At 36.5% G+C, this 130,303-nt stretch overlaps 2 protein-coding genes across 6 annotated transcripts; one reads left to right on the top strand and one right to left on the bottom strand.

Annotated features, from left to right (window-relative positions):
- The first annotated feature begins 1,137 nt into the window (after positions 1 to 1,137).
- Positions 1,138 to 5,446, top strand: LOC140158835 (carbohydrate sulfotransferase 14-like). The gene is made up of 3 exons (XM_072182075.1): positions 1,138 to 1,432; positions 2,040 to 2,158; positions 4,310 to 5,446. Exons 1-3 carry the CDS (start codon positions 1,309 to 1,311, stop codon positions 5,276 to 5,278), a joined length of 1,212 nt encoding a protein of 403 aa, XP_072038176.1. The 5' UTR covers positions 1,138 to 1,308; the 3' UTR covers positions 5,279 to 5,446.
- Positions 5,447 to 11,575: 6,129 nt separating this feature from the next.
- On the bottom strand, positions 11,576 to 127,947 carry LOC140158836 (uncharacterized). Of its 5 annotated transcripts, none has more exons than XM_072182076.1 (30): positions 127,714 to 127,947; positions 119,258 to 119,334; positions 118,172 to 118,285; positions 112,458 to 112,672; positions 111,880 to 112,030; positions 110,719 to 110,841; positions 109,622 to 109,741; positions 106,541 to 106,654; positions 105,622 to 105,729; positions 34,387 to 34,509; positions 33,263 to 33,382; positions 32,175 to 32,288; positions 30,684 to 30,797; positions 30,223 to 30,336; positions 29,456 to 29,569; positions 28,689 to 28,802; positions 28,243 to 28,356; positions 27,721 to 27,837; positions 25,798 to 26,012; positions 25,099 to 25,249; positions 24,208 to 24,315; positions 22,971 to 23,069; positions 20,307 to 20,426; positions 19,619 to 19,737; positions 18,126 to 18,190; positions 17,406 to 17,581; positions 16,648 to 16,671; positions 15,868 to 16,053; positions 15,228 to 15,342; positions 11,576 to 12,120 (listed from the first exon to the last, which is right to left on the bottom strand). In XM_072182076.1, the coding sequence occupies exons 2-30, from the start codon at positions 119,328 to 119,330 to the stop codon at positions 11,916 to 11,918; spliced, it is 3,645 nt and encodes a 1,214-aa protein (XP_072038177.1). In that variant the 5' UTR covers positions 119,331 to 119,334; positions 127,714 to 127,947; the 3' UTR covers positions 11,576 to 11,915. The 5 variants fall into 5 exon arrangements, with proteins under 5 accessions (XP_072038177.1, XP_072038178.1, XP_072038179.1 ...); XM_072182077.1 differs by having other exon boundaries at positions 24,208 to 24,306; positions 127,714 to 127,946; XM_072182078.1 differs by lacking the exon at positions 30,684 to 30,797 and having other exon boundaries at positions 127,714 to 127,946.
- Between the last annotated feature and the right edge of the window lie 2,356 nt (positions 127,948 to 130,303).

Below are 130,303 nucleotides of genomic sequence, written 5' to 3'. Positions count from 1 at the left end.
GCAATGTTAGTATTCATGGTGGTTCCAATCTTTTACTAGTCTTTAGGAAAGTCCTTTATTTGGAAGGTCCCTTTTATTTTCTCTTCTCAAACATGTCATTTTTTTAATGAGGGATAAACCCCTTAGAAAAGACTTGGAAGTGATTCTTGTTACTTGAATATTAATAAACTTATTTATGTCTATGTATGAAGTTTTCCCAAAGCATTCCAAAATATTTGAAAAATCTAGAAACTAAAAACAATCTGACCAATCTCAGAAATCTCAGAAATTGAGGAGGGAGGGTACGAGAACCAAAACATTGATTTTTTTTCAGCCCAAAATGGTGCCATGCAATTCATAAAAGTAAACATTTGATAAAAGGGAAGGCTCCCTCTTTTTGTTATTCAATTCTAAAGGGGCTCATCAGTAAAGTTACTTCCTGTTTTATAGTTGAGAACAAATGATACAATACATTGCTTGTTTGCAATGATACATTTTAATACAAAAACGAAATGGTAGATAAACCATACACATGTGGTTTTAGGAAAGTGTTTGATTAATGATCATATAGCCTTGGGGAGGTAAAACTATTAAGGTGACAGTGCATCTACTACATATCTTGGGTTCTTTTTTCTCCAATTTATATTATCGAAGTTAAAACATAACACTCATTAACCTATCAAAATAAAAATATCAAGAAATTAAATGGAAGTACATATATATACACACCCATCCACCCGGCCTCTCCATACACGCCACCACCACAAAGTTCGCACCAACATCACCAAAACATACTCTCCTACGTAGCTTTAATATACTCGCCACTGAGAAACTCTAAAAATATGCAGTATGCAGGTATGCAAAACGAACCTGCCGTATTATATCGCGAATTAAAAAACAAAATCACAATTATTTTACATCAGAAGTACTGGTGTGCTCTCAGATCCCACAAAAAATACTGAATTGCAAAGGTGGGTGACCGAGCCCTTAAGTTGATTCAAGGTCCTAAACGTCATCAATCCAAATAGATTATGTATACATGATGTAATCTTGCGGTAAAAGCTTTATTTGGATTTGAAAAGCGAAGATTTACAAATCATGCAAATGCTTCTGAATCTTAAGTATTGCTTTGATGTTGTGCTTGAGTAATTTCATTCATACTCGTATAGCACTGCTCTGTGTTGTGCATCCACCTGAATTGTTATGGCTTCTGTACAACAAGTATCAAATATCTTTTAGGCAAATTTATAAGTCGTGTTCTTGAATGATAGCATCGCGGGAGTTAATGCAAGTATATTTTCATCTTCAGAATTTCTTCTATTTCTTACAATGGCGCTTTGTTTTGGCTATTGTTTAAGGCGACGCAAGTTCACAGTGATCAAGTGTTTTGTTCTTATTATGTTCACCACAGCTGCAATTATTGGTCTTATATGCAGACAACTTGATGATTCCGGTAAGCCGATCGTTTACTCGTTTTGTAAAATAATCTCGAGTTTTGAAAATATCAGCCGACACCAACTTTACTGCAATTTTATGGTAGATGGCTCATTTAAGACAGACCGTCATTATATTAATTAGGGTCAGGGGTTACGGTTATTAGGGTTAGGGTAAGGTTTAGGGTTAGTATTAAACCCCTGACCCAAATTAACATATCGTGACATGGTCTGTCTTAAATGTGGTCTGTCTTAAACATTTGGTGTGTTTACTTTTTAAACAATATAGGCTAAAAGTAAACATGTTGAAATGTTTAGAATCTAAATAGTCTCATGTGTTTACTCTTTGTGTTTATGTGTTTTGTGTTTACTTTGGTGTTTAGGTGTCCTATACCGTTACTGTGTAAATGAGGTATAGGCCTACATTGCAGTGTTTAAAAAGTGTTACAGATACCCTAAACACTTGGATTTACAGTGCAGCGCCGTTTGTTAGAAGTCACACATGAATAAAGTGGATAACCTCTATAATTTTGAATCAAATAATTTATGCCTAAGTACATATTTTTGAGCCGGACTGTGTAAGTTTTCATGGTAATCGACCGATTCCGTTCCACTTTTAAATAACAGAGCATCGCCATAGACGTAATGCAGAAGCACGATGGGAGACTGAGAATGCGGAACAAGATTGGCAAAGGAATGTGATAGCAAATACTCATCCTCCTGTGGAGATCGCGAAAGAAGTCGGCGTAAGTCAAGATTTTATTTTTCATTCGTACGTGAACGTGTGATGTTACTCGGAATCTTTGTTATGTAATCAAATAAAGTGCAAATTATGCAACACTTTTATAAGTAGCCTACGGTATTTCTTATGAAATATGGTGAAAATAATAACCCTATAAAGTTGAACGTGACTGCTGAGATTCGTATGATTATCATAATGACGTCATGCGTTTACGTACCACCATATATGAACTCCTGGATGGGGCAGCATTAATTAGCATGAGGCCGAATTGATATGTAAATAGCGTATTGTTATTTAAATTTGTGCCCAGACGTATTGAGGGCGACAGTCATGTTATCCAGACGGAGAATGGCTGCATATGCCGGGCATGTCAATTTGCTGAGTGGAGGCTGATAATCACCTTTCTGTATAGGTAATAAGCTAGTATATTTCGTGTACCAGTTGGTTATAACAAAAAATTAGTATCATATTAAATATATTAAATGTATAAACTTTGAAATTTACATGAATTTGAAGAGCAGAGCTTCGAAATCTAGCTAATTCAGGTGATGTGAAATTCTGCTGCGTGACCTCCTCTGCGTGGTAGAATTATATTCATAAAACATTGAATTTAACAGATATCATGGTCAGCCAACCACGATTTATCAGCATTTGAAATATATGTTAATTAACAAAGATAAAAAATAAAGCGTACAAATGGCAATTAACTAGTAAACAAGCCTGAAATCTTAAAATGTTGCCACGTGATTTCCCGAACACATGATATGTCATCATGTGACCACTATTCAGATTTACCGTAAATATTTGGAGTATTGATGCACGGCTTGCACATACACTGTGTATTTATTTACCTCCGTATAAAATCAATAATTCATGCTGGGAGCCAAGTAACATTCTGTCTGCTTAGTGCAGAGTGGTATTTTATTTTACTTGAGGTTATTATGACTTAAATACTACTTGTATTTCACACCTTGCCTCTGTCACATATTTCCTTCATATTATTGACAGGAAGTCCTAATTTTGACTTTGCTATTGCAACATGTCATTTCATATCAAATTAGTAGACTTTCTTTGAAAAAACATATCACTGGTGCCTGATGGGAATACCCGTCCGCCATTTCATTAAACTGGATCGTTTTCGCCTGGTTTGTGCCCAGATGTATTGGGGGCGCGCTATACTCTCATTGAACAGGCAAAGTTCGCAAAACTAACAACGTTGTTATTTGCCAATATCAATAAACATGATCCAAGGGGTCGAACATGAATTATTCATAACGGATCGATAACTGGCCTCACTTTCTAGCTAGTAAACCAGCGGAATTTTTCATAGGTTTTGCGTTGCTAATAGAACAACCGTGAATTTAGTGTCACCCCCTTGGTACCACGTTCATTACGTGGATCCTGGGTTTCTCTACCGGATGTCAGTTTGGCCGTAGTTCCTTCCAACAGTACAATCATAGTACATACATCGAATGTATGGAGCCGGTATATAAACCATCTGTTGTTGTGACAACATTAAAGCAAAACGAATGAGTGTAAGTATTGTCTGAGGTTAGATATTAGTGAGGTAAGCATATCAAAACAACCAATTCAAAACTCGTATTCATGTATTTTTAATGTACATGCGTGTGTGAGTAAGGATTGTGAAAAGCCGTAACTCACACATACGATGGGTGTACAATCATAGCGTAGCGTAAGAACTCTCACCCTCCGTGCTGTATCCATTGTTATGCGATCATGACGCCTCGAGGGAAGGAATTTATGCCATCAAACTCACTTCCAGAAGAGAACCCAGATATAAATGGTCCAAATCATCATCTCCCAATAGAGTGTGTTTGACCAAATTTAATTAACGTTATAATTGACATTTTAGCTTTAAATATGGCAAATTTTCGCATGCTGCGCACCTTTGTTCCTGTTTAACGTCATATGTGACACTTTTAGCTTCAAAATGGCATATTTTCGCGCGCTTTCCGCGTGTTTGTTACAAAAACGTCATTCTGGGAGAGAAAGACGCTCAATTCACCGTCTGCTTCACGATTTTACACCAACCTCCATCCCCACAGTCAGAAAGAAATTTCCGCCACTGAAACCAATGGTGTAAACTGCGCAACATTCTCACATATTATAGTTTTCATTATCCTTTGTATGACAGGGTATGGAGCCCCCGATGGAGCCAGTCAGATCGGCAGAACTCTTAACTACAAAAATTAATGCGATGTCAGTTCCAAAGATTATATTACATCATGAAATGGCGAAATGGAATAGCGAAATGGAAAACCGACAGAACAAACGACTTCGACACAAAGACCAAACCTGCCAGGATGTCTACCAAACAACACCGCCATCAAGTCTAACCAAAGAAGCTCTTCCTCAAAATGCTAAGTTCGACAGTACATACTTTAATGACGATTTCAAATTTTTCATTAGTACGTCTTATAATGTAGCTGCAACCACCATACGTAATGCTTTGCGAGACCTGTATAAAAACGTGACATTACATAGAACAAAACAAGTTATATTTCATGACCGTGATTTTACTTTGAACTCATTAAACAATGATGATTTTGATGCGAGAATGGATGTATTTTTCAAAGCAATATTTGTTCGTAACCCACTTTCTAGACTTTTATCAGCCTATAGAAGAAAAATACTTAACACCGATCAAACATATTATCAACAAAAAGCCAGAGAAATTGTACAAATGTATCGAAAGAACATCCAGAAAGATAACAACATGGACCCAGACAAACCATCGTTTCTGGAATTTGTTCAGTATGTGGTTGAAAAAGACAATCTGAATCCAAATTGGTCGCCAGTGGTTCCCAGGCTTCAATCATGTTACATTCCATATGATTTTATCGGTAAACTAGAAACGATTGATACGGACTCGGAAGATTTACTTAAGACTTTGGGAATTGATAAATTGATCTCGTTTGAACCAGCGACATTCGCTATTAGCAGTGGGGATGTAAAATTGATTCGAAGCAATTATGATACTCTTACAACCGAAGTATTTAAACAAGTTTTAAATATATACCAGGCAGATTTCAGAGTATTCGGGTATCGTGTACCGCTTAACCAAACTGATATCAATAGCCAGGAGGACCTGGTTGGGGTTTAATTAATAGCTCATAGGTCATACGTTGAATATACCCCAACACGTTGGTAGCGTATACCAAATAGTTTGAGAGGGCTATAGCGTAATGGTGATATGTAAATGCTACAAAAGGGTGAAAAGATTAACATATTTGGCATGTTTTATCTCCCCATACAACATGTATATGAATTCTACCTCTGCATTTAAAATCAACAATAACTAGTTCTTGATTAAATCACAATAGAAAGCTAATTTTCAGTGTTTGTATAATTTAAGGTCATCAGCAATGTTTTTTATTTCCTAATCATGCTAATTAAGTTTTAAATTGTACGAAAATGTTTATTTAATTTTGGTATGATAATTGAATTTCATCTTGGCAAATAATAAAATAGTTAAAGAAAATGGCTGTCGACTGCATGTGAAGTTGCAAATTAAATGTACTATTTTACTCTAACAAGTCGGGTGCCAAGAAGGCAATCAATGGAATGCACCCATTCTGAGGAATGCGGCGAGATGTACGGAGGGTGTACTTGGGGTGTTTGTGCATAGAGACATACTCAGCCCTTCAAAAATGCTTCATTGTTTCAGTCATTGCAGGTGGTGGCCGCATTGCATTCTCTAAATTCAGTATAAATTTTCATCGTCAACCGTGTAATTGAATGGGATTATTTTGAAGTTTTAAAACGCTTGAAATATCACAAACAAATAGGCCTATGTTGATAAATAATATAAATACAAGCTAAAACCGTTGGGGTTCGATAATGAACCCCACAAAACTAACCGAATAAAGGGGAAAATGCCATACGGCCGGGCAGTTTCACAAGTTGCCGACTCGATCATGTCATCCGCCGCCGGAGTTATTGAATAATGTAAGACAACAGATTATTACCATTGATATTTATGCATTTTATTACCAACAAACAACTTACTTTATAAAAATATATATGAACACTTCTTCCCGCCAAAACAATCGTGTTTTAATTCATATTTGTGATATATCCCTAAAAACACAGAACATGTCAATTTTTCTTCTTTTTTGTACATATACCTTTGAAAGTATGGAACAAGTTGTCAAGGGTTATTTAGAAATATCAATACAATTATGAGAAATGCAGCAATGAACTTCCAATATGTGACCGTCACATCCAAAAATCATTATATTTTTAATAGAAAAGTTTTTAAAAAGTCACATTACCAAAACACACTATCTAAAAAAATAAAATTCCAAAAATAAAATATATCTATCATACATTCTCTCTCGATATATCCTTCGCACTTTGGTGAAGTGGCTCGAAGGTTAAGGTGGTCTTAACCCTGGAATTGTGAAAACTTTTGGGCCTCGTAGCTTCTAAATTGCTGGTCTAAAGTATATGAAATTTGGGCCAAAAATGTGTTTTTTTATTTTCTGCAAAACTGAGCACTTTTTCATTTCCATTTTAAATATGTACGTATACTTGTAAATACTTTAGACTAACAATTTGGGAAAATGTCCATAATTCTAGGCTTAAGACCACCATTAATACCTCTGCGATTATACAGTCGACAATGCTCAATTCCACAAAATGCTAATTGTTCTATGTAGTGTTTTTGTTTGCTGGTGTTTCTGAGTAATAGAGGTTGGTACAGTTTTAGTAAAGAATCGCGATTGGAAGTTTAACAGAGATTTTGCAATAATTACATTCTCGAAAAAAAAAAGGTTCTAAAATAGGCCCTTAATATGGAACCCACAATGGTTCTGTAACAAAATCTATTCTACAAAGGCCAAAACTGGTTCTGTAAAGGGTTAAATAACACTTAAGAACCGCAAAGTTCTCTCAGTGAAAAAACACCTCTATTTCTTGTGGGTTCCATATAGAGGTATATACAGCTCTTACAATTTTACTTTGCGTGTCACACGCGTATTTATTTAAGAAATTAAGCCTGTCGCACGTATAGCAACCTTGTCTTCTACGTAAGTATTACGAGGTACACCAAATGTATCACTCATAAATCTGATACGTATTATCAAACATTAATTAATGGCAAGTTAAATGGCAAACTCATTGTACAGTGTGAGGCAAACGTTAAAAGGTCCCTCTATCATTGTCAGCTTCTAAAAATAGTATCCTTAATTTCCTTATTTTGCTTACAATATTACATTTTTAGAGATATTTTCTACTTAATCATGTAATTGCTTAGTTAATTATTTGCTTCTTTTATACATAGCTGATATAATATTCTTGAATGTTTGTTTAAAACAAAGGATATTATGTTATTGAGCTTTTTATAGTATATTTAGAGTCCTATATTCATGATATTATATATACCCAGCAAACACAAAACGTTTAAATGTCGGGTTATAGGGCATTAAACGTTTTGATATCATTCAGAAAACACTGTAGAGAACTTACTGTAAAACATTCTAACATGGTGTTATTTAGTGTTGAAAAAATATTTGTCAAAATCATTTCCCAAAAATATTTTGCAATATACATTAAATTTTGACAATATTTTTAAATGCTTTTCATATAAAACGTGCTAAACATGTTTTCATGACCTTTATATAACCTGGCATTTAAATGCTATTCAGAGCCAATCAGAACAGAGAAAATGCGAACCGTGTATTGATTGTGTTTAAGGTGGCTGTGTACTCTCAGATATGCATGTAGTAAAAGTGCAATAACTTTGTAATTATTCGCGCAAGATATATAAAAGTATACATTTTATGAAGGCAAGACATCAATAAATCTTAATATAAATACAGATTTGGGGTAAAAACAACAATTATGAAGAAAATCACAAAAAGTGAGTTTTTGGCAATATTTGTTAGGTACATCATAACAAAAAAACACTCTTTCCAAAATATTTTATTTTGTTTTTAGCTCAATCTTGAGGCTCCATTCCAAAAACGGTTTTTTATTTTTTGATATTGGCCTTATTTTTTGAGATATTGACCATATAATGCATCAAAATCAACTTTTAAAATTACAAAACGCCTATTTGCACAAAATGATGCCTAAAATCATAAATAGACCAAAATAAAAAAAAATGAGAAACCGTTTCTTGAGTCGATCATGCTTTTTACGATGATCATATTTGCTTACCTATAGATGCTGTATTTATTGAGTTATCGTGTACCTAAATCGTCATTTTACCGAGAAATGAACATTGAAATAATGGCCGTTGAAGTTTAAAGTGGTCACATTATGCACTTTCATCGAATCTTACAGGAGAATGCGGCAGTTTTCGTTTTTCTACCTTATATAACGTGAACAGCGGGTAAATCCACAACCCCTTGAGAAGTTTGAGCGAAATCCATTCATAACTTGATATTTAAATCGGGGGAAAGAACTTGAAAAAACCCACATTTTATCAGCTAAAACGGAGCCATTTGACCGCTAGGTTTTTGTGAAATCAGTGCTTCCGCAGTGCTTCCATAAGATGCGCCGCGCATGTAGATAAGCGTTGCGTATGCGTAGCGTATTTGTGCGTTAACAAATTGCGCGATACGCAACGCGAGGCGCGGTTGCGCGCGTGTACCCTGCTGGTACAACAAAGATTTTCTTTCCTTTTCAATTTCAAATACGAGTGGAATAGTGAAATAAAATCCTTAAAATATTGCAGTTGGAGTTTACAAAATCTGGATTTTCATTCCTTGTATTTATAAAAAACATAACAAAGTACAAACTTATCAAAAAAACCTCAATTTTGCGAAAGAAACCATGTCTAGAGTACACAGCCGCGTTAATGAACGGGCGAGTGCACTCCAAGTACTACACGCGGGTTGATTCATTTATATTTGCTCCTATTTTCCAACATTTTTAGTGACAATATGGTATATATTTATGGATTTTTTTCTCGTGTATGAAATAGGTTAATAAATGCGTATCGCCTGTAGCTGTAGAAATTGTACAAAATAATGCACTTGAACTGAGATGTTGATGCGTCTAATGCACTCTACCCCGGCTCTCGTGCATTAGACCCATCAGCATCTCAGTACGCGTGCATTATTTTGCACAATGTCATCACTCCCAGCAAGTGATAAAAAGTTTTGAGAAAAACCAAAAACGCATTTATAGCAGGTTTATAACGTTTTTAAAACAGTTTTGTGTTTGCTGCGTATTCGTTATTGTTAAATATTTTTTTACTTTGCATCTTGATTATTTGACTGAGTAAAAAAAAACCTTCACTAGGCTACTACTACAGGCTTTTGCAAAGACCTTTCGCACTGCTGCCGAACTATCGCGTAAAACGAACTCACGCCTGCGTCGCGTGATGCTACGCAGATTGATCGGCAAATGATGTGCTGATGTGATCAGGCTGTTACAACCACAAAATTAGAGAAGGAGAACCGGGACTCCCTATACCGCCACGTACAATCGAGCCGTCAGCTATGGGGAGAAAATTGGGGGTATTCGGGTCCTTGCCGACGGTGCGCGGAGACGAACGAATGCGCCCATCATCCATGTCGCGCTTGCATGACAACGAATGCCTCGAGCGCATTCCGAGGGAAACCGAATACCCCCAATTTTTGCTCCATGCCTGTATCAAGATGGCGGTCGAGTCCTGGTTCTCTGGTTTTAATTCTGTGGTTACAACTCATATACCAGTGTGGACACCGTCGGCTTCCCCCGTGCATTATTCGCCGGTGCCATTATCACGTGACTGAAGAAAAATGCTGCTGCCATCACAGAATTAGAAACAAAGAACCGGAACCACCCGCCATCTTGATACATAATGAATATATGAATATATAATTAAAGAAAAATGCTGCTGCCACCAACGATAGCTGGCGATATAGGCTACGTGAAGCGTATTTATGTAAGGACTTACTTTTGTCACTGTCCTCACGTCGTGAACATGGTGAACGGAGTCTCAAGTCCATCGCACTACAAACTACATGCTCTATATTCTTCGTCCATGATGTGATGATGACCGTGATTCAATTATAAAAAATAGCCAATTGGAACCCGATTTCATATTTACGCCGCAAACTGCACCAAATCGGGCACTGCGAAAGGTCTTTGTAAATAGGTGTATTACTACTGCTGCTGTTGTTACTGCTGATATTCTTACTACTGCTGCTATTGTTACTCTTGCTACTGTTATTACTACTGCTACTATAATGCCGTGTCAATACATGTATACGGTTGATACACCGTTATTGGTGTTTTTGAAAAGCCTGCCTTTAAATATTTCCAGAAGACGGGTTTAAAAACTCCCTGTACAAAATATTCTCACTAAAGGGCTGTGCAATAATTACGAACCCCGGGGTAAAAATTTCCAAATGGCTCGCCAAAATCGCCCCCCCCCTCTCGGCCCGCCAAAATCGCTTGCCCCCCCCCTCGGCCCGCCAAAATTCTTTGTCCCCGCCTTGCACATGCCAAATTAATCTTAAATTGGTCTATATACATGTTGCGAGTGTAGCGAGCAGGAAAATTTGCATATTTAAGCGTTTCTGTAGCGTTTTCCTACGCGAATGCGATTTGGGCAACTGATACAAAATGGGAGGGGGTATTTCGGTGGTTCGAAACACCGCAAGTCCGAACCTAGGGTAAGGACCCTAACACTAATCCTAAAAATTCGGACTGACGGTGATTCGGACTGACGGTGTTTTGGACTGACGGGGAGACCCAAAAATGGGCATAAGACCAGCCTAAACTATATGATAAAAAGCCGTCGTTTTACACAGATATGGTTACCATATGGTGTTAGCCAGAATGCTTAAGTTTTGCAACCAAATTGTGATCGACTAGATAATCCAGTTTGGTGCTCTGCACATTTAATTTATCATGTCGTGGACCCGGGTCGTGGGCTTGAGTTTAGAGGGACAGAATATATGTCATACTGGACACTTCTACGGCCAAAAATAGTGTTATCTCAGAGCTGCACGCGCGCATTCGTTTTGCGGTGCGCATTTGTCCCGGAGAAAGCAATGCGACATAATATTTTTTAGGCCTAACAAAAGACCAGTCCTTACATTTCTCGTTAGTCAAGAAACGGTGGGCTTGAGTGTAGAGAGCCAGGATACCATACTGGACTCTGCACTTCTCATGAAAGACCTAATCCGTACATGACTTTTGTCGTTAGTCAAGTCGTGTGTCATCTGGAAATAGTGAGCTTGAGTGTAGAGAACCAGATTATCTCGAAGTATATGCAATACTGGACTCTGCATTTCTTATAAAAAATCTTTGTATTACATTTGTCGTTAGTTAAGTCGTGGGTTGTCAGGAAGCGGTAGGCTTGAGTGTAGAGAGTGAGAATATCTCGAACTACATGCCAAACTGACTCTGCACTTCTAATGAAATACCTAATCTTTGCATTACTTTTGTCGTTAGTCAAGTCGTGTGTCGTCTGGAAATGGTGGGATTGAGTGTAGATGGCCTGAATATCTACCTGGAATTGGGCTGGAAGTATATGCTGGTATGCCATTAGCTGCCATACTGGACGCTTCTAATAAAAGACCAGGCGTTATGTCGTTTGTCAGGTAGTGAGTCGGGATATGGTGGTCTTGAGTTTTCTAGATCTAGAATAAGAATATCCAGAATTGGCTTACTGAAGTTACTGGGCACTGCTAATAAAAAAGATCGGTTATCTACATGATCTACATTATGTCTTTGGTCAGGCAATGGGTCACGGTGGTCTGTCTTGAGTTTCAAGGGGTTTATTGTCGTTCTTGACACTACCAGTTTGGTGCCTCGTATATTCCTGTGTCATAAGGAGGAGGACGTGGATCAGGTTGCGGTGGTCTGGAGTCAAGAGTGCCATTGTAATTTGGATTGCCGTAATCACTCTTCGGTTGATAGGTGTTATCATGAATTTTCGCTTCATCATGCCTAGAGTTGTAGTCTACACTAGGTACAGTAGGGGCGGCGTTGGATTTCCTTCTGAATTATAAGAAAAACAAAGAAAAACACAGACTAAATTAAAATGAGCACTTAGTAACAAGGATTCTCGAGTACTAATATACTATAGGATAAGCCACTCGTTTGCGTAAATGAAGTCAGTCATTCAGCCTATGCGCCTTCATGCATGTGATGGCATAGCTGTGTAGGAGTGTATTACCTGTGGAAGAGATGATGCAATGTTTACGTCATCGTTTCCAAAAAAATTAAATGGCGAAAAACGGCGAACATTTGGTCGAATTACTATCATATCGTGAAAAACCAAATAGCTGAGGAGTTAGCTCAATATGCTAGGAAAATATTCTCTTCGATGACCCCATGACGAGACTGGCTAAATAAACTGTATTTTTGCTGAAAAGGGTCCGAATAATTGGCAGTCGATGGGCGCCATCTTGGAAAAATTTAGGGTACCAAACTACCCAAAACTGTCAATCAACATTCCGATGGTACCAAACTCCCTAGCAATTATATAACCGTCACTCAAACTGCCGTGAAGTAACAGCAGGGATGGTAGGAGTAGTCTAGACATTCTCCAAAGAGATGATATAGTTACGACTTCCGATTTACGGGACATTGACATTAATATAATACCAAACCCTTAATCAATTGTGATCTCATCAGGTTTATAAGTAAACTGAATACATTTCTTTTGCACAAAACCTGAATATTTACTCACGATTTGATCGTTTCGCCCCCCGGGGGGGGGGGCACTCACATTTCCCAGCTATACGGGTATGTACCGCGGCGACGACCCCCTTTTTCAGAGCCGCTGGCCGTTCCTTAGACCCCCTGAATTCATTGTTTGCCCGCTCTGAAGTCCCAAATTTTTTCTAGCCGTTCCATAGACCCTCAGATCATCGATTTCCGCTCTCATCGGCATCTTGATGCCTGTTTTCTGTCCTACTATTTCAAGCCCAAAAGCAGACCCAAAAGCACTTTTGCGAGCCCAAAAACTTCAAAGGGAATTTTCCATTAATTTCTTCCCCATTGAAACACATTGTAAGGAATAAGGTGAACTTTGGGCGGGATTTTGGGATCTTTTAGTAGTGGCAACACTGGTTGACTGTTTATAAACATTGCAGCACTGCCGAGTGCCTGCCGATCGCGACGATTCCAGCTGGTGAACAGCTAGAAATAAATGATTTTGAGATCTCTTTTGGGAATAAAATTGCCAAATATGAGGAAAAGTACCTTAAATAAATAAATGTACACATCCTTGCAGCTCTCCATAAACAATGAATTAAAAGGTAATTTACGATCTACTGGTCTAGTGAAATCGGGAGTGGAATGGCTGTCAAATTCTGCACACTTCACTCAATCATCTCATGTATAAGCATGGCAGTTCAATGTAGTCTAAATGTTTTTCTTTTCGGCACTGAAAAAAATAATTCTTGTGGGTTTGTTTTTATGGTGGGCTTTTGCTAGCTGCTGCTATAATTATCAGTAGACTAATAGCATAGATTGTAGGTCTACAGGGTCTAGTAATTTTGATTTGAATGCTGTTTTGCTTTGTTGAGGTTTCCATCGTAATAGGCCAAACCAGACCTATTTTGCATTAATTTTCCTGATCGATTCCTTCAAAAATCTGTGGCAAAAACGCAACAAAATTGAACCCTGGTTTGGCCTGCGGGTTTAGTTTCGGAGATTTTTCAGATTTTGGCGGCCGATCAGTTCCCAAGACCCCCCTTTTGGCCGGTCAATCAGTTCCCAAGACCCCCCTTTTTGACCGGCCGATCAGTTCCCTAGACCCTCCTTTTTGGCAGGCCGATCAGTTCCTTAGACCTCAAGTTCGAAACTGGCGGTGGCACACCCCTACCAAAAAAAATTGAGTGCCCCCCCTGGTTCGCCCCGGCATTCGCCTATCATGGACGATAGGCATCTCCCGGAGGCTCTTCACAAAGTCAACCGGGTCTTCTACAAACACGACAAAGTCACTCTACACTATGGAGCCTAATAATGTTGCTAATAATACGTTCCGCAAGTGCTTGTTCATCTAAAGGACAACTGATTGCAACTACGAAATATTGAGCAATTCCAGTTGAAATCCATACTTCCCTATGAAGACGTTACATTAATCTTCCAGACGGGGAGTGTTAAATTATATGGGGTTATACCTGAATGGGTAACTCCATTTTTAATATACACTCCCTGGCCTTGTAATATACACCCCAGTGTGGAAGATTAAGGACATGTCTTCCATAGGGGTTGTATGGATTTTAACAGAAACGGCTTGGTTCGTGCGCAATCTGTAACCTCTCTTGTGTAGGTGAAACTGGATGCAAATTCGAGGCTATAACTATGATAACGAACACCAGAAAGAAACAGATAGGGTGTGTAAGATAAAGCCAACCTACACAAAATCACATAGACAGTGCAAGAATCTTTCGGTAATGTGTGTGATACAAACGCAAGACACATCAAGGAATCCCATCTAAGTTAAAAGAGGACCCATCGTTACAAATCCTCTCCTGAATCGTCTGTAGTCGGGATCCGGCAAACCGGAATTGAGGATCAACCATTGTCGTTCTGAAGATGCCTATCGCCTATGATCCGTGACCCAGCAAACACAAAAATATTTTTATAACATTATAGACGTGTTATAAGCGCTTCTTGGTTTTGGTCAAAACGTTTTAATAGCGTTTAAATGTTGGGTTATATAAAGGTAATGAAAACATTCTTAAAACGTTTCAGATGAAAAAACACTAAAACAACGTTTTTAAAATGTTAAAACGTTACAATAAAATATTTTTGGCAAACCTTTTAACAAAATATTTTTGAACACTTAATATTATGTTTTGCATCAAATTAAAACATTCTAAACGTTATTAAAACGTTTTATATCCTTTTTATAACCCGTGTGTTTGCTTGGGAAACGTAAAAGAATGAGCAAAATTCTGGTTTTGTGCAAAAGAGATTTATAATCAATCTGTCCCGTATGTACAAAAATAATGTGGTGCAGAATCAAGTTTGTCATTTTTAAGCTTAGCTAATCACATTTTGAGGTTGTTGGTTTTGTGAGTACTGCTCACGTCTTAAAATGAACTTTTCTGCTTTTTTAAGGTATCGTTTACTTACAAACCTCGTCTTACCTTTTCCTGCATACAACTGCTATTATGATAATAACAATGATGACAACCACTCCAGCTACGGCAGCGATTATAAATTTCTGATCCTTTATGTGATCGGTAATGGTCTTTTCCTCTTCTGTACCAAGAAATGTATAATAAATAAAAGTAACCATTATATGAATCATAGCAATGATAATGATACCACTATTAGTATTATTTAAACAAAAATATGTGTACCTGGTTGGATCCTCAACTCTTTATACAAGAATGGTACACGCGCAAAAGGCCGGTTCCATGGCAAATATGAAACATGTTAAAGTTTGACCGTTGTTTCATCATATGGGGTTATTTCGTCAACTGAGTGAAAGAAGGTCGATCTTAAGTGCCATGCACTTAAGAACTTCCTGCACTCAGAAGACCAGTTATGTGGTTCAAATACAGCTCAGAGGATAACATACTAGAATTCATTATCCCAAATTAATTTTCATCATCTGGAGAAAACCTTCATCAGTGAGTGCAGACTGGCTGCTGCACATAAAAGCGTATTGGGAACATCATGACTAAAACCCGGGACCTCTGATGCAAAGTGAGAAAACAACCAACCACACTAACCCGTTTCCCTTTTTTGGTTTCATTCAAAAAACACCTGCAATTTTCATACCTTTTTCTTTGCAGCTTGGTAACGGGTTAGACCAGGACAAGTCTGTTGTGCAGTACGTTGTATGTTCACCATCTAAAACATATCCAGCGCGACATGAAAACTCGACTTTCACTCCTGGATTCAATGTCTCCACTGACTCTGGTTTATTGATGAAACCATTCTCTAAGGTTCCCAGATCTGCACAAACTTTTAGCAAAACAATAAATGTTTTGTTTAAAAATTAGTATTTAAAAATGTTAATGTTTGTTGTAATTTTGGTAAATACTGGTAATGTTTATGGTTATTTTGATTTTTAAATTATGACATGTTAATTATTGATAAGCCTAAGAGTTTTTATTAAACAAACACAATATTCATTTGCAATTTTAAGGGGGTACTACACCCCTGGCCAATTTTGTGCCTATTTTTGCATTTTTCTCAACATTTAGGCGCATTGGTTACAAGTAAGATATGTATATTTATAGGGGCAAGGACTACAACTGCTGCACTGAAAATTCAGCAACTCACGGCAAGTAGTTATTGATTTATTGATCAAATATTGGTTTTCCTCATTTTTGACTGTAACTCCACAACTGTTGTCTGTGTTGAAATAAAATTTCCAGTGCAGTAGTTGTAGTCCTTGCCCCTATAATATACATATCTTACTTTTCACAAATGCGCTATAATTTTTGAGAAAAATGCAAAAATAGGCACAGAATTTGGCAGGGGTGTAGTACCCCCTTAAGGAATTAATATTAATCAAAATAAGAAACGTGATTCTTAAAACGCAGTAATTCTTACCTGTCCCAACTCGAGAACTCGAAACTGGAATGATAAAACAAAAGGTTATATTATTTTAATCAAAGTTCAAACACATGTATTTTATGACAAGCTAGTTGTGAAAACGGCACGAGCGTTGAGCCAATACTACACCAATACGTTGTACGTATTGGGTAACTAACGAGCGCTTTTGAAAACATTCAAACATGAAGAGCTCTTCACGTTTGCATGTTTTCACAAGCGATGGTTAGTAAGCACATAATTATGCTTGTTATCGAGTGATTACGGTATCGCTTTGTTAGAAGAAAACGGAGCAACATTACAAACCAGTCCAATAGTTCAACAGAACAATACAATTCTTAGTGAATCAAATCGTTTGCAATGGAATCCCACTCTGCGTTTTATATGTTTCCAGCACCAATCACTGACCGACCTGTTGCTTAGTACGATTTCTGTCAAATTTTAATTTTCTTATTTATTCAAAATGTTGAAATAATATTAGTCCATAAGCTGATATGGATATGGAGGTAGAAGTAGAAGTTGCACACAGTAAATCTACATCCTTAAAAGAATCATTGAGGCCTTCCAGAGCTATCAAAAAAGCCTATACTGAACAGATAACAGCAATTCCAGATTGATATTTTTTGGCGAAATGTTAGAAAAACTGTAAACAAAAATATGTCTCCCTGCGCTGAATCCTCAACTCTTTATACAAGAATGGTACCACAAATATACAATGAATATTAGAACATAAAATCAGATGACAAATGGCAGCATACCTGAAGATACACTAAATGAACCTGGCTGGACTACAAATCTCCCGAGATTTCCACTCGCAATAGCATCCATGACACCGGCCTGTACATTCATCTGGACCTCTTGCTCTACCATTGATTGGTCCGTGGCATCCTCAACTGTCACATATGTGTCAAAGTCGACTATGACGCTGCCGCTTCTAAAATGATTAAAGCCAATATCAGTGAAATTATAGTTATTATTTTTAGTTAACATAAAATTATAAAATATTACCATTATTATGCATCGCCCATTGACTCAATGGTCACAGTCATTTGATTTTGTAACAAAATATGACAATGTTCATTGTAGAAAGGGTTCACAGGTTTTTAAATAACTCGAATTATATTAAAAGAAAAAACATTATACTGGTATACCTGGTCCGAATTACAAATTCACACATTATGTTTGGTCACAATAGCTCATTACGCAAGAAAAGATGCAAAGATCACAGAAATTGGCACTTTTAGGCTAAAATTACTATAATTTGGGGTTAATTTGGTCAGAAACACAGGAGGCAACATTAGGGAGGGTATGATTGTGTGGGTCATCCCCCTTATCAAAATATTGGGTGGATTCATTGTCCATCGCCCGGGACCTATGCCTACGGTGTCAAACAAAATTGAATTATTTTATAGCTAACTCTTCGAGTTATTTAAAAAAGTCTTTGGGGAACTTAAACTTATGAACCCTTTTTTAAATACCTGAAGCCAGTAACTTCAACTTTATCGACGCCATCCCCCAAATGCATCAATAGTAGCTCATATATCTAGAAAGCCAATGAAATAGAAAAGTGAAGTCATCTTGTATTCATCTACCACTTGAGACATTTTCAAATACAATTTTTGTGTTTACTATTATTCTAAACTTCTCTTAAACCTTAGTGTCATTTAACTATAGTTACCGTTTACTTAATTAGAAGATATCTAATTTCAATTACAAAATCGCCAGAATCAATGCCAAAATCATAATATAAATGCCAATGTGACTTTATCAATGCCAAATTGACCAAGTAACAAAACTCAATGCCAAAGTTACCAAAATCAATGTCAAAATGGCCAGTATCAATGCCAAAATGACCAGTATCAATGCCAAAGTAACCAAAATCAATGCCAAAATTACCCAAATCAATGACAAAATGGCCAGTATCAATGCCAAATGACCACTATCAAGGCCAAAATGACCAGCAGCAATGCCAAAACGACCAGTGTCAATGCAAAAATGACCACTATCAATGCCAATCATGACCAGCATCAATTACAAAATGACCAGCATCAAACCTAAAATGACCAGTATCAATGCCAACTTGGCCAGTGTCAATACCAAAATGACCAGCATCAATACCAAAATAATCAGCATCAATGCCAAAATGAACAGTATCAAAACCAAAATGACCAGTATCAATGCCAAAATGACCAATATCAATAGCAAAATGACCAGCGTCAATGTCAAAATGGCCAGTATCAATGCCACAATGACCAGCAGCAATGCCAAAATGAACAGTATCAATGGCAATATGACCAGCATCAATACCAAAATGACCATTCTTAAACACTTGAGAACGTTCCTGCAATCTCATTGGTCCTTACCCGTGTGATATCACACGATATCACACGGGTCAGCGCGTGTGTATCAACACGATACTCGTGCTCGCTATTTGAACCAATCGGAAGGCGCATAGCAACAACGGGACTGATCGATTTTTCTATTTGGATTGAAGTGTTTAAGAATGAGAATAAAGGTATTGTTTTTAGCCCATGTCGTGCATCTATCGTCTCATATAAAACGGGTGACATCATTATTTTTGGCGTAAAACAACTCTGCTTCGCCTCGTTGTTTTACTTAAAATAATGATGTCGCCCGTGTTATATGAGACGATAGATACACTCCAGTGGCTAAAACCAATACCTTTATTCTCTAAGCATCAATACCAAAATGACCAGCGTCAATGTCAAAATGGCCAGTATCAATGCCAAAATGACCAGCAGCAATGCCAAAATGAACAGTATCAATGGTAATATGATCAGTATCAAAACCAAAATGACCAGTACCAATGCCAAAATGACCAGCATCAATGCCAAATTGTATCGCTGATTGAAACTATCATCCTCAACCACCAAAATATAGTGAATAATAATAATTGCTACTGCTAGAAAATACTTGACAATGAAGTTGCATATTTAAAAAATACACTTACCAATGCTACGATTTCGGAAGCAAGACTCTGATATTCTGTAGATGTTTCATCTTGTAAAGCCAGCTCAAAGTCTACTTCCAGAGTTAGACTCGATGAAACAACTACCGTGGTGGTAACTACTGTAAGTATAAAGAAAAGAATACATTAATGAGAACAGTTTATTGATACCCCGGTTGATTAGCCCTTTTCTTTCCAAACCGAGAACAACATTATTGTGGGACCGATCTTGTCATCTCCTCTTTCATGCCCTATACTTTAATTGATAATATTGCGATAAATTGTGTTCAACACATAGATTTGTACAGCTGGGGCAGTACGTAACTCAGGCGCTGTGCAATACTTAATGAGCCCGGGCGGGGGGGGGGTAAAATGTCCAAACTTTTGCATATTTGAACGTTTCTATAGTCTTTTTCTAAACCTTTGTAGAATATTTTATTGAAAAGGTGCCCCGTCAATGTATCCAAAAATCGCTTGCACCCTTCTTGACCTGCCAAAAACTGCTTGCTCACCCACCTTCTGATTTGCCAAATAATTCTTTTCAGACCCTAGAGGACGGTATCCTTAATTATTATTGTTGTTCATTCCGTATACCATTGTATACATAAAGAATCACCCATTATGCCATTGCTGTGAGCTTTCCATAAGGATTTGTTTACTTTTGCTGAACTTAAATTATTTTACTTTTTACCTTTATTTTCGTCACAATTGGTTCCTTCAAATGCAGGCGGACAATTACATGTGTAGGCATTGACCTCGTCCATACACTGACCGTTATTTTTGCATGGATTGCTGGAACATTCATTGATGTCTGTTCAAGGCAGAAAATATAACATTATTAATAATTGTTAAGCTACAGTAGGAGATTCACCACAAGTCACGGTATACGTTTATCAGGATACATGGTGTGTTCACAGATATATGGATGAAGTGTTTCCTATCAAAATATTGATATTTCGAATTAACTGCAACTTTTGGCAGGGTATTCAATTTATAACGAATTATACTGGTTTCATACTTTCCTGCCGCTTTAAAGATGATTTTGCTTTACTGCGCAGTCGCACCAGAAACGCCAGCGGTGACCAGCGTCTACTACTAAGGTGACGCAACTCAAGTTCAAGAACATGAGGCGTTGTGACTAAAAGAGTTATAATAAACAGTTATTTAACAGATCCAGCGTCAAGCCTATTTATCGGACACTTCACCGCTTTGCCCAAGCGGCAGCCTCACTGGGAGTTGAATTCAAGTTAACTTGGAGCGGTGCCGTTCTGACGTATGAGAACAAAATACGATTTTGGAGCGGTGCTGAGCGGCAACATTGGTTTTCATAGTCAAGCCGCTCAGAGGTCTGTCGCTCCGCTTGCAGAAAAGTACAAGCGGCATGATGAAGCGTCATGCCGATCAGTGGCAAGCGGCAGAAAGTATGAAACCAGCATTAATATTGTTACCAGTGCCACTCAAGAGTAATGCATTGTTCACATGAAGTTATATATTCAAATAAGTTGATACACTCCACTCCTCCCTTCGTCATACATAAATTCGCCCAGTCCCATTTCCCAAAATATGAAATTTAAAAAAAGTGAATTTCAGTTCGGCAGAGGTGGGCCTCGAACCCACGCCGCAGCTACATACAGAATACTCAAGTCCAGCGTGTTAATCCATTGGACCACATGAGTTGTTGGTAGCCAAATTGAATTTTAAACATATGTGACCATCCATCTCAAACCGCTCGTAAAGTCGGCAAATTGTATTTCGAGTTACAGTCCAAAATTTGCATAAAGCTTGTATTCATAATGTACCTAATAATTGTCCTATAAGTGTCTCATTTCAGTACAGTCAAATACCAATCTTTAATCCTATTGTTGAAGAGGATAATAAGCTTATACTTATAGTAAATAGCTTTAGTCTTTGTTTGCTTTGGCTAAATCCTGTTCAAGTGGTGAGTTAACCAACAATTAACAATGAGAGGACATTCCTGAACCTCGTTGACTTGGGGATGATTTGAAGTGACCGCCAATTATGACCATTTGATATTTAATACCAAAAAAAAAAAAAAGAGATATATTGTAGCACCAAAATAATGTACCTTTTTACTGAAGTAGCAAAGTTTAACAAGCCATAATCCCGCTTCTGGATATTGTTTGAAGACAAATGATATATCAATGTAAAGCTTATGATATATATTTTCTAAATACGTAAGAAAACAAAATTGACCAGGGGCCGACTCTACGAGCGTTTCGATGTGGATGGTCACATATAGTCTATAGGCAACTCCAACGTTTCTCGGGTATAGAATAGAAATACAACAATACGTGTACTGTGCTGCGCACAATACATATATCGATTTTGACTGCATCGTGCATAGTATATCGGTCGATGCAATGTATAGGGAGCCTGCCATTTTCTTGTAGGCCTATAGTCCCCGGGGTATAGACGTAGATTTTCGCATAGAACCCCCAAGATGTTTCTAGAAAATGGAAGATTAGATTACCATAAAAATGATACAGTAATCTTAATCGGGATTCTATGTAAAAATTACATAGATTTTTCATCATTTTTTTGAGCGTTCATTTTCACTAAATTCAAAAAATATTTTGATGTATATAAAATTGAAATAAAATTCTCCCGCGCCTCCTAACCAACACCAACTGTACCACAATTGGGTATCACGAATCGTTATACACGTTGTGCAGTTAATATTCATATATTCCTTTATACATAGGATGCTTCAGTTTTTACAAAAAAATATTTCAGCGAAAACCCGCCCACTCGGCTATTTTATAAAGATAATCAGACTTCCTCAGAACATGCAATAATTGGCATTAAAACAAAGTTGTTTTTGACGCATTTTAAAAACAATTTGGCCCGATGACGAATGCCGCTGTGGATATACTCTAACTAAATCTCCGTAAACAGTCTCTGTCCAGTTTTCGGTTCGGTTTTCTGTTGTCCGCTTTCACTCTTTCCGCTCAAATGATTAGCTTTGTTCCGTGATTTATTCGATTTTGGACGTCTTCTTCAGCAACGCTGGAAAAGTTTTAGCCGCTGCGAAATACGCTGGCGGAAAATAAGCCGATGCGTCTGTCGCAACGGCAAACTGCCCATAAGACGTCAGAGTATGCGTTGTCCCTCAGGCGTCCTTTACAAATAATCGCTGTAAAAACGACTGGTACTCTTTCAAAATGTTTATATTCAAACAACTGAGCTCGGTACGGTCTTAAGTTTTTGGCAAATAAAACTTCTAATGGCACAAAAGCTGCCAACCTAAACTTTTTACCTTGGCACCTTCATTTGACAAAAGATAGACAACCAGTAAAGAAATTTAAAGGTGTGTATTTGCAGCACATATACGTACCTGTCTGACAGTACTGTCCTGTATATCCCGACTGGCAAACACAAGATCCACCGACGCATGCTCCATTAGCACAAGTGATGCCTCGACATGGGTCCACGACTATAATAAAAAAAAGCATGACAAGAAATGAACATGATTGATTTATATTTAAAAAAAAAACCCATAATAATTATATGGCAATAATCCTACATGTACGGAGTATCACATTGGATATCGTGATAATGAGTCTTACTAATATCTACCGTCCAGGTAGTAGTATATTGTTTGTGTCATTTATTAGAATTTGCATTTGCCAAAAATACATAACCAAACTTAATATAACTTGACTCATTACCAGTATCAATGCTAAAATGACCAGGATCAGTGCCAAAATGACCAGTATCAATGACAAAATTACCAGTATCATTGCCAAAATGAACAGTATCAATTCCAAAATGACCATTGTCAATGCCAAAATGACCAGTATCAATGCCGAAATGACAAAATAAATGCCAAATTAAATGACCAGTATTAATGCCAATATGACCAGTATTAATGCCAAAACGTTCCAGTATCAATGCCAAAATGACCAGTATCAAAGCCAAAATGAAGAGTATCAATGCCGAAATGACAAAATAAATGTAAAAAAAAACCCAGTATCAATGCCAAAAGGACCAGTATCGAAGCCAAAATGACCAAATCAATGCCAAAATGAACAGTATCAATATACCAAAACGACCAGAATGACCAGTATATATATCAATGCCATATTTTAATAACAATAAAAATAAACGGGTATGAACAATAATATGTTTTCAACGATGTCTTGATTATATAAAATACCGCCATATTTCGTCGTACCACTTTCATTTAATTTTACAAATAAATACCGTAAAGTATGTTTCTTCATAACCACGAGTTGAAACGGTGGTATGATCGTGTTTTGTAAACATTTGAATCTAAATTATTTCGAAAGCAACCAGTGCTGTGTACGTTGGTACTATAATTGCCGGTATCTGACTGGCATTGCAATATATCCCTTCACACAACTTCCTCTGACATTCCATCCTTCATTGCATTGTCACAGTTATTTATGCTCTAAAATATATTTTATCTAACTAGAGAAGATGAAAAGAATGCCAGATTAATCTTGGACAAAAAACTCATAATCTGTTTATCAGCTAAATTTTATACACATAAAAATATGAAAAATTATATATATTGCGTTATAACCAATACCTCCACCCAATCAACTTACCCTCATCACAGAGCAGTCCTGTATATCCAGGTCGGCAATTACAAATTCCAGACATACAATCACCATTGATACAAGCAATACTCTGACAGGGATCTGGTGCTAAGAGAACTATACATGTACATGTAGAAATTTAAGTTATTGGTATCATGGAATGGTTTAACTTGATGATATGTTACCTGATTTCAAAAATTTCATAGTAAAAATTCCAAGAAAAAACTCACGTTTTCCATACAGTTACGGCAATCCAGTCTGTTGCCTTTCTCAATGGTATATGCCAATTGATCCCTTGTTGGATAATATGACGTCATCGGAAGGCAATCGCAAGGAGCGTAGCGATTTTTTGTGACTTACCTTCCGTCGCTTATCGGAAAGGCAATTGCCGATAAATCACTAGCATACCGTAGCATAAAATCGCAAGCTGTAGACTGTTGAAGGCAGTTGTATCGCTACACTAGCAGCGACTTAACGCTGTCAGCGATTGTGCGAACGCAGCCAAACGCTACCAGCGTTTGACAGTGGCGTAGATTTCTTTTTGACATTGGGAGGGGATGTGGTTGGAAAAAATTCTTGAAGTATAGTGAATTTAGCACCTTTTGGCGTCATTATAAGTTTATGGTACAATTGTGCGCAAAACGCGCGAATAAATTTGGCATTTTTAAGCTAAATTGTTGAAATATGGTACAAAAATGGAATAAATTCGCGCGAAGCGCGGAAAAATTGCAATTTGGGGGCTAAAATGGCCAAATATGAGATTAATTTGGTCAGAAATTGCCCCTGACAAAATATGGGGGGGGGGGATTTATCCCCCATCCTCCCCGGATTTACGCCTATGGCGTTTGATTATTAGCGAAAATCGTATGCTGCCACTGCTAGTACGATTCCAATACTTACCAATTTCATACTCAATCTGGAAGCCAGTGCTCACGATACCCTCATCCGACCTAAACTGTAAATACAGATAGTTCCCTGATGAAGTATATGGGTCAATTTCCTGAGCACCGCAATACCCTTCATCTGAACCGCTTGCTTTCGACTCGAGAATCTGAAAGAACGAACGAACGAACATTGAGTAATATCAAGTATTGATCAATCTATGAACAAAAACACCATCGCCTGAAACTGCAAACTGATTCATCATCAACAACAACAACAACAACAACAACAACAACAACAACAACAACAACAACAACAACAACAACAACAACATTCTCCTTCTTGGGGTGGCTGATGAGGTTACTCAGAGATAGATGCGGGCTCAGATTAGTTACGTACCGATGAGGGAGGGGCAGGGGAAAAAGTTGTGATGCTCATCTCACTTTTAACCTGTTTTTGAACCACATCATTCTAATTTTGGCCTAATTTAGCATTAAAATTGCAACTTGTCGCGTTCTTAAAGTTGCGCGCATTTTCCGGTTAAATAGTTTGGTAAAATTTGATGTAAATCGTACATCATAGTTTTTAGACAAACACATCTGCACCGGCATCCACGCCATAGGCCTATTCATGCCTGGCTAAAACCTGGTTGTTACTCCGAAATGCCTTTTCTGCACTTTAATAATAAAAAGACTTAATGGTTAAATATCTTCATACCTCCAGCCAATCGTAACAGACGTCGTATCCAACTTCCGGTCGAAATTCTGATTCTTCCAGAGAAAATCTGGTGAATCGAAGCTCTATATGCGTCCCTTCAGCGCCTCGGATTATCCACGTACACTTTGCATTATTCGGGTACTGATACGGATAATTTGGAGTAGTTATCCTACCAGAAGTTGCTGTTAATGTGCCACCACACGATGGAATTGGGCCTGAGATAAACGGCAATTCAAATAAAATAACATCACGTTAAGACTACCCCAAATAAAGTTTAAAAACAGTTGAGGAAAATTAGAATCAAATTAATATACAAGTCACGTTTCCAGTAGTCACCAATTATGGAGGGACACGTTGACCCTGGTGTGATAACGAAAGCAATTACAAATTTTCGTGCGATCCGTGCATGGTCCCGGTAAGGTCATTGTCGGAGACGACCAGCGAAACAAATTTGCACAGAATTTTTTCAATTAAAACTGAAAAGATCACGAATTTTAAATGCTTAAGAATATGATCGCCGAAAGGTTCTGATTAAAATAAAACATTGTCAAATATCTACTAGAGACCATTCCTTCCTTTCTTCCTTCCTTTCTCCAGGGGCGCAGCAAGCGGGGGGACAGGGTGGAGGGACGAAGTCCATGGGCCCGAGGGTTCAGGGGCCCCAAGCAAAAGAGAAAGGTGAAATAAGCGCTAATTAAGGAGGTGCTAAAAGGCAGGGCCGAATTTACCTGGGCCAGGCCAAAATTTGGAGGCCCCAAACTCACCGTGAGGAAGGCATGTGCACTCAAGAGGCCAAGTTTGGTTTACAAAGGCCTACACTATAAGATCGACAGTGGTGGCAGAAGCATTGTAAATTAGAGTGAGATAAGCTTACTTTGTCAGTCCGATCTTACTAGGACATTTTTGCCCAAAGAAATAAATTTTTGATTTCAGACAATTTTAGCCCAAAATGAAGGTGAATATTGCTATGTGAAGGGCTAGTATGATATGCGCGAAGTGCGTCAAATTTGTAAATTTTACTATATTTTGATCCAAAACATGGTGTTGTCGGACTAAAAGGAACATGCACCGGGCAATTTTGGGGCCCCAATGGCCCAACGGTAAATCCGGCCCTGCTATAAGGGCCCCGCACTGTTTCTTGTCCATGAGCCCCTGAGGCTCTTGCTACGCCCCTGCCTTTCTCCTGCCTCCCTCCCCTTCCTTCCTTCCTGCCTTCCTTCCTAAGTTCCAATAAAGTACAAACTTTACTAACTGGGGCGAGTTTGGACAGTTATTCCACAGGCCTTCAATGGTTATACCTTCTCATTTTGAAACTGACTGCAAGATGCCCATGCTTGGTTCCCGGTCATGGGATCGTTGGCCTGGTCCGTTAGAGTTTTCGCCTGTCTCTCCGCGCCCTGTGCATTCACTAGGGCCCTGGAGGGCCGCTTGGAGTCTGTTTGGAGGTTTGCCCGCCGGTTCATGTTGCAGTCTTAGGACATGGGTCGTGACGGCCTCCTTTCCTAGACTGGACTTGTTTTCGGAATTTTTGCGGGCCTTTCACCTGCTTCTGATGTGTTCACGCCTCACTCACGTACTAACTCGAGATGTGGCCATTCCCGTGTTAACCCACCTTTCAGCCGCCTCACACTTTGTCAAAGACGTTTCTTCCACCTAGGACCCAAGTTGGGGACTGATTTACCTGAAAATGTTGTCTCTTGTTCCAAATGTGTCTGCCTTCAAGGTAGTTAAAGCAAAGCGCCACAATAATTTGCGTTTGCTTCTGCTTCCATTGCCTTGATATTTGTCTTGTTTCCCCCTTTTTAGTTAATTTTTTTAATTGCTTTGTATGAAGGAGTTCCCTTTAATTTAGTGTCTCTGCAGCAGCCAACTATAATAAATATATTTTTTAAAAACCCTGTTTTTCTGAAATATCCAACTCACAAAATAGTTCATCCGAGCCATCTTGACAGTCTCTCTCAGTGTCACATTGTAACCCATCATATATACACTGGCCGTTGTTACATAAGAATTCATAACTTCCACTGCAGGCTGGAATATCTGCAAACAAAGAAATTTGCTTTGCCTTATAGGTACGTCTATGGAAGTCGGTGTGTCGATTCTTCTTATTCCCAGTAAATGGACGAACAACTATATTAAATATAGCGGCGCGGCCTATCTTCAATTAATGATTTCAAGATACCTTAAGGGCATAATCCTGGCTGGATGAATTAACCCCAACCTAATAAGTGATCTTTATAACAATAGGAATTTACCTAGGAGTTATTTCACTTCAACGCTTCAAACATGTCCAAACAAGGCTAATATTCGAATTCAAAATAAGTCTATCAAATCACTAATGTAACGGTAGGAAATACATTACTGTTAATATTGACTATTAACGACAATGATGTTATGCGCGGTTCTGTTGCAAAATGATACCAATATTAATTATGTGTGCCTTACCAGTGGGACAAGATTGTTCATCCGAGTAGTCGCCACAATCATTATCTCCATCACATTCCCATGCTCCCAGTATACAGCCGCCATTGGCGCAAAGAAATCCACTGCATGGCGCATCTGTTGGATAAAACCATATTATTAAGCCCTTTCATCTGTTTCTAGCTACCGTGTCCATGGTGTCACCTCATTTATTTCCTTGGACATTTGGATGCATATTGTAATAGCCCGGTCAACACTTTAACCTAGGGCATAACAACAGGAATTTACCTAGGAGATATTCCACTTCAAACATCTCAAAATAGGGCTAATATTCAAATTCGGGTTGTTAATATATTATGTTTATCAAATTTCTAACGTGATGGTATATGAAATACGTACATTATACGACAATGATGTTATGCGCGGTTCTGTTGCAAAATGATACCTAGTATTAATTATGTGTGCCTTACCAGTGGGACAAGATTGTTCATCCGAGTAGTCGCCACAATCATTATCTCCATCACATTCCCATGCTCCCAGTATACAGCCGCCATTGGCGCAAAGAAATCCACTGCATGGCGCATCTGTTGGATGAAGCCATATCATTAAAGTTAGCAATTTTAAAACTTTGGCAACAATTGCATTGATCCTTTCATAGCGAGTGTGTAGAAGAATTCGTATATCACAGATATACTTTTGTAGTTCCTGTGGTTCTTGAGTTATGTTGTAAAGAGGGCTGAAACAACAACACCTTTGTAAAACGTACATAAATCATACCAACAATAAATTAAGCAAGTTTGCAAAGTATATGATTTGTAGGATGAACTTTTGCAAATTATTTTTCAATAGTATATATATTGATTTAGATAATGAAATTTTTTTTGGCTGCTTCGACCAACAAGACATCGTCTACCCTTAAGCCCTTTAGTCTGTTTCGATATTACCGTGTCACCTCATTTATTTCCTTGGGCATTTGGATGCATATTGTAATAGCCCGGTCGTCAACACCCTGTACAGGTGTTAATCATATTCGTTATCAGTATTTACCTAGGAGATAATCCACTTCAAACATCTCAAAGTAGGGCTGGTATTCAAATTTGGGTTGTCAATATATTATGTCTATTAAATTTCTAACGTGACGGTAGGAAATACATTACTGGTAACATTGATTAACGACAATGTTGTTATGCGCGGTTCTGTTGCAAAATGATACCAATATTAATTATGTGTGCCATACCAGTGGGACAAGATTGTTCATCCGAGTAGTCGCCACAATCATTATCTCCATCACATTCCCATGCTCCCACTATACAGCGGCCATTGGCGCAAAGAAATCCACTGCATGGCGCATCTGTTGGATGAAGCCATATCATTAAAGTTAGCAATTTTAAAACTTTGGCAACAATTGCATTGATCCTTTCATAGCGAGTGTGTAGAAGAATTCGTATATCACAGATATACTTTTGTAGTTCCTGTGGTTCTTGAGTTATGTTGTAAAGAGGGCTGAAACAACAACACCTTTGTAAAACGTACATAAATCATACCAACAATAAATCAAGCAAGTTTGCAAAGTATATGATTTGTAGGATGAACTTTTGCAAATTATTTTTAAATAGTATATATATTGATTTAGATAATGAAATTTTTTTTGGCTGCTTCGACCAACAAGACATCGTCTACCCTTAAGCCCTTTAGTCTGTTTCGATATTACCGTGTCACCTCATTTATTTCCTTGGGCATTTGGATGCATATTGTAATAGCTCGGTCGTCAACACCCTGTACAGGTGTTAATCATATTCGTTATCAGTATTTACCTAGGAGATAATCCACTTCAAACATCTCAAAGTGGGGCTGGTGGTATTCAAATTTGGGTTGTCAATATATTATGTCTATGAAATTTCTAACGTGACGGTAGGAAATACATTACTGGTAACATTGATTAACGACAATGTTGTTATGTGCGGTTCTGTTGCAAAATGATACCAATATTAATGTGCGCCTTACCAGTGGGACAAGATTGTTCATCCGAGTAGTCGCCACAATCATTATCTCCATCACATTCCCATACTCCCGGTATACAGACGCCATTGGCGCAAAGAAATCCACTGCATGGCGCATCTGTAGGATAAAGCAATACTATTAAGCCCTTTTATCTGTTTCCAGCTACCGTGTCACCTCATTTATATGTCCATGGAAGCTCTTGGACATTTGGATGCATATTGTAATATGTATGCCTAATAGAATTTTACTTCTACAAAATCAACATCTGCCACAGCACTAGGTATTAACACATATCCGGTCAACACCCTACCCAGGGCAATATACACGGGTGTTAATCACATTCAACAATATGAATTTACCTAGAAGATATTACATTTCAAACATGCGCTGGTATTCAAATTTGGGTTGTCAATATATCAATATTATTATTAATATATATATATTAATATTAATGTGCGCCTTACCAGTGGGACAAGATTGTTCATCCGAGTAGTCGCCACAATCATTATCTCCATCACATTCCCATACTCCCGGTATACAGACACCATTGGCGCATAGAAATCCACTGCATGGCGCCTCTGTTGAATAAAGCTATACTATTAAGCCCTTTTATCTGTTTCCAGCTCAAAGTAATATGTCACCTCATTTATATTTCCATTTAAGTTCTTTGACATTTGGATACATAGTGCCTAACAGAATTTTACTTCTACAAAACTGTAACGAGCTATGTCATCAAAAATGGATTGAATTCCCATCAAACAGACATAAAGATACGTGGGAAGCCTCTCACAAACTTACAATATGCAAACAACACTACCCTGCAAGAACAACCTGTAAGAGTAATTGGAGATGACGAACTGTATCGTCGGAAACTTAATTGTATGGGTATTTTAACGCCACTGCTAAAGATAACTAAATAACTGGTGTGGCTGAGGAATAAATCAGCCATCACATATTTGAATTTTAGCAATTGACCACACCGTAGAATTTTACGAAACTCCCTCATTTTCAAATCTTTCCACGGATTCGATGATCTGTATTCAGCATGTTCGGAGTGCTAATCACTGCGCATCATCAGCGCATGAGGCGTCTATTGTCATTGATTTTACTCCGAGGAACAGATTGAAAATGAGGTAGTTTCGTATAATTCTTTTATTTCAAAAACGGAGCGGTCAATTGTCAAAATTAAAAAAGTATGTGATAGCTGATATATTCCTCAACCACGTCGATTGTTTAGTTATGTTTGGTTTATGCGTTAAAATACCAACGAGAAATCAGTTTCCGACGATACAGTTCTTTCACTGGAAGCATGTGGAGAGGCTCAGAGAGGGAGGAGAAGAAAGGACTATTATTGAACACAAAAAGACCAAGATCATGGCAGTTGATGACAACAGGAATAACAAGTAGGAGAGCTTCACAATTGAAGAAAGTACAATCCAGAGATTTCTCGGGAAAATCAAATCAGCAAATTTCGCTTTGTGTTGATAGATTGAATACTCAGAGATCCTACCGAGCAGTAATTTAAAGACAAAAACTCTATCAAATTGAAAGTAGAGACATATTGTGAGCGTCGCGTTAAACTTACATTTCCTATATAACTGTGTAGGGGAATTAAGGTCTGGATCCAAACATTAATTATACAATTATACAATTTTAATTGACGCTGATTTAAACTATTTCAGATACGGATTTATATGGACAAACATTACGTATATAAAAACGGGACTTTTGTCCCTTGAAGAATCCATCACTCCGCTCTCTCTACACATGCAGAGGTGCATACATTCGTTCTCATTATACAAATAAAAACAAAATACGAGATATCCTATTTCATGACTGGTAATCTAATTATGGCTCCTTTTACCATAGAAAATACATTTAAGTAATTAAAGACAATGTTGTTGTGCGCGTTTTATTACAATTAATTAAATTTATATAAGCTTATATAAGCTTACCCGGGGGACAAGATTGCTCATCCGTATTGTCTCCACAATCATCGTCTCCATCACATAGATATGTCTCCGGTACACACACTCCATTGGAACAAACGAACTCATCACATGGCGCATCTGTGGGACCGGGAGAGTTGAACAGAGTAAGAGAATCGATAAATCAGATGTTTAATTCGTCAAAAATGTTCAAATGTTAGCCATTATAATCTGCCAAATCTGGCCCGAAAACACTGTCTGAAATTACACGTTTACAGTTTGACATCACATTTCTTCCCATTATTCAGGTTTTGTAGCCAGCCGAAACAAATGTTTGTCTACTTTGCAAAAAAACACACAAAAAAACCCTCATCGCACCCCAAAGAAATTTAAAGATCAATTGATTTAGTATAGAAGGTCATGAAGGTAGAGTATTTATTTAAACGTTGTATTCGTCTTTTATTTAATTTTGTGAAAATGAAGACTGAAAAAGACGGTAAAATTTTATGTAAAATGTACATAGAACCTCACAAAAGATTACCGTTTCGCTGTCATGGTAATCTGATCTTTTAATTTCGTAAATAAATTTAGGGGTTATATGCGGATTTTTGGCGTAAACTGGAATAATCCAATCCCTTATTAAAAACACATACTCTTTCAGCTTCAAAATGCCCGGGGTCAAAATGGAGTTCGGATGCAGGTCGTAATGCAACTTCCGGTAATACAAACACGTGTGTTGCGCAATATAAATAAGCATAGCATGTAGAACACGCCATGTAACAACAATCTAACGCTATAATATACACTAATGTTTTTAGGCAGATACAATTCCAAAATATGGTACGTTTTCTATCTTTGCTTGTCATGATATTGTTAATTCTATACCCGATATGCTGGAGTTGCTTAAATATATATGTTTAAAATTCAAAATGGCTACCAATAAGTTGAACGGATTAGCGCGCTGGACTAGTATACTGTTGCCATGATACCGGCAAGTTGCGGCATGGGTTTTATACCCACCTCTGCCGAACTGAATTTCCATTTTTTTAAATTTCATATTAGGAATATAGGAATGTGTGAATTTATGTATGGCGTAGGGAGAAGTGGTGTCTTACCTGGGCAATTCAATTCATCCGCTGCGTCTGCGCAGTCTGGCCATCCATCACATTGCTCAAAATCTCTAATACATCGACGGCTTATGGGTGCAGAACATCTGAATTCATCCGAAGAGCACACTGACAAGTTATTGAAAAATGAACCAAGATATTTAGTAGGAACCCATAGTTGACGTATAGACGAATCCAACGAGCCAAGTGATGATCAGAATTCATTTGGCCATTTCTGGGGTTCACCCACACCACCCACATCTTATAATTGCCCTGTAAACTTTCATCATTCTTTTTTCTGCATGTACGAGGGCGGTCAGTATGTAATGAGAGTGTAACCCATAATCTGATAATGGATTATTTTCATGGCATGTCTCTATATTCACATAAACACTGTACCTTTGTGATAATTACGCAACAGCATTAGCATAAAATCAATAGTCTACAGTCACTGGCTGAAAATGAGTCGTTTAGTTAAGGGAAATAAGAGGCTGAAATAAGGTATTGTTGAATATTCTGGATTTTCTCGGGAATTAAAGTATAGGGAGTGCTGCCTTTTGGAATAGAAGTATAGAACACAAACGAACAGTATAGTACTGTATAGTAACGCACATGTATCCCGGACATGTATTTCGTGATCCACAACCTCAACCCCTCACTTTTCTTTAAAAAGTTGAGATTTTGGAAACTTCGTTTTGCAAAAATATCGTCAAATTTGTATTTCGCTCTCGTACATCAGAACGAAATTACAACACAGTGGCCTATATGGTGCAGTCATGCATAACTCGCAAACGTAAAATCGGAATCAACTGAAATGTTGGGAATAAGCATTTTTCATGGATATCTACTGAAAAATGTCATAAAAAAGGATGCTAGGATCACGAAATTTGTAATTTAAGCTCAACCCACCACCACCCGTCCCAAGTTGGGGCAGTTGCAGTAGACTGAGAGAACTGACAATAGGATTTAACTTGGGCTGTCTTATACCATCAAGACCGTGTACAAAAAATATCAATGCATATCAAGCCAGGTAGCGGCCACATCCGGCCATGGTTTTCAATCTCTCTTTGTGTCCTTGTTCCCGACACCCAAATAATTTTACCAGGAGTAGTAAAGAAATTTACATATTTTACCTCTGGTTAGACAATTTTGTTCATCTGAATTGTCACCACAATCATCTTCACCATCACATTCGTCGAGGAATGATACGCAGCCGCCGTTGTTACAACTAACTGATGTGTAATCGCTGCATGGTACTGTAACCAAACCAACCAAAATTAATTTGCATTCTTTGTATAATATCTGGTATTTTCTTTACATGGTGTTCATTGGTTACTTAAAGAATGGGCTGAGGGAAAACTGTTAGGCTAACTTTAAGGTTACTTTAAGATTAGTCTCGGTCCCAGTCCTTCACTGTCTTATGCTGGTTTCATACTTTCTGCCGCTGAACGGCGTGACGTTTCATCATGCCGCTTGTAGTTTTCTGTTCCCATACGTCAAAGCGGCTTCGTTCCCGACTTGACTTGGGTTCAACTCCTGGCGATCTGCCGCTTTGGGCAATTAGCGGTGGAGTGATCGATATATCGGCTCGTCGCTGGTCACCGCTAGTGTTTCTGGTGCGAGTGAAGCAAATCGTCATCAGAGCGGCAAAGCAACAAGCGGCAGGAAAGTATGAAACCAGCATTACAAGAGATACAAAATGGTTTACCTGTTGATTTTAGCGACAAAAACAAAACAAAATAACACATAAAACAAACTTACTTATTTCGTACTCTGCTCGGAATCCTGATCCCACAACAGATTCATCAGATCTGAATTGTAACCATAAATAATTTCCTTTAAATCGCGCAGTATCTTGATCCAAGGTGTCGCCGCAAAATCCCCTGCTATCGCTTGTCTTAGACTCTAGTACCTATATGAAAATACAAAAGGTGCTTCTGTATTAAAAGACAGATTCCAATGATATTATCAAATTCAATTGTAGAGGCTCAGTGGGTGACGTCACAGAATGCGAAATATTAGCCACAATATATCAGTGACATAGGCAGGATTTCGGAAGTGGAGTAGGTGAGGGACAAACTTATGAATGTAATGACCAAAAACATGATATCTCTGCCAAGTGATCTTGTATTCATTGCCCCCTCCGTCACTCAGCAATATTAATGCTTTTGGTGTTAAATATGCAAAAAATTCCCCCCTCACTTGTACACCCATTGCAAGATATTGTGACGCTATCGATCGAGTGGACTTCAGACTGGCACGATCACATTTGGCTGAATAGCAAGCTTTAATTATCCAAGCTGTTTTAATTAAATTCTCAGAACCATGAAATGAAAATCTGTGCTTTGGCGAACTCGATTTGATGGTTAGACTGTCTTAAACAAATTTGGTGTCGGAAAAACTTTAGGATCTGCGGTTTTTTTGGAACCGTTGGAATCGGCATAACATGTACTTTCTCCCTATATGATACCCCATCCCAAACGTTGGGAGGTTTTGAGTAAACGGTCACCTTTGGCAGATGATCTGTAACGGCTCGTACAGGATTATAGATTAAACTACCTGTGTTTTAAGACTATTTTCGAAAATCGCTCTTTGCTCTCTAGAGAGCTAGAGATTTGTGCACTTTTACACAGGGTCAAATTTCGACGTTGCTCAAATTGGGTTAAAAACCATTCTAATGTATTTTGCTAGTCACAAGGATTCATAAAATGTATAGTTGGCGTATCTAGGGCGTACCGTTCTTGAGTTATAACCGAAAAGGTCAAAGGTCACGTTTTTGGCTGTATGGGATGGGGAGTCAAAAACATCAAAGTGCTCCGATTTTGCTTAAAGAAGTGTCAAAATGTTCGTTTTGATAATCAATTCAAATAAGGATAGGATTGCACCACCATGGATGTTTCGTTACCTAGGTAACACAGCAAAATAGGTCAAGGTCAATAGGCCTCAATGGTCCTGGCGATGTGCTCATCCGCTTTTTATATCTACTCTTGTTCTTAAATGTTCCAAAAAGGTTCGAAGCGATCCTCAAAAGAGGATTTTAAAGATTACAAATTTACGACCAATCATTAGTATGAACTATCACTGTTAAAAAAATTATGCATGCAATATTTGTTACATTGTCACATAATAGTACCTCTAGCCAATCATGGCATACATCTGCTAATATATCCCAACTAAATTCTGTTTCCTGCAGAGCAAAATCAGTGAAACGAAGGGTTATGTACGTCCCTTGGGCACCCTGAATGATCCATGTACATTTGGCATTATTTGGGTACGTTAGAAACGGGTAACCAGGAGTTGTTATCACACCGGAGGTCGCGGTTAATATGCCACCACATGTTGTACTCGGACCTGATGTTAAAAAAAGACATATTGTATTATTAAAACAATATAAGCAACAAGTAACATGGAATACAACGTTAACTCGACCGGCGGTTGACCATCGGTTCCGCGCAATTCTGTTCATTGTATAGAACAATAGAAACCGGACGGAACCGGCGGTCGAATTTTGATTTCATCCCTTAGAGTATTGAACAATTAATATAATACCAAACTCCTGGCTATGATGGTGAAGCAACAAATAAATAAAGATCCAACTTTTAATAAAAAGTAGTAATAACCCCTCACATGGCTCGTCAATTTTACCTATTAATGGGGTACTACACCCCTGGTCAATTTTGTGCCTATTTTTGCATTTTCTCAAAAGTTATAGCGCATTAGTGACAAGTAAGATATGTATATTATAGGGGGAAAGACTACAATTACTGCACTGAAAATTCAGCAACTCAAGGCAAGTAGTTATTGATTTATTGATCAAATATTGGTTTTCCCTCATTTCTGACTGTAACTCCACAACTGTTGTATGTGTTGAAATAAAATTTCCAGTGCAGTACTTGTAGTCCTTGCCCCTATAATATACATATCTTATTTGTCACCAATGGGCTATAATTTTTGAGAAAAATGCAAAAATAGGCACAAAATTGGGCAGGGGTGTAGTACCCCTTTAAGTTGTCGTTTATGTCATCGCTTTATAATAACTGGTCATTTGACTCATCAACTCGTCCTGACTTTCAAGAGTCTTCGTATCAATTTACTTCTACATGTTCTAGGGCAATTATATAGTGTACACAAATATTTCTTTACTATGAATCTATACATTTTCGGATAGCAACGTTTGCACAGTATTTTTGTGGGACATGAGAGAGCACATTAGACACATCAATTTAATTTTTTTTGATATTCGCAATAATACAAATTTTATGATAAAACGTTAAAAAATGATATTCTTCAGTCCTCGAAGTAAACGTTATAAATCTAATGACAACTGGAGGAATGACGGCTATAATGCAAATTATGAGATTGGTGAATATCCGTACTACTGGAGTTTTTGTTTCAATTAATATGTAGTTTTAGTAGATTCCACCGGGAGCCACTCGTAGGCACCGTTGAGCAGATTGAGTTGAGGTTTTGTTTTGTAACCCACCTTTGGAGTTTTGTTGTGGGACCTGAGAGCATATCAGACACACCAAATTGCATTTTGAATAAGACGAACGATATCAAATAATTTTGATTTTTTTGAAATTCGCAATATAATACAACTTTTATGGCAAATTGTTAAATTTATATTTTTGACAGTATCAGTCCTCGAAGTAAACTGCTCTCTGAATAAGAGGAATGTCCTTCTGATATCAAATAATTTTGATTTTTTGAAATTCCCAATATAATTCAACTTTTATGGCAAATTGTTAAATATTGGTATTTTTGACATATAACAGTCTTCGAAGTAAGATGTACTTAAAGTATGTAGCTGGAAGGAAAAGCCCTCCATCATTTGAAAATTTTGACCTTTCGTATTGAAGATATACATTGTCCCCAAAAGACACGTTTGAGGACTGTTATATATCAAAAATATCAAAAATATAAATTTTTTAATAATTTAGCATAAAAATTGTATTATATCGCAAATTTAAAAAATATAAAATTTATTTGATATCAGAAGGACATTCTTCGTATTCAGAATGCAATTTGGTGTGTCTGATGTGCTCTCATGTCCTACAAAAATACTGTGCAAACGTTGCTATCCAATTCCTTAATGTAATGACCATAGGAATATAAAACTTAAAAGTGATTATAACACTACGGTACGTAGTTCACTGAAATTATATAAAAAAAACATTGAAGAGGTTTTGTCGAGTTTACTTACACGATTGTTCGTCCGAATTGTCCGTACAATCTTGTTCTCTGTCACACCTAAATCCGTCATAAATGCACTGATAATTATTGGAACACAGAAAGTCGAAGAAGCCATCACAGTAACCTTCAATGAAGTATCAGAAATAATTCCAGTTAAAAAACCAGAGGATATATAATGAGCAATGAGCAAAATATAGGCAACATTTTGCTTTTTTTTTAAATTTTTTAATTAATTAAGTTCAATTTGAAATGATTTTTATGAAATAAGCTACTCACCACCTCTACTCCTGATAGGGCCTATATTAAATTATGAAAATTAATATAATTTAAAGAGAAAATGTATGGGACCTACTCATTCAAGATCTGGTGTTTTTTTCTAGTATTGGTCACAAATTTATATTCAATCTGTACACTAATTAGAATTTTAATACTTGTATGAATTTTGTCAATGCTGTACTCATTTTTCCAGTTATCTGTTGAGCTTGGGGACTACTTTATTAATCTTAGTCCGGTTCTATTACCTTATTGCCTTAATTGCATTTATATGGTAATAACTCAATACTGCATTCAGTAATTACAGTTAGAAGAAATAGCCTAACCAAAATAACCAATAATAAAATTGATTAATTACAACTTGATACAATAACCGGAAAAATCAAATCATTTGAGTACAACAAGATCACTCTATAGCAATTTTGATTTTTTTTCACAATTTGACAACATTCAAATACCCGTACATACTTTAATTTTATTACGTAAGTTTAACAAATTTTTGTTCTGAGTGTGGAGTCAAAGAGGAAATAAATGTAACTGATTTTAAATTTATATACCGTAATATTTTATAATGCATACAAACTACATATTTACCTGTTTGACCTTCAACTATCTGATATTGAGTAGTAGACACCAGGAAGACAAATATTATTGGCAGTTGCAACATCGTGCTGCGGATTTGATAATAAATTCTTAATTTTATTACTGTGTACACTATTGTTTTCATCGTCACTTGCGCCCACACATTCTGCATCCCCTTAAAAAGATTTAAGGTAAAGAATATTATAAACTTTTAACATCATATACCTTCAAAACGACATATCTAAGGAGATAGGACATGTGAAGGAGGTGCTCCACGAGAACGGCTATCAAGACTGGTCATTGTTCAGGGCTCGTCCAAAACAGAAAGAACAAAATAAGGACAGCGACGAAGATAGCAGCAAGAAGGGCATTTTTGTCTCCTTGCCTTACGTGGAAGGACTTTCGGAACGACTGCGCAGGGCTTTCAACTTTGCAGGTGTTAGCACAGCTTTAAAACCTCAGAATACCCTTCGCAGATCTCTTGTCTAAAAACAAAACAAAACTGAACAAGAAAAGCAATCTGGCGTCGTGTACAGCATCCCTTGCAAAGACTGTGACTCCCTAAACTTTGGTGAGTCTGGACGCAAGCTCGAAAAGAGGCTAACAGAACATAAATCCAAAGCCGCCAGTTCCAACCTCAGAATATCCTACGTAGATCTTTTGTCTCCCCAAAGGACACAACTGCAGGAAAGCAATCTGGCGTCGAGTACAGCATCCCTTGCAAAGACTTTGACTCCCTATATATTGGTAAGTCTGGACGCAAGCTCGAAAAGAGGCTAACAGAACATAACTCCAAAGCGGCCAGTTCCAAGTCAGCGATCAAGGAACACATCGACAGGAGCAAAGGGTACCAGATTGACTGGGAGAAAGTTTAAGTGTTAGAGAGGGAGTCAAGGGCTTCCATCATAGGGTCTTGGAAGCAATCCATATTAGATCTAAAAGACCCAGACTGAACCGTGACAAAGGGTTAGACATCAATCCTGTCTGGGACAACCTCCTGACCCCTCAGGAACCAAGGGACGGCACAACATCTTCCAGTTTGACGTCATCAACATCTGTGACGTCATCGAGGGTGTCCTAGTACTACATCACTAGCAACAACAATCTTCGAAAGACTTTTGATTGCAGTTAACATGTTTAATACGGTTATCTATGGATGAGATTGTCGGATTTCTGGCCTACTAAATTTGGCCATGATGTAATGCATCTTTAAATGGATCTGGCTTTTGATTGGTCGCCCAGACCTCGTTATGGTTTAAATCCTCCGAGCACGTGCCATTACCATTGATAACTACATCGTACACAACTATGCGGCGCTTTGTGTAGGTACATGAGCGCGTCTTGTATGTGCTTGCGTTTAAATTGGATTGATAAACAAGTATGATTGACAGTGTGTGTTAGGGACTAAGTCCCCGGTCAAAGTCCTGTTAAAAAGGCAATGTACATAGTCGATTTTTAACTCGGGTTTTCGCGATTAATAAACTGGTAGATTCTAAAATCAGAATTGTTCAGTATTGCCATTATAAGTGCCATTATAATCATGATAATTATGCGGTTATAATATATTGCATTCAATAATATAAGCCTACGTATAGTTTACGGTTACTGTAACTAATCGTATAGTTTACGGTTACTGTAACTAATATTATTAATAAACTTTTTCATAACCATTTATTAGTATTTTGATGTTATAGATATAAGTATAATTTCGAGTTCAACTGAATGCGTTCACCAAGATTAATAACATACTTTTATTTATCAAAAATCGACTATGGCATAGTCTAAGTTCAAACTTGAATCTAACACATTAAATGTTAATTAAATTTTTTAATCTTGATAGGACATGTGACGGAGGTGCTCCACGAGAACGGCTATCAAGACTGGTCATTGTTCAGGGCTCGTCCAAAACAGAAAGAACAAAATAAGGACAGCGACGAAGATAGCAGCAAGAAGGGCATTTTTGTCTCCTTGCCTTACGTGGAAGGACTTTCGGAACGACTGCGCAGGGCTTTCAACTTTGCAGGTGTTAGCACAGCTTTAAAACCTCAGAATACCCTTCGCAGATCTCTTGTCTAAAAACAAAACAAAACTGAACAAGAAAAGCAATCTGGCGTCGTGTACAGCATCCCTTGCAAAGACTGTGACTCCCTAAACTTTGGTGAGTCTGGACGCAAGCTCGAAAAGAGGCTAACAGAACATAAATCCAAAGCCGCCAGTTCCAACCTCAGAATATCCTACGTAGATCTCTTGTCTCCCCAAAGGACACAACTGCAGGAAAGCAATCTGGCGTCGAGTACAGCATCCCTTGCAAAGACTTTGACTCCCTATATATTGGTAAGTCTGGACGCAAGCTTGAAAAGAGGCTAACAGAACATAACTCCAAAGCGGCCAGTTCCAAGTCAGCGATCAAGGAACACATCGACAGGAGCAAAGGGTACCAGATTGACTGGGAGAAAGTTTAAGTGTTAGAGAGGGAGTCCAAGGGCTTCCATCATAGGGTCTTGGAAGCAATCCATATTAGATCTAAAAGACCCAGACTGAACCGTGACAAAGGGTTAGACATCAATCCTGTCTGGGACAACCTCCTGACCCCTCAGGAACCAAGGGACGGCACAACATCTTCCAGTTTGACGTCATCAACATCTGTGACGTCATCGAGGGTGTCCTAGTACTACATCACTAGCAACAACAATCTTCAGAGCAATAACATCCGCTCAAGACGCCGGTTGACCCGGTGAAAGCGCTCCGGTGAGTGTACCAAATTTGAGTAGCGTAGAAGTATTGCTTTCTATTTACGTTTACCGCTACGTATGATCATTACACACATACTTTGTTTTACAAAGATTTTCTTGAAGTTGATTTTGAGGATCGCCTTTAATATTCTGAGAAGCTTGTGCATCTTATTAAGTTTTATGACATTTTTAGTCTCAAAGATTGGCTCTTGGATTTAAAGAAAGTCAATGAGATCAAGCATGTGTGTTTGGGTTCTATGGTTCATTGTATTCTGGATAATTCTAGGTTGTTGCACCAAACTGCCAAAATTATCTGTTTGTTTCCCTTCCACTTCTTCGGAATGAAATTCAAATAACCACGGTTCCAAAAATGTAAGTCCCCCTCTAAGACATTATGATATAATCTAAAAACTACTCGAAGCTTGGAACATAGCCTGATTACTATGCATCAAGTGAGTGACTTTTTGTTGCTATCTTTTATCATCTTCACTGAGAAATACATCCATTTTATAAAATTTTTGGCCAACAAAAAGTTATATTTTAATAGGCTTTTTATACACCACATTTGGTTTCAGACCTCTTTCATTTAACCCTAGACTACGTATAGTTATATATTTTGGTATCCAACTGATATTGAGAGCTCAATAAAGGCTTATAATATGAACCCCACAAGGAAATCACGAGATAAAAATTCAACAAAGTACAGACAATACTAGACAATAAACATACCCCGAGGGCAATCTTTCATATAAAAAGTAGAGATTTGAATTGAAAATATTTTGTACTTTGTACAGGTTGTTGATTGTTATTGTCCAGGAATTCCAAACAAATATTGAACCAGCATTTCTTTTTTTTAATGCACGATTCGATCAGAAAATGTATATTTATTAGTAGGCTCTTTTCTTGTACTGTGCTTCTGAATTTGAACTTATTTAATAAATAAATAAATAATAAAGGTTAAGTTCAAACTAGACTTCTCCGTAGTCCACTTGCCCATTGTGCATACTCTGGCTATTGCATAAAAGCTTAAAAGTCTGATTTAATTAATTTGTGCACAATTGATAGATTTTCACATCTAATCTTTTTAGTCACCTTACTCCCTCTGTTTGTTGGCTTCCCAAGTGGACTACTTATACTTTTGATTGCGGTTAACATGTTTAACACGGTTGTCTATGGATGAGATTGTCGGATTTCTGGCCTACTAAATTTGGCCATGATGTAATGTATCTTTAAATGGATCTGGCTTTTGATTGGTCGCTCAGACCTCGTTATGGTTTAAATCCTCCGAGCACGTGCCATTACCATTGATAACTACATCGTACACAACTATGCGGCGCTTTGTGTAGGTACATGAGCGCGTCTTGTATGTGCTTGCGTTTAAATTGGATTGATAAACAAGTATGATTGACAGTGTGTGTTAGGGACTAAGTCCCCGGTCAAAGTCCTGTTAAAAAGGCAATGTACATAGTCGATTTTTAACTCGGGTTTTCGCGATTAATAAACTGGTAGATTCTAAAATCAGAATTGTTCAGTATTGCCATTATAAGTACCATGATAATTATGACGTTATAATATATTGCATTCAATAATATAAGCCTACGTATAGTTTACGGTTACTGTAACTAATATTATTAATAAACTTTTTCATAACCATTTATTAGTATTTTGATGTCATAGATATAAGTATAATTTCGAGTTCAACTGAATGCGTTCACCAAGATTAAAAACATATTTTTATTAATCAAAAATCGACTATGGCATAGTCTAAGTTCAAACTTGAATCCAACACATTAAATGTTTATTGATGAATTTATGACTGTTCTCACAACAAAAATGTTCACTTACGTGAGCTTTCGGCTTGCGGTCGCTAAGCCTTTTTCAAACTGATGTTATTGATCTTGATGAGTGTCACATGACGAGTTGTTGTCAACAACGTCATGTGACAGGATGTTCCGGTAGACGGGTGCCAGGTCGTGTCGTCCCTTGTCCTTGTTCAGGTTGCTGGGGTGTCTGTGAATATTAATAGCTTCCCTCACTCCTCTGTTGTACCAGTTGGAGTCTTGATCCAAAACTTTGACATTGTTCCAGTCGATGGTGTGTTTGGACGCTTTGACATGTTGGGGCACAGGGGGAGGTACTACTAGGTCTTCGGTGCTCAGCTAACCTAGCTTTCAGTGAACGTTCCGACTCTCCGACATAGGCCGCGTCGCAGTCATCACAAGTTATGTGATAGACTGTACCAGATCTTTGATCTGTTTTGGTCTTGTCCTTTGGCGCTACCACATGTTGCCGGATGGAGTTCACGGGTTTGTAATGAGTCCTGATGCCTTTAGCTTGGAACAAGCGAGCCATTGTCTCCGACACCCCCTGGATGTAAGGGAGGACTACATTACCCTTGGCAGGTGGTCTATTTTTGTTCTTCGCTTTCTGAAGGTCTTGTTGCTTATTGTTACTTACATTAAACACCCAAGGCTCGTACCCACATTTCTGGAGGCTTTCTTGAATGTGATTGAGTTCTTGTTGTTTGTCTTCATCCCGCGTGATAATGGTATTGGCTCTGTGCGTGAGTGTTCTCACGACACCCAATTTATGCTGGAGGGGGTGGTGGGATCTAAAGTTTAAATATTGATCCGTGTGGGTCGGTTTCCTGTACACCACACACGACAATGAGCCATCCGGATGTCTACGGATCTTGGTGTCCAGCATAGCTAAGGAACAGTTCTCCTCTCTTTCGATGGTGAACTTTATGGCTTTGTTCACACTGTTGATGTGTTCGGTGAACTCATTAACGTGGTCTTGATGTATTACCGTGAGGGTATCATCAACATAACGATACCAGATCTTCGGCTTATGAGGAGCGGTGTTAATGGCCCGTTGCTCAAAGTCCTCCATGAATAGGTTTGCCACGATAGGCGAAACCGGGGAGCCCATCGCCGCCCCCTCTTGCTGTTGGTAAAAACACTCGTTGAACTGGAAGTAGGTTGTTTTCAAACAAAAAGTTAACAGTTCGATGATCTGGTCAGGGTTGAGTGTTGAGCGTTCCGCGAGAGAAGTATCATTCTTCAACCGGTTATGAATGATGGTTATGGATTCATCCACCGGGGTACTGGTAAACAATGCCGAGACATCGTACGAGACTAACACTTCATTGTCATCTAACCTAATTCCACTAAGCTTATCCACTAATTCCTGTGAGTTCTTAAGATGGTGTTGCGTCTTACCAGCTAAAGGACCAATAATGTCCGCGACAAGTCTGGCTACATTATATGATATTGAACCAATGCACGACACAATTGGACGGAGTGGAACGTTCACTTTATGGATTTTTGGAAGTCCATAAAACTTCGGCGTATCTTCCGATGTTGGATACAGTTTACGTTTTTCAATGTTAGTGATAGCCTTTTCTTTCTCCAGGTTTTGTAAGATACTAACCAAGTTCTTTTTATATTGGGTGGTAGGATCCTTTTTCAATTTAACATAGGTTGTCTGATCATCCAACAGCTGATGGGCTTTGTTGATATAGTCCTGCTTGTTTAACATTTAACATTAAATGTTAATTAAATTTTTAAATCTTGATAATTTTGCATGATTCATCCCATAGTTTATGTAGATAATAGGCATAGGCTACCGCATACTAAGGTACATATACAGTAAGCCAAAAAATTAAGGTACCAGTTGTGTTCACCCCTGTATATCCTACATAAAGACAAATATGTCAATATTAAAACAAGTTGCTAATACCTGAACTCTTTAGATCTGATTTAAGACCTTATTTGTTGAAATAGGTTGAGAATTAAAGAAACGGTGATCTAAAACCTATTGAAGAGACGAAATCAAAAGTTGCACTTTTGTGTTCTAATCAATGAAAGCATGGCGCTAGTTTTAACGTGCTAATCAATGGAAGCACAGCGCTAGTCCCCGTGTTCGCGAACGCTTTGTGTACAAATCAATAGCGCATGCAATGGAGGAAACTGCGGAAACTGCAACTTTTAAATTGGCACCTTCCTTGGGGTTTTGGATCGCCGTGTCTTTATTTCTTGAACAATTTCAACGAATGAGGTCTTAAATTCGAGGTAAAAGATGCAGCTAGTGGCTGCTGGTTCCAACTATGACATATCTGTCTTTGTTTAGGATATACAGGGGGTAAACATAACTGGTACCTTAATTGTTTGGCTTACTGTATAAAGAGTGAATTTCTTGATTTACTGGTTGGTGTAATATTTAGCTTGAAGAAGTTTTTAATCTTTTCCCCACAGCGGTACTCGCACATAAACGTTGATTAAAAAGAACAGTACATCTGACCGGATTCGAACCAGCAACCTTCGTAAGACCAGCCCGACGCTCTAACCAATTCAGCCGAAAGGGGCACACTGGAAAAAAGAACGACCACCATTCGAACCTACTGAACTTGTTAGAGCGTCGTGCTAGTCACGAAGGTTGCCGATTAACCCTAACACCCAAAAATCTTACAAAATCGTACGATGAAAAATTCTGCGCATGCATGAATCCCAGGGTCTGCGATGACGCAATCACCCTAAGTGTTATATGCTAACGGAATTGCTGGCCGGGCAGCAATAACCCGTGTAGCTACCGGTCCGTGATCGTGTGGTTGGCATGCGGGGTGTCAAAGGTTCGAATCCCGGGGGTGCCAAGTCAAAAATTCTTCTTCTTCTTGACTTTTTCGGATCTTCTTTGACTTCCGATATCAAAAAGCAGGGTCCAGTGTTAGGGTTAAAAAATTTTTCATCCTATCTGCCCAGAGCACTAAGTATAAAACTGCAGTGAACTGTACTGAACTGAAGTGTAATTATCCCTTATCCAGTATTCAGTATAGCTTATGAGCAGCATTTCGAGAAATAGTTTTTGATATGTCCAATGTAAGAGTGTCATCAATGATGACCCCTAAAATTTAGTGGTATCAAGTCTTATTAGTATGTCATCAAGGACAACATGTATTTTCTCTCTGCCTGTGTGTCAGGTGGCGCTGTGTAGCGCTGCTGTGGTCTTCACAAGAGTACGCCATCTCACTCGATCTGATGCCAAGTGTGTTGCACCTTGCATTCCTGGGTAAGAAACCAGCTTCACGTCATTTTAATAGTCCAAGATGTTGGTGGACGTCCTCCTCCTCGTCTGCCTTCCATAGCCCCTTGCAAAATCTGTTTTTCTACACCTCTATGTTTCCTGACAATATGGCCAAAGTACTTCAGCTTTCTCTTCATTATGCCGCTTCTGATGGTTAGACTTGTACCAATCTTGTCGAGGATCCAGGAATTTCCATGTCACCTGTAGAAGCCTCCTGTAACACCACATCTCAAAAACATCTACTCTTTTTCTTTCATTCTTGGTCATAGCCCAAGACTCGCATCCATAAGTGGCAATGGAAAACACAGTTGCACATGTATTACTGTCTTAGTAATATAACAGTATTTTCAGGATCATCAGTTTATAATAATAGTTAGTAGGGTTATATTAATAGAGGTTTCGTGATCGTGAGAGCAGAGGAAGAGTTGAGAGTGAAATCGATTCTTTGAGATAAATGGAATAAAATGAGCTCCTATGTTCTTTCCAAATGTATGGGGTAACTTCGGGAAGGGGGTAAATCAAATACAGGGGTCAAAATTAAACATTGTATAGTTTCTACTATCTACGACGATATTTAGAAGTTGTTTATGACTATCCCAATATCATAATAATTAGTTTTGATTGCTTTTGCAGACGCTTTATTTGCGCTGAACCAATTATCTCTTAAATTTAATTGTTTGTCACATGTATTATCGTAGCAATATCAGGATGAGAATACAGTATGAGTATTGCGTCGACGATGTTGTAGTTTATAACTAACAATAATAAGATGTAAAGCCTTGATGTACACCACAAGTTTGTAAAAGAAAATTCATCCCGTTTAGTACCAGAACAATTCTACTAGTTCTTCTTTCAAATTCTAAAGTTTATTTTCGAAAACAGTTGGTCTAATTCGCTACTTGCACGGTTCCGCCATTATGCACTATGTGCGGGAGAGCCTCGAACTGGCAGCATACATGAAAGGAAGAATTATGTAACCTTACACAGAACGTTATGACTAGTTCAATTCCCATTCATGTATGCTGCCAGTTCGAGGCTCTCCCCGCACATAGTGCATAATGGCGGAACCGTGCAAGTAGCGAATAGTACTTGAGAACCGACATTTGGTATCTACGACGTAATATACAATTCAGCATCGAAGTGGTTACGTAATTCTCTTGGTTACCGGATCACGCTATTTTGATATGCCTTCAAGTGCCATATACTTTGTGTGGTGATTGTTTCGATCGTGGTTCATAACTCAAGCGCGTGATCCCGTTGACATAGTAACATTACGTAACTTCGATACTGAATAGATTAGGCTAATATTATAAGATCTAGAGCCTTGAGACACACCACAAGTTATATAATAAAATTCATCGCGCTTAGTATCAGAATAATTCTAAAGTTTGCTTATTCCATTATACGCATTTTATTCAGTATAATAGGGAACCCACAAATATGTGGAACACCAAATACTACAGTATTTCAGACATTACAGATTTTGCACTCATCTTGTTTTTGCATTATCAGTGAAGTCATTAAAAATTACACATTTTGTCGTTTAGAGTTGATACTTAATGAGAGGGGCAATCGTCACTAAGAATAGGGATGCCCACTCTCAATACAGTTTCCACTAGAACGATTTTTCATTTACTGTGTGCGTGCACTCACACACGTATTGTCTATGGAGAAACTGATCGATACAAGAAATCCCAGGCATGTTAAATGGCGTACATACTTGTTTTGATCCAAATGTAGGCCTATATCAGGGTGTTTCAAGAAATTCCTGATTCCACCAGAAAACATTCACCAAACTTTTTCCTGTTTGGTCAGTAAATAGAGAGGACCTTCCTGCATGAAGAGATCAACTTTTTTAATGAAAAATTTAATGAGATGAGAACTACAACAGGTTGAAGTGACACCATTCCGTGCATCAGGTGTTCAAACGCAATTATCTCCGAATTTGGAGTGAATCAGACAAGCAAACTTACATACTCATAAAATTTAACTATTTATGAAGACAAAATGTGTAGGATGTTAAGAAATTTAAGAATGTTTAAGCCTACCGCGGCCCATCTCAAATCATGCACTTCCCCGTGCACTTCTCACTACCATGTCCATTTCATAGGGAGTATAAAAACCGGGGACCATCATGGCTTCCATGCACACAGTGTATTGCTCAATGTAGTAAAGATAACCTTTGAGTTGGAGCAAATTTCTCAAAATTGGTAGTGATTAATGTTACCAAACTTATGCCATGATGAAATATAATAATTTTCGAAGATAAAATGTGCTGACCTTAACAGATTGAACAATGTTTAAGACTACCGCTTTTCATTTGAAATAATGCACTTATTGTTCATCTCCTCTATGGAGATATTTTCCATGGCGGCCATCTATGATCATGCTTGAGGTTTCAACAAACAAACCATGGGTTTTGAGGTCTTATAGTTTTTGTTGTATGTCAACAAAATCGATTAAATTTTCAGGATGATCTTATTTTCATGTTGTTATAAGCAAATATAATGTTCCAGATAAGATAGTTAATAAATACATTAAGAAAAAGTACCTTAAAGTTGCACTTTCTGTTAGTATTCCTTTTTGGACTTTAACTTTTTAACATGTTCTAGCAGCCCTATATAAAACCGTGACACTCGAAAGGCCATATCTCTGGAATGAAACGTCCGATTAAGATTATTTAAACGCCAAAATGTTTCTTTCATCAATTCCCATCCAATAAGTTAGGTCTGAATCAATTTAAAAGTACTTCAATTTTTAGTGGACATGCCTACTAAGAAGACCCGTTACTCAGAAGGCCACTATTCAGAAAACCCGTCAAATTCTGAATGACCCGCTAACCAGAAGACATGCTAATTAGAAAACCCGTTAATCTGAAGGCTCGCTACTCAGAAAATATTTTCTGAGTAGCGGGTATTTTCTGAGTAGCGGGACTTCTGATTAACGGGCCCTGGCAGGATTAGGGTTATGATTAGGGTTATGATTAGGGGTTAGGGTTAGGGGTTAGGATTAGGGTTAAGGTTTAGGGTTGGGGTTGGATACAGCCCGCGGGACTTTTACATAAAATTCAACAAAAAGCTCACTATTCAGAAAGCCCGTTATTCAGAAGGCCCGCTACTTAGAAAATTCTGACTAGCGGGCCTTCTGAATAATAGGTTTTCTGAATAGCGGGTCTTCTAACTACCGGGTCTTCTGAGTGACGGTCTGCACCCCTTGATGATACATACTTAAATATTTGTATTATTTTAAAAACGCATGAACATTATACCAAATTACAACAATTATATTTTGTCTTACCTTTGCCTTCAAAGCTGGTTACGAGTATAGAAGGCTCCAATGGTATATTATTTTCTCCGCTATGTTCACAGAATGTAGATTGTTATTCACCTTCACCTTCAAATGTATTTGAGTACATGTATATGAATGGCATCACTATTTGTTTTTACGATTCACAGTCTGATATCAATCCACCGCTATTTGTGTTTACAATTCACCCACTTTAAAAGTTTAAATATAATCTATTTTATATTTCCAAAACTTGACAACAACATTACTATAATCTATTATATTATTATTTCCATTTATAATCTTCTCAACTGTGTTTTTCATGATTCCAAAACGGACTATTTTTTGAAACTTTTCACCCCCATATTGGTTATCCAGGGTATTCTGTAAAACGCAATTTTAAAGAAACTGGTAAAAAGGATGACACGGTTCATTACACATCAATGCCAAATGGAATAATGGCATCAATGCTTCTTGTCCAAGTTTATTTGTAATTCTTCTTTTGGATAGCATTAAACACAGTTTTGTAAATAACGATGGATTTTTTTAAATAAATTTGCATGCTATTAAAAAGAAAAATTAACTGCACTAGTAATGCAAAAAAAATGCAAAACATAAGTTTTTAAACAATAAGATATTTCGAATAGATCTTCAATGACGTCTTATATTTTAGGGTATTCCCCTTCAGCTTCCCTGTACTTGTAGTCGAAACTACAAACCATGTCAACCGTGACAACTTATCCCACACAATTTGCCAGATTTGGTTAAAAATGGGCGAACAAACTATGAACCTGGTGCGCTGACCTCTTCCTTTTTTTCTTCCAATTGTAATTACCGCTTTTTGGTCGATGTAGAATATTCAATGCCACATGCCTTCGTTATTTAACACATTCCCATTCCTTTTCAAGTAATTTGAAAGTTATTTTACTTACGATTTCTCTGTCATCTGGGTTGATAGGATGAACAAATTCCCCAGAGCAAGCAGTATACATGAACGTTGACAAAAAAATCAGTGCTCTGGCCGGATTCGAACCGGCCACCTTCGTAATAGGCCTACTTGCACGACGCTATGGCCAAGTTCGTCAACGGAGCCACAGAGGCACGCTGGAGAAGAGCGGAAAATAAAAGATATATATATAAAATAGAATCTATATGTATAGCATAAAAATATGAAAATTATTACAATTCTGAAATTTTTGGAAGATTTTTTGATTCAGTTGAATACATGGAGGCGCTTTTCTGTGGCGTTTGGTATTCTGGTATGACATACCGCATATTCGATGTACCACTCATAGCACACGTTAGGGCTTTATCTGTCAGGTTACTAGAGGCATACAGTACCTACTGTTGTATCTCATGTTGTATCTGTCGCCCAACAACAACTACCGTGTTAAAGGTATAATTTATACGCCACGTCCAATGTATGGAATGGGCTCATTGACTCATATGCATGAAGTAGTCGAATGAAGTAGTCAATGGATCAGCGTTGTAGTAAAATATAATCATCACAGCATTCCAAAAAGTATACGCAGGTGACGTATATTTTGACGGATGAATAGATATTTTAATACATGCAGCGAGTCAGATTCCTTATTCTGCCGAATATGAGCAGTTTTAAAAATTACACACTATCTCAAGTTAAAAAGTATAATAATCTCAATGAGTATACGACGACGCCGATGCATAATTTGGCGTATGAAGAAATAGTTCAACTTTCATGTAAGCATTATCACGAATTCCAAGGTTTGGTTTTAGGGTTTAGAGTTAGGGTAAAGGTTAGATTTAGTGTTAGGGATATAAACCTTCGTGCTGCTTACATGAAGGTAACACCAAGAAATCGCTCAACACAGGCAGTACTTACCTGGTAAAATAGGTCCATTTCAGTAGTAGTGAATTTTAGCGAGGGTGGGTTGAATTTTAGTGATTTTTAAAAGAAGGATATGATACAGCGTGTCCCAAAAGTAACTTAACATTGTGAATTTGCCATATCTCAAATATTTCCTACTTCATACCAAAATGGAGAACATATTCACATAGATTGATCTTTTAGAATTATTCTGATACCAAAAACAGCATTATTGGTGACTCCTTGACCTTTCTGTGCGACTGTGCATATGTGTGTATCAAACCCACAAAAGCAAGCTTTTGTGGGTTTGTTCTTTGGTCAAGCACATGAATGATGTGCTTCCCTCAACAATAGAGTTGGTTCACTCACTCCCGGCACTCACTGCACACGCTACATTTAGGTATGAACATTCATGGATAACATGGCCTAGCGTAAGCGTGACTGCTGTTTTATAATTAGGATGTATTGACAATATTAAACTTAACTTTAAAACAGTTGAAGTGAAGATGAATTTCTTTTAGATCAACGGATTCAGATTCTTTGCTGAGACAAAGTCGGACAAACTCACTCAAGCAAAGTTAGGGAACATTTTAATGTAAATTATGCACCCAGTCGAAATACAATCCAGCACCTAGTGCAGAAATTCCTATCAACTGGATCTGTTCATAATCTACCTCGGGCAGGACGTGGAAGAACAGGAAGATCGGCTACAAACATTGATGTCATATGAAGAGTGGTGGCGAAAAGCCCAAGACGATCAGTACGTCGACTTTCAATGGAGAACAACGTACCGCGTACAACTGTTCATCGAATCCTCAGAAAAGATCTTTAGCAGTTTCCAAAATCCAGAAAATGAAGATTACGCATTGAAAACAAAACAAAAATCAAACAAACATAGCAAAATTAAACAAAAAGATTTGAAAACGATAACACGTTATATCGTGTTATCACGTCTCAAATGACGAGACTTATTTTGCGTTTATAAAAGTGGGTTTCACGGTACGGTAGATATCCGTTAATTTCATACCAAAGGGTCATGACCACATAGGCATGTTTGGTATCATAACATTGCTAAAAGAATTGTCTACATACTGTGCAATTTTTGTAACAACACTATTAACACAACGCAAGTTACGGCCAATTCACAATGTTAAGTTACTTTTGGGACACCCTGTATTAATAATCTTGAATCATATAATGAACGCACAAATTTCAACCCAGGTACGTCTCCTATAAAGAGGGTTAATGTGATCCAGGTCAAGTTTGTGAACTTCTAGAACTTTTATTTCTGATAGGATGCAAGAAATAATTTCCTGTTTCGTGAACTAAAAGCATAAAGCAAATTTTTGTTTCATCTAAGGGGTGGTGCAATAATCACGTGTCCCCCTGTTAGAGATGAATAACAGGAGGTGTAGAAACAATGTCAGGAAACGTTCAAATATGCAAACAATTTTGCTAGCTCCGCTCGCATCGCATCACATGATTAGACAATTTCAGGTTAAAAATTGAGACTCCCAAAAAATCTGATATGTGTAAACGGTAGGAGGGGTCGAAGATTTTTTAGCAAGTGGGAACGAGGGTGCAAAGGTGTTTGGTATGTCAAAAGCTGAGAGATTTTTGGGAGACTAGGTTTTTTGGAGGGACACATACTTATTGTACAGTCCCTAAATATGCAAGCTACATCATGTCGGGGCAAGAAGTTGATTATCATAGACATTAGATTTACTTGTTTGACTGGTTTTACAAACAAACAAACAACCTATGTCTAAATGCAACTTATTGTCTACCAAGCAAACACAAAACGTTTTTAAAACGTTTCATGCAGGCTATATTTGCAATAAGGTATCATAAAATGTTTTGAATGTTATGAAAACGTTTTATACACTTTATATACCCTTTATATAACCAACATTTATACGTTTTCTGACAACCTTTTCTAACCTTTTTGCGAATGATGTCGAAAACGTTTTGTGTTTGCTGGGTATATGAGGTGGATCTATAATGAACATATTTTGACGTATAAAGAATGCAATAAATCCTTAAAATATAAAATGATGTTGTATAATATTATACATTATTATTTATATCAGGCTTTTGAGCGATACAATAAAACTGTATATTGTACAATATTTTCAAAATACCCGGATGCAATACAATATTTCTTGAATATTGTACGCGTATTGCGTACGCGTCGCGCGTTACCATGGTGACGGCACCAACACGCGTCATGATACAACAGCACAAGAATACACTACAGACATCGTAACGGCTCACAGGAGATTTCGTACTGTATAAACAAGTAAAATCACAAACTTAATTCGCGGCAATTTTGGATGATGATAACCTTAGGAAATATAATCCACATCTACAAATAAACCTATATATAATTATTCCGAAATTGTCTTTGGAGAGTAAAGAGCAGAAAACAAGAAGGTCAAAAGGTAAGCTTACATTACAATACACATTGGTTAAACCCGGTGACTAGGTAAGCTTAAATTTTCATTTTACCCATACCATAGCAAAAGCCTGATATAAATAATAATAATAATATTGAATGGCTTATTTTCGTGTGATACGAGAATATATTGCACTCGATAGAAAAATATTGCACTCGTCTTCGACTCGTGCAATATTTTTCTATCTCGTGCAATATATTCTTATCACACTCAAATCCATTCAATATTATATAATTATTATAATAGTAATAATATTATTTTCCAATGAGTATACGACGACGATGCATATATTGGCGTACATCCGTATATTGCTTTTTCCAATGAGTATACGGCGACGATGCGTGATATATTATTGGCGTATATCCGAACTCGTCAACATGGGCAGACAGACACATAGCCTTAAAATGTGAAATATGCTCATTTTAGTAGTCAATGGATTTCAGCGTTGTAGTAAAATATAATCATCACAGCATTCCAAAAAGTATACGCAGGTGACGTATATTTTGACGGATGAATAGATATTTTAACACATGCAGCGAGTCAGATTCCTTATTCTGCCGAATGAGCAGTTTTAAAATTACACACTATCTCAAGTTAAAAAGTATAATAATCTCAATGAGTATACGACGCCGATGCATAATTTGGCGTATGAAGAAATTAGTTCAACTTTCATGTTACAAGCATTATCACGAATTCCAAGGTTTGGTTTTAGAGTTTAGAGTTAGGGTAAAGGTAAGATTTAGTGTTAGGGATATAAACCTTCGTGCTGCTTACATGAAGGTAACACCAAGAAATTGCTCAACACAGGCAGTACTTAACTGGTAAAATAGGTCCATTTCAGTAGTAGTGAATTTTAGCGAGGGTGGGTTGAATTTTAGTGGGAATGGTTAGTTGGCGAGTTATGTGGCGGTAAGTTAAGGGCGAATTACTGTTAGACCATTGGGCGAGTTACTGTTAGACCATTGGGCGAGTTACTGTGAGACCATTGGGCGAGTTACTGTACTGTTAGACCAATGGGCGAGTTACTGTTAGACCATTGGGCGAGTTACTGTTAGACCAATGAGCGAGTTACTGTACTGTTAGACCAATGGGCGAGTTACTGTTAGACCAATGGGCGAGTTACTGTTAGACCATTGGGCGAGTTACTGTTAGACCATTGGGCGAGTTATGGTTAGACTATTTAGCGAATTTAATTTGTAATTTAAATTTACAAATTTAAATTTACAAATGGGAACATTTTTTTGAAGTTGAATTTTTACTTTTTGATTGTAAATTTGTAATACTCAATGAGTGTACCGCATGTGAACTTTAGACTAACCTGGAAGAGCTTTAATTACAGTAAAAGTTAAGGTTTTGTATAATAAAACCGGAGATCTCCGGTTTTATTCAGAGTTCTCTGTCAATCGAGTGGTGGCTAAACACATTGCGTGCATTAATGAATCATTGAATCAGTGACGTATAAACTGTGTGCATATCGCTATTAGTATTACGTCTGATTGTTCATTCTAGCTGTGTGAAACTACGCCAATATTCATGATAATAAGGTGATCAGCGAGCTAACACACACATTGTATAGGTGCTGGAATGAAATAGCAATTTTCCTCGTTTTGCCTCACTTGTTTGGCTTAAAATTAAAAGAGGACAATGTGATCAGTGAAAACTAACATTTTAAAAATAGGAATCTATGCTTTATGCAATCACACATTATGGCTTTATAGGAACTGACCAAGATCCAAATGTCCAACCTTTACTTTTTTCCACACTTGCAAACTCAACAACATCTTTAACCAACTCATCATGCCCTCTATGGCAACTCCTGAATTAATTGAAGACCGAATTAAAAAGACTAGTTTGCGTCGGACGTCAGGGTAATGGCGCGACTCGGTTGCTGATCTGCACAGTACAGCATTTTGGTCCAGTTTATAGGACGTCATATGAAAACTATTTTTTTTTTTTGGTCTTCAATAATAAAAACAAGCAGACAACAAGGATGGGCTGCCAATCTGAAGAAGCTACCAGTATATATGGTAGTGAAATGGCACTAAAATTTGAGTAAATATCATCTTTTACTTCCTTTTCCTTAGAATTAGATACAAAAAAAACCAATATACAGTCTTCATTGAATATTCCAAAGATCTGATGTTATTGATTCCCATGATCTGTGCCATGAAAACACAAGAAACTATTTGGGTTTAGTGAATCTCACCCCCCCCCCCCCCCACGCACACACACACCCCATACACCATACACAAAACAACTTAATTTTTGTTTTTTTGATAGAGTTCTGATGCTTAAGTTTAGTCATATAATCAGAATGACCCCAAAATGATGATGCCATTTCTTGTATTCGTTCAGTAATCATTCCCACCAAATTTCATGAACATTCGATCTATGGCGATTTGACCTTGGATGGTCCCAAAATGACCTTGACATTTTTTGTCTCGCTTCAGTGTTCGTTCCCACCAAATTTCATAAACCTGCGACAATCTATAGTGATTTGACCGCAGATGACCCTGAATGACCCCAAAATTACCTTAACCCAACTCCCACGCTCTACCCTACCCACCACACCTTAACCCACCCCAAGCTACTACAGTATAACTGCTTTCCACCCTGTTCCTACACTACACCACCACCATCTTAGCATATAATTATCCACCCAATGGTCTAACCGTAACTCGCCAATTGGCCTAACAGTAACTCGCCCAATGGTCTAACAGTAACTCGCCCATTGGTCTAACAGTAACTCACCCATTGGTCTAACAGTAACTCGCCCAATGGTCTAACAGTAACTCGCCCAATGGTCTAACAGTACATTAACTCGCCTAACGGTCTAACAGTAACTCGCACAATGGTCTAACAGTAACTCGCCCAATGGTCTAACAGTAACTCGCCCATAACTTACCGTCACTTAACTCGCCATTTATCCATCCCCAATTGTAGTGATTTTTAAAAGAAGGATATGATATTAATAATCTTGAATCATATAATGAACGCACAAATTTCAACCCAGGTACGTCTCCTATAAAGAGGGTTAATATGATCCAGGTCAAGTTTGTGAACTTCTAGAACTTTTATTTCTGATAGGATGCAAGAAATAATTTCCTGTTTCGTGAACTAAAAGCATAAAGCAAATTTTTGTTTCATCTAAGGGGTGGTGCAATAATCACGTGTTCCCCTGTTAGAGATGAATAATATGAGGTGTAGAAACAATGTCAGGAAACGTTCAAATATGCAAACAATTTTGCTAGCTCCGCTCGCATCGCATCACATGATTAGACAATTTCAGGTTAAAAATTGAGACTCCCAAAAAATCTGATATGTGTAAACAGTAGGAGGGGTCGAAGATTTTTTAGCAAGTGGGAACGAGGGTGCAAAGGTGTTTGGTATGTCAAAAGCTGAGAGATTTTTGGGAGACTAGGTTTTTTGGAGGGACACATACTTATTGTACAGTCCCTAAATATGCAAGCTACATCATGTCGGGGCAAGAAGTTGATTATCATAGACATTAGATTTACTTGTTTGACTGGTTTTACAAACAATCAAACAACCTATGTCTAAATGCAACTTATTGTCTACCAAGCAAACACAAAACGTTTTTAAAACGTTTCATGCAGGCTATATTTGCAGTAAGTTATCATAAAATGTTTTGAATGTTATGAAAACGTTTTATACACTTTATATACCCTTTATATAGCCAACATTTTTACGTTTTCTGACAACCTTTTCTAACCTTTTGCGAATGATGTCGAAAACGTTTTGTGTTTGCTGGGTATATGAGCTGGATCTATAATGAACATATTTTGACGTATAAAGAATGCAATAAATCCTTAAAATATAAAATGATGTTGTGTTATATTATACAATATTATAATAGTAATAATATTATTTTCCAATGAGTATACGACGACGATGCATATATTGGCGTACATCTGTATATTGCTTTTTCCAATGAGTATACGGCGACGATGCATAATATATTGGCGTATATCCGAACTCGTCAACATGGGCAGACAGACACATAGCCTTAAAATGTGAAATATGCTCATTTTAGTAGTCAATGGATTTCAGCGTTGTAGTAAAACATCATCGTCACAGCATTCCAAAAAGTATACGGAGGTGACGTATATTTTGACGGATGAATAGATATTTTAATACATGCAGCGAGTCAGATTCCTTATTCTGCCGAATATGAGCAGTTTTAAAATTACACACTATCTCAAGTTAAAAAGTATAATAATCTCAATGAGTATACGACGACGCTGATGCATAATTTGGCGTATGAAGAAATTAGTTCAACTTTCATGTAAGCATTATCACGAATTCCAAGGTTTGGTTTTAGGGTTTAGAGTTAGGGTAAACGTTTAGATTTAGTGTTAGGGATATAAACCTTCGTGCTGCTTACATGAAGGTAACACCAAGAAATTGCTCAACACAGGCAGTGCTTACCTGGTAAAATAGGTCCATTTCGGTAGTAGTTAATTTTAGCGAGGGTGGGTTGAATTTTAGTGATTTTTAAAAGAAGGATATGATATTAATAATCTTGAATCATATAATGAACGCACAAATTTCAACCCAGGTACGTCCCCAGCAAACACAAAACGTTTTCGACATCATTCGCAAAAGGTTATAAAAGGTTGTCATAAAACGTTTAAATGTCAGGTTATTCAAAGGGTATATTAAGAGTATAAAACATTTTCATAACCTTAAAAAACATTTTTTGATAATCTACTGGTCAGCAAACAAAAATGTTTTATAGAAAACGTTTAAATGCCGGGTTATATAAAGGGTATAAAAATGTTTTAATAACATTCCAAAAACGTTCTTGAAAACTTGATACAAAACATTCTAAACAGAATGTTATTTTGGGGTTGAAAAAATATTTCGCGAAAAATGTTTGCCAAAAATATTTTCAGTAACGTTTGAAAAACGTTTTCATGACCTTTATATAACCCGACATTTAAATGTTATTAAAAGGTTTTGAAAAAACCATTTTAAGAACATTTCTGTGTTTGCTGGCTTCAAATATTTTAACAAAATGTTATTTAAGTATTAACACAATATTTGGCAAAAATGTTTGCAAAAATAGTTTACAATAACATTTTATGAAAACATTTAAAAATATTGTTGTAGTGTGTTTTCATACAAAACGTTTTAAAAGGTAATCATGACCTTTATATAACCCGACATTTTAATGTTATTAAAACGTTTTTACCTAAACCAAAAGACAAAATATAACTTATTTAAAACGTTTTTGTGTTTGCTGGGTCTCTATCCTGTAAAGAGGGTTTGTGGTCCAGGTCAAGTTTGTGAACTTCTAGAACTTTTATTTCTGATAGGATGCAAGAAATAATTTCCTGTTTCGTGAACTAAAAGCATAAAGCAAATTTTTGTTTCATCTAAGGGGTGGTGCAATAATCACGTGTCCCCCTGTTAGAGATGAATGATAGGAGGTGTAGAAACAATGTTAGGAAACGTTCAAATATGCAAACAATTTTGCTTGCTCCGCTCGCATCGCATCACATGATTAGACAATTTCAGGTTAAAAATTGAGACTCCCAAAAAATCTGATATGTGTAAACGGTAGGAGGGGTCGAAGATTTTTTAGCAAGTGGGAACGAGGGTGCAAAGGTGTTTGGTATGTCAAAAGCTGAGAGATTTTTGGGAGACTAGGTTTTTTGGAGGGACACATACTTATTGTACAGTCCCTAAATATGCAAGCTACATCATGTCGGGGCAAGAAGTTGATTATCATAGACATTAGATTTACTTGTTTGACTAGTTTTACAAACAAACAAACAATCTATGTCTAAATGCAACTTATTGTGTACCAAGCAAACACAAAACGTTTTTAAAACGTTTCATGCAGGCTATATTTGCAGTAAGTTATCATAAAATGTTTTGAATGTTATGAAAACGTTTTATACACTTTATATACCCTTTATATAACCAACATTTATACGTTTTCTGACAACCTTTTCTAACCTTTTGCGAATGATGTCGAAAACGTTTTGTGTTTGCTGGGTATATGAGCTGGATCTATAATGAACATATTTTGACGTATAAAGAATGCAATAAATCCTTAAAATATAAAATGATGTTGTATAATATTATACAATATATTATAATAGTAATAATATTATTTTCCAATGAGTATACGACGACGATGCATATATTGGCGTACATCCGTATATTGCTTTTTCCAATGAGTATACGGTGACGATGCATAATATATTGGCGTATATCCGAACTCGTCAACATGGGCAGGCAGACACATAGCATTAAAATGTGAAATATGCTCATTTTAGTAGTCAATTGATTTCAGCGTTGTAGTGAAATATCATCATCACAGCATTCCAAAAGGTATACGGAGGTGACGTATATTTTGACTGATGAATAGATATTTTAATACATGCAGCGAGTCAGATTCCTTATTCTGCCGAATATGAGCAGTTTTAAAATTACACACTATCTCAAGTTAAAAAGTATAATAATCTCAATGAGTATACGACGACGCCGATGCATAATTTGGCGTATGAAGAAATTAGTTTCCTGATATGGTGTATACGGCAGGAAGGGTCGAAGACTTTTTCGCAAGTGGATAGGAAGGTGCAAAGGTGTTTGGTATGACAAAAGCTGATCAAGAGATTTTTGGGAGACTAGGTTTTTTGGTGGGACACATACTTATTGTACAATCCCTATATATGCAAGCTACACCATGTCGGGTCATGAAGTTGATTATCATAGACATTAGATTTACTTGTTTGACTGGTTTTACAAACAAACAATCTATGTCCAAATGCAACTTATTGTCTACCAAGCAAACACAAAACGTTTCATGCAGACTATATTTGCAGTAAGTTATAATAAAAAAATTTTGAATGTTATGAAAACGTTTTATACACTTTATATACCCTTTATATAACCAACATTTAAACGTTTTCTGACAACCTTTTCTAACCTTTTGCGAATGATGTCGAAAACGTTTTGTGTTTGCTGGGTATATGAGCTGGATCTATAATGAACATATTTTGACGTATAAAGAATGCAATGCATCCTTAAAATATAAAATGATGTTGTATACTATTATACAATATAATTAGGGATGACCAATGAACCATCAACTTGATTAGAACACTCCCATAGACATGCAGGGAGCTCAACTGTGCACTGCTTGCACAGACATTTCTATGCATATATTGGCGTACATCCGTATATTGCTTTGTCCAATGAGTATACGGCGACGATGCGTAATATATTGGCGTATATCCGAACTCGTCAACATAGGCAGACAGACACATAGCCTTAATGTGAAATATGCTCATTTTAGTAGTCAATGGATTTCAGCGTTGTAGTAAAATATCATCATCACAGCATTCCAAAAAGTATACGGAGGTGACGTATATTTTGACGGATGAATAGATATTTTAATACATGCAGCGAGTCAGATTCCTTATTCTGCCGAATATGAGCAGTTTTAAAATTACACACTATCTCAAGTTAAAAAGTATATAATCTCAATGAGTATACGACGACGCCGATGCATAATTTGGCGTATGAAGAAATTAGTTCAACTTTCATGTAAGCATTATCACGAATTCCAAGGTTTGGTTTAGAGTTAGGGTAAAGGTTAGATTTAGCGTTAGGGATATAAAACTTCGTGCTGCTTACATGAAGGCACACCAAGAAATAGCTCAACACAGGCAGTACTTAACTGGTACAATATGTCCATTTCAGTAGTAGTGAATTTTAGCGAGGGTGCGGTCGGGGTGCGGTAGTTGTCAGTTGGTAACAGGTGTCATGCTAGAAACATTATTAGTTCAGTCAAAATATGGCTGAATGAGGAATTGCCGTATTGAATATACACGTTGATAGCATATACCAAATAGTTTGAGAGGGCTGTAGCGTAATGGTGATATGTAAATGTTACAAAAGGGTGAAAAGATTAACATATTTGGATGTTTTATCTCCCCATACGACATGTATACGAATTCTACCTCTGCAATTAAAATTAACAATAATTAGTTCTTGAAATCACAATAGAAAGCTCATTTTTGTGTTAAGTTGTCTATGTTTGTATAATTTAAGGTCATCAGCAATATTTTGTTTTATTTCCTAATTAAGTTTTAAATTGTGCAAAAATGTTTATTTAATTTTGGTATAATAATTGAATTTCATCTTGGCTAATAATAAAATAGTTAAAGAAAATGGCTGTCGACTGCAAATTAAATGTACTTTTTTTACTGTAACAAGTCGGATGCCAAGAAGGCAGTCGATGGAATGCACCCATTCTGAGGAATGCGGCGAGATGTGCGGAGGGCGAGGTGTACTTGGGGTGTTTGTGCATCATAGAGACGTTTCAAAAATGCTTCATTGTTTCAGTCATTGAATAATGTAAGACAACAGATTATTACCATTGATAATTATGCATTTTATTACCAACAAACAACTTAACAAAAATATTATGAACATTTCGCCCAGCCAAAACAGTCGTGTTTTAATTCCAATTTGTGATATATCCTTAAAAACACGGAACATTTCTTTTGTGTACATAATACCTTTGAAAATATAATGACACAATTTATCAAGGGTTATTTAACTACATCAATACAATTATGAGAAATGCAGCAATGAACTTCCAATCTGTGATCGTCACATCCAAAAACCATTATATTTTTAATAGAAAAGTCTTAAAAAGTCACATTACCAAAACACTCTATTTAAAAAAATAAAATTCTTTTAAAGTTTTGTAATTACAAAAACAAAATATATGTATCATACATTATCTCTCAATCTATCCTTCGCACTTTGGTGAAGTGGCTCGAAGGTTAAGGGTGGTCTTAACTTTTGGGCCTCGTAACTTCTAAATTGTTGGTCTAAAATATATAAAAACCTGTCTGTTTATTCATTTTCTGTAAACCTGAGCATTTTTGCCCAAATTTGACCTCATAGATGGATTCATCAAGTCATTTCCATTCTAAATATGTACGTATACTTTACAATACTTTAGACTAACAATTTGGAAACATTTCCATAATTACAGGGTTAAGGGGTACTACACCCATTGATTTTTTTTTTTGCATTTTTTTGCATTTTGTGAAGAAATTAGAAAAAGAAATTGGACAAAGTGGTATGCAAAATGAAGGGGCAAATCTTCTCGTTCAATTGGTGGCATCAGTATCAATGACGCGTACATACTTCTAATGGTATAAGCCAAAAAGTGGTACATCACTGATGTTTTAAATTCACTTCATTTTGGAAAGCTTACTATCAACGGATTTCGTTAAAATTTTGGATATGTGTTGCTAACATATTAGGGAAATAATGTTGATATGTAAAATGGGAATAAGTGGTCCCTGATTTCTTTTATGACTTCATGAACTTGGTGCACACCGACATCGCCTGGCTAATAATTATTTGGTGCAGCAGAGACACTAAAATGAATACACGGGATCGATACACGTGAATTGCTATGCACGATTTTGATATCAGACGAAAATCTTCGGATACTGGGTAAGGGTTAGAAAATGATGAATATCTCCCGCAAATGATTTTTTCTCAAGAAACCAGATGTGGTCTCATACACTTGAAAATACGTGTTGAACAGGTATGATAGTCGTTAGCGTGCGCTTTGAAAATTGGCCGTGCGCTTTGAACTCAAAATCTGACCAAAACTCTATGTTATATTGCGTTGGTCCTGTATGGACTACAGCGCGCAGCAGGCTATAGCTGCACTCACTACTCGGTGGAGGTAGTATAACCATTGACCGCAATGTCGTATACAAGCTTACTCACACAGCGAGAAATCAATTACCCCGGTTATTGTCAGTAGCCTTAGTCAGGTCACTTCGCTAATTATGCATCTCATAAGGTCCGAATAAAATGGCCATGGGTGGCTGTGGATTCAACCTACCATGGCGATTTCACTGTGTGGTGCTCCGCCACAACTATAAAAAACGAACCGGTTAAAATGCTTCTATTTTCAATGTTGAGCTATATTTTGTATTTTGAACTTGCGACACTATTTCACTGAAACTTAATTAAGCCATAGGTAACAGGTTACCACGACCACACTACAGCAATGTTGAAAAAGATTGTATTTTTGTCACCTATACCACCATATTAGGTAGTTTTCCGTAAGCTTCATTTTTGTGATTTTGGTAACTATTTTTTATTTATTTGCCCAATCCATCTCAACTAGGCAATCTAAATTGTACTCACCATTTACATCCCAAGGTATTTTAGTATATCCACCTCACACATTTCCATTATATTTCCAGTAACAGACAAAATATCAAAATTGATGCCTCATTATGACATGTATGATATCACAGACTATCACATGTATTCAAAATTGATGCCTGAATTTGACCTGAACCAATTGACCTATAACCTGACCTTTGATGACCTTATAGCCTTTTTTAATCTCTTTTCCTAACAACACATTATAGAAGATACATACATGGGGTAGTATTAAATTGTATATGTGGAAGAGATTAGGCGTATTTAATTTATTCAGTGTTATAATCAGTGAGTACATTTCTATAGATAGTATAACAAAGGATTTAATGTATTCTATTCATGTATTCTACTTGGACATGTTCAATAGAATAAATTATGGATTGTTATGAAACACACATCTCAGTTACTAGGATACAGTAAACAAAAAATATATAGGGCTAAAATGACTTACTAAAATAGTTTAAAAACACTTTGTATGTAGATATATTTTATAAGTTCATGACATAAGGTGATGAACATATAAACGTACTTTATAAATTTGAAAGAAAAAAAAAGAAGAGGGGTACTGATGAAAATCAGGGTATTATTCCCCCTTAAGACCACCCTTAATACCTCTGCGATTATAAATTCGACAATGCCCAATTCCACAAAATGCTAATTGTTCTATGTAGTGTTGTTGTTTGCTGGTGTTTCTGAGTAATACAGGTTGGTACAGTTTTAGTAAAGAATCGTGATTGAAAGTTTAGTAGAGCTTTTGCAGTAATTACATTCTCAGAAAAAAAGGTTCTAAAATAGGCCCTCTGATCTGTCATAATATGGAACCCTCAGCGGTTCTGTAACAAACCTATTCTATAAAGGCCAAACCTGGTTCAGTAAAGGATTAAATAACACTGAAGAACCGCAAAAGTTCTTTCAGTTAAAAAAACCCTTTATTTCTTGTGGGTTCCATACAGAGGACAAACAGTTCTAGTCTTTTAGAACCTTTCTGAGAGTGTATTATCTTACAATGCTCAAAGATTTGATCTTCCACACAGGGGAGTGTGAATTTCATATGGGGTTACCTACTTGAATGGGTGACTCCATTTGAAATCTACACCCTCTGTGTGGGAGATTAAGATCATGTCTTCCATAGGGGGTGTATGGATTTCAACTAATGCCTCATTATTTAAAGTGCCAATCAGTTTACACATACTGACATAATAATATAGGCTTTATGCCTACCATCACACCGGTATAATATGTAGTCTAGTATATACCGGGGTTTAATGTGCATCCCCTCATCAGTTGGTTACAGAATACAGTTCGATATCATTTAAACGCTAACCCTTGACCTAACGCTAACCATAAAGTTCACTCTAACTTTAACCTATGCCTTAATCCTAACCCAAAGACTAATAACCTTAAACATAATCCTGCATGACTCTAATCACAATTCTGACCGTAACCTTAGCCTAATGATCAGTGATCTTAATGCTAACGCTAAGTCTAGCCCTAACCTTTTATCCCCAATCCTAACCTAAAATGCCCTAAACCCTAAATTTAACCCTTTCGGAACTAACGACCCTTCGGACTAATGGGCTATTCCAGAAAATAGATGCACACCCCCTATAGAGGAGTTTGGATATCCGGACTTTTTGTCCAGTCGTGACTGTTGGAAATCCAGACTTTTAAAGTGCACAAAGGCAAATAAATCCGGCAGAAAAATAGTTTAAAGTCAGAAATCCTTAATTTGAGAGCTCATTTTCAACATTTCCGTGATTTTTCCTTCATTTCATTGGATTTCCAAGCTTTTTCCAGTAACATTGGCAACTGGAAATCCAGTCGTTTTCAGAAAGCAGACTTGGAAATCCGGACATTTCTTTGATTGAAAATTTACTCCTCTATAGGGGGTGTGCACTTATTTTCTGGAATAGCCCAATGGGTGTTCCCAAAAATTGTGTCGAAGTAATGGGGAGTCAATTACTACAAAACAAATAAGCCACTTAAAATATGCACGTTTACTTACGAACCCTACTTATAATTTTACTTTGCGTGCCGCACGCGTATTTATTTTCTGCAACCATACTCCTATAACTCTAAACCCTAAGATTTAGTGTATTGCGGCCCGGGATTGCGGCCCTTATGGTTGCAGCGGCCCAGTATGGTTGCAGAAAGAAATTAAGCGTGTAGCAACCTTGTCTTCTACGTAAGTATTATATTGAGGTACTCCAAATGTATCACTCATAAACCTGATACGTATTATCAAACATTAATGGCAAGTTAAATGGCAAAATCATTGTACAGTGTGAGGCAAACGTTAAAAAGTCCCTCTATCATTGTCTGCTGTTAAAAACAGTATCCTTATTTTCCTTATTTGCTTACAAATAATGTTACCTTTTTAGAGATATTTCCTACTTCATGTAATTGCTTAGTTAATTGTTTACTTCTTGTATACATAGCTGATATATTCTTGAATGTTTGTTTAAAATAAAGGACATTTTAATATGGAATATTTTTTCGCAAAATTTCACGACTGGTCTGGACGGAGGTTGCATAAACCGCACGGACTAATTATTAATTGGGGGTGTGTCGCGAGATGGTGTAAAATATTTGTTTGATAGAAAATGTGCTTTCCATTAGCATACATTATGGTGCTCGTAATGTAGCGAATTTGCCTAAAATGGCGGATTTAGGAAGGCTGAATTTGAGTTTTGTGGGGGAAACAATTTTGAACTTTATGCAACATTGTTCTGTATATTATCAAATTTATAGGGATTTGAGGTGATATTTCCTAAACTTCGTCAGCAATTGGCATTTATCACAGCTGAAATACACTTGCAATGTGCCAATTTTTTAATATGGGAGGAGCTTAAAATATGGCTCTTAAAAGTGGTACGTACTCAGAAAGTGTGAATGGCCCCCTGGGGTTAAATGTTAAACACTTACGGTACAAAAACAACTGTGCGGATTCCTGGTTGTCCAATGAACTCAGGGGGCCATTCAAACTTTCTGAGTGCGTACCACATTTAAAAGCCATATTTTTAAAGCTCCTCCCGAACACTTATTGGTATTTAGGTTCAGTAAATATCACCTCAAACCTTAATAAGTTTGATAATATCAGAATAATGTTGCTCAAATTCGGAAATTTTACCCCCACAAAAATCAAATTCAGTCTCCATAAATCCCCCATTTTAGGCTAATTCACTAAAAGTACATTTTCTGTCAAACAATTATTTTGCACCATCTCCCGACACACCCCAATTAATATTTAGCCCGTGCTGTTTATGCAGACCCCTTCCAGTCCAGTCTTGATATTTTGCGATTTAATATTCCATATTAAATGTCAAGTCTGTATATTCATGATGTTATACCCAGCAAGCACAAAACGTTTAAATGTCAGGTTATATAAAGGGTATAAAACGTTTTAATAGCATTCAGAAAACATTGTAGAGAACTTAATGTAAAACATTCCAACTACCAAAAACATTTTTGTAGTGTTTTTTCATATAAAACGTGCTAAACATGTTTTACGACCTTTATATAACACGACATTTACATGTTTTTCATACACTCTTAGATAGCGAGAGCCAATCAGAACAGAGAAAATGCGAACTGTATATTGATTGTGTATAATGAACTGGCGTGTGCACTCCGCGTACTACACGCATTGCTTTCGGACACGTTAATTTTTCTTGCAGGTTGATTTATGTATATTTGCTCAACATTTTTAGTGACAATATGGTATATATATAAACTACGCAAAAAAGGTTTCTTTATGGTTAGGAAATTTACCCACAATTAAAATCTAGCAACTTATGTTGTACGTTTGCTTAATAATCGCATGCCGGGGATTGTCCAGCGCATTTTGACACCTCAATCACTACCCTACGACACTCCTGAGAAAAGATATGAATGTTTAAATACCAAGAGGTCGACAAATAAAAATGGCAAAGAAGCCTATTCAATGCTTTTAGAGCGGATTCACTGATCCAAGATGGTTTCATTATTCCCGCCTTTTCAATTTGAATTTAAAGCATTTTCCTTGATGCATGTTGGGTAACCCTTTGCTTGGTGAGTGGGTACTAAGACATTTACGTTTTGAGAGATGGGTTTGAAAAAGGGATTCAAAACAGGTTATGATTTATACAGCAGTTTGGAAGATACTGTATGTTCAATATGTTACCAAAACAGAAGGAATTGAGACACTTGATTGGCCCTCCAGAAGCCCTGATCTTAACCCCTTGGAGAACCTTTGGGATCAGCTCAAGAGACGAGTCAACAAGATGATAATGGCAGATACAACTCTGGTTGGATTGCGTCGCATCGTTATCAACGAGTGAAATGGGACTGGCAAGGTAATATTCGACGCCTCATTAGGAGCATGAGACGCCGCGTGGTTGCTGTAAGGGAAGCCAACGGTGGACACACAAAGTACTCACCTGAAAGACTGGTAAAGAAAAAAGATTAATCTCAAGTGAAATTGGAAGCGGGAGTATGATGCTTGAAATGTGGTCAGCAAGTAAACAAAAAAGGTTATCTGCATGTTTGTTGTTTTTGGTGTTCTTTTATGCTGAAAACTTGAATAGGTCTTTTTGCAATTTTTCGACTTCGTGTTACTTAAACATTCATGTCTTTTCTCAAGAGTGTCGTAGGGTAGTGATTGAGGTGTCAAAATGCGCAGGACATTCACCCGCATGCGATTATTTACCAAATGTAAATTAGTCGCTAGATTTTAATAGTGGATACATTTTCTTACCATAATGAAACTTTTTTTTTGCGTAGTGTACGTGTATGAAATAGATTAATAAATGCGTATCACCTGTAGCTCTAGAAATTGTACAAAATAATGCGCTTGTATGTGATGTTGATGTCTCTAATGCACTCTCCTCCGGCTCTCGTGCAATATTTTGTACAATTTCACTCCCAGCAGGTGATAAAAAGTTTTGAAAAAACAACCAAAAAACGCATTTATAGCATGTTTATAACGTTTTTAAATTATTTTTGTGTTTGCTGCGTATTCGTTATAGTTACTGAATATTTTTTTTCTTACTTTGTATCTAGATCTTGATTATCTGATTGAATATGAGAGTAAAAATAAACTTCACTAGGCTACTACTACATGCTTTTGCAAAAACATTTCGCACTGCTGCCGATCGCGTAAAACAAACTAGGTCACGCCTGCATCACGCGATGCTACGCAGATTGATCGGCGAATGCTGCGCTGATGTGATAATGACGTGATTAAATTATATAATAGCCAATCGGAAACCGATTTCATATTTACGCCGTAAACTGCACCAAATCGGGTACTGCGAAAGGTCTTTGTAAATAGGTGTATTACTACTGCTGCTATTGGGCAATTCCAGAAAATAGATGCACACACCCTATAGAGGAGTTCGGATATCCGGACTTTTTGGCCAGTCGTGACCGTTGGAAATCCAGACTTTTAAAGTGCCCGAAGGTAAACAAATCCGCCAGAAAAATAGTTTAAAATCAGAAATCCTCACTTTGAGAGCTCATTTTCAACATTTCCGTGATTTTTCCTTCATTTGATTGGATTTCCAAGCTTTTTCCAGTTACATTTGCAACTGGAAATCCAGTCGTTTTCAGAAAGCAGACTTGGAAATCCGGACATTTCTTTGTTTGAAAATTTACTCCTCTATAGGGGGTGTGCACCTATTTTCTGGAATAGCCCATTGCTGTTGCTGCTACTGCTGATATTGTTACTACTGCTGCTGTTGTTACTGTTGCTACTGCTGCTGCTATTACTGTTGCTACTGCTACTATGTGCTCAGAGTAGCTAGGGGTTATGGCGCCCAGGGCTAAAGATTACATAATGGCGTCCCCGATACATAATGGCGCCCCTCGACCAATTCTTGAAACAATTGCGCACGGAGTGCGCGATAATGTACAAATTAATTTTGGTTATAATGAAGTTGAATATCGGTCTTAAATAATTGATCTTTCAAATTACTTTGAACCTAAGGTAACGTGCCCTATTGCCCCCGGTTGCTACGCCTCTGTATATGCTGTACATATATAGGTTGGCACCCATCCGTTATTGGTGTTTTTGACAATCATGCCTTTAATTTCTAGAAGACGGGTCAAATTTAACTCCCTGCACAACAGCTTCTCAATAAAGGATTACGGGTACCTACCAACGTGACCAACGCACCATTGGATCCACCAGTGGCGTAGCCAGGATTTTGAAACCGAGGGGCACAACTTGTAAATGTACCGACGGAAATATTTTTTACTGACGGAAGTTGTGATTTGTTGACCCAAAAAAATTTTTGCATAGTTTGAAAAAGTGAAGAGCAAAAAAAAAAGGATAATAGGCGGTACTAACATAAAAACACATAATTTTTATGTGCAATTCACAACTTTTCATCATTTTCTACCCTTTTTTCCTGTCACCCTGGGTGAAAAATAGCCTGTTTCAACAACGCTTTCCGTCTACCGACGGCCTTACATGAACCGACGGCCCTCCCTGCCCCCCTCGCTACGCCACTGGGATCCACTTGAAATGATCAGCCTTTATACTTTTAATCGGTAGCGTAGCGAGTGAGGGGGTGGGCAAGGGGGCACGTGCCCTGGGCGCCACATTAGGGGCCAAAATGACAATGGTTAAAAAAATGGGGTCGACGACAAATAGAACTCAACATGAAAAAATAGCCGTTATTATAGTGTATCAGTAGTGTATCAATTGCATGCGGCATCGGTGCTGACGTATGCTGTCAACTGATCGTTATCTATTTAAATCCATTTTTTAAATTGTGTTTAAAAAATTGATTCTTGGGCACTTTGGGAACAAAAAGGTCAACAATTAATAATTTTGGGGCCATGGGCGTCAATTCCGGGGGGACATAAAAATGACCCATTTTTGTTCTTTTCAGCCACTTTTTAACAATTTTGGCCGGTTGTCTAATCCCCCCATATTTCAAGCCGGATTGGCGCTCATGTTTAAGGCGCCACCATTTTGCGTCCTTGCCCTGGGCGCCAAAATCCATAGCCACGCCACTACTTTCAATTCAAAAAGTCTGGTTATTTCACGTGGATCCAATGGTGCGCTTGTTTCAAATACACCAAAAACTGATGGTATAAACAATCATTTTAAGTACTAAGTCTGTACTTATTTCTAATAACTTTTGTGTAAATTATTAATAACACTAATGACAGTGGTTTCAGCATTACAATTGCTGAAATCATTTTCACAAAATAAGACAGATGTGAATGCGATTTGAGCAACTCATGGACGTACAATTCGTCGTTTTATGCATGTATGGTCATCCGGCCATATCATATGGTGTTAGCCAGGATGCTTAAGTTTTGCAACCAAAATGGGATCGACTTTAGATAATCCAGTTTGGTACTCTGCACATTTAATTTATCATGTCGTGGGCCCGGGTCTTGGGCTTGAGTTTAGAGGGACAAAATATGTGGAATTGCATGCCGTACTGGACACTTCTACGGCCAAAAAATAGTGTGTCTCAGAGCTGCACGCGCGCATTCGTTTTGCAGTACAAGACCAGTCCTTACATTTGCCGTTTAGTCAGGAAACGGTGGGCTTGAGTGTAGAGAGCCAGGATACCTTACTGCACTTCTAATGAAAGACCTAATCTTTGCATTACTTTTGTCGTTAGTCAAAGCGTGTATCGTCTGGAAATGGTGGGATTGAGTGTAGAAATCTCGAAGTACATGCAATACTGGACTCTGCATTTCTAATAAAAGACCAAATCTTTGCATTACTTTTGTCGTTAGTCAAGTCGTGGGTTGTCAGGAAGCGGTAGGCTGGAGTGTTGCGAGTCAGAATATCTCGAAGTAATGCAATACTGGACTCTGCATTTCTAATAAAAGACCTAATCTTTGCATTACTTTTGTCGTTAGTCAAGTCGCAGGTTGTCAGGAAGCGGTAGGCTTGAGTGTAGAGAGTCAGAATACCTCGAACTACATGCTATACTAACTCTGCACTTCTAATGAAAGACCAAACCCGGGAGACCAAATCCTTGCATTACTTTTGCCGTTAGTCAAGTCGCGTCGTGTGTCGTCTGGAAATGGTGGGATTGAGTGTAGATGGTCTGAATATCTACCTGGAACCGGGCTGGAAGTACATGCCGGTATGCCATTATCTGCCATATTGGATGTTTACATTATGTCGTTTGTTAGGTAGTGAGTCAGGATATGGTGGTCTTGAGTTTTCTAGATCTAGAGTAAGAATATCCAGAATTGCCTTTCTGAAGTTACTGGGCACTGCTAATAAAAAAGATCGGTTATCTACATGATCTACATTATGTCTTTGGTCAGGCCGTGGGTCACGGTGGTCTGTCTTGAGTTTCAAGGGTTTATTTTCGTTCTTGACACTACCAGTTTGGTGCCTCATTTGCTCCTGCGTCGTAAGGAGGAGGACGTGGATCAGGTTGCGGTGGTCTGGAGCCAAGAGTGCCATTGTAATTTGGATTGCCGGAACCACTTTTCGGTTGATAGGTGTTATCATGAATGTTCGCTTCATCATGCCTAGAGTTGTAGTCTACACCAGGTACAGTAGAGTTGGTGTTGGATTTTCTTCTGAATTATAAGAAAAAAGATAAAAGAAAATTGAAATTAACACTTAGTAACAGCAGGGATGGATGGTAGAAGTCTAGACATTCTGCAAAGAGATGATAGAGTTACGACTTCCGATTTGCGGGACATTAATATAATAACAAACCCTTGACAAATTGTGATCTCACTGAACAGAGTCATCAGGTTTATACGTATAAAACAGACTGCATACATTTCTTTTGCACAAAACCAGAATTTTACTCACGATTTGACCGTTTCGCCTGTCATGGACGATAGGCATCTCTCTGAGGCATTTTCACAAAGTCAACAGGATCTTCCGCAAACACGGCATAGCCACTGTATACGGTAATGAAGCCTAATAATACGCTCCGCATTATGTTTGTTCATACAAAGGACAACTGATTACGTCTACGAAATTGATTGAGTTGAAATCCACCCCACCCCCATGGAAGACATGACCTTTTCTTCTACACAGGGATTGTGAAAATCAAATGGGGTTACCTGAACATGCTGAATGGGGGACTCCATTTGAAATTTACATCCCTTATGTGGGAGATTAAGGTTATGTGTTCCATAGGGGTTGTATGGATTTCAACTGAAATAGCCTATCGTGCGCAAACTGTAACTACTCTTTTGTAGGTGAAACAAGATGCAATGCAAATTCAAGACTTGTCTTAACGAACACCAGAGAGAAACAGCTAGGGTGTCTCTGACCCGGTTCCGGCACTCCGGTTATCCGTGGGTACTCATGCTCGTCGAAAATTTTGCGAAATTAAAGGTTATATTCACATAAAAAAACGTGATTCGCGAAACACAAAAGAATGGGTTAATTTCCTAAACTGCAAAATATAGTTTGGCAAACGCTTAATAACATTATGATAAATGTTTTGCATCAAGTTTTAAAAAAAAGATTTCTGAACGTTATTAAAACGTTTTATACCCTTTATATAACCCGACATTTAAACGTTTCTATAAAAGTTTTGTGTGTCTTGGGGATACCGTCAAATTGTGAGTAAAATTCTAGTTTTGTGCAAAAGAGATTTATTCAGTCTGTTATACCATATCTTCAAAATTATATTATACAAATAATGTGGAACAGAATCAAGTTTGGTGTAATTTTTAATCGTATCTAATCTGTACAGCTCTGTCAGGTTATTCTCCCTTAAATTGCCCGATTGAATATTCAATCAAAAAGATTGAATTTTCAATCTCGCCGTGCCGAATTAGGGAAAAATCGTTTTCGACTGTATATTCAGTCGGGTGATTTGAATTTTTCAAACTTTTTTTTTCAATTAAAAGGAATGATTTTTACAATCTTTTAGCGATTAAAGTTAGGGCCAAATCTTTTTCGATTAAATTTTCAGTAGAAAGGATTGATTTTCATTGTTTTTTCAATCTTTTGCCATCCCAAATTAGGGACAAGTCCTTTCCAGTTGAAAAAAGGTTGAAAATGTTCACTCTAAAACAGTTTGAAATCGCATTCCAAACATATGGCATTTGGCTGTACATTAGGAGTAACACTTGATTAAAAATCTATTTAGATTGATTCCTATCAATCGTTAAAAGATTGACATATTTCAATCGGCCAATTTAAGAGAGTTGGTTTTATGGATACCGCTCACGTCACAAAATGAGCTCTTTTTAGGTATTGTTTACTGTTTAAGGGTTGACGAGGTATTGTTGGTCGAAGCAACCAAAAAAATCGATTTTCATTATCTAGATCAAAATATTATTGAAAATTAACACCTTGATGTTTTGCAAAAGTTCATTCTACAAACTGTATACTTTGCAAACTTGCTTAATTTATTGTTGTTAATTAGTTATGTACGTTTTACAAAAGTGTTGTTGTTTCAGCCCTCTTTACAACTCAAGAACCGCAGCACCTATAAAAGGATATCTGTGATATTTTAATTCTTCTACACGCTCACTATGAATTGAGCGATGCAGTTTTTGCCAAAGCTCACTACCATTCGTAAGATGCTGTGAACTACCAAATCACAACAGTTTAAAATAATTAATAACCTTAACTCCCGTCTTACCTTTTCCAACATACAACTGCTATTATAATAATAACAATGATGACGACAACCACCCCAACTACGGCAGCGATTATAAATTTCTGATCCTTTCTGTGATCTGTAATGGTCTTTTCCTCTTCTGTACCGAGAAATAGATGATAAATAAAAGTGACCATTATATATGAATCATAGCAATGATATTAAATAATACCACTATTTGTATCAGGCCCGTAGCCAGGATTTATTTGGGGGGTGCTGATTTTGAAAAAAGTGGACCTTTTTTCAAAATTTGGACCTTGTTGGACTGGTGGGGGCGGATTTGGACATTTTTGGACCAAAAAGGCATAAAAAACCTCTATTTTTTCACTCGCTACGCTCGCAAGTGGGACTTTTTGGGTCAAAAAAGTGGACTTTTTGGGTCATTGGCATTTTGGGGGGTGCGCCTCCTCTGGCTACGGGCCTGATTTGTATGTAAACAAAAAATATGTCAATCGGGGCTGGATCCTCAATACTTACGCACGCGCAAAAGGCCATTTCAGGCAAATTTGAAACATGATAAAGAAGGTCATAAGTCCGTTGTTATGCATTTCTGACCTTCTTGCACTCAGTTGACGAGTTACGGGGTGGGTTCAAATACAGTTCAACGGATAACACATACGAATTAGTTTATCGGCAAATTGCCACCCTGAAAAGTGCCACCCTGACAAAAATTATAAATAGAAAAGTTCCCCCTGGCAAAAGGAAAAAATCGGGAAGGCAAAGGGAAAAAAAGGGGAAAGGAGCCCGTTTTCTGCGAAAAAATCACCCCGATAGCCTCCCGATCTTGGGTCAAAACTATAACAGTGTAAAATATATATTTGCGCGTTATCCCAATAAACCCATTTTGGGACGCTCGAAGACTTCACATGTACAGTCTCTTTAAAAAACAACCGGTATATGTATTTATCCAGCCGATAATACCGGGGCAAAATGATGCACACGAGAATTTTGTTCGTCTTCGCCCCGAAATTTTCATTGCTCCAGATTGTTCTCTATGCTTCCCAGATCTGGACAACCTTTTAACAAAACAATAAATGTTTTGTTCAAAAATTAGCATTTAAAAAAATGTGGTTTTAATAAATGCTGGTTATGTTTTGATTTTAAATTAAGACGTGTTAATTATTGATAACAGTAATTAGACAAATGAAAACAAAAACATGATCTTCATTGCAATTTTAAGGAATTAATGTAAATCAAGGAATGTGATTCTGAAAACGCAGTGATTCTTACCTTGCCCAACTCGAGAACTCGAAACTGAAATAAGTGATAGAAAAGGTTATTGTTTTAATTGAAGTTCAAACACATCAAAAGCTATAGTTGTATAGAATATTTAGTAAAATGGCACTTGAATTTTAAAGATAAACGAGCGTTGAGCAAATACGTACACCAATACGTATACGTTGTACGTATTGGGTTGCGATCGCTTTTATTAGAAGAAAACGGGTCAACATTGACAAACCAGCCTAATAATACAACAATCCTGATGAATCTATTTGCGGATTAACAGTTTCATTAGGAAACGAATTTGGAGAAAACCTGTTAATAAAATACTATGCTGAGCATTTTTAGGTGGGGAAGGGTTTTTTTTTAGAGTTGGTGGGGAAAGTTTTTTTTTTGCTCATGTAGTGGGTGAAGTTTTTTGTTGTTTTTTTTGAAAAACTTCCTACCCCCACCCTGAGAATCTAATGGTGCGTCCTTAAGAAGGTTTGTGTTGGAAGTTATATAAATGACGAAGAGACCAAGGAGAGCAATCAAATTAGGACAACAAAATAAAAAAAATAAAAAAACCCTACACCATAGGACTGTACGGTACAGGCTACTTTTTAGTAACCCACCTTTGTAGGACTACACAACAAAATAGCCCTCCACCATAGGACTTTACGGTAAAATATTTAGAGGAGTATGCCGATTAAACAATGAATCACCACTCATGAGTCGAGGTCAAAACCATTATGTAAATAAGATAATGGCCACTAAAATGGGCTCACAGACATGAGTTCATTATTATGTAAATGAGATGCCATTGTTCAGTGTTTGCATGCGATCTCAAAAAAGGACATGTCGACATAACTTATTGACTGTGTGGTTATAGTATCATTAACAGATTTTATACGCTATAGTAGAACAGCAAGCACATACAAGCAAGTATTTTGCCAGTATTAATAAAACTATAATGAGGCTATTAATGTAGCCCAACTGTATGTAAAATCTGGCAATACCGCTAAATCTTAAAGAAATGAAAATATCTGTTGCAATTTTCGGATTTGCATAAAAGTAATTCTAGTTCATCCAATGTGTAAAACAATTATTTCTTTTAATACAAACACATTCCTTGGTAAAACAACTTTATAGCACTGTTTGTATATCAACATGAAGTAGTAATGACAAATTTAAATGTACACTATCGCCTCTGTAGTTTCCTAATTACATAGACAGCACGATTATTTTCTGCAACGCCAAAACCCATCGCAAATAGCGCATCGCCCAAAAAAGCCTACTGAACAGATAACAGCTATTCCAGATTAACGAACATGGATGCAACACATAAAATATTTTTTGGCGAAATGTTAGAAAAAATCTAAACAAAAATATGTCTACCTGCGCTGGATCCTCAACTCTTTATAAAAGAATGGTACCAAAAAATATAAAATGAATATTAGAACATAAAATTATATGACTAATGACAGCATACCTGAAGATATACTAAATGAACCTGGCTGGACTACAAATCTCCCAAGATTTCCACTCGCAATAGCATCCATGACACCGGCCTGTACATTCATCTGGACCTCTTGCTCTACCATTGATTGGTCCGTGGCATCCTCAACTGTGACATATGTGTCAAAGTCGACTATGACGCTGCCGCTTCTAAAATATTTAAAGCCAATATCAGTGAAAAGATATATATTATTTTTGAGGTATAAGGTATTTAATCTATTTTAAGGTATACTGAAGTACATTCTAGCAGTACATCTTTTCTCATCATAAATAACATACCGCTTGTCTTGAATCACTGAAATTCCAGTGTATAATAACTGGATTCCTTGACCCTATAATATACATAAGTTTTTTGTTACATTTTGTTACAAGTGTGTTATTATTTTTTGAGAAAAATGCAAAAATAGTCACAAATTTATCAAGGGGTGTAGTATCACCTTAAGTTAACATAAAATTATAAAATACACCATTATTATGTATCGTCCATTGACTGAATAGGTTGTATCCTGGGCATATAGGCCAAAGTCACAAAATGTGGTTTTATAGCGAAATATGCCGGGGAAATATGATAACGCTTATTGTCGAAGTAAATAGTAGTGAATAAATTAAATTCAATATAAAGGGTGCACAGGTTCCCCCTAAGACTTCTTAAAATAACTCGAAATTATTTTAACGGATTTGAAAAATTATAAAACATATTGGTAGCCTATTTTGTTGTACACATCTGGTCCAATTTACAATGTCAAACACATTTTAAAAACCTAGCCAAATCTTCATAAAAAGTCGGATCCGGCTCATTTTTCATGGACAATCTATTACCTAGGCCTAAAATGAATGAGGATTAAATATGAATTAGGTCCCAACAGTGAGGTTTTAAGGCTTTTCTAATGTATTACATTAAGTGCAGGGCCATTTTTCCTCTTTTCGAAACACTGATTTTTTCCTCCGAGGGTATAGGAGATTTCTATTTACTGGTGTGCACTCTACAATGTCACACATCGTTGCGTTTGCTGGTTACAATAGGTCAATACGTAAGAAAAGACGCAGTTTTAAAAGTTGCACTTTGGTCCATTCAAATCTATCAAAGAATATAATCTAAAATAAACCCGGTTTAGTATCTAAAATATTTGGGGATTCATCCCCCATCCCTCCGCGGGATCTACGCATATGGTGTCAAACAGTTATTTTGTAGCAAACTTTTTGAGTTATTTTAAAAAGTCTTTGGGGAACTTAGAACTTGTGAAACCTTTAGTAAATACCTGAAGCTAGTAACTTCAACTTTATCGAAGCCATCTCCCAAATGCATCAGTAGTAGCTCATATAGCTAAAAAGCCAACGAAACAGAAAAGTGAAGTCATCTTGTATTCATTTACCACTTGAGACATTTTTAAATACAATTTCTGTGTTTCCTATTATTCAAATTTTCTCTGATACCTTGGTGTCATGAGAGACAACACATGAAAAACATTTGACGATAGTTACCTTTTACTTAATTAGAAAATATGCCAAAAACAGTGTCATTATTATTAGAAGTAGTAGCAGTATTAGTAGTATCACCAGTGTCAATGCCAAATTGACCAGCATCAATGCCAAAGTAACCAAATTCAATGGCAAAAATACCAAAACCAATGCCAAAATGGCCAGTATCAATGCCAGAATTACCCGTATCAATGCCAAAATGGCCAGTATCAATGCCAACATTACCAGTATCAATGTCAAAATGACCAGTATCAATGCCAAAAATAATTACCAGTATCAATACCAAAACGACCAGTATCAATGCCAGAATGACCAGCATCAATGCCAAAATGACCTGTATCAATGCCAAAATGACCAGTATCAATACCAAAATGACTAGCACCAGTGCCAAAATGACCATAGGCAATGCCAAAATGACCAGAATCAATACCCAAATGACCATCATCAATGCCAAAATGACCAGCATCAATGCCAAAATGACCAATATCAATAACAAAATGAACAACATCAAACCCAAAATGATTATTATTAATGCCAAAATGACCATTACCAGAACCAATGCCAAAATGACCATAATCAATGCCAAAATGACCAGCATCAATGCCAAAATGACCAGCATCAATGCCAAAATGACCAGTATCAATAACAAAATGACCAGAATCAATGCCAAAATGACCAGTATCAATACAAAAATGACATATATCAATGCCAAAAATAATGACCAGTATCAATGCCAAATGACCAGAATCAATACCAAAATAAAAAGTATCAATTCCAAAATGACATGCTAAAATAACCATTATTAGTGCCAAAATGACCAGCATCAATGCCAAAATGACCAGTAATAATGCCAAAACATTACTCGGTGTCACTCGATAGTGGCCACAACCAACGCTCTGTTCTATTGTTTCCGATTAGAGCGCTGACATAATTGGAAAATGTTGCCAATCAATATTCATGAGAGTGCACATTCAACGTCCAGTTTTCGAAATTGGGTGACTTGTGTTTGGCAGGTGTGAAATATATCTGACTGGCGTTTTAATTACGTAACGAATAAAGGCATATACATCATTGAATGGCTGCCCAGTGCTGTTATGTGTTTAGTTATTTAATTTATACAGGCCTAATAATTATTACTAAATGTATTCATCATTCCTTTCCTTTCCCTTCTCTGTACTTATTCTTTCCTAGGCCTACACTTTATCACTCCCTCGCTCTCCTTGTCCCCTCTCACCGTCCATCTCTCATTCCCATCATTTTCCTTATATTTCTATTTATCTACTTTATTATATCTTTCCATTTCTCTCTTCCTCCAGCCCTCTCTCATTCCATTTCTCTCTTCCTCCAGCCCTCTCTCATTCTCCATATCCCCTCCTCCCCTCTTCCTCTCTCCTCCCTCCCAAGACTTCTCACAGGGGTGAATCTGCCCCTTCCCAACCCCTTCCCCTCTTTGGGTACGCCACTATTTCTATACCAACCTCCTTCTTAAAATAAAATTAAATGGACATTTCTTAAAAACAACCTTTATAGGCCTATACTTATATGTATACGTATAGCGATTACCAGGATAGTGTAATATAGATATGTGAAAATGGCAGCCTTCATACATTCTAATGTGTAATCGATCAGCAAGAGCATTCAATCAGGGATCTATACGAAGGGATAAGCATCCTAGGTTACATAACCAAACCGGAAGATGTATCCTAGGTCTAGCGGCCATTTTGTCTTCGACATGATTTTATTCACGTGTCCTTATACTTTAGTACACAAATATATAAGTTAACAGGTTTACAATATTAAAATTATATTTTGAATATACAATATATTCTGTAGTAAATCGATCAAATGACGGTGATTCTTCAGGTATTATATGCTTGATAAAATTAAACTGTCTGACCAGCTATAGTATTCTCCTCCGCCGTCAGTGTGATTCCAGACACACCACGTACCGTGTTGCGAAGGTGGAGGAGACTAAAGCTGTATTGACGAACACACATGCGTTAAAAATGATGTAGCCTAGGTCAGGGCGATGTGACTTCATAAGGGCAATGTCGGGGATTATAGGACACAATCGATGGGGAGAGATGAGGTCCGACCAGGTCCGACCGAGTCTCCTACACAGGTTACGCTCCCTGTGGAGGGGCGGAACCAAACTGGCTGATGTGGAGACTAAGCCAGTTGTGCGTCGGTCTGATACTCGTCTTTGACCATGCGCAGATCTGGCTGGTCAAGAAGATATTTAATATCCCGAATTTATAATATGCCTACCAGTTCCATCTATAACCGATTTGCTAGAGAATATTTGTTACCATGTTTAATAAATTCGTATTAATCGTATAATAAAATGTGGCCAAATGTATATTTGTGTACATAGTGTGTGGATCCACTCTTCTACGGACTTGGCTACTAAGCATGTCGGGAAGGATATGGCGGTATGCTGACCTGGGTCAATATGTTCTGGGCAGATGAGGTCCGACCAATTTCCTACGACCTTGTGTGCGATCATGTGTAACAGGCAATTCCCGATAATAATAGAGGTTCCCTGCCTAGGTCGAACAATAGCGTGACGTAGTTTCCGGCATTGTTCCTATGCACTTTCACCCTTCAATTTATTTAAATGCAGCGCCTAAAGTCATGTGGGTGGTAAAGATGATTGCATCGACAGCTAAACCCCTTTATAGACTTCTGACCCACACAAACACACATTTGGGGTACTAGGGAACAATGGTACCATTTTACACATGACTGCCCTTACACATGACTGTATTGTGGTCACTTATTATTATTCGCCTGCTGTGTAGAGCGTTAATATGATGCCGGATCAGTGACCCCTTTGTTCGAAACAATGGTACCACTTTTATGAATAGCCTGTCGCAACTTATTCTTGATCCTTCACACACATAGGGCCTGCAGGATAGTTGGTTTGCATTGTCTGATAAGCATCAGATGACTGGCATATGGTTACAAAAGAAATGGTCACTGCAATTTGATTTGATTGGCCATTCAATCCCATACACTGAACACATAGGGTATATGTATCATATAGAAGTCCACATTGTCCGGCAAGGTCCGTAGAGCTGGCAAAGTAATTGCTCGCGGGCAACTCAACCCAAACTTCCACGTGGTGTCGGATGGATAACGCTAACTTGGGCACTGGGGAACAGGCTTAGATGCGAGGAAGTCAAGCTAGCGTAGGATCATGCAAAGTAATTTGACCACGTTTTAGCCCTTCCTCGGCTGACTCAGCCTGGTGTGGCTCTGAAGAGACACCGGAACAGACAGAGGAACAGTCTAGATTTTATTGTACGAGCAGATACAGCAGGAGATATCAACGAGCTAGGCATGAAGAGGATAGAAATAAATAAGATGCAGTGAAGCAGAAAATTACGTATTGTGACTGAATGGAGTTATACAGGTGCAACTTGACAAAGGAGTGAGTACTGGCGCAAATAACCTCAGTAGTTGAAAGCGCCATACAAATCAACCAAAAACAACCAAAAACAGAAACCACATTAATAGAGTGCCCTCTCAAGGACACATACTCAAGGATAACCTCATTTGAATATTAGGGACTTCTATCAGAGAGTAGATATTCTTGAGAGGGCACTCTATTCACGTGGTTTCTTTTCCAACGCTAAAAGATCACGAATTTTGGTGGTTTGCAAATGAAAAGTGTCCGCACTATCGATTGATTACGTAACTGTTATGAATAATTTATTAGGTTTTTCAATGCAATCGCCTCGACCCATTAATACATATTATCTGTATTATCAAAGTACTTGGAATAGCAATCCGGTGAGTTCACTGAACTACGCCGTAATACTGATGGAGTTTTAATGGCGTTTAATGGCGCTAATCCTCTCCATACACAGATGAACAAATACAATAGATGAAGGTCAACACGTATGACCTCCTATGTGACATGTTATATGTGATGTACAAAAACCTGAATATCATGAGCGTGTTTATAGTGAATATACCGCATATTGAGTATACCGTATACGATAATCCTTGTATATATACCGATACCCTTGCTGTTTATAGTGAGACACAGCTACCGCACAAATTATATACCAACTAACATTATCGTACATTTGCAATGACCCCGAGGTCACACGGGGAATGTGTAAATATTGTGGCGCGAGCTATAAAGAGCCCATTTAACAATATGATCATGGCGGTGAACATGTAGCTTCTGTTTTGATAACTCTTGGGGGTGAGAATCGTTCCGAATGTGCTGCGCGCATCCTACGCATCATGAAGAAGCTCCCACTTCCGGTAATACCGCACACAATTTATACTGATGTGTTTATAGTGGGAATATCTCGCCACAATATCCTTCGGTTTAGAAGGATATCGCTATACCGTACATACATATACTGCTAGTGTTTATAGTGGGCAAGAATCCGGATAATCTCTAACCGGGTAGAAATTGTACCGCAATGTACCGCACATCTGCTCCCACTATAAACACGCTCTATCAGTATTCGTTTGTGCATATGAACTGCACATTTACGTTGCTAAATATTACTCATTATATACAAGGTGTCCCATAAAAAGGTTACATGTAGAAAATGAGCCGCATTTTGTGATGGTACAAGAAAACAATGTCATTTTTTCGGATATTATTCATTGATCCTTCTTGTAAATGTATGCTAAGTTTCAATTCCGTATCGTTAAAGCAACTTAACTTATGAGCGCAAGATGACAGGGGTGTCACGAGTGGCTAACCATCAAATTAACGCACAACGAAAGTTGAACACACGCTCACCTTTGTTTTCAGATTTTTTCTTTTGTATTACCTTTTATGCTTCTTTTATTTTTCATAGTTGAACTTATTGAACAAAAGAAACATATTGAAAAATAAAATATTGTACACTGAAAATAAATCAGTTTTAGAACTTCTTGACTCTTGGTGGTTACAAACAAAGGAAGGTGGTCATTAGAAAAGAACACGCTGTATCTCATGTCATCAGAATAGTGAAATGAATAACAATCTTTTGCATTTAGGCCATGTTTGGATTTTGTTGACTTGAGATCGCTGCTGTTTGTTTTTACATTTATGACTGAACTCTTGAAATAAAACTGAACAATTTTTATTCTTTGTTTATCAGAATAAAATACTGCATCTGCCATGCTATGGCTGGGCCTACTCAAGTTCCCCGCCAAATGCACGTTGGCTGTGACGGTGGTATAATGAACCTCGTGTTGCATTATGTCACGTAAAGAGCTTGGTCAGGAATGCGTGGAATGCGGATGAAGTACGTAGGTTGTGAACTTGAGATTCACAGGGGTACTAGAAGAGGGTACATAGATTATGTCATGAAAAGGATATTTATAATTGTTAAAATTAACTTAGATTATTTTCAAAAATCTACATGTAACCTTTTTTGGGACACCCGGTATAATGAAAAATATTGGTATTATGACAATACGGTATATACATTGTATATAAAACGACTAATAGATCCTACTATCATGGCGTCAAGTCAATGTTCATCATATCCTGTATGTTTCTTAAAATTCATTCATATTTGAGACAAATTGCTGTGCCAATTTTATAGGTGCACAGGTAGATCCGTGTTTTTTTAATTTTCATTTCCTTTTAATGAAAGAATTAAGGTTTTCCACTGCACGGGGGCCACAAGGGTGATACTTGAACAGTCTGCTGGCAATAAAATGCTGGGTCTAACTCATTTTTGTGAAAAATTGGAGTTGGGCCCTTCTTCCACTCAGGTATTCAATTCTAAAATGACATGCTAAAATAACCATTATTAATGCCAAAATGACCAACATCAATGCCAAAATGACCAGTATCAATACCAAAATGACATATATCAATGCCAAATGGCCAGTATCAATCCCAAAATGACCAGCATCATGCCAAAATGGACAGTATCAATGCCCAAACTAATGACCAACGTTAATGCCAAAATGACCAGTATCGATGCCAATACGACCAGTATCAATATCAAAATGAACAATATCAAACCCAAAATGACTATGATTAATGCCAAATTGACCAGTATCAATGCCAACATGACCAGTATCAATACCAAAATGAATAGTATCAATGCCAAAATGACCATTAATGCCAATATGACCATTATCAATGCCAAAATAACCAGTATCAATGCAACAATGGCCAGTATCAATGCCAAAATGATCAGTAATAATGCCTAAATTACAAAATAAATGCCAAAATGACCAATACTAATGCCAAAATGACCAGTATCATTGCCAAAATGACAAGTATCAATACCAAAATGAATAGCATCAATGCCAATATGACAATTAATGCAACAATGGCCAGTATCAATGCCAAAATGACCAGTGTCAATGACCAAATTACAAAATGAGTGCCAAAATGACCAATAATAATGTCAAAATTACCAGTGTCAATACCAAAATGACCAGCATCAATGCCAAAAAACCAGCATCCATGCCAAAATGACCAGCATCAATGCCAAAATGACCAGTTTCAATAACAAAATGACCAGCATCAATGCAAAATGACCACTATCAATGCCAAAAAGACCAGTATCAATACCAAAATGACCAGTATCAATGCCGAAATGACCAGTATCGATGCCAAAATTACCAGTATCAATACCAAAATGAACGGCATCAATGCCAACAGGACCATTAATGCCAACATGACCATTATCAATGCCAAAATGACCAGTATCAATGCCAACATAGCCAGTATCAATGCCAAATTGACCGGTATCAATACCAAAATTGTAAAATAAATGCCAAAATGACCAGTACTAAAGCCAAAATGACCAGTATCAATGCCAGAATTACCAGTATCAATACCAAAATGACCAGCATCAATGCCGAATGACCAGTATCAATGCCAACATGACCAGTATCAATGCCAACATGACCAGTATCAATGCCAACATGACCAGTATCAATGCCACAAATACCAATGTCAATCCCAAAATGACCATTATTAATGCCAAAATAACCAATATCAATGCCAAATTTACCATTATCAATCGTCAATTGTTCATCATTCCGGGTTCAAACATTGCTCCACTTTTAGTACCAGTATGTATCGCTGATTGAACACATCCTCCTCAACCCCCAAAATATAGTGAGTAATCGGTTCTGGTAGAAAAATAAAGACCTGACTGACACAAGTTGCAGATTTAAAAATACACTTACCAATGCTACGATATCTGAAGCAAGACTCTGATATTCTGGAGATATTTCATCTTGTAAATCCAACACAAAGTTTAGTTCCAGAGTCAGACTCGATGAAACAACTACCGTGGTGGTAAATACTGTAACTATAAAGAAAAGACTAAATTAATGAGAACAGTTTATTGATACTCCGGTTGATACTTTAGCACTTTTCATTCCAAGAGCAATTGTGCGACCGAATTTGCGGTATCTTGACATCTCTTCTTTCATGGCCTACTTAATAATATTGATAAGATTTACGATAAAATGTGTTTTTAGTGAATTTTTCCTGGTGTATGTAATATATACCTTCATGTATTCATACACATGGATTTATACGTCTGGGCCAGTACGTGACTCAGGAGCTGTGCAATAATTATGAGCTATTATAAGCCCCGGGGAAGATACAATTTCCAAACGGCGTGCCAAATATTGCTTTTCCCCCTACTCTCGGCCTGCCAAAACTGCTTGCCCCCTTTGTAAATGCCATATTTTTGGGAACCCAATAGCTCACAATTCGTAAATGGTATCGATATATGATGCGAGCGTAGCGAGCAGGATATTTTGCATATTTGATCGTTTCTATAATGTTTTTCTAAGCTTTTAAAAGCACCTTATTTAAAAGGTGCCCCGTCAATGTGTACAAACATCGCTTTCCACCCTTTCGACCTGCCAAATACATGTATTGCTTGCTCACCCACCTTCTGATTTGCCGAATACTTCTTGCCCCTCAGTTTACCCCCGGAGTTTACCCTTCCCAGGCTCATAATTATTCCACAGCCCTCAGATGTGGAGTCAGATGGCCTTGCACCTTGTTGAAGCGTCTTGTTGGTAAGATGATTTTTGAACGAGTTACTATCGTATTTTGTCAACTAAAACGTCAAAAATTAAATATTGACAATAGGCTAATTTCGAGTAGTACATAAACTTGATGAATGGTAGACCCTGGAGGACGGTATGTAACAATGTTGTTTACTCCGTAGCAAATACAGGAAGAATCACCCATTGTGCCATTGCTGTGAGATTTCTGTATCATCTACTTTCGCTGACGATTTCAACCAAATTAAGATTACATTATTTTACTTTTACCTTTATTTACTTCACAGTTGTTTCCTTCAAATGCAGGTGAACAATTGCATGTGTAGGCATTGACCATGTCCATACATTGTCCGTTATTTTTGCATGGATTACTGGAGCATTCATTGTTTTCAGTTTCAGTTTCAGTTTATTTTCACCATACAATATTATACAAACCAAATAATGAAAGAAAACATTGGTGGGGAGACCAAAAGAGCAAGGCTCGAAATGTATGGTCACCCTAGAAGTTGCAAATGATGATAATTATAGATTACTACCTTAAATAACTACTAAAAAAACAAAAAAACATGACAACTACAAACACGGAACAGGACTGGGTAAGTGCAGAACAGGACCGGACAGGACATGTGCAACTAAACACTAAAGTGAAGGCAGTGATGATGGCATATAGCAAAATTCAAATTAACTATAAGTTACAGTTATAAAATAAACAAACCAATTAAGGGATCTAGAATGAGCGTTTATGGCGTTTCGACAGTATTTTTTGGGACATGAGAGCACCTCAGTCCTATCTAATTGTATTCTGAATACGAAGCATGTCTTTCTGATATCAACTAATTTTAATTTTTTGAAATTCACGATATAATATAAATTTTATGACAAATTATTAAAATTTGATATTTTTCATATTTTTGATGTATAACAGTCCTCGAAGTAAATTTTATAAATCTAATGATATATTCTTAAAGTGTATGTAGCTGGGAGGAAAAGCCGACGATCAATTGAAAATTTTGACCTTTCATATTGAAGATATGGATTTTTTCCCCAAAAGACCTTTTTTTTTGTGTGTGTGTTTTGGGAAAAAAATCCATATCTTCAATACGAAGGGTCAAAATTTTCAATTGATCGTCGGCTTTTCATCCCACCTACATACACTTTAAGTATAAATCATCAGATTTATAAAGTTTACTTCGAGTACTGTTAAATATCAAAAATATCAATATTTAATGATTTGCCATAAAATGTGTATTCAAAAAATCAAAATTATTTGATATCAGAAGGACATTCTTCGTATTCAGAATGCAATTCGATATGTCTGATGTGCTCTAATATCCCACAATAAATACTGTCCAAACGTTCATACCCCTTCCCTTAAGTTACTGATAATATGACAACAGATACGACTTATATTTTCTTTTAAATACATACAGTGATTTGGCATTCTTTAACTCATGTAAAATTGTATTCCAAATCAGAGGACCTTGTCTTCTGATTGTATTTCTTGCTAAATCAGTGTTGAAATTATACGGACGATAAAATGAGGATATGCGGGTGGGGTAGCTGTGAAAGGACATGTTTTGAATGAAATAATCGGCAAAATTAACAGGAAGGTTATTGGAAGCATAATTGTCCATAAATGAACAAAGGGTCAATTTGTGGATGTCATAAATAGTCAGAGTATTAAAATTCTTAAATAAAGGTGGAGTATGCTCGAGCCAGTGAGAATTCGAGCAGATCCTCATAATTCTTTTTTGTTTTAGATGGATTGAGTGGAGATTGGTGTTATTTGAATCTGCCCAAATTTAATTACAATAAGATAGGTGGGGAAGCACAAGAGTATTGTATAATGAAAACAATGTTTTGGAAGGGAGAACTTCTTTAAGGCGATACAAGATACCACAATACTTAGATAAAATATTAACAACATTTGAAGTATGTTTTGACCAAGTTAAAGACTCGTCTAAGAGAACTCCAAGGAACTTTGTATGGGAAACTCTGGAGATTTTGACTCCGTCAATGAAAATATTTAAATCATTATACACACGATTGCTATACCTGTTTTTAAACATAATGTAATTTGTTTAGTCTACATTTAACGACAACTTATTTGATTTAAACCATACAGAAAGCTTATCTAATTCCTTGTTAACAATAGTTATTAAATCAGGGAGGTTAGCATGCGAAACAATAACATTTGTGTCATCTGCATAGGTTACAAAAGCAAGTTTATCAGAAGAAAAAGCAATGTCATTTAGGAAAATGATGAAAAGTAAAGGGCCTAAGACTGAACATGTTATATTACGATATGATGAGTTACATTCATCTAAACAAACATACTGAGTTCTATTGGTAAGGTAACTCTTGAACTACTCGAAGGCACTTCCTCTGATACCATAATGATGTAGTTTATCAAGAAGAATGTGATGATCAATCGCCTTCGAGAGGTCCAAAAAGATGCCCATTGTATGTAATCTTTTATCAAGGTCTGTAGCAACCTTATCATAGGCGGTAATGAGTGCCATGTAAGAGGAGAGCTTTTTTCGGAAACCAAATTGACAATTATGAAGCAAATTATGACATTCAAGAAATTTATACAATCTTTTATGAATAATACTTTCAAACATTTTGGAAAACACAGGTAAAACAGATATAGGACGATAATTGTTACATAAAGTAGCATCACCAGATTTGTAAATGGGAACGACACGTGCAATTTTAAGTTCATCTGGTACAATACCTGAGCTGATAGACAAATTAAAAACATGACATAAGGGTATTTTAATTAAATCAATAACAATCTTGACAATGTCTGGTTTAACGTCATCAAAACCACTGCTAGTACCAGCTTTAAATGAAGAACAAATATCAACGACTTCCTCAACATCAGTTGGAGATAAGAAAAGAGAGTGCATAGGTGATGGAACTGAATTGAGAAAATCATTGAATTTTGTGGGAGTTGAAGGAATATTACTAGCTAAATTAGGACCAATATTAACAAAGTAATCATTTAAACCATCAGCAATTTGCTGTGAGTCGGAAACAATAGAACCATTAATGACAAAAGAATCAAACAAAGGCTTCTTCCTTCTATTACCTAAAAGATCATTCAAGACACCCCAAGTCTTTTTAAGATCACGTTTGTGGACATCAAGTAAGTTACAGTAATACTGCTTTTTAGATGCACGAATAACAGAGGTCAGTTTGTTCTTATAATCTGACAAGGTTCGCTTGTTAGAAGCAGTTGGTGATGATCTATACTTTCGATAGAGTTTGTCCTTTCTGCGGATAGACCTAAGAATTGCCTTGGTGATCCATGGTTTATGAGGAATGCCTTTAGCCCGAGCCATACGTTTGCGCTTAACAGGAAAAGAGCGATTGTACAAATCATTGAATTTTGTAACAAAATTGGAATAGGCTTTCGTAGGTGATGAATCATTCATAATATAATCCCAATCTGTGAGCTGAAGATGATTCTTAAAGCAATTAATATTATCTTGATTAAATGTACGACAATTGATAAATTTAGGACTATGTTTATGTAAATCAACAGCACCAGTAACTTGAAATACGGGATAGTGATCGGTAATGTTATTAACAAAAATACCCGACTTAAGGGATCTAAAATGAGCGTTTATTGCGTTTCGACAGAATTTTTTGTGGGACATGAGAGCACCTCAGACCTATCGAATTGCATTCTGAATACGAAGGATGTCTTTCTGATATCAAATAATTTACATTTTTGAAAATCACAATATAATACAAATTTTATGACAAATTATAAAAATTTGATATTTTTCAAATTTTTGATATATAACAGTCCTCGAAGTAAATTATATAAATCTAATGACATATTCTTAAAGTGTATGTAGCAGGAGGAAAAAGCCGACGGTCAATTGAAAATTTTGACCTTTCATATTGAAGATGTGGATTTTTTTCCCAAAAAGACCTAATTTTTTTTTGTGTTTTGGGGAAAAAAATCCATATCTTCAATACGAAAGGTCAAAATTTTCAATTGATCGTCGGCTTTTCATCCCACCTACATACACTTTAAGTATAAATCATCAGATTTATAAAGTTTACTTCAAGTACTGTTAAATATCAAAAATATCAATTTTAATGATTTGCCATAAAATGTGTATTAAATTGCGAATTTCAAAAAATCAAAATTATTTGATATCAGAATGACATTCTTCGTATTCAGAATGCAATTCGATATGTCTGATGTGCTCTAATGTCCCATAATAAATACTGTCCAAACGTTCATACCCCAGCCCTTAATCTGCTTACTAAGAACATTTGTGAATATGTTGTCAAGAATACTCGCTGAGTTATTAACAATACGTGTAGGACGGTCTATAAGTGGAAACATATCATGAGAATAAAATTATTGACAAATTCATTAACCTTGATGTCGGTGTCATAATGAAGAATATCAAGATTGAAGTCACCAGAGATGTAACACAATTTATTTTCAAGTGAAATACGATCGAGACAGTTAGACAAATCAGAATTAAAAGAATCAACATTAGTACGATGGGCACGGTAAACATTACCAACAATGATGTTTTTGGATTGTGGAGAAATGATTTCAACAAAAATGGATTCAGAATGATCAATATCATCACGATCGGCTTGAATCAAATTTAAATCGGGTCTGGCTTTAAAAGATAATATATTATGAACATAAAGAGCAGCCCCGCCACTTCTCCTACCTTGACGAGGGATACTTATCAAATTATAATTGGAAATGTCAATCAGGTTTGAATGATCCTCCTTGAACCAGGTCTCGGACAGGGCAATAATCGAAAAGGTGAAATTCAAATTTGAAATGAATGCATTGATAAAATCCTGGTTCTTGTTAAAACTGCGTACATTTAAATGCAAAATAGAAAACCCAGCTTTAAACGACAAGTTAAAGTCAGATGAAGGATCAAACACATAGTTGCAAGAATTTAAAATGCCAAGGTTTTGAAGGTAATCATGCGATTTGTCATTAATACCAACTTCAAATAAGAAAGGATTGAATTTTAAATCTAACATCTTATTATAATCATAAGAATTATTGAAATAACGAATAGTAAACAGAAATTCATCATCATCAAGAATGTGATTAAATGGGAAAATATCACCAGAGCATTTGTAACAGAACCAATTGTCGTCTTCAAGATTACCATAAACACATCTTTTATGATACATAGCTTTACAGAACTAACATTGAATAGAATTGCAATTCACCTTATAAATACACTTATTACATTGATTACACTCAGCCATCACACTACCAACATATAACAAAGAAACACAAGAAACAAAGAAAAAAAATATTGGCGTCTGTTCAAGGAAGAAGAAAATACATATTTTAGTTTTGGGTAATATTGTTAAGCTGTAGTAGGAGATTCACCACAATTCAGGTTATACGTTTATCAGGACACAATGTATGTTCACAGACATTTTGAATAAGTAGCTTTAAGTGTTTGCTTTCAAAATATTGGTATTAACTTGAACGATTTGCAGTGTGGTCAATTGATCTTTCCACAAAGTGTCCTTCTCAAATGTTGACTGTTGGTAATAAGTGTCATCATACTGGGTGCATTTTGTTAATCACTCAAATTACTTTTGAACGCATTATTATCATTACCATTTTTATTAGTTCTGTAACGTTATGTTATAATATCAATTCGTATAAGTGTTAATCATACACACATATTTCAGAAATGGACTTTACTGCCATTTGTGTTATTTAACCTATTAAACTATCTGTTTCATACCTATATTACAGGTCGATCCTGTATATCCCGATTCACAATTGCCGTTGACCACCGTTGACATTGACCACCATTTCGGCAAAACATTCACCCCGCCTTTACCAGATGAGCCACGGGAGAGCGGAATTAGATTTTGTTTTTGGTCCTGCGTGGAATTGAACCCGGGACCTCTCGCACCAAAGGCAAATACCTTAACCAGTATGCCACGCTGCTCTCCCTTGTGGCGATCATTTTGATCATGGTACAGACTCCAAAGCGGGATCCAGTTGATGCACGAAACGGTGGATGCTTTGTGCTACTCCGGATGTGTTATCAGTAGATTCATTTTGTTACCTAAGAAATATCTCAAATAGTATAGTAACATACCTGGTTGACAGTATAATCCTGTGTATCCCGATTGACAAACACAACTTCCACTGACACATCGCCCTCCATTCAAACACGGATTTATGCATGCTTCAGATGACACTGCACAAGATAGAATGCACATGATGAACATTTTTTAAGTCAATTCATTCAAACTGCTTATCAACTTGTGAGTTTATGTTAAAGCCATATTATAACATTTTCAAACAAAATAGATTAGCATTTCTTTGCCATAAAATGTTAGCTTTTACTGTCAGATATATCCCTTTTATTTTTGAGCCGAACAACTACGGCAAAGCAAAAAAATTGGAATTTACTACCAGCGCACATGTCGCCAATACGTACCACTCCTTCGGTCATGTTGTGGTACGACCCTTTCTTGTGTTTATCACCGTCCCGCACGCCGTGACATACTGTGTTTATGAACATCGTGTATGCGTTCGACTAATAATTCCATCGTAATAATAAAGCGCCGGTTCCGGCGTTTTATTCAAAATCTCGGATTTTGACAAAACTACAGCACCTAGAGTCTTGATTTTTGCAGGGTATATTGGTTTAATAAAGTACAATTTAATTTTAAAAAATTCAGTGAGGGCGTCTTCCTCAGCAAATGTTATAATATGGCTTTAAGTTCAAAATAAAGAAGCTCGAGTGCTGTGATTGTTATAATAATATTTAAGCCTTTCCGATTCTCACCAATTTCGTAATCAATCCGGAACCCAGAGCTCACGGTGTTGCCATCCGACCTGAACTGTAAATAGAGATAGTTCCCTGATGAAGAATATTCATATCCCTCATATTCCTCAGCACCGCAATGTACCTCACCTTCGCTTAGTTTGGACTCCAGAATCTGAAGGAACGAATCATTTCATTGAGTTATGAATATATTTCACATGTAGGATATGAAAAAATACAAACATCGCTGACAATAAAATTAATATCATCTTCAGTCAGTTAGCCATTAATATCGTCAACTAGAAAGGTTAACCTTTCTCCTTCTTGGAGATGTTGAGTGGGTGTAACCGGCACATCGATGAGATTACTCAGAGCATGCTCAGAGATGGATGCGGGTTGAGATGTGATTGTCATGCGCACACCGTAAGCTAGTTATCGAAAGTCTATCCAATCTAATACAGCTGGACTACCGATTCTTTAGAAATGCATAGTCGCGCTAAAAGTCGATCGATACATGTCAAAATCAGCACAATTCAGATATACACCTTTTTGCTACGAAATTAATTTTCTCGGTCAAATATAAAGCAATATTTTTTTTCTTCAGTAATGTCAGTTAAAAACATTGCGCTTGGATATACATTTTTTTTAAAATCCTGGTGTTAAAATTAGGTATGAAATTGTGTCGTTTAGTGTAAGATTTATGAATTTTATAGGCCTTACATCCGTCCACGAGCTTTTTTCGGAATTCATTTTTAAGCGTTTCAAACTAATATAATTCGCTACGGAAAGATATTTCCCACCTCTGTAAAGCACATCGTGTGGGTCTATCTATTATTGTTTTGTCAGAATTTCCGTTTTAATTTCACCTTTTTTCACGTCATGCTCCTAAAATCTCAAACTCAGTACTTTATCTCGATCGAAAGCAAGCAGCTTAAATAGTCGATAATTCCATTGATCTAATCCAGGTCTCTCCTGCATTGAAAGCAGGATTACTCGACGGGCGACTTTGTAGCCCAAATCTCCCATTTGGGTGCTTTGGTAAATTAAAGTGAATTTTGGATATTTGCTTCCTTGATCATGGTGATAGCCTGCAATGGCAAATATGGTTTCCATGATTATGTCGACCATTTTGTCTGTTTGTTTGTTTACCTAGGTTAGTCCGTATTAAGAGACGCACGTTGTACTGTCCAAACCTAGAAAAATGAGTGTGTTATTATAGGGGATTTTATTTTTCTGTCCCTCATACAGGTGAATTTTGTATGAATAATCCCCCCCCATCGCGGGTTGGCATTTTCATTACACCCTTCAGGCTTGTGTTCGGGTTTGTTTTTAATTTGACATGTAGGCCTAATTGTCATAATAGGGCTATACTTTTTAAATGTATAGCTATAACGTGCTATATAAATATTATTATACCGGTATGTAATATTATGTAGGCTCTATAGGCCTATCGGGCGTGGGGTGGGTGCAGAGGTGTGTGAGGTGGGTAGTAGGGGGTGTATATAGGGAAACTTTGGGGTGGTACTCAACACATTTTAAATATGACTTTCAATGCAAGGCTCATTGTTGCCACAAATGTGGGTTTTTTTTTTTCCTTTAGGTTATTTAATAGGTTTTTTTTTATAAACTTCCATGTTTAACCTTGTATTGTTATTCCAAAAGCAGTTTCAAACAAACACAAACAAAAGGCACCATACCCAGTCACCTTCATGACAATTGAAACACTAGGTGAAGTATTAACATCCAAGTTATTCTGTTTTTAGGCAAGCACTTTTAATTAATTGCTTGAACAGGTTTAAGTTAACAATGATAATGAATGGTTCTTATAAAGCACAATATCTTCCGATGAGGAACTCAAAGCGCGTAAAGCACGAAATTGACAAACAAACACAAAAACCATCAATTTACAAAAATTGGGTTTGAGCTGGCGTTTAAATACGGTAACGAAAGTCTGGGGATGTTAATACGAAGGTTATTTGGACCCGGGTATTTGGAAGTGTGTTCCAAACAGTTTATAAAATATACAGCGTAGTAGGGCCTATTTATGTTTTGTAAATGAAAGTTTTGTTTAAAATATTGCCCAATTGAATATATGAATACAAAAGCCACCTAAGTCCATACTTTGGCCAAATTGAGTTAAGCATGGGAAATTGTTGCTATACATAGGCCTGTCATATGCATGAAAGAACAACTCAAATTCATTCTCTGTGTCTATTGGGCATGTGAAAAATAGCATGTATGAAAGAATCACCCAATTCCATGATTTGAGTCTTGTAACACATTGATTGAAATCCAGTATGTATAAAAGTCCACTTGTAACACATTCATTGCTAGAGAATGACTTTTGAACAAAAAATGGGTTTAATAAAGGAAAGTGTGTGGTTTATATTACATGGCAGAATGCTTATCAACATTATACATACCTGTGTGCTTTATTTTGTATTATCTTACTAGTGGTAATCTCAATCTAACATTGTTGTCTTTGTATATGATTCAAAAACCACCTAAGTCCAAAATTTAAAATGAACCCCACGAAGTCCCTGAAATGCTAATCGTCATACCTAATACAGGTTAATCCACTCATTTGCAAGTAAAACTTACCATATTGACCAGGTAAATCTAACTGAAGGAATTAAAATGATACACGGGTTTTTCTCTCAAAATAACTTCGCATGGACTTAGGTGGCTTTTGTATTCATGTATTCAATTGCATGTAAGATTGTTGATTTTTTTTTACCAAATGCTGGGCAAAGTTGTTTTGAGGAGAAGCAAATTTCAACACATTGGTCCGCTAGGCCTGGGAATTTCTTTCCTATATTGAAGTTCTAGCAACACTGTAGCCAGGCCGGTCTTCATATCACTGCATATGGCACCCGGGGATATCGATTTACAATGCCTTGGATTTCACGCGTTGATTTTGAAAAATTTTCAGCCGGCAGTGAAAAAAGGTGGAATCAAAACGGAAATTCTGACAAAACTATGATATATCGCTCACGGTGATGTGCGTTAGAAAGTTGGGAAAAATCCTTCGTTAGCCAACTATATTACTTTGAAAAGCTAAAAGGTTGATCCAAAAAAAGGCTCGCGGGCAGAGTTGAAGCCTATCAAAATCGAAAATCTTACACTAAATGATTGAATTTCACGCCTAGGTTTAACACTAAGATTTGAAAAAAAATACAGTATCAAGCATTACAGTTTTTCCTGACATTTACTGAAAAAATGAAAATTATTGGTTTTCATTTGGCCGAGAAAAAAAAATTTACACTGAAAAGGTGTAACTCAAAATTTTGTTCATTTGAATACAAAATTCGATCGTTTGTATTGCCTCATTAAATGACTGAGTGAGCCTTGCAGAACAATAAGAATCGGTAGTCCTGCGTTGAGACCATAATAATTTATAATAGCATCCGCTCTGCAAGCACATTTTGCAATAGACTTCTCCGTAGTCCACTTGCCAACTGTGCATACTCTGGCTGTTGCATTTAAGCTTAGAACTGTGATTCAATTAATTTGTGCACAATTGATAGATTTTCACATCTGATCTTTTCAGTCACCCTACTCCCTCTGTTTGTTAGCTTCCCAAGTGGATTTTAACTCGGGCGTTCGCGATTAATAGACTGACAGATTCTAAAATTAGAATTGTTCAGTATTGAAGTACCATTATAGTTATGCCATTATGATATGTTGCATTCAATAATATAAGCCTACGTATACTTTACTTTTACTGTCACAAATATAATTATATAAACTTTTTTATAACCATTTTATACTAGTATTTTGATGTAATAAATATCAGTATACATCAGTTCAACTGAATGCGTTCATCATGAATAATAACATATTTTCATTTATCAAAAATCGACTATGGCATAGTCTAATTTTGCAATCGCATGCCATAGCCAGATAGCTAAAATAAGTTGTTACTTCGTATTTAATACTTTAATTTAATATTCATACCTCCAGCCAATCGTAACAGATGTATCCGAGTTCAGGATCAACTTGGAATTCTTCCAAAGAAAATCTGGTGAAACGGAGCTGTATGTGTGTCCCTTCATCGCCTTGGATTATCCACGTACACTTTGCATCATTCGGGTACTGATACGGATAATTTGGGGTAAATATCTTACCAGACGTTGCGGTTAGTGTTCCACCACACGATGGAGAGGGGCCTGCGGTAAACGAATAGGCAATGCAAAAATGTCAAATATAACAAAATCACACGTTAAAACTTTCCTGTTCAAAGTTGAACAAACAGTTGAGGAACATTGGAATCAAAGCAGTCACGTTTCCAGTGGCGTACCGACCGAAATAATAGGGAAAAAAATGCGATTATATTTCTTCCTTTTGGCCCGTTTTTGTGCATTTAACATGTTTAAGTAATTAACATTGTTGCACATTTTCGTGTGATCCGCGCGTATTTGTCTCGGTTAAGTCATTGTGGGAGCCGATCAGCGCGAGAAATTTGCTATTTTGCCCACTTGGAAATTTTGGCCGTTTACACAACTGCTGATGTTTCCGTAAATTTCCAATTTAACGCAAAGATCACGAATTTTACATATTTCAGAAAATAATCGCCGAAAGGTTTTAATTGAAATATAACATTGTCAAATCCGTACTAGAAACTGTTCCTTATGCAAACTGTACTGTGTGAAGAAGAACGTACTGCAGTATTGAAGTCCATAATGACGGACTCGGACGAATTGAGAGAGTTGCTCATTTTGAAAGTACCATTCTGTACATTATTACTGGGGGGCTTCTCGTCCCCTCCTATGAGGATGAAATACTTTAATGTTTCATTTTACCCTGTTATAAAATATGTACCATGGGGAGAGCAGAAGGCTGGATTTAATCTATATGATGTTATTAAGCCTTTTTCCAAGCCAATCCCACCCCAGCAAGTCGCACCTAAAGACATTGAATCAGGGATTTCATCAACCAGAAGCAAGTACCCTTCTACCATTGCACTGCACTAGTTATGTCTTGATCCAAGTAATTTTTTGTGTTTGTGTTTTTATGAAACGGTCGAGATCGAACGAGCGTCTCTACGGTCATCCTGAATATAAAAAGACTTTCTTTTTTGTACCGGCCAGCCACAGCTGGCCGGTACTTATTAATATTGGCCCAAGTTTGTTGTTGTTTCTAACTTTCTATTAGATAGTGAATGAACAAAACAGAAAATATTGTCAAAAATTTATCAAGTTGTCAAGGCAAATAGAAATACCAAAATATGTGTGTGAAGACAACAGAAGTTTTGTGTTGATTTTGCATTACTAAGGTAAAATCAGTATATATTTTAGGAACTTTCTTTCTAAATTGAAAATTTGGCAAATTCGCTGGTCCTCTTACCATGCACGTTGACCTTATTAGAGTATAAAGCACAGGGGACAATATAATACTCAGTACAAGTTCCAATATCTGTGTGTCAGTCTGTGGTCATAGTGCTTTTCAAGCAGGGTCAAGGTTATCTAGCAGCGATCTTGCTAGAAGTTAATGAAACTGTTTTGATGTCATTACACATCTATTCCAGAAAACTTACACATGAAAATTAATTGTTAATTGGTGGGAGAGAATAATTGGCAGGACAATTGGTTCTACATTTTAATAGGAGTTTCACAGGATAATAATTAGATGTTATGATAGAAGAGGGTGTAATGTTATGCCCTTAATCAAAAGTCTGCTATCAAAACCTATTTGCACACATGATAAACAATTACCTTCTTTTGGATAAGTTGATTAACTTCATATATTTTGGTCTATAATAATGATGATATAAATCAGAAAAATGGAGCTTTAATGCAGATGTAACGAATTATGTTCCTATCCGTATCTCACTAGTCTTTAACCATGCTAACAAAATTAATACAATAGCTTTGGGTTTCAGTATGTGTAGGCCTATAATATATTTGTTGTTTATATATATTCCAAAAATAATTATTCTTGATAATAGTGTTTTTAAAATATTGTGTGTGTTTAAATTTTCAAAACTAGATTGTTATGAATTAATCTATACTAAAAGATGCGAATGTTGTTTGCTTTAACAAGTTTCATTTGTGCAATCACAATTATACTATATAGACAGTTTTGACGTAAGTCAGAGAAGAATACATAAACTATTGGGCAAAATTGCTAATGAATTAGCTTCCGAAATTCTTAAGGATGTAGAAGGGATCACATCAAATGATCACATTTGGTACTATACCAAATGATCACATTTGGTGCTAAATGTTATTAAATGTTGGGAATTTATTTCATCTTATTTCAAATTTATGTAACAACGTAAAGACTGATTTTGAGAGAATAGCAACAAATGGAATTTGGCTCAAAATACAACCATAATCTTTACACTTAAAAATTATTTTTACTGAAAATTTATATTTTAAAAACGAAATATAATGTTACTCATTGTAATTCATCCTTTTGCCGGTACATCCCTTTTTAAAGGGATTTTTATTAATCCAACTCACAAGATAGTTCATCTGAGCCATCTGGACAGTCTCTCTCAGTGTCGCATTCCAACCCATCATATATACACTGGCCGTTATTGCATAAGAAGTCATAACTTCCACTGCAGGTTGGAATATCTGAAAAGAAAAAACATTGCGTTGACAGTGCCTTAAAAACTTGAAGCAGAAAAAAATAATAATATAATATATATCATATAATATTCGTCATCGTAATCTTTAACTTGTTTGAATCAGTCAATAGGGCTAGGTACTATAACATGCAGTTTAAGTGTCTTTAAAATGACTACAAATGGGACAAAAATTTGACAAATGGGGACGAAAACCTGGCTTTGCCTCCTCACACTACGCTACGTTTCTGAGGTGTATTGAGTTTATATATCAGTTTTTGTGTATTAGTTTTTGTCATAAATTGATCACTTCTGATGCAATGTCTCAAAATTTCACCTCATGTTAGATTTTGTACCCAACACAATCTAAGGCCATCATTCTTCAACCCCTGTCCTGCAGGTATAGCATGTTTGAGAACCTACGCACTGAAAGGTCACAACCATAAATACGAGGCCAGATACTTAATCTATAATCTATGTATAGGATAATGGCCAAGGATTAGAACGTGAGTGGCTAAGAATGGCCGTGGGCCGAAGGCCCTAGGCCATTCTTAGCCACTCACGTTCTAATCCGCGGCCATTAACCGACTTAATACACACCTATGACGTCGCGCTATTGTTTTACCGCTCCATTATTTTTCACGAATGGAGTGTTATTGAAATAGGTTGCTCTTTACTAATTGATCAATTACTCATTGATGCCGGACAATGCACTATCAAATACACTAATATAATGATCGTACTAAATTTTAGGTGCGTGTGCAAAAATAGTCCGACTCAGCTTTATGTAAAATTTCTATAGAAATACCCATCATATCACGATCCAGGTGTTTAGTTCAAATCATCCGGAACCACCTTCTTGAATTATAAAGATTTAAAATGTTTGTTACACAAATTGAATAAACGTAGATTCGTAAAATCATCCAAGTGATTAGACAATCAATAGTTCTTTATGCCCACTTCTAATGCGTAAAACTATTGAAGTAGTTGCGTTTAGGTCTCTATTTTGCATAATAAAGAAAATTGGCAAAAAGGTCATGTAGGTTCATATGAAATGGTCATTACAGTTGTGTACCTCAAGAATGCTACACCTATCGCTATACCTGAGCAATGATACTCTTCTCTGTGAATCGAGTGTTCGATTTTGGAACAACCATGCAATTATGGACACTATTTTTTATCTTGGATACTTTTGTGATGGAATCATTCCGAGGATATATATCGTTGATTCGCAGCAGAAGGACCAAAATCAGGTACGAAAAGGTACGAAAATGTTAAATGTATTACAACACATTTTACCTAGGCCTATTATGTCCCTGAACTTCGTCGGCAAAAAACAAAACAAACTTCGCCGCCTTCGACGCGAAATAAAAGCCACCTCAACTTCCAGTCGGCCTTCCGAAATCAAATGGAGCGTCCCTAACATTGTAATATTTGATTACCGTAAAATGGGGGTAACTTCGGTCAGCAGGGTAACTTTGGTCGTTCAAATATATTTTTTAAATGGTCATATTTCCGTACAGCAATATTGTTTTTAGTCATATTTGGTCTCAATTTGTTAAGAAATATATTTGGAAGAAATAAAAGTCGCTCATGTCCAATTTCTTTGAAAGTTACGAAAATATTGGCATATTTGACCAAAAATTAGCATTTTTTTACATTTTTTTCAGACAAAATAAAAATCGATATTTGTGAGCAAGGATGCGTGTTTGCTTAATTTTGCAAGGGGTCAAATGTCACAAAAAAAAAAAACCTTGCCCATATACAGCGAAGATCAATTTTTATATTTTTTTCTTCATGGAATGTAATACTCTGACCAAAGTTGCCCCAAATGCGGGGTAATTTTGGTCAGGCTATTTTCAACCCCTAGTGCACCCTTTCAAAATTATTCAAAAATCTTGTTCAACTTCAAGGTGTAGAAGGGAACCCTAATGTCATAAAAAAAAGAGATAATTAGAAATATATTTGGTTTTGTTTGGAAGCAGTGGTTTAAAAACTCTGAAAAGTGCCCAAAGTTACCCCATTTTACGGTATCGGATAGGCCTACTGATCGATGTAAGTAAATATTCAAGCATGCCAAAATACCATCAGATGAAACATCAGATATACTAATGACAAATAAAAAATTATACAGAAAATAGACCTACTGTGGCTTTTATCATTATTAAACATGCCCGAAGAGAACGATTTAAAAATAAACAGATTCTAGGCCTAAATACATTGATACAGAATGTGTATTATGTATATGTAGCAATGTTGCCCAAAATATTATATGTAGGGCCTAAGCCACTGAAAACGTATAATATATAAAGAAGAAAAAAAAATGTTATAAAAAACAGTAAGCGTACTCGTACATGTAGAAAGAAAGGTCCAAATAAATCAAAGTAAGGGCCTACTAAGTAAAGCCTAAATAAGCATTTTCCAAAGTGAGGGTAAAAACACATCTTGCATAATAAGTACAACTTAGCCAACAATTTTACCTGCCCGTTTTGATCTTGCCTTGCTTTTCACAGATTGCAATGTAAGGGCTCGGATAGCGACGTTTTTACGTATTTTTTTTTGTGGCACCTGAGAGCAAATCAGACACATCCTTCTGATATCAAATAATTTAGATTTTTATTAAATTCGCGATACAATACACATTTTATGACAAATTATTAAAAATTGATTTTGTGAAATTTAACAGTCCTCAAAGTAAATTGTATAAATCTAACGATATGCAGTAAAGAGTATGAAGTTGGGTTGAACAGCTGTCAATCATATGGAAATTTTGACCTTCATTATTAAAGATATAGATTTTTTCCTCAAAACACTATTTTGGAAAAAAATGTTTAAGTTCAATATGAAAGGTCAAATTTTCAATTGAGTCGGATTTTCATCCCAGCTAAATAGGCCTATAGTTTAATTACATATCATAGATTTATAAAGTTTACTTCGAGGACTGTTAAATTTGGAAAAATATAAAATGTAAAATCAAAATTATTATAATTATTGGATATAGGGACAATCCTCGTATTCAGCATGCAATTCGATATGTCTGATGTGCTCTCAGGTCCCATAACAATACTGTGCAAATGTTGCTTTCCGCTTCCTCAATTTATTGTATTAATGAAAATCATTTTCTTCTTGTTTTTCGTATCATTGTTTTGCATGAATGAAGTGATGATAACAATACTGCACTTTTCGCAAATACTTGCTCTTCAAAAGTGCAATTGATATTAACACTACATTCGTAAATGCCAGTACTTTTTCCCTGAAAAGTATTTGCTTTTCAGAGAAAAGAGAAAGGCATTTACGAATGGCGTGTTATTGTGATCATCGCTCCATTCGTGGAAAATAATGGAGCGGTAAAACAATAGCGCGACGTCATAGGTGTGTATTAAATATATATATATACCCCGCGTGACAATATTGTTCACATTTTTATATACATCATCCCTGTATTAATTAAAGACACAATTTATGTTTAAGCTTCAATTTTGGATATCTTAATGGATTCAGTTTTTTATTAAAAATTGTTGAAAGCGACGCCGGCTACAAAACGATTCTCTTATAAACGCATCTATACACAGTTTCCACCTGACCTCGATACACCTGAGCACACAATTTCGTCCAAGAGCTTCTAAGCAAGTAGCCAATTTACACTACACGGTTGAGTGCATAGCATCATAAGAGCTATATGAGCTTGTAGCTGGTGACTAGTGGAAAATTGGCATCTGTCATTGGTTTTTGTCAAATGTGTTCCCTTCATCCAATCAGGAATATTTTGTATCGAACGAAAGCTAACACTTTTTCCTAAAAACACTTTTGTTCATTACGTCAACAATTCAATGTTTATAGCAAGGCGAATGTGGTAAATCTGTTGAAAACGACCTATTTAAGCACCAATTTTGACCAAAATGTAGGTTTTAAAAGTCAAAACCTCAAGTGATCCTTACAATATTTTTCAGATTTTATGTCATTAAATGTTATACTAGCTTTATTTCAATGTCTCTTTAAATTGCAAATCTTGTGCGTAAAGTTACTAGTTTCGCCTATTTTGTCATTCGGTTCTAAATTCAATGAACAATGACGTTGCTTAAAGAGCGCTTACAAATTCATATGTTAAATAATTGCTAGCCTTAACCGGAAATCATTACCATTGCACCTTTTGCGTAGTTATTTGGTATACTGCACCCACTATTAGGCACAACACCGGTTTCAAAACGTGCCACAAAGTTTCCTCTAAATTTACGTCTCGTTGCAGTAAATATTATGATGCAGGCTCTACAGATGCAGCAGAGCATTTACCAAACCATACCAAAATGAGATTATTGGGTATTGGAAAGTATTGGACTATAATGTAATATAAAAATTGAGTCATTTTTCAAGCCACGTGTTAGCGATATTGAATAAGTGTAATTTTCATTTACGAATCACATGCATAAATCATCGCAGTTTCATTATTCTTCAGTTTATGACATTATTTAAACAATGATGATACACGGTAACTTACCCGTAGGACAAAATTGCTCATCAGAGTTGTCGTCACAATCACTTTCTCCATCACATATCCATGACGGATCTATGCACTCTCCAAAATAATAACACAAACATGGCGCATCTGTTGGATAAGTAGACCAATGAGTTTGATTAATACTTTGTGGGCTGAAAAAAATCATCCACCTTGCTAGATGTTTCGTATAAGAAATTTTGATCACTTTCGCTCATTGATATTCATGACCTCGTGAATATGCTAATTAGTCACAACCACCTCATTAATATTCATATATGCTAATTAGCCACGAATTCATTAATATTCATGACCTCGTTACCCCTGTTGACCTTGGATCTCGTGACCTTTGACCCCTGACCCGAAAGATGTCCTGGAATGCTTACTTACTACTGTCAATGATTATATACATTGTATACCTGAGACAACAGTTGAAAGAAAAAGGTCAAAAGCAGGAAATAAAGAGAAAATTTAAGCTTGAATGGAGGCGATATGGCAATGAGAGGAGATTTACCAATTTGTCTGAAAACTGTACAACCAGTTTATAATTCCAACAAATGTCGTCTAAGGGATGTATATCAGTCTCTATAGTGAGTCAATGACATGGGACTGAGAAATGAGTCTAGCATTTACTGGTCGGGTTTCATTTTTGTAAGTCAGTTGCATTAAATTACAATGGTTTCCGTATAATTTATTATGTGTTCCATAAATATATGGGGGGCAATCACATTTCGTTTTCAATAAACAATAATTAAGAACTATACAAATAATCCATTTCAGGACTGGTAATTACGGCTCCTCAATTGAAGCTGCCTATCAAATCACATAAAGATAGTAAATACATTTAATTAATTATCTACAATGTTGTTGTGCGCGCTTCGGGCGCGCTTCTACAATTTTATTAAATGTATTATAAGCTTACCCGGGGGACAAGATTGCTCATCCGTGTTGTCTCCACAATCATCGTCTCCATCACATAGATATGTCTCCGGTACACACACTCCATTGGAACAAACGAACTCATCACATGGCGCATCTGTGGGACCAAAGGAGAATCGACACTTCCGATGTTTAAATTTTCAAACATTAACCATAATCTGCGAAATCTAGCCCGAAAAAACTATCTGAAATTACAGGTTTACATTTACAATTTGACGGGCGGACTGAGTATTAAAATTTAGTGGGGGGTGTTGGGTCGGAGAATCAGCATATTTTGTAACTTGGACTTTTTTCGAAAAATTCAAACATTTTAGCCCCAAATGAGGTGTGTTTTGCTATTTTGTGGGCCAGTGCGCGCAAAATGTTGAAATTTTACCCCATGAGCCCAAACCAAACCAAGGTGTTTTTCGTACTAGTAAACAGACAAATGTACAGGGCAATTTTATTGCTTAATTTTTTTCTTTATGATTTTAGGGGGATCCCCTTCTATATCTTCAAATTTCAAGATCGCATTTATAAGTCAGGCGGCGTACTGGTCTAGCACGCTAGTAAAATATACTGACATTAGTTTGATAGCGGCTAGCGGCAAACTTTTTTTTAAATTTTATATTAGGAAAATGGGGCTAGGCGAATTTATGTATGTCGTAGGGTGGTGAGCCAACGCACTGCAAGGTTTATTGTTCTATTGTGTTTAATTAGAGCGTTGACATATTGGAAAATGTTACCAATCAATATTCATGAAGTCGTGCGATCGACACCTACAGCTGTAAAATTAGGCGACTTTATTAGGTTAGGTGTTTTTATTCATTCATTGGGCGTATCCACCTCTATCGGTTGGCTTGCAAAATTCGGGCAAGTTTGGTCCGCAGTTATATTTAATATATGTCTACATGTGTATTTGATTTGCTTTATTCATTGATCGACTGACTGGCGGCTGACTGACTGATTGATTGATTGATTGATTGATTGATTGATTGATTGATTGATTGATTGATTGATTGATTGATATGTTGATTTATTGATTGATCGATCGAGTGATTACCGTTATTCTACCAGGTTCTATTCACTTTAGGTATTCATTTAGCATTTTATTTCTTTATTTTGTATCCATTAATTAAGCACTCTCCATTTATTTCTTTATTTATTGATAATCAATTTCTCTACCTGAGCTGCCTGTGAGCGAATTGTCAATTCAAAGCGTGTTCATTCATTTTATTCAAATTTCAAACCACTTTGGACGCCGCCTATAGAAGGTTTGTGTGCTTGCGCCCAAATTGGGATAAGTCAGCACAGTGAGAACAATGGTACAACTTTCTCAAGTGGTGCACTGACATAAAATGTTCTATTCATCACTTACTGACATCCACCTGCCAGGAAAAGCGTTTAAAAAATGCTGTCGGGTCAGTGATCAATTTAATGGCGGAACTTCTTTGTTCGAAACAATGGTACCACTTTTATGAATAGCCTGTCGGCAAATCAAATCGGTATCAAAGTAACAATGTGTTACGTAATCTATTGCTTCTCCTTCCTTAAAGCTCCTTGCTTAATACCACTCAAAAAGCCACGACCCCAATTAACTACCCATCAGCCCTTGATATCTAATGATGTGGTTTTTCAAAAGTCTGAAATACCATGCTCCCACCCCTTCAAATGGTGAAGATGGATGAAAAACACGAGCCCTCAATGTGGTCGTGAATATCAGAAATATTAGTCGTCGGACATTTTTGAGTAAGTTTACAAGGGTGTATTTTCAAAATAAAGTGTTTCTTGATACTCAGTCTTTGTAATTGCATTAACAATAACTATATAGTTTAACATACAAATAGCAAAAGATGTCTTGTATTTACTTCCATTGTTAATATAAACCAGACCAAAAATGGCATTTTGTGCCATGCGCACTGCTAAATACATGTACTGCTCGTCAGCCTTTTTGAGCATTTTTGAGGGCCAGTAATTTAAAAAAAAAAGAGAATATCATGATGCTCAAAACTGTGTAATTGCATTAACATTAACTACTTAAACATAATAAATAACAAAAAAAAATATCTTGAATTGTCATTCATTATTGTTTTAAACTCAACCAAACATGAATACACCGAAAACACTGTGTATCGGCCATTCGGGCAATTTTTCAAGGATCTATTTTCAAAAATACAGTGTCTCTTGGTGCTGCTGAATCTTTGTAATTGCATTAACAATAAGTAGTTCAACACAAATATAGCACTAGATGTCTTGTTATTACTTCCATTATTGTTTTAAGACCAACCAAATATGGTATTTGTGTCATTTGACCCCGAAATACTGCTTGTCAGTTGACCATTTCGGGCAAATTTACAAGGGTCTATTTTCAAAACACATACTAAATCGTTGTATTTGCATTTACAGTAACTAGTTGAGCATATTATTGTAAAAACAAAGAAAATAAGATCTTGTAATTTCTTTTGTATTTTATTGTTTTCAGCCGGCTATATTTAAAATTGTCTCCTTTAAAATTCAATAACTCTTCACATTACAGGCCTAGAAACAGTGTTAACATTTATATAAATTCAAGTACCTTTGGATTCAGTATGCAAAATTGTATTGATGCATGAAATAATTTGCATAATATGCAAATTAGGTGTTTCTAGGTTTTAAAGGCGTTTTTCTCAAATGGCTGTTTGACGACAAATCCCAGGGTTTTTCTCGTTAACGAAAAGTAGTAGGAAGCTGTAATCCGGACATGTTCTTCTGGTAACCATACTGCAGTGCGTAACAGAGCCCTTTTTGTAATTTATACTCCATTTTTTGTGGCGGTACGATAAGTTTTGAAATTTTGCCCGATTTTGGCCAAAATTTCAATTTTTTGATTTTCGCACCTCAAAATGACACTTGAAGTGTTAAAATCTCAAAAAGGGGCTCTGTTACGCACTGTAACATACTTTATTGTATGTATTGAAGAAAAAAATAATTCAAATAGCTTATCGTTTTCCCAAGAAACTCTGGGATTTACATGTACCCCAAATCCAAGATGGCCGCCCATTATTATGCAAATGAGATGACCTTCCCTAGCGGTGTAATGTCTTACCTTGACAATTCAATTCATCCGCTGCGTCTGCGCAGTCTGGAAATCCATCACATTGCTCAAAATCTTTAATACATCGACGGCTTAGAGGTGCAGAACATGTGAATTCATCCGAAGAACACACTGAAAAGTTATTAAAAATATAAGATATTAGTAGGGAACCCATTATTATGTATAGACGAATCCAACGAGCCAATGGAATAGGATTCTATGATGCAGCCAGGTGTGGCCACCGTTGTATCACCAACTAGCTTCAGTCGCTGGAGCTCCGCACTTCAGACGATAAAAAGGCATGTAAATCTCAAAGTTCATACACTTGATACCTTTAATATTTGGCCTTTTTTTTTATAACGAAACGGTATACGAAATATACCAGCCAAGAATACAAAAAGGTGATACGACGTATTCACTGATCAATTTGACATATATGCAGGCCCCGTCTGCATAACATGACCGTTGCACGAACTTCTGTTGCCCGTCCAAAAAGACAATTCATATCGCATTATGCCGTAAGATGACACGATCTTGCCTAAAACGCCTTTTCGGTTTTTGGACGGCATTCTCCACACACAAATGAATAGGCAATCTGCCCGTTTAAATTCGCGTCGAAAAAATCTAAATTTATTCACTTCTTCTTGTCTATACTAGGTCAAATTGTAACCCCAAAATGGATTTTATTACATGTCGGACTCTGTTTGTTCTATTTGGATACTTTGATTCGCTTCATAACACGACAAACATAACACTTTCCTGCATTTTGTAATGCCTTTTTTGTCATTTTGGAACGTCATTTTTTCCTACCAACCGCAACGTAACCGCCTTACGGGAATTCCACGATTGACCAATTCACAATGGATTTCATCCTCTAGAGGGCATAATAACTGATTTTTGACTAATGTATGCGGTTGGCGTTCCGGTACCACGTTTCACGTAAATTTCGCAATCTCTCTACTGTGCACGTCCTAAAAAAACGTCGATACAGATCAAGCCAGGTAGCAGCCACACCCAGCCATGATTTTAAATCCATATCCATGTTTATACAAAGATCTGTACATCCAAAGACTTTTACCAGGAGTAGTAAAGAAATTTACATATTTTACCTCTGGTTAGACAATTTTGTTCGTCTGAATAGTCACCACAATCATCTTCACCATCACACTCCTCGAGGAATGATACGCAGCCGCCGTTGTTACAACTCACTGATGTGTAATCGTTGCATGGTACTGTAACCAAACCAAAGAAAGAATAATTGACACTCTTTGTATACATGAAGTTGATTGTATTGGTTTTATACTTTTCACTCGAATTCAGAAATACGTGTCAAAGGGGAGAAAAAAGGTGACTGAAGGAATAGTTCAGTTGCAAAGTGTATCATGGTTTCCAAAGGTCGTGCATATTTTGTGAGTAAGGCTTGGAACCAAGTTATTACTCTGAAGTACCAGAAAAATGTTGGTGGCAAAAATGCACCTTGCTCCAAGGTTACGGTCCCCTCAAGCTCATAAAAGGTAACATTTCAAAATCATTTGACAACGATATGGTTTAGCGAAGGGCAAACGTTAGGGTTAGGATAAGGATTAGTTCTCGAGCAGGTCATGAAGATTCGAACACCCAGCTTCATGGCTGTAGACGTGTCACAAACATGACACGTATCATGGCAATTTTGTCATATGCTGCAGTGAGATTTACAATTATGACAACTTATTATTATGCTTCCACAATTTTTAGAAATGCAACATGGTTTTAAACTATATGTTAATAATAGCGAAGAAATTACTGATTATACGTTCCGGCTACGGTGACAACTCAACGTCACGCTGGAAAAATTCCAATCACTGTGAGAGGAGGTTCGTTAAGCAGTTTTCAGACTTTTTATTGTACGTAATATATTGTATGTATAAACATATCTACGTTATTTAATCTATTGCCATTCTATTTCCAGTAATATTCAAGTTCTAACGAATGTTTGATGACATAAAATCGATAATATATTTCTGCTAGATATTATATGTAACATATTATCGATTTTTCGTCATCAAACATTCGTTAGAACTAAAACATTACTGGAAATAGAATGTCAATAGATTAAATAACGTAGATATGTTAAATATTTTACGTACAATACTCGGAGTCTGTATACGACTTTAATGCAATGAAGTAATCTGCAATCAATACTGAATTGATTTGGAATTAGACGGATCACTTATCTCATCAATATGCCAGATGTGTCATCGAAGCTGGAACAGATAATAAAACGAACTTACTTATTTCGTATTCTGCTCGGAATCCTGATTTTGTAATAGATTCATCAGATCTGAATTGCAACCATACATAATTTCCTCTAAACGTTAAGAGTTCTTGATCCAAGGTGGAGTCGCAAAATACCTCGCTATCGGTTGACTTGGACTCTAGTATCTATAAGAAAATGTAAATGGTGCTTTCTGTATACACGGTAATAAACGGTATAAAAAGGTAGACTTCAAATGATATTATCAAATTTCAGTTGAAATCTGGGCGCAGCAGATGTACTATGTGGATGACGTCACACGGCGTTGTCCTGCTATTATCTACTTGTTGCACCGTAATTTAATTACTTTTTCTTGCTTGACCTGGTTGTTTTTAGTGTTATACAATTATTGCTACCAGAGTTATCATGGTTATTGCATACCAATTTTTATGAGAAATTATAAACAAATAAAACAATCAATATTAAACAATTTTAACATTAATTAACATTATCACTTATAAATTTACAACCGTCGCCACCGTCATTATCCGTGTCGTCGTCGTTACCATAGCTTTATACGATTTATGTAATTTAGTGGAATTGACAACTTTTTACCTCTAGCCAATCATAGCACACATCTCCAAGTCGATCAAGACTAAATTCTGATTCCTCTAGAGCAAAATTGGTGAAATGAAGATTTATGTATGTTCCTGCAGCACCCTGGATGATCCATGTACATTTAGCATTATTTGGATATAAAAATGGGTAATTTGGAGTAGTTATCACACCTGAGGTTGCAGTTAGAATGCCACCACATGTTGCACTCGGACCTGATGTTTAAAAAAAAACATATTGCAAAATTAAAACATTTTAACGCAATCTCATAACTAAGCAACAAGTAACCACTGAGGGTAACTTTGATTAGCGCCAGCCAGGGATTATAGCAATCATGAATGATTATTATGATCTACAATGGTTTTTAATCTGTCAAAACCAAAAAAATAACCAGTTTCAAAAGTGTTATGATACCAAACGTGACAAATTCGTCCTTGATTACGGGACTGAATGTACATTCAAACAATATTATTAACCATGGCAACCATGGCCATGGCGATGAAGGACGAAATGAAGATCAACTTGATTTTTATCTTTAGAATGTGCCTTTCAAAGGTTGTCAAATGGCCCGTCAATTTTGGCTATGTCGGCGTTTATGTCGTCTTGGAAAGTGAGAAAAACTTGGTGCGTCGGCTAGCTTAGACATTATTCTTGTTAAAATACCTTTCATTTACTTGTTCATACGTCAAAAACCTGTTAATAGTAGAGGGCGCTATGGGTTTGGGATTTTTTTCCTACATTAGTGGAACCAATGTTTATTGGCATTATAAAATTTGATTGGTTCCATTGTTTTCTATGCCCCATGTGGTTCCAACGAGGGGTCGAATGTCACAGTGGGGGCCACAATTTAACAATAGTCTCAAAATTGTTCCTCTCATCACAGGGAATAAAAGTTAATTGTCATATTTTTCTTCAGTGGTATAGATCAAATGTCAAGTATTCCATACACAGATGTCAAAATTAAAAAATTTGTCTCAAGTTACTCTCCTTAACATAAGAAACCTCAAACATATACTTAATTTACAATTTTAGTGCATTTTTGTATTATCATGTCCCCCTTCAGAGTTCATGCAGCCAAAGTCCAATAGAAATTTGTAAAAGCATAACAGTTGACCAATGATTTCATCCGATTCTCAGGTTACACATTTCTCAAATAAATTTGGTTTGCCGAGAGGAGTAATTTGAGACAAATTTCGATTGAATCGGTGCATTTTGAAAATTTAATTTCTGTGCATGAGATATTTGACATTTGACCTCATTTACTATAACTCCAGAACTAAGCACCCTATTGTAATATAATAATTGACTTTTCTTATTCCTAGCAATGAGAGGAACAATTTCATGTATATTGCAACATGATAGAACAAATATTAAATTTTGGCCCTATTATGACCTTCGACCCCTCGTGGGAAGCATAGGGGGCATAGGAAAAAATTGAACCAAATCTAGTTTTATCAATTGAGGTGTAAGGAATTGTGTGTGCCCAAGGCCACGCTATTTTTGTATACGCGGTACAGTATAATGGCGGTTCCTTTTACCGATTGTCCTACCATGTTAATCCAGATAACAAAATGTTAATTTAAAGTCTCATTGCAACTGAATTTTTATTTTTACTTTTCGGATTTGGCTTTGAGTAATGGTGTCACATACCATGTTTACAGTAAAAATGAAAATTATATTCCAGACACCGTCAAAATTTAACATGTGATATTTAACGCTGCTTTTTCAAGCAAGCGTCCTTCAAAATCTCAAAATTTTCCAATTTTGTCATTACAGCCATTTGTGGCAGGATTTCATTCCATCTACGAGCATCTTAAAATTGACATTACATCACAATGCATTGATCGATTTCAATTTTGTTTTTTGATTTTTGATGCTTTAATAAAGCTCAATAATGTAGAAACATTAAATAACGTGTTTCTGCAGCGCTTATTTTGAGGTGATATGCCTATGTTTAGCCAAATTGTTATTATTATCTACAAGTACCTTTTCAGAAAAAGGTTTCATATTTTGAAACATATTCTTCTACACATCACAAATCCAAAATAATATCAACACCGTCCATTTGGTTTACAAGTTATCACCCCTTGAATTTGTATCTAAACGTATCCTAAACACTTATACCCCATCCTATGATCCTAAACACCATGTTAAGCTTGTGTTTACACTATACCGTAGAAACCCGTCTATAAGGAATAGAAGCGACTGTGATGATAGCATATTTCACGCTAGCGCCCTCCACAATATTATATCATTATGGAATTTGAGCAAATCATTTACCGACACAAGCAGGTATACAATGTATTATTTTATCTTTATTTCGCATCTCACGAGCATAGCTCACTTGGCAAGGCATAAGACTTTGGTTCTTTAGATCGGAAGATGGTGAGTTCGAGCCTCATCACGGTCACACAAACTTTTATAAACAAAATATTGTTCAAACTCTTCATTTATATTTTCTTGCATTTTCTAAAGACTCCTTTCGTGATCATTTTTTTTCATATTTAGTTTAATTTATTCTATTGTTTTTCTTTTATTGTTTCTTTTCTTTGTCTTTTTTCTTGTTTAATTTTATTTTTTCTTTATTTTTCTTTGATTCATATAATATTGGCAGGATAAGGAGAGGAGGGAACTAAAGACCCATTCAGTGATTTGCTCATCCGGACGATCGTAAAAATCATCAAAATTCACCTTTGTCATTGTCATAGATGTGGTAACATAGCCTGCTAGTGGTTCAGCAGAAAACCGTGTGACACATAATATACATTTGGCTACATTTTATTATACGATAAATACGAATTTATTAAACATGGTAACAAATATTCTCTAGCAGATCGGTTATACGATGGAACTGGTAGGCATAGGCCTATTATAAATTCGGGATATTAAATATCTTCCTGACGCGACAGATCTGCGCATGTGGTCAAAGACGATTCCTTACTAGCCACAGACCGTCCGCTGGAATTAGTTGAACATGAACCATTCGCTATGGCTGTTGGTCGGACCTCTCATCTCTCCACATCGATTGTGACCTATAATCCCCGACATTGCCCTTATGAACTCACATCCTCCTGTTTTATTCCAATACGCTGGCGAAGTTACGTAATAATCGGATTAACTACCATAGCAATAGGTGAAAACAATTTTTGAATATACCGCGTTATACACTGATACGTTCAGGCGGTACCTCTTCATTGAACCATATCATGCTGCACCTGTAAGATCTTTGAAAAGACCAGTATTGTATTCAATCTATGATTGCAGACATACACAGTACAGGTGATGAGTGTAACCTGCTTGTAGCGCAGCGCGATATGTTCAAAATTGTTTTCACCTATTGCTATGGTAATTAATCCGATTAATTACGCAACTTCACCAGCGTATAATGGCCGAATAAATTCTGACCATCACTTGGCTTGTTGGATTCGTCTCACACCACTCCACGCCATACATAAATTCTCCCAGTCACATTTCCCCAATATGAAATTTAAAAAAAGTTAAATTTTAATATTACTTCTATTAAAGTTTGGCAGAGGCGGGGTTCGAACTCACGGCGGACCACGACGCTTTGGAAATGCTCTATGAGCCTAGCGCCTTAGACCAGTCGGCCACTTGTCTTGATGGAATCCATTTGAAACTTATTTGAACATAAATCGCAACTTCAATATAGGCCTACCACGTGACAAGCAAAAGCAGAAAACGTACTATATTTTGGAATTTTATTTGCCTAAAAACATTAATGTGTATTAATAGCGCTCAATTGTTGTTAATCCGACAATAATAAATGATAAATGCGCGTCTATATGGACAATACATTATATCGATTTTGACATGTTCTCGCACGGTGTCAGTACATTAGCATGGTCAGTTAAATACTATAGAGGAACCTACCATTTTTCTTGTATACACGTTCGATGTTTTATCAATTACATAAAAATCCATTTTAGACCCCAAATGTTTCTTCGGGAAATAAAAGATTAGAATACCATAAAAACGAAACAGTAATCTTTTGCCGGGTCTAATGTTATTTATACATAGAATTTTTAACGTTTTTTCTATCCTTATTCTTGCTCAATTAAAAAAATATTTTGGCGTATATAAAATTGAAATAAAATTCTCTGCCTCATAAACGACCTCAAATATGCCACAATTGGGTATCACGAATAGTTATATATGATGTGCAGTTAATATTCATATTTTCTTTTATACAGAGGATGCTTCAGTTTTGACAGGAAAAATATTTTCTTGAAAACCCTCTCACTCGGTTATTTCAAAACAGTAACCACGCTTCCCTAGAATGTGCAATAATTTAGCATTAAAATTTTTCTTATTCTAACAGCAAGCGTTTCTAGAATGAATTTTGGCGAAATGTGGTGTAGATTCGTCTATACTACAATTCGCTGTCGAAGTGACGTAATAATCGCAATAACTACCATCAAGCAGATTGCACTAATCACCCGCGTATGTCACCAAACATAGATTGAATACCACTCTTTTCATAAATACTAATCTTACATGGCGAGTGATTAGCATTTCTTTGACAACTATGGTTTAATGCATAGGTGCCACGTGAACGATGAAGTGCAGGGCTATATATTCGAAATTGTATTCATCAATTGCTATGGTAGTTAATCCGATTAATTACGTCACATCGACAGCGAATAACCTATAGTATGGGTTCAAGTGGAACAAAAAATAGTGTATGTCCATTGCTAGCTATGGTAATTAATCATGTTAGTGTTTACATCACTACTTCGGTGAAGACAAGAGAAGTGTGCCTTCTCTACCAACGCCTGTGATATAACAGGTGCAAGCGAAACAAAATTGAATGACCAGAATAGTTTCCTTTGTCAGATGAATTGATTGAAGTTTTTGAAGACACTCTATTCTTGATGGGACAATAGATTCAAATATGGAATAATTATTATTCCTCATCTATTTTTTTTTTATTGAAAAAACTGCAATTGTGGCAACAGAACAATATTTATTTTGATTTCATTTCAAGTAGAAACAAAATCGTGCTTAAGCCAAAAACGCACCCTACCTACCATTCCTCAAGAATTGGGATGGCACAAAAGGTGCAACATAGGTTTTATTGCAAAGACGAGGACAGACAAGTAGTTACAACACATCTGTCTAACCGTGGGTTTCGCTATTATTTAGAATAAATGCTTTTACTAGTTTCTATAAAACCACAAAATTACTAAAAAAACTATAAAAAAACTAAAAAAAAAACACCTAAAATTAAAAGTACAAAGGTAGATTTGAAGAAAGATAAAAAGAACATGTCAAAAAGTTAAAATTAAACGAGAATGAAAAAACGGAACCGGTGCCCGGACCATGCTCTCTTCAGCATGTCTTCAGTTCCAAAGTCTGACGCTCTATCAATTGAGCTATACGATCCTGATATACGAAACAGTCGTTATTATGTCAATACAATTGATTGGTGTTACAACATACTTAGATGGAATGCATAGCCACCCAGTGCCAGTATATATTTGCTCAAACTCCAAATACAACAAGCAACCAATTTTATTGAGGGCGTTTCTTAGGTATATCCTTGTAGACGGGGTTTTACGGTAAATGTTTAGATATCAAACATCAACCTGTATATAATCTTAACACAACCTGCTTCTTTTGATGAGGTTTAATTGATGAGGTAATAATTTGATGAGGTTTGTCGAGTTTTATAATAATTTATATATTATACTTACACGATATCTCGTCCGAATTGTCTGTACAGTCACCACTTTCCCGGTCACACCTAAATCCGTCGTAAATGCACTGACCATTGGAGCACAAGAAGTCGAAGAAGCCATCACAGTCCTCTTCAATGAAGTATAGAAATAAAACCAGAATCAGGGAAGATTATTATAAGTGCATGTAAAATGTTGACAACAATTTTATTCTTACCTTGAGCGCAAGAAAATATGATTTAAGATTTTATTTAGGAGTATTTCGTCATCCTAGCATCCTCTTTTTATGACATTTTTCAGTAGATATCCACGAAAAAAGCTTATTCCCAAAATTTCAGTTGATTCCGATTTTGCGTTTGCGAGTTATGCATGATTATGTGTATTACACTGTTCCATAGACAATGTGTTGTAATTTCGTTCTGGTATACCAGAACGAAATTCAAATTTCACGATATCTTTGCTAAATGAATTAATCTGCAAAAAAAATGTTTTGTACACAAACATTATGCAGCCAGAGGTTTCCAGTGATATAAAAATCCCAACTTTCTTTGAGAAAAGTGGGGGATGAGGCTGTGGATCACGAAATGCCCTTTTAATATACCATAATTTAAAGTGAGTACTTTGTACTTGCACTCAAACAATCGCTAATAATGGTTTCTTTCCTAGTAGGCTATATAAGCCCTATTTGGTTACGCAATTACACAAATCATAGACCCTAGAAATCACTGTAATTTCTAGGGTCTATGCTCAAATCTATACCACTAATTAGAATTAGCCTATACTTGTTTGAGTTTGGTCAGCACTAAATGTTTCCAGTTTAAGAAATTTGCTGAGCTTACTTGTTTTAAATTCAAGAACTAGTAACTTGTTGCCTCAATTGTTAATTCAGTAATGTCTTTTAGTATAACAAAGATCAGGCAACTCAAGCTTGACCACAGCAATTCAGCATATAAACTGGGATTTTTATTATCAGTCCAAATGTCATCTACGAAACACTTTTGAAAAACATTCATCAGAAGTTCGTTAGTTTAATTCCACATGAAAGAAATGTAGCTGAATACTTTAACATTTTATAATTATAATGCATACAAATTACATATTTACCTGTTTGACCTTGAACAATCTGGTATTGAATAGTAGACACCAGGAAGACAAATATTATTGGCAGTTGCAACATCGTGCTGTGGATTTGATAAAATTCCTAATTCAATTGTGTACACTATTGTTTCATCGTCACTTGCGCCCACACATTCTGCATGCCCTTAGTTTAGTCTGGGCGTTCCCAAAAGAAAGAATATGCTAAGGTAAAGAATGGTATAAACCTTTAAAATTATAAACCTTTAAAATACTTTGAAAGATCCTGAAGAAAACATAGATTTCTCTGCCTTCACCCATGCAGAAGAACTAACCATTAATATGGAGCCACCAGTTAGAAGGCCAGAAATCCGACAATCCCATCCATAGAAAACCGTGTTAAAGGTGGGTAACGTGATTGACAGCCTCATCCCCCACTTAACCCCATCAAAATGCAGATTTAGGTATCAGGTGAAAGCTCATATTTTTCTCATTAGCATATTAAAATAAGGCGTTCCAAATCGATATATTTCCGGAGAAATCATCAAAAAACTGTTGAATTAGTCTCGACTGTGGTATACCACGTTTGAGACTAATTCAACATTTTTTTGATGATATCTTCGGAAATACATCGATTTGGAACTCTTAATTTCAATATGTTAATGAGAAAAATAGGATCTCTCATTTGATATCAATTTATTACATGATCATGATGATTATCATTAATAAATCACCGTAGACTACCAAGATCACGCTGCATAAATGTCAGTAATTCCATAAGGAATTAGTCACATTTACAAGGAACATTTACGTATTCGTTTTCCATGAATGTTTGTAAGGGACGCCATTTTATATTAGACATAAGTTGTAAAGAATAAAAAAAAAAAAAAATATCAGGTCACCTTTTAAGCAAGTTAACCACAATCCAAAGTAAGTAGTCCACTTGGGAAGCTAACAAACAGAGGGAGTACGGTGACTGAAAAGATCACATGTGAAAATCTATCAATTGCACACAAATTAATACAAATCAGAGTGTTATGCTTAAATGTAACAGCCAGAGTATGCAAAATGGGCAAGTGGACTACGGAGAAGTCTAAAATAACGTAAGAACCCAACAAAGTCATCAGAATTCAGAATGTGGGAAATTAAAAAATGACCGATTTTGAGAGAATCCCAGCAAATGGATTTTGATTCAAAATGTTCGAACAATTATAATCTTTACAATTAAAAAATATTTTAACCATAATTATATTTACTAGCAGTCACCCGTCTTTCGCGGTCACCGTCTTTTGCGATCACTGTCTTTTGCGGTATTGATATTTTATATAATTTTTTAATGTTCTATTTAATGTGATTAGTGTCTAGTGAGGTGAGAGGATATTGTCATTTAGAATTACAATTGAGAAAGTCAGGTGCAATTTCAATGTTTGAGTTGATATTTTTACCCGTGGGGTGCACCCCATTTTGAAAGTTGAGGTGCAATTTCACCTGATGCAGCACAATTTGAAGTGCAGTCTCAGAACAATCAAAATAAATTTACAATTTTGTAGGACACTTACATTCAACATGGGCCTAAATATTATGCACAGATTACCTGTCAGCTACTCCTGTCTGAGTGACCCAATATCAGACAAACCCTCTAGTTCTGAGCAGGGTTTATAATTAATTATTGCACAGTCCCTTAGTTGAATAATGTAGGCCTTCAAGACATGCAAATGCTTAGCCTTACCAGACTTGCACCTGCATTGCTGTAAAGTCGCCAATTTTTTTTTTTTTAACCATCTGTTCCTATGGGTCAGGAAATTGTTGAAAGTCTCAGGGAAAATCTTCAAAAGTCACCCATTTGGGCTACCAAACCACAGGTTTGGCAACCCTGATTAATTTGTCCTTCAGCAAAAAAGCATCAAACACTTGAACTAATTCAATAAACAAACACTCTACTGTTGACAATAGGTTCTCCATAAAAAAAACCAGTTACACTGAATACGTGCTAATGTTGACAAATTAGTTGAATAAACAATACATGTTAATGAGTTTCTATTATGTGATGTAATAGTTGATGCAGTGTCTGCCGCTGACCGGAGCATGAGACAAAAAAGAGTATGCGAGTGAAAAATATGGCATTGTTATTTTAGGCTGAAAAGCCTTTTCAGTGCTTTTGAAACTAATTTAACTTAATTAGACCCCCTTAACGTAAACAAAATTCGACGTTTTATTGAAGTGCGCACGACCTTGTTCTTCGCATCGCAGAAGTCCGTTTTCGAAATAATGTAAACCGTAAAAGTTTTTAACCTCACCAATTCGCCAGTTTCAGTAATTTATTATAGATATTAAAAGAAATCCGATGTTTCTCATTGTAATTCATCCTTTGCCGGTACATCCCTTTTTAAGGGGATTTTTATTGTTACTACCTTTTATCATCTTCACTGAGAAATACAGCCATTTATGAGATTTGTGGCCAACAAAAAGTTGCATTTTCTACACAAAGGTTTCACACATGTCAAACATGTTTTATGGCGCAGTGAGAAATCATATAGCCATTTATAAATTTTCATGCATAAACAAATGTTGCACTTTTCTAAAATTGCTTTTTGTAAACACATTTTTCATTCTAGCGTAATTTATCAGAAGGAACAACACTAAATCTTGTGTTCACTATTTATTTAACCAATGGACCAAAAGTTCCTCTTTTTGGGTTAAAGCTCTTATGCTGGAACCCAATACCTATATTTCATTGGTCATTCCCCGGGGTCATTCCTTTGATGGTTCAAATCTTTACACACCTTAACGGGACTTTGCAACAAATCCTGCAGCATATATTTTGTCCTGATTTGTTTTCTTCATTATGTATATACATGATGAATGGGCACTTTATATGTGCCGGCGTTTGGGCTTCATTCACTCATCCTGATTTACTTGCTTTTGTAATTTTAATATTAGAAGTGTAAACATTTGTTCTGTTATTTGTTGTTATTTCTGTATTTTGCAAGTAATTTAAACAAATATTATTAGAGAGACAAATTTTAGAACTAAAAATAAACTAGACTAAGCTGTGGTCTAACCCACGCTCATAGACATTGGCTAATGTCAATGCATGGGTGCACGTGGCACCACTTTGCTATGTTACTTGTGGCAGAAGGGCATTTTGAAGGTTTTTCGTCTCAGACCGGAAGTGACCCCGTAATGACATTTGACCCCAAATAAAAAAATACCATATATGAATTGGATAACCACAATTCATGTGTGAACATACCGTTACTGTCCTATGTTTCTCTTATCAAATAAATTTTTTGAAGGTTTTTCGTTTTATACCGGAAGTGACCCCTTAATGACCTTTGACCTCAAACAAAAAAATACCACATATACATAAGGTAAACATAATTCATGTGTGCACATACCGTCACTCTTCTATGTTTTTCTTAGCTTACAAAATTTTTTGAAGGAATTTGGTTTTATACCTGAAGTGACCCCTTAATGACCTTTGACCTCAAATATGTGTATGATTCATAGACACTGGGTAATAGCAATGCATGTGTGCAAGTTGCGTCACGTTCCTATGGAATTTGTGGGAGAAGTAGCATTTTTAAGGTATTTCGTTTTATACCGGAAGTGAACCCTTAATGACCTTTGACCTCAAACAAAAAAAAATACCACATATACATTAGGTTAGCATAATTCATATGTACACATACCGTCATTCTCCTATGTTTTTCTTAGCTTTTCACGGCTGTGTAAAAAATCTGGAACATGTGCATACTCTTTATTGTTATTTTAGCAAAATTTACAAGACATTTACCGTAATTTTAACCGGAATTAATAAAAAATTAGTAGATTTTGGGGTCCCTTTTTTGTCATATTTGGTATATTGGTATATTTTGGGGTATGTTTTTGGAATCCAACTGATATTGACACAGGTGTTGGCCCTGATCATTTGTTCGTATATCCGCCATTTTGGATTTTTGCCATTTTGTGCATTTTGAAACCAAAGACCAATTTTTTCTTCATTTTTTAAAGTCCCCAATTAATCTGTATGCAATTACCTATCATGTGAGACATGTTAATGGCTTGGCTTCGATTTAGTTTTCTTCTTCTGACAATTTTCACTTTATGGCCGCCATCTTGGATTTTGAGCTGAATTTTCATAAATTTTCAAGTTTTTCCAGATTTTTAAGCCGAAGGCGAATTTTTTCTTCAAATTTTGAAGTCGCTAAGTAATCCTTGTACAATTATCGTTCATATAGTACATGCAAATTGGTTGGCTTCGACTTAGTTATCTTTTTTTGAACTTTTTTGAACAAGTGATCGAGCGGTCTATGTACATCAACCCCTGTGTTGAGAGCTCAATAAAGGTAAGATGTGACTCCCACAAGGAAATCACGAGATAAAAGGTTAACAAAGTACAAACTATACTAGACAATAAACATACCCCGAGGGCAATCATTCATATCAAAGTATAGATTTGAATTGAAAATATTTTGTATTTGTACAGGTTTTTGTGTTATTCTCCATTCTTCCTTTTTTATGCACGATCAGAAAATGTATATTTATTAGTAAATTCATTACTCTTACGCGAAATTACGGGACCATTTTTACAACTTGATTTTTTCAAATCTACTTGAGCTTCTTTACTGGTTGGTATAGTATTTAAGCTTGAAGAAGCTTTTTTTTAAATCTTTCCCACACAGCGGTACTCGCACATAAACGTTGATTAAATAGAACAGTACATCTGACCGGATTCGAACCAGTAACCTTCATAAGACCAACACGACGCTCTATAGTAATTCGGCCGAAAGGGGCACACTGGAAAAAAAAGAACGACCACCATTCGAACCTACTGAACTTGTTAGGGCGTCGTGCTATTCACGAAGGTTGCCGATTAAAAAAATGTTCATCCTATTTGCCCAGAGCACTAAGTATTTAAAACTGAACTGTACTCAGTGTAATTATCCCTTATCCAGTATTCAGTATAGCTTATTGAGCAGCATTTCGAGAAATAGTTTTTGATATGTCCAATGTAAGAGTGTCATCAATGCTGACCCCTAAAATTTAGTGGCATCAACCCTCATTAGTATACATTTATTATCGTCTTAGTAATATAACAGTATTTTCAGGATCATCATTTTATATTCTATTACCCCCACGACCCATTATTCAAAATCGCGCACTGTGATTTGTTGAAACGCATCACGTGACAGACCATTAATTAGCGATAAAGGGTCAAGGGAAACGAACTTTATGGTCTATCATCACAGCGCACAGCAGAGCGCACAGCACACCTGCTTATGTAGGGAGAATGGAATGTCAGGGGTGTGTTATTGTATGTGCATACCTGCTTGGGAGAATGGAATGTTAGGTTGTGTTATTGGAATGTCCATACGCTTTGGCTACGCGTATGCGCTCCACCTTGAGGTAAACAACTTGAAATATTTGGGCAAACAATTTGATATTTTCTCTTTAAATCACACTATTTTGTTGTAATAGAATAGAAATAAAGGGTGCAGCATTATCCTTTACACGCAAATAATGTGTCCTCGGCAGTAAAACGTTTAAATAATGGGTTCGGCTGCGCCTCAACCATTATTTACGTTTTTACTGGCTCGGACACATTATTTTCGTGTAAAGGATCATGCATTACCCTTTATTTCTTAAATAATAGTTAGTAGGGTTATATTTAGAGGTTTCGTGACCGCGAGAGCAGAGAAAGGATTGAGAGTGAAATCGATTCTTTGAGATAAATAGAATAAAATGAGCTCCTTTGTTCCTTCCAAAAGTGTGGGATAACTTCGGGAAGGGGGTAAATCAAATACAGGGCTCAAAATTAAACATTCTGAGTTTACAATAAAATGCATGCCAAACTATCCGTGTTGTAACAAGGATAAAAAATGTATAGTTTCTACTATCTACGACGATATGTAGAAGTTGTGTATGACTATCACAATATCATAATACGAGGAGCGGTCAATAAGTTCGTAGAACAACCCAGCAAACACAAAAACGTTTTAAAAACGTTTTAAATAAGTTATATTTTGGCTTTTGGTTTAGGTAAAAACGTTTTAATAACATTAAAATGTCGGGTTATATAAAGGTCATGATAACGTTTTAAAACGTTTTGTATGAAAACACACTACAACAATATTTTTAAATGTTTTCAAAAATGTTATTGTAAACTATTTTTGCAAATATTTTTGCCAAATATTGTGTCAATACTTAAATAACATTATGTTAAAATATTTGAACCCAGCAAACACAGAAATGTTCTTAAAATGTTTTTTCAAAACCTTTTAATAACATTTAAATGTCGGGTTATATAAAGGTCATGAAAACGTTTTTAAAACGTTATTGAAAATATTTTGAGCAAACATTTTTCGCAAAATATTTTTTCAACCCCAAAATAACATTTGGTTTAGAATGTTTTGTATCAAGTTTTCAAGAATGTTTTTGGAATGTTATTAAAACGTTTTTATACCCTTTATATAACCCGACATTTGAACGTTTTCTGTAAAACATTTTGTTTGCTGAGCAGTAGATTATCAACAAATGTTTTTTAATGTTATGAAAACGTTTTATACTCTTAATATACCCTTTATATAACCCGACATTTAAACGTTTTCTGACAACCTTTTATAACCTTTTGCGAATGGTGTCGAAAACGTTTTGTGTTTGCTGGGAAGGTACTTGAAAGAGTACTAGCCAAATTCTTTCTATCTCAGGCTTGAGCATGGTCATTACAAACCTGAATGCACCCGTCGCAATTTTTCTGGAGACCTTCTATGTCAACAAAATGGAAGTCTTCCGATAGCTCCTTGAGCCATTCTTCAGTGAAGGCTCACCAGCATTGATCACCAGCAAACCTGATATTATGAAGGTAGGACTTAAAATTCTAAAATAGGTTTCACTAACTGGAGGCCATGCCTGAACCACAATGTGGTTACTTTAGTTAACTGACCCTCTGTCCTGAATGGCAGCTTGACAAACTAAGAATAGCGTACAGCATACAATCCTAGAACAGCCATGTTCCTACCATCAACCTTCTTCACATGATGGCTTGCCTCAATTTAGCTATCAAAATTGTATGACATGTGCCTATAATTGTACTTTCATTTGGCAAAAGATCTGTCATCAAGACTATTCCTGGATCTCAGAAACAGCGATGAAGACCTTGCACTACGGTGACCGAGTGATGATCTTCTTAGGGATGTGAGATCCAGGTGCTTCCACTAAATTCACTCATAATTCCAGTGATTAATGTATGCCTTATCCCCTTTAGCCACATATAGATTAAACTTGCCTTGGTCCTCATTCTAAGTGTATAGAAGGTGTGGACCTGAATATGTCAACTGGTATCAATTTTGAACATGAAGATTCCGGGACCCCATCTAGAAGACACCCTGGAATACCCAAATGTAAATGGATTAATATTGAAAACACATTCATCAGAATTGTCATATTTTGTGGCCATCTCATCTTTCTTATTTGGCTCATTATTCATTACCAATGCCACTGTACCAGCGCGTATATCATTAGTGGTGACGTCAGCAAGTCTTTTTGGACCTTGGATGATCTTCAAGGGCGTTCATTCCATTCTTGAACTCTAAGAACCATTTCGTTGCTGTTGAATACCAAGGACTTCATTACCATTTACAACAACTGTACATTGTTAAAGTTTATTTGAGTTTTCACCACCGTCGGGAGAAATTTCCATGATGACCCTGTATTCACTTTTGGTAGTAGGCTTCCTCTGAAGAGTGTCCTGCCCATATACAGTGATGCAAAAATATAATATCTTTGCAGTAATGTTTATAAGGAACAAGCTTTCAAATGAGACCAAATTCAATACCGTGCGACAAAGTAGCATACCGAGTTCTACGAACTTTTTGACCGGCCCTCGTATCTCTTAAAGTTAATTGTTTTTCACATAAATTATTGTAGCAATATCAGGATGAGAATACAGTATGAGTGTTGCGTCGACGATGTTATAGATTATGACTAACAATAATAAGATGTAGAGCCTTGAGGTACACCACAAGTTTGTAAAAGAAAATTCTACTAGTTCTTCTTTCAAATTCTAAAGTTTATTTTCGAAAATAGTTGGTCTAATAGTACTTGATATTTGGTATTAACGATGTAATATACAATAGATTAGACTAATATCATAAGATCTAGAGTCTTGAGATACACCACAAGTTATATTATAAAATTCATCACGCTTAGTATCAGAACAATTCTAAAGTTTGCTTGTTCCATTATACGCATTTTGCTCAGTACTTGGGACCCACAATGTGGAACACCAAATACTATACTACAGTATTTCAGACATTACAGATTTTGCCCACTCATCTTGTTTTTGCATTATCAGTGAAGTCATTAAAATTACACAATTTGTCGTTTAGAGTTGATACTTAATGATACATACTTAAATATTCGTATTATTTTAAAAGCGCATGAACATTATTATAACGAATTACAACAATTATATTTTGTCTGACCTTTGCCTTCAAAGCTGGTTACGAGTATAGAAGGCTCCAATGGTATAGTATTTTCTCCGCTATGTTCACAGAAGCTCAATGTAGATTGTTATTCACCTTTACCTTCAAATGAATTTGAGTATATGAATGGCATCACTATTTGTGTTACGATTCACAGTCTGATATCAATCCACCACTATTTGTTTTTACGATTCACCCAGTTTGGGATAAGCTGTCAGTTTAAATATAATCTATTTTATGTTTCCAAAACTTGACAACAACATTAATTTAATCTACATGAATATATAGATCCACAATCATTTCTATTTATAAACTTCTCAACTGTGTTTTTGATGATTCCAAAACGGACTATATTTTGAAATATTTCACCCCCATCCAGGGTATTCTGTAAAACGCAAAAGGGACTGGTAAGATGACACGGTTCATTACACATCAATACCAAATGGAATAATGGCATCAAAGTAACTGTATGGTTCTTGTCCAAGTTTATTTGTAATTTTTTTTTCGGATAGCATTATATCAGCTATATAAATAACGATGGATTTTTTTCATGCTATGAAAAAGAAAGATTAATTGCACAAGTCCTGCAAAATATGCAAAACATAAGTTTTTAAACAATAAGATATTTCGAATAGATCTTCAATGACGTCTTTTATTTTAGGGTATTCCCTTCAGCTTCCCTGTACTTGTAGTCGAAACTACAAACCATGTCAACCGTGACAGCTTATCCCAAACAATTTGCTAGATTTGGCACTTGTGAAATGGTTAAAATGGGTGAACAAACTATCAACCTGATACGCTAACCTCTTTTCTTACACAGCCGTGACGTTAGTCACGGCTGTGTCTTCCTCTACAGGATCTTCTTCTCATTGCTAGCGGAAGGCAACAGAACTGCATATTTATAACAAATACACAAAGTCACATTGGTATGAAAGTTTAGTTATGATTCTTAATTCTCTGGGTTGATAGGATGAACAAATTTTAATCTTACCCCAGAGCAGCTAGCGCACATAAACGTTGAAAAAAGTGCATCTGGCCGGATTCGAACAGGCGACCTTTATAGGTCAAGTTATAGGTCACTTAGTTGAGGTCGAATCTAGGGAGCCATTTTGAACAACATGTGATATCATAATCAGACAACAATTTTGATATTTTGTCTAATTTGTCTTTTATTGGATACATACTCAAATAACATAGCCTATGATGGAAAAATATCATATCTGAGTGGCATGTTACTAGAAAAGACTTAAAACAAACAATTAGTCCTTGATTGATGTTTAGTCCTAATTCAAGTCTAGGTATTTAGATCGTCTATCAAATATGAGCATGATCTGACTTTTTGAGATCACGCCACTAAATCAGGTCCCCGCCTATGTGACTAAAGAAATAACAACCAGTGTTTCCATTCGGTGACTATACTAGTACCTGGTAGCTCCTGGTTGATTTTAATGGAAAAAAAACACGTTTCGAATGAAAGCTGATGTGACCATTTTTGTGCTAGTTGATTATGACTAACAATAATAAGATGTAGAGCCTTGAGGTACACCACAAGTTTGTAAAAGAAAATTCTACTAGTTCTTCTTTCAAATTCTAAAGTTTATTTTCGAAAATAGTTGGTCTAATAGTACTTGATATTTGGTATTAACGATGTAATATACAATAGATTAGACTAATATCATAAGATCTAGAGTCTTGAGATACACCACAAGTTATATTATAAAATTCATCACGCTTAGTATCAGAACAATTCTAAAGTTTGCTTGTTCCATTATACGCATTTTGCTCAGTACTTGGGACCCACAATGTGGAACACCAAATACTATACTACAGTATTTCAGACATTACAGATTTTGCCCACTCATCTTGTTTTTGCATTATCAGTGAAGTCATTAAAATTACACAATTTGTCGTTTAGAGTTGATACTTAATGATACATACTTAAATATTCGTATTATTTTAAAAGCGCATGAACATTATTATAACGAATTACAACAATTATATTTTGTCTGACCTTTGCCTTCAAAGCTGGTTACGAGTATAGAAGGCTCCAATGGTATAGTATTTTCTCCGCTATGTTCACAGAAGCTCAATGTAGATTGCTATTCACCTTTACCTTCAAATGAATTTGAGTATATGAATGGCATCACTATTTGTTATACGATTCACAGTCTGATATCAATCCACCACTATTTGTTTTTACGATTCACCCACTTTAAAAGTTTAAATATAATCTATTTTATGTTTCCAAAACTTGACAACAACATTAATTTAATCTACATGAATATATAGATCCACAATCATTTCCATTTATAAACTTCTCAACTGTGTTTTTGATGATTCCAAAACGGACTATATTTTGAAATATTTCACCCCCATCCAGGGTATTCTGTAAAACGCAAAAGGGACTGGTAAGATGACACGGTTCATTACACATCAATACCAAATGGAATAATGGCATCAAAGTAACTGTATGGTTCTTGTCCAAGTTTATTTGTAATTTTTTTCGGATAGCATTATATCAGCTATATAAATAACGATGGATTTTTTCCATGCTATGAAAAAGAAAGATTAATTGCACAAGTCCTGCAAA

The sequence above is a fragment of the Amphiura filiformis genome, chromosome 8 (genome assembly GCF_039555335.1).
Source record: "Amphiura filiformis chromosome 8, Afil_fr2py, whole genome shotgun sequence".
Lineage (NCBI taxonomy): Eukaryota > Metazoa > Echinodermata > Ophiuroidea > Amphilepidida > Amphiuridae > Amphiura > Amphiura filiformis.
The sequence above is the reverse complement of the archived record's forward strand: the minus strand, read 5'-3'. Positions and strand labels throughout refer to the sequence as shown.

Excerpts from the sequence above, each read along its gene's own strand:
- LOC140158835 (XM_072182075.1), top strand. The coding sequence starts at position 1,309 with ATGGCGCTTTGTTTTGGCTATTGTTTAAGGCGACGCAAGTTCACAGTG. Across the intron at positions 1,433-2,039 it reads CAGACAACTTGATGATTCCG|AGCATCGCCATAGACGTAAT; the intron begins GTAAGCCGATCG and ends TTTAAATAACAG. Across the intron at positions 2,159-4,309 it reads AGATCGCGAAAGAAGTCGGC|GGTATGGAGCCCCCGATGGA; the intron begins GTAAGTCAAGAT and ends TTTGTATGACAG.
- LOC140158836 (XM_072182076.1), bottom strand. The coding sequence starts at position 119,330 with ATGTTGCAACTGCCAATAATATTTGTCTTCCTGGTGTCTACTATTCAA. Across the intron at positions 112,031-112,457 it reads TGTGCTATGATTGGCTAGAG|ATACTAGAGTCCAAGTCAAC; the intron begins GTAAAAAGTTGT and ends ATTTTCTTATAG. Across the intron at positions 32,289-33,262 it reads GGATGAATTGAATTGCCCAG|ATGCGCCATGTGATGAGTTC; the intron begins GTAAGACACCAC and ends CCGGTCCCACAG.